The 136,834-nt window shown below is 47.4% G+C and overlaps 24 protein-coding genes, 1 long non-coding RNA gene and 1 pseudogene across 26 annotated transcripts; 15 read left to right on the top strand and 11 right to left on the bottom strand.

The window, feature by feature from the left end:
- Positions 1 to 1,802: 1,802 nt before the first annotated feature.
- Positions 1,803 to 2,535, top strand: LOC136000072 (feather beta keratin-like; annotated as a pseudogene).
- Positions 2,536 to 4,781: 2,246 nt separating this feature from the next.
- LOC136000069 (feather beta keratin-like) lies at positions 4,782 to 5,536 on the top strand. The gene is made up of 2 exons (XM_065653746.1): positions 4,782 to 4,889; positions 5,219 to 5,536. Exons 1-2 carry the CDS (start codon positions 4,782 to 4,784, stop codon positions 5,534 to 5,536), a joined length of 426 nt encoding a protein of 141 aa, XP_065509818.1.
- A 2,376-nt stretch (positions 5,537 to 7,912) lies between these two features.
- LOC136000023 (feather beta keratin-like) lies at positions 7,913 to 8,671 on the top strand. The gene is given in 3 exon segments (XM_065653691.1): positions 7,913 to 7,981; positions 7,983 to 8,021; positions 8,354 to 8,671. Coding segments are annotated over 3 exon segments (426 nt in total).
- Positions 8,672 to 14,554: 5,883 nt separating this feature from the next.
- On the top strand, positions 14,555 to 15,274 carry LOC136000022 (feather keratin 4-like). Its single transcript, XM_065653690.1, has 2 exons — positions 14,555 to 14,658; positions 14,902 to 15,274. The coding sequence occupies exons 1-2, from the start codon at positions 14,555 to 14,557 to the stop codon at positions 15,272 to 15,274; spliced, it is 477 nt and encodes a 158-aa protein (XP_065509762.1).
- A 7,573-nt stretch (positions 15,275 to 22,847) lies between these two features.
- Positions 22,848 to 23,186, top strand: LOC136000060 (feather keratin B-4-like). Its single transcript, XM_065653736.1, has one exon. It carries the CDS (start codon positions 22,854 to 22,856, stop codon positions 23,184 to 23,186), a length of 333 nt encoding a protein of 110 aa, XP_065509808.1. The 5' UTR covers positions 22,848 to 22,853.
- Positions 23,187 to 24,230: 1,044 nt separating this feature from the next.
- LOC136000020 (scale keratin-like) lies at positions 24,231 to 25,534 on the bottom strand. 2 transcript variants are annotated; one of them, XM_065653688.1, is made up of 3 exons: positions 25,232 to 25,496; positions 24,752 to 24,766; positions 24,231 to 24,346 (listed from the first exon to the last, which is right to left on the bottom strand). In XM_065653688.1, exons 1-3 carry the CDS (start codon positions 25,494 to 25,496, stop codon positions 24,231 to 24,233), a joined length of 396 nt encoding a protein of 131 aa, XP_065509760.1. The 2 variants fall into 2 exon arrangements, with proteins under 2 accessions (XP_065509760.1, XP_065509761.1); XM_065653689.1 differs by lacking the exons at positions 24,231 to 24,346; positions 24,752 to 24,766 and having other exon boundaries at positions 25,128 to 25,534.
- A 1,297-nt stretch (positions 25,535 to 26,831) lies between these two features.
- On the top strand, positions 26,832 to 27,957 carry LOC136000036 (scale keratin-like). The gene is made up of 2 exons (XM_065653709.1): positions 26,832 to 26,869; positions 27,289 to 27,957. The coding sequence occupies exon 2, from the start codon at positions 27,310 to 27,312 to the stop codon at positions 27,676 to 27,678; it is 369 nt and encodes a 122-aa protein (XP_065509781.1). The 5' UTR covers positions 26,832 to 26,869; positions 27,289 to 27,309; the 3' UTR covers positions 27,679 to 27,957.
- Positions 27,958 to 30,094: 2,137 nt separating this feature from the next.
- On the bottom strand, positions 30,095 to 30,463 carry LOC136000049 (scale keratin-like). Its single transcript, XM_065653722.1, has one exon. It carries the CDS (start codon positions 30,461 to 30,463, stop codon positions 30,095 to 30,097), a length of 369 nt encoding a protein of 122 aa, XP_065509794.1.
- A 1,338-nt stretch (positions 30,464 to 31,801) lies between these two features.
- Positions 31,802 to 32,924, top strand: LOC136000065 (scale keratin-like). Its single transcript, XM_065653742.1, has 2 exons — positions 31,802 to 31,836; positions 32,256 to 32,924. The coding sequence occupies exon 2, from the start codon at positions 32,277 to 32,279 to the stop codon at positions 32,643 to 32,645; it is 369 nt and encodes a 122-aa protein (XP_065509814.1). The 5' UTR covers positions 31,802 to 31,836; positions 32,256 to 32,276; the 3' UTR covers positions 32,646 to 32,924.
- A 2,140-nt stretch (positions 32,925 to 35,064) lies between these two features.
- Positions 35,065 to 35,433, bottom strand: LOC136000034 (scale keratin-like). Its single transcript, XM_065653707.1, has one exon. It carries the CDS (start codon positions 35,431 to 35,433, stop codon positions 35,065 to 35,067), a length of 369 nt encoding a protein of 122 aa, XP_065509779.1.
- Positions 35,434 to 36,768: 1,335 nt separating this feature from the next.
- LOC136000038 (scale keratin-like) lies at positions 36,769 to 37,894 on the top strand. Its single transcript, XM_065653710.1, has 2 exons — positions 36,769 to 36,806; positions 37,226 to 37,894. Exon 2 carries the CDS (start codon positions 37,247 to 37,249, stop codon positions 37,613 to 37,615), a length of 369 nt encoding a protein of 122 aa, XP_065509782.1. The 5' UTR covers positions 36,769 to 36,806; positions 37,226 to 37,246; the 3' UTR covers positions 37,616 to 37,894.
- A 2,140-nt stretch (positions 37,895 to 40,034) lies between these two features.
- On the bottom strand, positions 40,035 to 40,403 carry LOC136000051 (scale keratin-like). Its single transcript, XM_065653724.1, has one exon. It carries the CDS (start codon positions 40,401 to 40,403, stop codon positions 40,035 to 40,037), a length of 369 nt encoding a protein of 122 aa, XP_065509796.1.
- A 1,813-nt stretch (positions 40,404 to 42,216) lies between these two features.
- On the top strand, positions 42,217 to 42,864 carry LOC136000064 (scale keratin-like). The gene has a single exon (XM_065653740.1). It carries the CDS (start codon positions 42,217 to 42,219, stop codon positions 42,583 to 42,585), a length of 369 nt encoding a protein of 122 aa, XP_065509812.1. The 3' UTR covers positions 42,586 to 42,864.
- A 2,143-nt stretch (positions 42,865 to 45,007) lies between these two features.
- LOC136000056 (scale keratin-like) lies at positions 45,008 to 45,376 on the bottom strand. The gene has a single exon (XM_065653732.1). It carries the CDS (start codon positions 45,374 to 45,376, stop codon positions 45,008 to 45,010), a length of 369 nt encoding a protein of 122 aa, XP_065509804.1.
- A 1,312-nt stretch (positions 45,377 to 46,688) lies between these two features.
- On the top strand, positions 46,689 to 47,837 carry LOC136000047 (scale keratin-like). Its single transcript, XM_065653720.1, has 2 exons — positions 46,689 to 46,749; positions 47,169 to 47,837. Exons 1-2 carry the CDS (start codon positions 46,708 to 46,710, stop codon positions 47,556 to 47,558), a joined length of 432 nt encoding a protein of 143 aa, XP_065509792.1. The 5' UTR covers positions 46,689 to 46,707; the 3' UTR covers positions 47,559 to 47,837.
- Positions 47,838 to 49,980: 2,143 nt separating this feature from the next.
- LOC136000052 (scale keratin-like) lies at positions 49,981 to 50,349 on the bottom strand. Its single transcript, XM_065653725.1, has one exon. The coding sequence runs from the start codon at positions 50,347 to 50,349 to the stop codon at positions 49,981 to 49,983; it is 369 nt and encodes a 122-aa protein (XP_065509797.1).
- A 1,335-nt stretch (positions 50,350 to 51,684) lies between these two features.
- Positions 51,685 to 52,810, top strand: LOC136000050 (scale keratin-like). The gene is made up of 2 exons (XM_065653723.1): positions 51,685 to 51,722; positions 52,142 to 52,810. The coding sequence occupies exon 2, from the start codon at positions 52,163 to 52,165 to the stop codon at positions 52,529 to 52,531; it is 369 nt and encodes a 122-aa protein (XP_065509795.1). The 5' UTR covers positions 51,685 to 51,722; positions 52,142 to 52,162; the 3' UTR covers positions 52,532 to 52,810.
- A 2,140-nt stretch (positions 52,811 to 54,950) lies between these two features.
- Positions 54,951 to 55,319, bottom strand: LOC136000039 (scale keratin-like). Its single transcript, XM_065653711.1, has one exon. It carries the CDS (start codon positions 55,317 to 55,319, stop codon positions 54,951 to 54,953), a length of 369 nt encoding a protein of 122 aa, XP_065509783.1.
- A 1,335-nt stretch (positions 55,320 to 56,654) lies between these two features.
- On the top strand, positions 56,655 to 57,780 carry LOC136000032 (scale keratin-like). The gene is made up of 2 exons (XM_065653705.1): positions 56,655 to 56,692; positions 57,112 to 57,780. The coding sequence occupies exon 2, from the start codon at positions 57,133 to 57,135 to the stop codon at positions 57,499 to 57,501; it is 369 nt and encodes a 122-aa protein (XP_065509777.1). The 5' UTR covers positions 56,655 to 56,692; positions 57,112 to 57,132; the 3' UTR covers positions 57,502 to 57,780.
- Positions 57,781 to 63,039: 5,259 nt separating this feature from the next.
- Positions 63,040 to 63,450, bottom strand: LOC135999970 (scale keratin-like). Its single transcript, XM_065653568.1, has one exon. The coding sequence runs from the start codon at positions 63,448 to 63,450 to the stop codon at positions 63,040 to 63,042; it is 411 nt and encodes a 136-aa protein (XP_065509640.1).
- A 5,278-nt stretch (positions 63,451 to 68,728) lies between these two features.
- Positions 68,729 to 69,139, top strand: LOC135999969 (scale keratin-like). Its single transcript, XM_065653567.1, has one exon. It carries the CDS (start codon positions 68,729 to 68,731, stop codon positions 69,137 to 69,139), a length of 411 nt encoding a protein of 136 aa, XP_065509639.1.
- Positions 69,140 to 76,572: 7,433 nt separating this feature from the next.
- LOC136000005 (scale keratin-like) lies at positions 76,573 to 76,968 on the top strand. Its single transcript, XM_065653643.1, has one exon. It carries the CDS (start codon positions 76,573 to 76,575, stop codon positions 76,966 to 76,968), a length of 396 nt encoding a protein of 131 aa, XP_065509715.1.
- A 5,033-nt stretch (positions 76,969 to 82,001) lies between these two features.
- Positions 82,002 to 82,358, bottom strand: LOC136000240 (feather keratin 4-like). The gene has a single exon (XM_065654020.1). The coding sequence runs from the start codon at positions 82,356 to 82,358 to the stop codon at positions 82,002 to 82,004; it is 357 nt and encodes a 118-aa protein (XP_065510092.1).
- A 12,805-nt stretch (positions 82,359 to 95,163) lies between these two features.
- LOC135999946 (feather keratin 4-like) lies at positions 95,164 to 98,398 on the top strand. Its single transcript, XM_065653521.1, has 2 exons — positions 95,164 to 95,167; positions 98,043 to 98,398. The coding sequence occupies exons 1-2, from the start codon at positions 95,164 to 95,166 to the stop codon at positions 98,396 to 98,398; spliced, it is 360 nt and encodes a 119-aa protein (XP_065509593.1).
- Positions 98,399 to 120,605: 22,207 nt separating this feature from the next.
- Positions 120,606 to 122,264, bottom strand: LOC136000078 (uncharacterized). Its single transcript, XR_010607714.1, has 2 exons — positions 122,195 to 122,264; positions 120,606 to 121,506 (listed from the first exon to the last, which is right to left on the bottom strand). It is a non-coding gene; the product is annotated as an uncharacterized LOC136000078 (long non-coding RNA).
- Positions 122,265 to 135,589: 13,325 nt separating this feature from the next.
- Positions 135,590 to 136,708, bottom strand: LOC135999950 (uncharacterized). The gene is made up of 2 exons (XM_065653524.1): positions 136,031 to 136,708; positions 135,590 to 135,853 (listed from the first exon to the last, which is right to left on the bottom strand). The coding sequence occupies exons 1-2, from the start codon at positions 136,706 to 136,708 to the stop codon at positions 135,590 to 135,592; spliced, it is 942 nt and encodes a 313-aa protein (XP_065509596.1).
- Positions 136,709 to 136,834: the final 126 nt, after the last annotated feature.

Genomic DNA, 136,834 nt, shown 5'->3' on the forward strand with positions numbered 1-136,834 from the left:
AGTCCCACTGAAATCATCACTGTGTAGTGATTGCCTTTTCTATGAGACGAAGCCATCCAAACCACCCACATCATTTGGGCCTGAATATCAGACATCCCATGTCTCTTGTCCAATCCAGTGATGATTTCCATGGCTCCAAGATGGGTGTGGTATGTGACAGATTGCCAAAGAGTTTTATTCCTTCACTTCTGTCCCCAGACTGTCTCTTTGTACCTCCAGGCCACTTTCTGAAGTACTGAGCAATGTTGGCAGAGGTGCAGAATCACGTTTGGCACTTTGCATGACCTGTGACCCACAATACTGAAGTGAGTACACGTATGAAGTCTCTTTCTGTCCCTTTAAAACCAGAGAAAGTAAAGAAAGAAATACTCCAGGATGCAGCCATTGTGTCTTCCTGCCTTTCTGCCCTGAACTGCAAGACCAGTGATATCAGGGAGGGAAGTAACCTTGCTTATGCATGGAGATGTCATGTTGTTGGTGTGGTAAACTTGACGAGAACACAGTGGCGAGTTCTGCCACAGTGGGACAAGCTGCCTGTCCCTTCCTCCCACATGCTCTAGTCCTCCACAGATGATGTTTTGACCCACGTCCTCCAGTCTTGCTTCAGGTAAAGTGAGGGGCATCTCCTGTGTTGTCCCATACCCTGTGGGAACCCCTATGGTGTCATTCCCCACAGCTAGAGCCCCGTCTTCCCTGAAAGACGGCTGCTGTCATCAACTCCCCTGTGCCCTGCTGTGCAGGAAGGCCCTCGGGAAATGCACTCTGCATCAACAGTCATGAGCTATGCTGAGTTAACAGCAGAAGACAGGTAGGGTGAAAAGATCATAGGAGGGAGAGATGGCAGCATCTGCAGCCTGGGATCAGAGAGAGTGGGGTGTGGCAGAACATGGGAGCCTTTGGGCAGACCCTCACCAGATGTGCTGACTGTGAGAGAATCCAGGTGTGCTAGAAGGCTACCTGTGGATTTTCTGGGGCAGGGATATGATTGAAAGGAGCCTCAGAAGAAAAGAGAGATTTTGCACTGATACAATGAATGTAAGCTTCCTTGCTTGAAGGAGGAATTCCTCCCCCACCATTGTTGTGACAGATGGAGCTGGTGTCCTGAGTCCCAGGTGCACAGGAGACTTCCTCTCCTCACACATCAGTGGCCTGAACTCAGGAACAACAGACTCACAGGCCCTGATGAGCCTCACCTGGGGCTCACACACCTCCCTCTCCCCTTTGACCCAGGGCTCTATTTAAGCTCTTGTCCTGAGCCCTGAGCCCTTTCTTAAGTTGGATGGCAGGAGCGTAAGCCTCCTGTTGTTTTACGGATTTGCTTATGCCTGATCATGAGTCCTACTGATCTGGACCATAAGTCGCCTACTGATTTTGGAGACTTTTCTTGGGTCTGTGTGGGAGTTATGGCTCTGGTCAGCAATGAGTGAGCTCTGTTGGGCCAGGTTATCATCACTGGATCTGGTCCTGATGTGTGTACTGAGTGCGCTGCTTGTTGCCAGTCCTGCTCCATCACCACAAAGCTGGGGGTTGAGCTGGCCTCTGGGCTGCACCTGCCTGCTGTCTCTGCATTTTCCTTGCTCAGGTACTGTGAATACTGATCATTCCTCTAATATTTCTGTATCAATTGTCTTGCAAAAGTGCTAGCCTCTAATACTGCCACTTGAAAGGAGCCTGTGTGTCTGAATGGGCATGTCAGGAACAGGGAAATGAAAAGGCAGCATTGCAGGGAACATAAGCAGAGTCCCCATTTCTTTAATTGTGATGCTTTGCATGCAAAATGAGCTTGTTGGTAAACACATGACATGCAAAAAGGGTGGCTCTGGGCCTGGGGCAGTCTGAATCTGTATAAAAGCCAGTCCAACTTTAGGCTGCCTCATCCACTTCTCTTGCCTTCTCCTCCTTGGTGAACAGGTGAGTTGCAACCTCCTTTGCCTCACTCTGTCTTTCTCTTGCTTTCCTCTTTGGTTTCTGAACCTGGTAGAGCTTCTTCTGACAGTGCCTACTTTTTGTGGCTTTTAGCTCCTTGCCCCTACCCTGGGAGGTGGGAGAAGACCTTGGGTTTCTTTGCAGAGAAACCTTGGGAACTGGGGCACTTCGGTCACACTTTCTTTCTACGCTGCCTGTCTCTGCTCTCCAGCCTTTGCCTTTTCGCTTGCTGAAGACACGGTCCGGCTGCACCTCACATGCTGCCTGTGCTTTCCCTGCCCTCTCTCCCAGGTGCACCTCCATCCCGCAGCCATGTCCTGCTACGATCTGTGCCAGCCCTGTGGCCCAACCCCGCTTGCCAACAGCTGCAACGAGCCCTGTGTCAGGCAGTGCCAGGACTCCCGCGTGGTGATCCAGCCCTCTCCCGTGGTGGTGACCCTGCCCGGACCCATCCTCAGCTCCTTCCCCCAGAACACCGCTGTGGGATCCTCCACCTCCGCTGCTGTTGGCAGCATCCTGAGTGAGCAGGGAGTGCCCATCAACTCCGGGGGCTTTAACCTCTCTGGCCTTGGTGGCCGCTACTACGGCAGAAGGTGCCTGCCCTGCTAAAGCCGGGCTGGACGTCCAGTGAGTGCATTGACCAGGGAGCCCAAGGCCTGGTGCTGGATCGAGGACGGATCTACTGGTCTGGGGTTCCAGAGGGACTGATCATCCTTGTGCCCTCCTGCAAAGGAGGGAGGGAATCAAGGTACCAGCCTGTGCTGTCTGGAAACACAGCCAACTGATGTCGTCTTCTTCAGCTGCGTTCTTCCCTGCATCATGAGTCTCTGTTTTCTCCTGCTGTCCTGTGCCACCAGTTCACCCTGAAGCAAGCTGAGAGGCCTCCTGGTCATCATCCTCTCTCTATGTGTGTAGGAGGAAGATGTGTGACCCGTTGCTGTGAAGGGGTGTCTGACTGTCAGCCGCCCTTGTAGCAGCCTGCATGGGGTCCCTTCCACCATGCCCTGCTTTGTTTCATTCTTTAGACTCATTAAAATTTATGCTGCATTGTAATTTGAGACTCCTCGTGTTCCTTCTCTCCTGGGATGCCTGGCCAAGCTGACCAGGGGGAAATGTGATGCAATGGGAGGGGAAGAGGGTGGATGAATAAGAGGCTATGGTGGACCTTCCTCATGCTTAGAGAAGCTGGGTACCCTCAAGGGCCACAGTCGTTGGAAGAGACATGCAGCAGTGGAAGGGTATGTGGTAGTGTCTGAGACTGGGCAGGGTGGCTAGGAGCTCTCCCAAGGGATATGTGAGCAAGAAGAGAATCTGGATACTGGCTTCCAGTTGATGAGGCAAGCCATTAACCTGCTGGAAGACATTTCTCTGCAAGCTAACACCCACCTTTCCAAGGCTCTGATTGCATGTTACCACCTGCATTGTGTCCTTCCCTTTTCTCCTCCAAGCACTTCTTCCAAACCCTGGAACTGCAGGAAGTCCCAGAGGAGTGGAAGGGGTATGTGAAAGCCAGCTCAACTGCATAAATGGAGATGTGGGGGCTTGGCCTAGGTTTTGTCACAATAGGGATGGGTTGAGCATGGATGTCTAAAATGGGTAGGGGAGAGGGATGGACACACAGGGATGGTCCTCTGTCATCTGAAAGGAATGGATAGTGTCAGTGGCAAGTCCAGGAAACTCTATGGGCACTAGAAGGAAGCAGGGAAGCCATATTTGCCCACAAAAGAGCAGTGTTGTGGACAGAAGCATTCAGTGTTGCACAGTCCTTCCGTGTGTGTCACTGTGTCCTGAAGGGATGCGAGTCTGGAGCAGATGTGCAGTAACTCCTCCAGAACTGCCACTCAACTGCTGAGCAGGCTGTGCCAGGAGAGGTCCCAAAGAGTGATCTTTTTGTCCCTCAAACAAGGTCTTAAGATGTGGAGACTGAAGGATCTGTACCGTACTAGTTCTGTTCTTAGGCCCTCCATCCCATGCCCTTGTCCCGCAGAGGCAACGCTTTGCTTCTGGGAGTCTGACAGTGCTTCAGGTAGAGAAGGAGGCAACTCTGTGCTGTGCTCCTCGAACTGTCCTTGCAAAGACTTGTGGACCCTGTCTGCTGCTGAGCAGGGTTGGGTGTCCTGTGGAAATCGTGTCGAGTACTTGGTCACGCCTGGTGTGCCAGCAGTCTGGATGGCCAAAGCAGAAGTTGTGGCAAAGACAGGGACAGGAAGAAGGACGTGTATGGATTGGCCAGCATGTGCCTTGGACACTGGGGTGCCTCCAGCTTTGCCGGAGGTGTTCAGCAGAGAGCGTTGGGAGGGGAATCGCCTTCATTCCTAACCACTAGTGCTCTGCTGCTTAAGGCAGCTAGGGATGAAGGAGAGAAGGAAGATGGCAAAAGGAGCCTAGCAAGCTTATGTTGAGGGCAAAGTTCAATCTAAGAGAGAGTCTAAAACCCAAGAGCAGAGGTGCCCAGCCTAGAAAGGGGATACCGACTACAGTGTGAGTGAGCAGCGCATGAGAGCGAGCGACTGATGGTGTTGACCCTTGCATGTGTATGTCCAGTTGAAGCCTCAGGTTTAGGAGGAGACCTGCCTCATTCATCAGGGAACACTTTGAAATGAGGCCCTGGAGGGCAAGAGGCTGGCATCACCTGGCGAGGCAGAACACTCCTCATCACTGGCTGCATCATCAGCCTATGCGAACATGTCATTTTACCCTCTAATGCTGTCACTCGAAAGGAGCCTGTGTGTCTGAATGGACATGTCAGGAACAGGGAAATGAAAAGGCGGCATTGCAGGGAACATAAGCAGCGTCCCCATTTCTTTAATTGTGATGCTTTGCATGCAAGATGAGCTTGTTGGTAAACACATTACATGCACAAAGCGTGGCTCTGGGCCTGGGGCAGTCTGGACCTGTATAAAAGTCAGTCCAACTTTAGGCTCCTCATCCAATTCTCTTGCCTTCTCCTCCTTGGTGAGCAGGTGAGTTGCAACTTGTTTGCCTCAGTCTTTCTCTTGTTCTCCTCTTTGTCTTTTGACTTTACCTGAGCCTTTTTCTTGATGTAGCTTTTCTGATAGCCTTACCCCTTGATTCTGCTCCCAGCATCTCTGTTCTCCTTGCCACAGTGGAAAAGGGTACAGGAAGGTCTTGACAGTGTTTGGAGGGCCCCCTTGGGAACTGTGGCTCTTTACTTACTCTTTCTCCCTATGCAGGCTGTGCCTGCTCTCCAGCCTTTGCCTTTTCGCTTGCTGAAGACACTGTCCGGCTGCACCTCACATGCTGCCTGTGCTTTCCCTGCCCTCTCTCCCAGGTGCACCTCCATCCCGCAGCCATGTCCTGCTACGATCTGTGCCAGCCCTGTGGCCCAACCCCGCTTGCCAACAGCTGCAACGAGCCCTGCGTCAGGCAGTGCCAGGACTCCCGCGTGGTGATCCAGCCCTCTCCCGTGGTGGTGACCCTGCCCGGACCCATCCTCAGCTCCTTCCCCCAGAACACCGCTGTGGGATCCTCCACCTCCGCTGCTGTTGGCAGCATCCTGAGTGAGCAGGGAGTGCCCATCAACTCCGGAGGCTTTAACCTCTCTGGCCTCGGTGGCCGCTACTACGGCAGAAGGTGCCTGCCCTGCTAAAGCCGGGCTGGACGTCCAGTGAGTGCATCGACCAGGGAGCCCAAGGCCTGGTGCCGGACTGAAGATGCAGCTGCTGGCCAGGTTTTCCAGATGAGCTGAGCACCGTCTTGACGTCCTGCAAAGGAGGGAGGGAATCAAGGTACCAGCCCGTGCTGTCTGGAAACACAGCCAACCGATGTCATCTTCTTCTGCTGGTTTCTTCTCTGCATCATGAGTCCCTTTTCTCTCCTGCTGTCCCGTGCCACCGTTTCATCCTAAAACAAGCTGAGCAGGAGTCCTACTCTTCATCCTCTCCCCATGTGTGTGGAAGGAAGAAGCATGTCCCATTGCTGTGAAGGGGTGCCTGCCTTTCAGCTGCCCTTGTAGCAGCTTGCACAATGTCCCTTCCTACCATGCACTGCACTGCTTAATTCTTTAGACTTATTAAAGTTTATGCTGCATTATAATTTGAGTCTCCTTGTGTTCCTTCCTTCCTTGGATGCCCATCCAAGATGTCCAGGGTGAAAAGTGATCCTGTACAGGCTAAAGGCATAGCTAAATGTGTGTCATTGTCTTGGGGGATTCTGATGACTGCAGTCCCACTGAAATCATCACTGTGTAGTGATTGCCTTTTCTATGAGACGAAGCCATCCAAACAACCCACATCATTTGGGCCTGAATATCAGACATCCCATGTCTCTTGTCCAATCCAGTGATGATTTCCATGGCTCCAAGATGGGTGTGGTATGTGACAGATTGCCAAAGAGTTTTATTCCTTCACTTCTGTCCCCAGACTGTCTCTTTGTACCTCCAGGCCACTTTCTGAAGTACTGAGCAATGTTGGCAGAGGTGCAGAATCACGTTTAGCACTTTGCATGACCTGTGACCCACAATACTGAAGTGAGTACACGTATGAAGTCTCTTTCTGTCCCTTTAAAACCAGAGAAAGTAAAGAAAGAAATACTCCAGGATGCAGCCATTGTGTCTTCCTGCCTTTCTGCCCTGAACTGCAAGACCAGTGATATCAGGGAGGGAAGTAACCTTGCTTATGCATGGAGGTGTCATGTTGTTGGTGTGGTAAACTTGACGAGAACACAGTGGCGAGTTCTGCCACAGTGGGACAAGCTGCCTGTCCCTTCCTCCCACATGCTCTAGTCCTCCACAGATGATGTTTTGACCCACGTCCTCCAGTCTTGCTTCAGGTAAAGTGAGGGGCATCTCCTGTGTTGTCCCATACCCTGTGGGAACCCCTATGGTGTCATTCCCCACAGCTAGAGCCCCATCTTCCCTGAAAGACGGCTGCTGTCATCAACTCCCCTGTGCCCTGCTGTGCAGGAAGGCCCTCGGGAAATGCACTCTGCATCAACAGTCATGAGCTATGCTGAGTTAACAGCAGAAGACAGGTAGGGTGAAAAGATCATAGGAGGGAGAGATGGCAGCATCTGCAGCCTGGGATCAGAGAGAGTGGGGTGTGGCAGAACATGGGAGCCTTTGGGCAGACCCTCACCAGATGTGCTGACTGTGAGAGAATCCAGGTGTGCTAGAAGGCTACCTGTGGATTTTCTGGGGCAGGGATATGATTGAAAGGAGCCTCAGAAGAAAAGAGAGATTTTGCACTGATACAATGAATGTAAGCTTCCTTGCTTGAAGGAGGAATTCCTCCCCCACCATTGTTGTGATAGATGGAGCTGGTGTCCTGAGTCCCAGGTGCACAGGAGACTTCCTCTCCTCACACATCAGTGGCCTGAACTCAGGAACAACAGACTCACAGGCCCTGATGAGCCTCACCTGGGGCTCACACACCTCCCTCTCCCCTTTGACCCAGGGCTCTATTTAAGCTCTTGTCCTGAGCCCTGAGCCCTTTCTTAAGTTGGATGGCAGGAGCATAAGCCTCCTGTTGTTTTACGGATTTGCTTATGCCTGATCATGAGTCCTACTGATCTGGACCATAAGTCGCCTACTGATTTTGGAGACTTTTCTTGGGTCTGTGTGGGAGTTATGGCTCTGGTCAGCAATGAGTGAGCTCTGTTGGGCCAGGTTATCATCACTGGATCTGGTCCTGATGTGTGTACTGAGTGCGCTGCTTGTTGCCAGTCCTGCTCCATCACCACAAAGCTGGGGGTTGAGCTGGCCTCTGGGCTGCACCTGCCTGCTGTCTCTGCATTTTCCTTGCTCAGGTACTGTGAATACTGATCATTCCTTTTTTTACTACTGTGTCATTTCCCCGGAAAAGCTTTGACCTCTAATACTGCCACTTGAAAGGAGCCTGTGTGTCTGAATGGGCATGTCAGGAACAGGGAAATGAAAAGGCAGCATTGCAGGGAACATAAGCAGAGTCCCCATTTCTTTAATTGTGATGCTTTGCATGCAAGATGAGCTTGTTGGTAAACACATTACATGCACAAAGGGTGCCTCTTGGCCTGGGGCACTGTGGATCTGTATAAAAGCTTCTCCAGCTGCAGGCTGCCTCATCCACTTCTCTTGCCTTCTCCTCCTTGGTGAGCAGGTGAGTTGCAACCTCCTTTGCATCACTCTTCTTTCTTTTGTTCTACAGTTTTTCTCTTGGCCTTGGTTGAGTCTGTGCCTCAGTGTAGCTTTATTGGGAGCTGGGTTCCTTTATCTTGCTCTCATTGTCTCTTCAGCTTGCTTTCTACTGGGGAGTAGTACAAGAAGATCATCTTTGTGTTTTCAGGGACCTCTCTATGACCGGGGCTGGTAAGGCTCTCTTGCTCCCTATGCAGCCTGTCCCTTCTCCAAACCTGTGCCTTTTCTCTTGTCAAGGACGCTGTCCGGCTGCACCTCACATGCTGCCTGTGCTTTCCCTGCCCTCTCTCCCAGGTGCACCTCCATCCCGCAGCCATGTCCTGCTACGACCTGTGCCGTCCCTGTGGCCCAACCCCGCTTGCCAACAGCTGCAACGAGCCCTGCGTCAGGCAGTGCCAGGACTCCCGGGTGATCATTGAACCATCTCCCGTGGTGGTGACCCTGCCCGGACCCATCCTCAGCTCCTTCCCCCAGAACACCGCTGTGGGATCCTCCACCTCCGCTGCTGTTGGCAGCATCCTGAGTGAGCAGGGAGTGCCCATCAACTCCGGGGGCTTTAACCTCTCTGGCCTTGGTGGCCGCTACTACGGCAGAAGGTGCCTGCCCTGCTAAAGCCGGGCTGGACGTCCAGTGAGTGCATCGACCAGGGAGCCCATAGCCAGGTGCCGGACTAAGGACGGATCTACTGGCCAGGTTTTCCAGATGGGCAAAGCACCCATGTAACCTCTTGCAAAAGAGGGTGGGAAGCAAAGTGCTCTCTGGACACATGGTCAAAATATGTCTTCTTGAAATTCCTATCTTTTATTACTTTCCTTGCATTTGTGGGTTTGAATTTCAGATTTATTTGGTATGATGCTGTACTTTTAAATGATCACTGAAGATTTGGTTGTGTCTTTTTGTTTGTTTTGTTTTGTTTTTTTTTTTCTTTTCAGGATAGAAGGAAAAGCAGAGTCTTGCTTTCTGTCTTTCTGTTGGAATGGTTTAAGTGGCTTCTTTCCCCTATATAAAAAAGTATATTCCTTGTGTTTCACAGAATACTTCTTGTTGTCTTATCATTAAACTGATGTTGCATCTGAATTTGAGCTTCATTGTTGTTTTCTTCTACTTTTTCCATCTCTCTGGGAGGAATGTGTCATCATAAAGAAAATCTTTGCAGAGTACCTTCTCAGTGGAAAATGTGAATTGAGTAATCACCACAATCAACCTCATAAAAATAATTTCATTGTTGTTTACACTCTTATGAAGCATTGAACAGGTTTAGATATATATTTCCCTTGATACTTTTTGCTCTCATTAAAGCTATGCTGCATCACAGTTCGAGTCTCCTGATGTTTGTTTGAAAAACTTTTAGCAGCTCACATTTTGTAACATTTCTTACTATTCTCCTGTTTTATTAATTGAAAGCTACTTTTTCATGTTGACTAGAAATAAGAACCTGACTGACCTCTATGCCAAAGAATAATTTCAGAGCCAGGAAAATTTGGGAACACTGTATATTCTAGGTAGATACTTTACAACAAAATAGAAGCTTTTGAAATGGAAATAAATTAGGTGCATTGCAACAAAGCAGATACTATATACAACATAGATACTTTGTCTGCTCGTACTATAGAGTTGCTAGATTTTCTTCCCCAATTTTGAATTTCATAACAGGCTATGCACTTAAACTGCTTGTTGTCAAATTCCTCTTGTTCATCAGAAGGCATTTCTGATGGCCATGGTCTGAACGAAGTGGGACCCCAAAGAGAAAAGACCATAGGGAGTTTGCAGGGGGAGCAGGTCTCCTCTTAGACCATTCCCCTCCCAATCATATTGAGTATTTTTTTGGTGATTAATGCAAGCCTATCTAAGGCTACTTAAATGTAGATTTGTAACTCATGTTGTAAACTGAGCTCCTGGTGCCTCTGTGGATCTTCATGGGTTGGTGCTGAAACAGTTGGGTTTGTCAGAGGTACTTGTGTATGCTCACTGGTTGTGGAGTTAAATGACAGGCTGAATTTTTTCACCCCATGTGAAAACCTTTAACTTCAAATTTTATTTTGAGCATGAAACCTTTCTCTTCTTACTGGGATAGAAAGACTTTAAATTAATGCATGTTAGTGCTGAGTCTCCAGCTCCAAAAAAGTAGGCTGTGATCTTTTCCTTCCTAAATGACCAATGGAGGTAAATGTGAAATCGAGGACCTGGCATGTAATTGCAGCAAAGTGCATGTGAGTGATACCTCATATAACCCCTGGCAGAAAGAAAAGATGCCTTGCAAAAAGGGTTTGTACCAATGATTATAGGTAACCCCTTGATCTGAGGTAATGGATTACAAGTACATATTGGTCAGCCTTGGTGGCACCAAGATGTAATTCTGCAATGATGGTGGGTCTGACACATGAGGTCATGAGTAGAGAAATACTAATTGCACTCTCACAATTTGAAACATAATTAAAATCTGAAAAAATTATTTGAAAAATTATCGAAAAAATTATTCAAAAGTATTTGAAAATTAGCGAAAGCCCACCCTTTCTGGGTGTGGTGTATTGCAGAGGTTCTGGTGAGTAAATAATTTCTTCCCTCTAGCATAAATTAATTTTTGTTGTTTTCTTCTAGTGTTCACCATTGAATTTCAGCATAATGACCACACTACACTTGGCTCTTTGCAGAAATAATCCACATATCTGTATGCAGTAGTTAGTTACATTTATTTTTTGACAAAAAGGGAAATTATAACATAAACGTGTTTACATTTGTTAGACCACAGTAAGACGTGAAACCAAACCTCAAACTTTGGTTATTTTAAAGTTCTTCATAACAGAATTTGATTAACATTAACAAAGAAAATAGCCATGTTAATGTATGAATTGGAGGACCACATATCTACCTATATTTAAACACCTTTTTCTTCAGGGGAGCTATCTGAGCAGCAGAAGATGAAGTTGTGAAGCTCAAGTCAGTTACAGGCTCTGCCTACACCAAAAGGCAACTTGGATTACACATACCATGTATATTATTCAGCTGCCTGGGCCAAACAACAAATTACAGCAAGCAATGAGTAGTGGCTTGCAACAGAAACAGCAATGCCATGCAGAGGCATCCAGTCTGACTGAACTAAACAACCTTAAGGTATAGATATATTTTCTGTTTTAAGCAATAAGCAGAAATTGCTGACACTGTGAGGGCATTAGAGGAGTTCACTCTCAGTGGCCTGGAACCAGGTGCCCTAGATTATTGTGTGAACTTTGAATGGCTGTGTAGGATATGCAGGCTGTTGCTAGTGCTGTCAGTAAGCATCTGTCTTAGTACTATTAGCTAAGAATAAGGTCTGAGATAAAAGCGAGAACTATCAGAGCTGTTGTGAATGGTGAGAGAAGGGAATGGCATGGGGGGCTCTGAGTTGCAAGAACTTTTATAGATCTGTTCAACTGCTCAAAGCCCCTGAGGCATCCATTTCTTTATAATGAGCTAATTAATTACAACTTAAAATTTATTGCAAATGGCACTGTTCTTGCCAGAGAAATGTGCATTTTCTGTGTTTATGTTTTTCCACGCACAGATTTTAGGATCACTTTTGTGTCTGGAGCCATTATGTGGGGATTACTGTGAGTGAGGTACCAGTTCTATTTAAAGTATTTTTTTTTCAGACATTTAGTCACTCACTGGTGTCTCAGGAGGATGTTCTTACATGATGCAAAGTGTTTTAGTTACAATCTGAATATATAGGTCTGCCCTTGATTTTATATATATATATAAAGCTGTTAACTGCTGATTCACTCACTTTAATTCATTTCAAAGATCAGCAGCCCATTAAATCATTCTGACTGTACAAGTGGTTGGAGTTAGAAAAATAGTTATTGTAATTATTTTCAAGGAGGTCTTTAGACATTTGTGGAGATGTTGCTACATCCTTTTTTAAAACTCATAGTGTGATTTTTAAACTATTGTTTGTTTTCCACGTAGGGCTTGGATGAAGGAAGAATAAAAATTTTGATTAAAATAATCTATAGATACTGTTATGCAAATTAATTCCTCAAATAGTTACTAGATACCAGGTGATATAGAGGAAATTATTTTTTAAAAAAGCCTGCTAATCCCTTAGAATATGGAGAAGTACTGAGGAATAGACAGGGTTGGTGAACCTAAAAAAGGGTAGGGCAATTTATTTGAGAATCTTCTTGAAATACAAAATGGCTTAAACCAAACATTGAGCTATTTTTTAACTAAAAATAAATTAGCTGCAATTCCTGCAGCCAGGAACAATGACATAGATTTTAGAACCCAACGACTGACGTGTACTCCCAAATCTTAATAATACATTATAATAGAAGTGATATGAGAATTCAAATATAGGTCACATATCTTAAATTTGCACATAATATGATACTTTGCATGCCTAGCATGTTAATAAAAGCTTCTGATAAACTTTGAAGTTCTCAGGAACTTAATACCAAGCCAAACAAGTTTCTGTTCCCAGGGGATCTTCACAAAGGCACTTCTAATTTAGGGATGATTTACATGTCTCAGTAGCTAAGGTGCTAGGAGAGCAAAAACCTCAGTACTAATACCTGTGTCTAGGATTGCATATGTATTTTACTCCTTTACTATTTATTTTACCAGACACAGCAGTGCAACATATTTGTGGATGTGGAAGTTAACCTAAAAACATTTGCTGATGTTTTGAGGTCTGAGATAAGAATAAAAATGGATTTGTGGTTTCTTTCAATAAAGAACTCCTAAGAGATCAGGCTGAGAATTAGAAACAGCCAGGAAAGATCCTGTATTAATAAGATTTATGCTTCAGACTTCCAAAGAAGTGCTACCATTTGATATTGTCTTGTTAGACTGGACTTGTAACACTCTCTTTTTTTTTTTTCTTCTCCCACGGTGAAGAAGCAGTATCTTAAACGTTTTTTCTAGTTGTGTCTCAGCCTTTGTACACAGCCGTAACTCTTTTCAGTTGCTCCTGACTCTCACAGGGTTCTTCAGTGTCCTCCCCTTTTAGCAATATTTGTCCTTCTCTCATTTTGGGCCTGGTGAAAATTGTGTGTGTATTCCTGGCCATTTTCTGAAAAAAAATCAGTCTCTCCTCTCTTTTCCTGAAAAGTGGCTCAAGTCCCCAGACTACAAGTGCTCATGGGTTTAATTCCAAAAGCTGAGATTCTTCATGGTTTCCAACAGTATTTACCTTGCAGAGGGTACAAGGGACTGCATTGTATAAATTCTGCTTAATCTCCTTTAATGACACCAGGCAGATCCAAAAGGGTTTTGAAGGCAGAATAAATTCTTCTGAATTAATCATTCTAGCGTTCCCAGAAATTAACTTGTCCCAGAATATTTTAAGATGAAAGAAATTTGTGGCCAGATATACATGCCACAAGATAAGGAAGTGAAGCAGTAATAAACACAAATACTGAGGTAAAAAAACCATGTAATCAGTAGTGGCTCATAAACAACTTCATACACAAAGAATGCCCCAAGTCGTTGGGCAACTTGGGACTTAGTATAAAAACCTGAGCAACTCAAGGCTCTTCCATCCATTTCTCTTGCCTTCTTTGCCTTGGTGAATAAGGTAAGTCTGAATTCATTTATTATCTCTTTACATGTTGAGCTTTTGCCTTGATGATTTTGTAGCTTTTCCTCACTAATGTTGTAATACATTCAGCTTTTTTTCTCTGAGGGAGGAAGGGGTTTTCATATGAAAGAGGAAGTTTTCTGTTGGTGGTCAGTTATAAAAAATCATTGAATAAGCCAGTTAGCCACAAGTTAGACAGGCCTATGTAATTAGCTTTGGGATCCAAAGAAGTTTTCAGGTCCTGCAGCTGAACAAAAAATATCTTTAGTGAGTTCTTGTGTCTTTTCAGAGTAGTGTGCTGCTCTGTGGAAAATTTGGCTGAGATCTGAAGATCAGAAGAACATGGGGATACTGGCAGTCCTGGGTCACCAGCCCTCCACATAGAAAGCAATCATCATACCATGCCTGCCTTTGAAACTCAATTTGTAGTTCTTCTGCAGGGAAGGAGTGACCTTTAACCTGTTTCTTCTCCATCCTCCAAACAGCTGTGGACAGATTTGCACTGTAGCAGTTCTGAGATGTGGTGATGATTTAAATATCAATATCAATACGCAAAAATAAAAGTGTTTCTGAATTCAGCTGCCTGTCATTTTACTTCTTACTGAACAAATTTTAAGTGCTTAGATTTCTATTTTCCACTTTCTAAAACTAGGAGAAGACACCCAAGATGGAACATGCATGAGAGGAAGTGATAGGAATGAAATGGAAAAGGCTATTTGCTATACTAGGATGTTTGTCATCATCGAGCATTTAGCAAAGACGCAAGCCTTGCAGCAGGAATAACAAGCTGAGTCTTACCCATTCCAGCAGAGCACCTTCACCTGAAAGCTACAGTCACTCCACATTTCTCTAGGATACACAGACCCCTAACAGTTTTCCTGTGTGCAGCCGCAACTGCAAGGGGAAGTGGTGAAAGTGCCTTTTCCCAGGGCAGTGTTATGGCCACGTGGTTAGGGCATCCTCTGCAATATGAGCAAAGAGGCTTTCAGCACCAGCGTGTACACCAGTTCCTGTGTGAGCTGACTAACCACAAAGGCTTCAGGATAAGTTCCCAACTGAAACACACCAGTGCTATCTTCCCCAGCAGTCTCCTTTAAGAAATTGCAAGCTCAACTCAACCCTGTTTTCAAAGTACTTCCTCTGGATCTGGTGAAAAATGTCATCTTGCTCCCCATGGAATCTCTTTTTAGTTTGTCATATACTCACCTTATCAGAGAATTTCACCTGCACAAACAGAGTTTTGGTTAAATTCTTGTATTGCATTTGTTTCTGGTTTTGTGTTTCAGATTTATCTCCACCACATAGACATGTCTTGCTACGATCTGTGTCCACCCACCCCCTCTGGCCCAACCCCGCTGGCAAATAGCTGCAATGAGCCCTGCGTCAGGCAGTGCCAGGACTCAACAGTGGTGATCCAGCCTTCTCCTGTAGTGGTGACCCTGCCCGGACCCATCCTCAGCTCCTTCCCTCAGAACACCACTGTGGGATCCTCAGCATCCGCAGCTGTTGGGAGTGCTCTCAGTGCTGGAGGGGTCCTCATCTCCTCCGGCAGCTCCCTGGGATTTGGAAGCTTTGGCTATCCAGGCCTGGGTAGTGGCTACAGCCGGCCCTACCGTCGCTACAACACCTACCGCAGTGGCTTCTATGGGCCATGCTGAAGCACGAGGAGCAAGGAGGAAGAAATGACCCGGAACACTGAAGCACAACCCAAGGCAGGACTGAGCTCAGGGCCATGGTTAGATGTCAGACACCCACAACCTGAAGTTAACGAAGCTGCGGGAGCTTGGCGTCTCCTAAAACCAGGCCTCCGCTTGTCTTTTGTTATGCTTTACTTTATATTTCTAATCAAATGTCTTGTTCTCTTATGCTTTTTTGTATTTGATAATGACTAGGTAAAATATGTAATTATTAGTAATTGTTCTGCATGGCTGAATTAGTACAGTTCACTTAAACAATGAAGAAGGAAGATCTCGTTTTGCTGAGTGTGTCATTGTTGGAGGGATGAGTGGGCACTGTCATTAGTGGACCATGGAAATGTATTCCTTACACTTTGCATTGCTTCCTTCCATTCCTCAGCCTCATTAAATTTGTGCTGCATCATACCTCGAGTCTGCCTGTACTTCTTTCATCTCCCAGCCCCTTTTCCAGATTGTCTATGGTAAAACGTGTCCCTTTGCAAGTCATCAGTTCCAGAAACAACTGTGCAAATAACTTCATGCCAGTAGCCAAAGGAGAATGAGTCAGATTTCAGTTGAATAAAAAAGTTTTTATTTTGTCTATGCATGGTATATCAAGCCCAAGACAATTTGTCAAAGGCTGGAAAGCGGTGATGTTCACCTGCAATGGGGGTGTCTCCTGTTTTTGCATAAGGAGGAAATCTTGAAGCAGGCAAGCTGCTTCTGTTTGCACTTTAAAGACCCTTTACCTACTCTACCATGGAGATTGAAAAAGACCCTTTAACTTTAAATATTGCTCTTCTATGAGAAAATATTTGTTTTGAGATGCTTGTCTTAGAAGAGGGATGAGAATGGGGGAACAAGCTCATCTGAGAGAGGGGATTAGCTCCCCTTCATTGAGAAGTGGAATAGCTGAATTTCAGGGAAAAACTCACTGAGGGGAATACAGTTTCTCCTTATCCTTCTGTAGATATAGAAAACAACAGTATCTATGTAGAAAAGAAGGCAGAGAGATGCAGCAGGAAAATATACAGGGGCATGGGGAACACTGGAAATTATAGGGACAAACCTTTTTCTGAAGCACTACCTCGACTTACCTGTTCATAGCTTGCTGCACGAATAGGGTATATGTGCTGTTACCTGGGCAACCTGGAAGAAGATTGTGGCTTTCTTTACCATATCTGTGATATTTAGGAAGACCCTTTAAAAGAAGGGAGAGATTATGCTTTTCCTGAACACAGCTGAACTTGCTCAGAGTAGAGGTTGTGGGAGAGAAGCAGCAAATTGATGCACCCCTCTGAGTGCATCCCAGAGCTTTCTGACCGGTGGCAGCTGACATCAGGCCCTGGTAAGTCTGGGAGGGGATGAAGAGAAGGATATGTGGTGTTTTTGCAAGGGAATTGGCTTTCAAATTTGCTGGCCTGGGTAACACTTCTGGGAGAAAGATATTAAAAGATTCTAAGTTATAACCCTTACTAAGTGTGTCTTTATAAACTGACTCCTATCTCTTGTGTCTAGTACATCTGAACTTTATTGGGCATTGCTTTGTTCTAGCTTAGTCATCTCTGTTGTAAAAAAAGGAGATGTTCAGAGACTGGAGCTTTGGTCCCTAAAGAAAGAAGATTTGAAAAGCTCTACGCGTAGGCTCTGGATGATTCAGTGTCCTGTCAGCCCACATGGCTCACAGCCTGATATCTGTGAAATTTCTTGCTTGGAGTCTTTGTCTGTGCCTGTAAGACTGATGCTGAACTGTAATTAAAGCCAGGGAAAGATGCTGACAAAGTTATATTGACTACAGTCATTTAGTGGAGCTAAATTAAAGGAGGTACATCAGTTACATGAAAGAATAATTTTAAGGTGTAGGTTTTCTTAATAAACAACTGAAGAGGATGGTAAGTTAGCAGTTTGATGTTATAATACAGCAAAAGGTTGGTCTGAATTTAATGTGTAATATATTTTTTGCCATCTCAACTGAACCTGTTGCTTGATCAAAAGGCATGCATTCCAAAGAAGCCATCATTCATTTGCAGGTGTTGCAAAATAACTTTCTCTTATGGAGGCCAACCTGCATATCTAACACAGCAGAGAAGTTAAAATTGCACAGTGTCGACATGGCTGGAAAGAGTCATGGCTGAGACACTGCAGTGAAGTTATCTTTAACATATTTAGGTGGACAGATAACATTTCTCGTAACAAAGTACATTTTGCTACTCTTGCAATCTCCTTCTGCAATTCTCTATTAAACTTTCTTCTAATCAGCCGCACCAAATCTCTCCACAGAGGTAAACCCTGTGCAAGTACACTCTTTCCAAAGTCGGGATGTTTCCTTCAAGCATTCAGAAATTGTAGCAGAAAGGTCTGGTATGCAGCTCAATTCTTCAAAACGAAGAGCAAAACCAACCCTCAAGCATCATTTTCCCTCTTCTTTCCTGTTCCAAAATGCCTTGTTTGGATTGAAACATTGAAACATGTATAGCACAGTCCCAAAGCCAAAGGTTTCTCTGATTTTGTAGTTCATCAGAAAGTGTTTTATTCACTGCTGCAGAATATGAGCTAGATTATCATGTTACAGAGAAAATTTTCTAGGCTAGACAAGCTTAGGAACTGTCTCTCATGTTGTTACTGTTTACTTCAGATATGTCATACCATGTTAGACTGGGGTCTACATAATCAGGCAGCATATGTGCAATAACACATAGTAGTAGACAATAAATCAGCAGCATAAAAACCGATGCATGGTAGAGTACACATACTCTGAACAAAGGAAGTCTGCATCTTCTCTTTTTTGATTTATAAATTTTCATCTGTTGATATGTACCATGGAATAACTGGAAGAAGTTGGTCCCATAGGAAAAAGAATAACATTAGTTGTTTTTGCAGGACACCAAGTCTTTGGTATTCCTGTCAGTGAAGATGTATTTCAATACCAAATTTCGTAAAGCTGAAACCAGAATTGTAGCGTCTGTCTTGCATTCAGGGATAAGGGAAGAGTCAGGAAGGCTCTAAAGAGCAAGAGCTTCTATCGCTTTCTCAGGCTGCCCAGAGGATCTGACATATTCTTGCACATTTTTTAGCTAGTTCCTGCAGTTGTTCGGGTTTTGTTGTTGTTTTTTCTTCTTTCCTATATGGCCTCATTCGCACTAGTGAAATAGTTTTGTTTACTGTTTATTGTCTGGACTTATCCTGGCATTGGATGAAAGCCACAATCCATGGTGTCTCTTTCATCTTTTTGGTTTGCATCCATTAAATATGCCTGGCTCTATATTCTGACCCCACCTTCCCAAAATGTGGATGAGTGAAAATGCAGTTTGGTTAGGAATTTTGTCTGGTCTTTAGCATTTTGGTCACACTGCGCCCATGGGAGTACCACCTGCTGTCAGCACAAGAGCTTTTAAGTCCTGAGTGTGCAATTTGATCCCTGATAAGTGACCATGAGATTTAGGATTACTACTACTCTTTGTAATCACAGAATCACAGAATGCTAGGGATTGGAAGGGACCTCAGAAGATCATCTAGTCCAATCCCCCTGCCGGAGCAGGAATACCTAGATGAAGCTACAGGAAGGCATCCAGGTGGGTTTTGAATGTGTCCAGAGAAGGAGACTCCACAACCCCCCTGGGCAGCCAGTTCCAGTGTTCCGTCACCCTCACTGAGAAGAAGTTTCTTCTCAAATTTAAGTGGAACCTCTTGTGTTCCAGTTTGAACCCATTACCCCTTGTCTTACTGTTGGTTGTCACCGAGAAGAGCCTGGCTCCATCCTCGTGACACCCACCCTTTATATATTTATGAACATTAATGAGGTCACCCCTCAGTCTCCTCTTCTCCAAGCTAAAGAGACCCAGCTCCCTCAGCCTTTCCTCATAAGGGAGATGCTCCACTCCCTTAATCATCTTTGTTGCCCTTTGCTGTACTCTCTCCAGCAGTTCCCTGTCCTTCTTGAAATGAGGAGCCCAGAACTGGACACAATATTCAAGGTGCGGTCTCACCAGGGCAGAGTAGAGGGGAAGGAGAACCTTTCTTAACCTACTAACCACCCCCCTTCTAATACACCCCAGGATGCCATTGGCCTTCCTGGCCACAAGGGCACAGTGGTGGCTCATGGTCATCCTGCTGTTCCCCAGGTCCACCAGGTCCCTTTCCCCTACACTGCTCTCTAATAGGTCATTCCCCAACTTATACTTGAACCTGGGGTTGTTCCTGCCCAGATGTAAGACTCTACATTTGCCCTTGTTATATTTCATTAAATTTTTCCCCGCCCAACTCTCCAGCCTGTCGAGGTCTCGCTGGATGGCAGCACAGCCTTCCAGTGTCAGCCACTCCTCCCAGCTTGGTGTCATCAGCAAACTTGCTAATAGTACACTCTATTCCCTCATCCAAATCATTGATGAATATATTGAATAATACTGGCCCCAGTACTGACCCTTGAGGCACTCCACTAGATACAGGCCTCAATATTCCAACAAGCAATATCTCAAAGGTTTCAGCTCCTAGGAGAGGAGATTGAGACAGCCAGGCTAACTTGACATGTGATCACCTTCAGGAGAGGACTTGTGATTCTTTTCATCATCACCATATCTATTGATGAATTCGTTTTCAAAACCACATGCTGCTTCTCTTATAATCAATAGGTAGTTATTGCTATAGAGGAATATGTTTTTCACATTTTCATACTGCAGTAGCGTGTCTGTGTGTGTGCATTGGTAAGAGCATTGGGGAGAGACTGGTAAATCCATCAGATATCCATCTAGTAAATCTGTCCAGTGACTGCAAAATGGAATGGGATTTTTAACATGCCATTTTGTGCAAATACTTGTTTGTATTTTAAGTAAAAAATGAAAGGACTCTAGCTTGTGACACCATATGATGTGAGGAAGTTTGTGAAATTTATTAGTACTCCTGGTCACAAAACTGAAACGCCCATCATGTTCAAATAGTGTCACACACCTTCACATTTTCTGATTATGCATTATTTGCATGTCTGAGCCATTGATGAAAATGTGTTCTGAACTTTGAAGGCTTTTGTTCTTCAAAAGCATGCAATCACCACGTATTTCACAGGAGAACTTCATGAAGATACAGTTCAGAGATAATTTGCATGTCTCTGCAAATTGTCTCTTCGCATTAGGAGAGGAGAGACTGGAATACTGACCCCTGCCCTAAAGTCTGCTTATGCATTGTATGCAATTACTCTTTAATCTAGAAATTGTCTTTGAAAAAGAAATTGAAATGTTGCATATTGTGATGTTCTTTAAGACCATGAAAAATGAAGACAACATTATTTGCTTTCGAAAGAGGAAAAAAGAACATGAGTATTATAAACTTCTGTGAGTAGTTACCATTAATTTTGAGTATAATTTTGTATAATAGTGCAAGACACAGGAGGGGAAAAGAATAATTTAATGGCAAATGTAAAACTGTTTGGCAACTTTATGATGCCATAGGTAAGCTTCTGCAAATCTTTGAGTACCAGTGTCTCTGAACAGCCTAAAATTCACATGCATCCTCAATCTGACCTGAATTGTTTTCCTGGAGTTTGATGTAGGAAGAAAGCTAAAACTAGTAGACTCCTTAGATTAAGGACTTTGACACTCAATTTCCAAATTGAAGAGCTGTGTCTCAAATTCTTTCATGGAATCATAGTACTTTAGTATTAAATGAATAGATCAGACTGCTGATACTCTTTCATCCTATTTTCTGAGTCAAGAAAGTAAAACGATATATTCCCTCACATAATCTATTTTCCAGTAGGCACCTTTGAGACCGGTTGAGTGTAATCAGCTCTGCAAAGTGCTTTCTGTAACAAAATTATTTTCTGAATTTCTGTGGCCATGTGGCAGTTTGAGAGGAATTTTGCAAATCTACAGTCCAACTCAGAGTCAGAAACACTAGCTTCTGGCCTTTTCAGAGTGAGATGTGTCAAAAACTTATGCTCTCTATGAACAGGGAAGGGGGATTTCACAGGGGAGTTCACATAGATCTTTCCTAATATATGTATTCATCTGTGTCAAATGACATACATCGCATACATTGTGCCTAGGATGCAAAATAATCCCTTTAGTAACTCAGATGAATCAGTTGAGCTGACCAGGAATTACCTGACCTCATAATATTTTAAGATAAAAGAAACCTCTGTAGTGGAATGCATACATTATGATGAGGAAGTTAAATCAAGGCAATAAATACAAACAGTGAGGAAAAAAGTAAATCATCAGCTTGGAGTGTTTTGCATACAAGAAGTCTTTAGCAACTGGCTGGTAAATAACTACATATACAAAGTATGTCTTAGTTCCTCAGGCGCTCTAGAATACAGTATAAAAGCCAGCACAGAGCAAGTTGCTGCCATCCACTTCTGCTTTATTCTCCTTGGTGAAAAGGGTGAGTCTGAATCTGCTTAGTATCTTTCAATGTCCTGAATTGTTGCCTTCATTGCATTTTATTTTTGCACTGTTTTGTCTATAGTACTCTAAGGTTTACGCTCTTTATCAGTGTGTGTGGAAGACCTGCATGTAGCTCTTTCTAGAAAGAAGGTAGCTGTTCTTTGAAGGGTGGCAAGTGCTGGACAGAGGACTTCAGACTAATTTTTCATTTATGTCACTGAAGTATTCAGTTCCAAGATGTTCAAATCTCTGCATACGAATTGCTCAGCAACCAAAAGTAGATGTGGAGAATCTGTACAGAGATTTGGGCTTTCTCAGAGCTTTTTTCTGTAGATACATGAGTAAGTGGGCTCAAATTTTCAAAGGTCTGCTGAGCAATGTTGAAAGCATACTCCTTTTTGCACCAGAATACTATGAAAATAATCCTCCATTTCTAAGCACTTTGAGACTAGAAATATTTTAATCATCTCCTTCTAAAATGCTTTGAATACTTTGGTATTGTTACTGAATACTCGTTACTGAAATATTGATAGTAAAGCTTCCACCTGGTCTGTTTGCTTATGAAATGATTTTGGAAACTGTCAACTTCCATTTCTCCCCCTTCAGAAAAAGGCAGAAAATTGCTTTCTCCGTAAGACTCATGTAAGAGGCAATAAGCAGAAAGAAAAAGGGATGATCAAATAAAAATTAGGCAGAATATTTATTCTTTTGCTGTTTAAGAGACAAGCCCATCTGTGGGGAGGATAACAGCTCCCTTTCACAGGTGAGTGTCACATTATCCAGGTTATACTCCTCACTTCTAGCTGCTGAAGAATAGTTTCTTCTTCTCTCTGTTGTGGAGTGAAGTTTCTCCGAGCTGTATCATATAGAAGATCACAAGCCTTGTCCCTCACTTCCCACCTATTGCAGGGCTGCACTCACCCTGGAGGAGTGTTGTGGGAAATGAGCTATCAAAGACTGCTTAGAAGCAGGTAGAGCAATGAGCTGTCCTATGTAGCGCTGAGGAGTTCAAGTTTCATTGAAATCTCCTTTCAATCTAAGACAGTATTCCATTCTCCACAGTCTCTAGCTAGTTTCTTGCACTCTCCATCATCTTAGGAGCTTAATTGCATGACTATAACTATAATTTCTGTCTTGTGTTTACTTCCTTTCCTGTGTTTCAGACTTAGTTCCATCCTGGAGACATGTCCTGCTATGATCTATGTCCTCCCACCATCTGCAGCCCAACTCCACTGGCGAACAGTTGCAACGAGCCCTGCGTCAGGCAGTGCCAGGACTCAACGTATGTCATCCAGCCCTCCCCTGTGGTGGTGACCCTGCCTGGCCCGATCCTCAGCTCCTTCCCACAAAATACCACCGTGGGATCCTCAGCTTCTGCAGCTGTAGGGGATGCTCTCAACGCTGGGGGAGTCCCCATCTCCTCTGGCAGCTCCTTGGGACTTGGGAGCCTTGGATATTCAGGTCTAGGTGGCCTTTATGGGAGGTCCTACCGTCGTTACAACCGGTGTGGGCCATGATAAAGCCTTGGGGAAAAACCACAAAGGAAAAACCAGAAGCTTAAAAGTGTGATCTGGATGCAGGACTGAGCTCATGACCATGGCTGTATGCTTACTGACCACCCTCAGCTTTTTCCTAAGCTAATGGAACTGCAGGAGCTTGGCATTTCTGATTTAATGCCTTTCTCTGTTATCAATGAGGTGAAAAATGTAACTTTTATTGTTGCATGTAGGAGCTGGGTGACCAGCTGTCAAGCATTGCCTTGAAATGGATGATTAATTTTATCCATATTCAACTCTGTTGCTTTCTTATGCCGTACATTTTAAAAAATATATTTCTCACCCATTAAATCTATGGTGCATCATAATATCTGTCTTGCAATGTTCTTCCTCTCTCTTCCTCTTTGGGCCTACTCTGGAATAAATTTACCGGTGTGTAAATTGTCAGTACCAGGCAGCTCTTCATTTAAATCCTACCATAGCAGTTAGTAAAGAGGTAATCACAGATAAATGCAATAAATTAGTAATATCCCTTTTTTGATAGGTTATATTTTCCTTTAGTCACACTTCTTCAAGAACAATACGAAAGAATCATTCTTGGCTAAAAATTGGTGGGGGGAAAGAGGGGTCCAAATGTTCTTAATACCATAAAATAGCGGTAGCCAAGGGAACAAGGGGAAAGACCCATGAATTGTAGAAACGTGATTTCAGAAGGGTTTGTGAACTGCATTTTTCTGCAGGTGTTGGGGATGGAAACTGGATACTGAAAGCTGTACTTCACAACCTCTAAGACTGTTAACAAAGCCACACTTAATAGGGATGTAAACAGAATTCTTATTGTAATATGCAGCAGAACTTCAATGAGAATTAAAGTTATAGGAAAAGAAGACAAACCTCTCCTGAATTGATAGAGTTTAAAATCCACACACTTTTTAAATTAGTCCATGAAAAATATCCTCAACCAGCATAAAATGAGAACTAAAATAGGAAGAATGAAGACAGTTAATCCAAAGAAAAAGTAGATGGACACTTGGAGAAGATTAACCAGGGATACTCCTGCTACCTTTAGCATGGCCCACAGCTGCTGCAGAGGAACTGGCTGTACTGGTGGAAGGAGTATGGGCTGCAGTACCCACTGCTGAGCATGGAGAGGGCTGAAATCCCATAGCCAAGAGGGGCCCTAGAGTTATACAGATAACCGGAGGGGCTCCCCAATCCAAGGTATTGCAAAAGGAAAAAAGCAGTGAAATCTAGCAGAGCTGGTGCTGCTCCCAGGTGGAGAAGGCTAGGCAAAGGAGTGCTGCCAGAGACTGTCTTGCTCTTTGCTTTCCCCCAGCTCCTGCAAGTCCTACCAAAAGGCTCTCTCTCCCCTGCCTGCTGCCTGCCTGCATCATCCCTCTCCGATCATTGCCTTCTCTACCAGCCCCTGGGCATCTCAAGACCAGTATATGACCTCCCTCAGATAATGGGCTCTGCCTCCAAGGGTCTTCCCAAAGAGGGACGAGAACAGAAGGAGACATAACTGGGATGCAGGAAAACTTTATTGTGCCCAGAGGATCAGCAGATATTGTCAGAGAGACGGTGGGCAAAACCAAAAGAGGCTGGTTGCCATGTGTTACAAGAGGAAGAGCAATCTTCTCAAGAGCATGGCTTCTTGCTCCAGATGCCCCCTTCATGCAGCATTGCAGCTCCCGAGGACTTGGTCCATCAGGCCCGCAGAGCCATTGGGGTCCAGGTCCTGCCTCGTCTGACAGCTGAGAAGAGAGGGAGGAGAGCAGAGAGCAGGAGAAGAGGGCAGCGAAGGGCCGAGGCTGTGCGGCACTGCCAGCTGCCCAGGCGTTGGCTGGGGCTGGGGCTGCTCAGCACTTCTCAGTGCCCTGTGCCTGGTAGCCCAGCCCTGCATGGCTGACGTTGGCATTGGCGTTTGGGCTGGCGGCACCGCCGGGGGCTCTGCGTCTGGGTCTAGCAGGGCCCACAGTTGTCCCACAGCCTCCTGCTGTAGCGGGGCAAGGCGCAAGGGCTGGAGGCGGGAGAAGCGTAGTAGGGTCTGCCAAAGGTGCAGAGGCCCCCGGAGCCCTGGGTGGCCCCGGCACCGTAGAGGCCCCCCAGCCCCAGGGAGCCCCCGAAGGCGGGTGCTCCGGAGGAGCCCACCACGGCTTGCTGGGGGAAGGAGCTGAGGATGGGGCCGGGGAAGGTGACGACGACGGGGGGCGGCTGGATGAGGGCCGTTGAGTCGGGGCACTGCCGGGCGCACAGCTCGTTGCAGCTGTCAGCGATGGGCTGTGGGACGGCGACGCTGGTTGGTGCTGGGCGCAGGTCCGAGCAAGACATCTTTGCGTGGGATCAAACGGCGCTCTGCAAGAGGGCAGAGATCGCAAGTGAGCAGCAGAGGGGAGCACCCGAGGCGGAGGGGCTGGAGCAGGGGGCCAGGAGGACAAGCGCTCGCAGACTTACCCTGTTCCCTCAGGAGAAGGCAGCCAGAGCAGTGGTTGGGAGAGCCTGGCAGTGGCAGAGCTTTTATAGCGGTCCTGCCGTTGCTCAGCACCAGCTGGGCCAATCAGCAGAGGCAGCACTCCCTCCTGCTGACACCTATGGGGCTGTGCACCTCCTGCCCCTCCCTGAGTCAGCATCTCCTTGGCAGACCAGCACATGCCGCTTGCGAGGCTTTCTAGCCCTTTGTGCTCTGTGGGCTAAATGACAGGATGCATCTCCCTGCTCGGGGAAGTAGAAGGCAGGAGATGGCCATGCTTCTGCGGCTCCTTGCTGCCTGACTGGTGCTCTGCTGCAGGGAAACCTCTGCCCTGTGCCTGCTGCCAGGCTCTGCTGTGAATAGAGCCGGTGGCAAGGGCGAGCGGGGCCAGCACAGCTGAGGGCTGCTGTGGCTTTGGCGTCAGCCAGCGCTCCCAGCTGCCCAGCACCCTGAAGGGCAGCCCCTGCCCAGCACCATCGCCCAGCATTGGGCTTCCCATGAGACTTGCAAGCGGCCCGCGGGGCTGGGGCGGGCCTGGAGTGAGCCTGTGCCACTTCAGCACAGGTCGGGGGCTGTGCTCCTTGCAACACGCACGTCGCGGAAGGGCACAAGGGGTCTTGCTCCCCCAGGCTTGCCGAGGTCCATGGCCAAGGCCTGAAGGCAGATGGAGGCTGACTGTGTTGGGCTGGCGAGTGATACATCGTGCTGAGCAGGCAGTGCCCGAGAGGAGTGCCTTTGATTTGGTGTTTCGTAACCTCGCGCCTCTGTAGATAATAGCTCCACGGTGCATGTCATGCGGTCGCTGGCGTGCGGGAGACCCTGGTCTTCCGTGTGGCTCTGCAAAGCAGACGTGGGGCCACGCCGAGACCAAGCCCTTGCAGAAGAGCTATGGCACGCAGGGCGCTTGCAGTCAGCCTTTGTCACGCTGTGTGCCCTCTTTCACACAGAGATAATGAAAAGACAGTGGGGCTAATTGGGCCCCGTGAGGTGGCAGCTGGCAAGCGTCTGAACGGGGTAATTGCAGGGGCTGACAGAGCGGGTTGGGGCTGGAGAGGAAACGGCGTCAGCAAAACAGCCCCGTGCCACGCAGGGAGAAGGCGGGGGCTCGGCCAGCGCAGGACACGTGCCTCCAGTGCGGCCAGCTCCTCCCCCCACTCTCTGGTGCGGCATAAAAGCGCTGCCCTTGCTGTGCATGGGCATCCACTGCTCCTGCCTCGCTCTGCTCAGGAGAAGGGTAGGTGGGTGCCTGCAGGTCTCTGCCTCCTGTAGCTGGGGCCGGCGTGGGGGATCCCTGGCCAGGAGAGCTGCGCCAGCGGCGGGCGTGCTGGCAGCAGGCTTGGTCGGCCAGGCTGGGCTGAGCCACGACGGGAGGAGGAAGGAGCCCCGTGGCCAGGCCACGCAGAGCTGGGCCCTGCACAGGCTCTCTGCGAGGGCTCGTGTGCCCTCTCTTTGCGGAGAGAGATGACAAGGAGAGGGCTGCAGAGAGCAGGGCGCTGAGGGGGGCTGGCTGGGCAAAGGACAAAGAGCGGGCAGTGCGGCAAGGGGGTGGCCCTGGTCCCTCCAGCTCCAGGACAGCCAAGGGAACAGGGCAGTGCTGAGCCGGGGAGCCTTCTCCTCATGCATGACAGCTGTCCTTGGGGCTGTGTCTTTCAGGCTCATCGCTCTCACACAAAGATGTCTTGCTCTGACCTGCGCCCAGCACCAACCAGCGTCGCCGTCCCACAGCCCATCGCTGACAGCTGCAACGAGCTGTGCGCCCGGCAGTGCCCCGACTCGACGGCCTTCATCCAGCCGCCCCCCGTCGTCGTCACCTTCCCCGGCCCCATCCTCACCTCCTTCCCCCAGCAAGCCGTGGTGGGCTCCTCCGGAGCACCCGCCTTCGGGGGCTCCCTGGGGCTGGGAGGCCTCTACGGTGCCGGGGCCACCCAGGGCTCCGGGGGCCTCTGCACCTTTGGCAGACCCTACTACGCTTCTCCCGCCTCCAGCCCTTGCGCCTTGCCCCGCTACAGCAGGAGGCTGTGGGACAACTGGGGGCCCTGCTAGACCCGGACACAGAGCTCCCTGGGTTCCTGGGCCACCTCTGCCTCACACCTCCACTCCTTTCCTGCCTCTTTCCCCTCTGTCCATGCCGCCTCTCCTCCTTGCCCAGTCCCTTGCCCAGACGCGCGACTCTACCATCGTCCCACAGGGCACTCCTTAGTCTCTGCAATGGCCACCGCCTGGGATAAGAAGCCTGAAGGAACAGCTCTCTTGAAGCCTCCAGGGACAACCTGACTGCCTCTACCTTAAGTGTCTTTCTCCAGAGGTTCCTTTCCTGCACTGCAATAAAACAAGCTTGCATCCAACGCCTGCCTCTCCTCCTTTTCTTTCAGAGCCCAGTGTGGGCTGCAGGGCTCCCCTTGCCAATGCACGTGACCCCCGCCAGCCAGACCAGGGCAATCTCTCAGCCACAACAGTTCCAGGCTGAGTTCATTCTGAGACACCCCGCGACCCCTGCAGCTCTGGCCACACATGGTCCCGTATTTGAGCTCCGAGAGTCCCACCTCAGTGCAGGCTGCTCCCCTGTCTGTGGGACACGTGGCACTTGCAGACCTCCAGTTTCAGCGCGCATGAGCCTGGCTGCCCCAGGGACTGGCACCCCCCCGGGGACAATGCCTGCATCGGATCCAGCCACTTTGTTCCTCCGTGGCTCTGCGTGAGGCCCTGGAGAGAAAGCAAACGGGAGCCTTCTCCTACCTCTTCTTCCTCCCCTTCCCACTCCCGTCTCCTTTCCTCTAGTTTTCTTCCTCTTCTCCTTCCCCTTCTCACAGCCAGCACAGACCAACACACTGGCGGCTGCTCCTCCCTTCTCTGTTACAGACGATCAATCACAGAAATCACAGCCTGATTCATGTGGCAGGAGCTTTGCAGGGCATCTTGTCATGCTGCTGCCTCAAGCAGCAGCACCCAGAGCCGGCTGCCCAGCACCGCGTCCAGTTAGCTTTTGCGTGTCTCTGAGGACGGGGAGTCCACAACCCTCCCGAGGAAACCTGTGCAACTGCTCGTCACACTCACACGGAAAAAGTGGTCTGGCCTGTTGAGCCAGACCTGCCTCCTGCCTCTCAGCTGGTGCCCGTTGCCTCTTGTCCTGACACCGGTCACCTCAGAAAAGAGCCTGGCTCCATCTTCTTGATGCCTTCCATTCAGGCACGTGTGCAGCTTGGTGAGAAACACTCTGAGGCTCCTCTTCACTGCGAGCCAAAGTCCCAGCTCTCTCAGGCTCTCCCCAGAGGAGATATTAGAGTAGAACAGGATATTTCCATTGGAAGGGACCTACAACCATCACCTAGTCCAACAGCCTGACTTCTTGAGGGATGACCAAACTGTAAAGCAAATCATCAACGGCATTGTCTAAACGCCTCTTGAACACCGAGAGCCCTGGAGCATTGACCACCTCTCTGGGAAGCCTGTTCCAGGTTTTGAGCACCCTCTCAGTCAAGAAATGTTTCCTCATGTCCAGTCTAAACCTTCCCTACTGCAGCTTCAAACAGTTCCCCTGCGTCCTATTACTGGATCCCAGGGAGAAGAGAGCAGCATCTCCCCCTCCAGTTCTCCTGCTCACGAAACTGTAGAGGGCAGTGAGGTCACCCCTCAGACTCCATTTCTCCTGCTCTCCAGCAATCGACAGCCATTGCCCAAGTGTGGGCTTCAGCACGGGGTCTTTGTCCAGCCTCCTCTGCATGGGCACCCGGAGATGCTGCCGTGCTTCTGTGGAGCACCAGACCTGGAGGGGCCGGTGCTGCTCCCAGGTGGAAGAGGCCAGGCAAAGAAGTCTGGCCAGCACCTGTCCTGCTCCCTTCCCTCAACTCCTGCAAGTCTTACCAAAAGGCTCTCTCTCCCCTGCCTGCTGCCTGCAACCTCCCTCTGCCAGCACCGCCTACCCTCACCTCCCCGGGCATCTCGGCACCGGCATTTGCCCTCCATCTGCTGAAGGGCACCTCTCCCCGGCTCCTTGCGACATGGGACAAGGATGGAAGGAGACATGACTGGGATGCGGGAAAACTTTATTGTGCCCAGAGGATCAGCAGAGTTCCTCAGAGAGACAGTGGACAAGACCCAGAGAGGCTGGTTGCCATGGGCGGCAGGAGGCAGGGGCATCTTCTCAAGAGCATGGCTTCTTGCTCCAGATGCCCCCTTCATGCAGCATTGCAGCTCCCGAGGACTTGGTCCATCAGGCCCGCAGAGCCATTGGGGTCCAGGTCCTGCCTCGTCTGACAGCTGAGAAGAGAGGGAGGAGAGCAGAGAGCAGGAGAAGAGGGCAGCGAAGGGCCGAGGCTGTGCGGCACTGCCAGCTGCCCAGGCGTTGGCTGGGGCTGCTCAGCACTTCTCAGTGCCCTGTGCCTGGTAGCCCAGCCCTGCATGGCTGACGTTGGCATTGGCGTTTGGGCTGGCGGCACCGCCAGGGGCTCTGCGTCTGGGTCTAGCAGGGCCCCCAGTTGTCCCACAGCCTCCTGCTGTAGCGGGGCAAGGCGCAAGGGCTGGAGGCGGGAGAAGCGTAGTAGGGTCTGCCAAAGGTGCAGAGGCCCCCGGAGCCCTGGGTGGCCCCGGCACCGTAGAGGCCCCCCAGCCCCAGGGAGCCCCCGAAGGCGGGTGCTCCGGAGGAGCCCACCACGGCTTGCTGGGGGAAGGAGGTGAGGATGGGGCCGGGGAAGGTGACGACGACGGGGGGCGGCTGGATGAGGGCCGTTGAGTCGGGGCACTGCCGGGCGCACAGCTCGTTGCAGCTGTCAGCGATGGGCTGTGGGACGGCGACGCTGGTTGGTGCTGGGCGCAGGTCAGAGCAAGACATCTTTGCGTGGGATCAAACGGCGCTCTGCAAGAGGGCAGAGATCGCAAGTGAGCAGCAGAGGGGAGCACCCAAGGCGGAGGGGCTGGAGCAGGGGGCCAGGAGGACAAGCGCTCGCAGACTTACCCTGTTCCCTCAGGAGAAGGCAGCCAGAGCAGTGGTTGGGAGAGCCTGGCAGTGGCAGAGCTTTTATAGCGGTCCTGCCGTTGCTCAGCACCAGCTGGGCCAATCAGCAGAGGCAGCACTCCCTCCTGCTGACACCTATGGGGCTGTGCACCTCCTGCCCCTCCCTGAGTCAGCATCTCCTTGGCAGACCAGCACATGCCGCTTGCGAGGCTTTCTAGCCCTTTGTGCTCTGTGGGCTAAATGACAGGATGCATCTCCCTGCTCGGGGATGTAGAAGGCAGGAGATGGCCATGCTTCTGCGGCTCCTTGCTGCCTGACTGGTGCTCTGCTGCAGGGAAACCTCTGCCCTGTGCCTGCTGCCAGGCTCTGCTGTGAATAGAGCCGGTGGCAAGGGCGAGCGGGGCCAGCACAGCTGAGGGCTGCTGTGGCTTTGGCGTCAGCCAGCGCTCCCAGCTGCCCAGCACCCTGAAGGGCAGCCCCTGCCCAGCACCATCGCCCAGCATTGGGCTTCCCATGAGACTTGCAAGCGGCCCGCGGGGCTGGGGCGGGCCTGGAGTGAGCCTGTGCCACTTCAGCACAGGTCGGGGGCTGTGCTCCTTGCAACACGCACGTCGCGGAAGGGCACAAGGGGTCTTGCTCCCCCAGGCTTGCCGAGGTCCATGGCCAAGGCCTGAAGGCAGATGGAGGCTGACTGTGTTGGGCTGGCGAGTGATACATCGTGCTGAGCAGGCAGTGCCCGAGAGGAGTGCCTTTGATTTGGTGTTTCGTAACCTCGCGCCTCTGTAGATAATAGCTCCACGGTGCATGTCATGCGGTCGCTGGCGTGCGGGAGACCCTGGTCTTCCGTGTGGCTCTGCAAAGCAGACGTGGGGCCACGCCGAGACCAAGCCCTTGCAGAAGAGCTATGGCACGCAGGGCGCTTGCAGTCAGCCTTTGTCACGCTGTGTGCCCTCTTTCACACAGAGATAATGAAAAGACAGTGGGGCTAATTGGGCCCCGTGAGGTGGCAGCTGGCAAGCGTCTGAACGGGGTAATTGCAGGGGCTGACAGAGCGGGTTGGGGCTGGAGAGGAAACGGCGTCAGCAAAACAGCCCCGTGCCACGCAGGGAGAAGGCGGGGGCTCGGCCAGCGCAGGACACGTGCCTCCAGTGCGGCCAGCTCCTCCCCCCACTCTCTGGTGCGGCATAAAAGCGCTGCCCTTGCTGTGCATGGGCATCCACTGCTCCTGCCTCGCTCTGCTCAGGAGAAGGGTAGGTGGGTGCCTGCAGGTCTCTGCCTCCTGTAGCTGGGGCCGGCGTGGGGGATCCCTGGCCAGGAGAGCTGCGCCAGCGGCGGGCGTGCTGGCAGCAGGCTTGGTCGGCCAGGCTGGGCTGAGCCACGACGGGAGGAGGAAGGAGCCCCGTGGCCAGGCCACGCAGAGCTGGGCCCTGCACAGGCTCTCTGCGAGGGCTCGTGTGCCCTCTCTTTGCGGAGAGAGATGACAAGGAGAGGGCTGCAGAGAGCAGGGCGCTGAGGGGGGCTGGCTGGGCAAAGGACAAAGAGCGGGCAGTGCGGCAAGGGGGTGGCCCTGGTCCCTCCAGCTCCAGGACAGCCAAGGGAACAGGGCAGTGCTGAGCCGGGGAGCCTTCTCCTCATGCATGACAGCTGTCCTTGGGGCTGTGTCTTTCAGGCTCATCGCTCTCACACAAAGATGTCTTGCTCTGACCTGCGCCCAGCACCAACCAGCGTCGCCGTCCCACAGCCCATCGCTGACAGCTGCAACGAGCTGTGCGCCCGGCAGTGCCCCGACTCGACGGCCCTCATCCAGCCGCCCCCCGTCGTCGTCACCTTCCCCGGCCCCATCCTCACCTCCTTCCCCCAGCAAGCCGTGGTGGGCTCCTCCGGAGCACCCGCCTTCGGGGGCTCCCTGGGGCTGGGAGGCCTCTACAGTGCCGGGGCCACCCAGGGCTCCGGGGGCCTCTGCACCTTTGGCAGACCCTACTACGCTTCTCCCGCCTCCAGCCCTTGCGCCTTGCCCCGCTACAGCAGGAGGCTGTGGGACAACTGGGGGCCCTGCTAGACCCGGACACAGAGCTCCCTGGGTTCCTGGGCCACCTCTGCCTCACACCTCCACTCCTTTCCTGCCTCTTTCCCCTCTGTCCATGCCGCCTCTCCTCCTTGCCCAGTCCCTTGCCCAGACGCGCGACTCTACCATCGTCCCACAGGGCACTCCTTAGTCTCTGCAATGGCCACCGCCTGGGATAAGAAGCCTGAAGGAACAGCTCTCTTGAAGCCTCCAGGGACAACCTGACTGCCTCTACCTTAAGTGTCTTTCTCCAGAGGTTCCTTTCCTGCACTGCAATAAAACAAGCTTGCATCCAACGCCTGCCTCTCCTCCTTTTCTTTCAGAGCCCAGTGTGGGCTGCAGGGCTCCCCTTGCCAATGCACGTGACCCCCGCCAGCCAGACCAGGGCAATCTCTCAGCCACAACAGTTCCAGGCTGAGTTCATTCTGAGACACCCCGCGACCCCTGCAGCTCTGGCCACACATGGTCCCGTATTTGAGCTCCGAGAGTCCCACCTCAGTGCAGGCTGCTCCCCTGTCTGTGGGACACGTGGCACTTGCAGACCTCCAGTTTCAGCGCGCATGAGCCTGGCTGCCCCAGGGACTGGCACCCCCCCGGGGACAATGCCTGCATCGGATCCAGCCACTTTGTTCCTCCGTGGCTCTGCGTGAGGCCCTGGAGAGAAAGCAAACGGGAGCCTTCTCCTACCTCTTCTTCCTCCCCTTCCCACTCCCGTCTCCTTTCCTCTAGTTTTCTTCCTCTTCTCCTTCCCCTTCTCACAGCCAGCACAGACCAACACACTGGCGGCTGCTCCTCCCTTCTCTGTTACACACGATCAATCACAGAAATCACAGCCTGATTCATGTGGCAGGAGCTTTGCAGGGCATCTTGTCATGCTGCTGCCTCAAGCAGCGGCACCCAGAGCCGGCTGCCCAGCACCGCGTCCAGTTAGCTTTTGCGTGTCTCTGAGGACGGGGAGTCCACAACCCTCCCGAGGAAACCTGTGCAACTGCTCGTCACACTCACACGGAAAAAGTGGTCTGGCCTGTTGAGGCAGAGCCTCCTGCCTCTCAGCTGGTGCCCGTTGCCTCTTGTCCTGACACCGGTCACCTCAGAAAAGAGCCTGGCTCCATCTTCTTGATGCCTTCCATTCAGGCACGTGTGCAGCTTGGTGAGAAACACTCTGAGGCTCCTCTTCACTGCGAGCCAAAGTCCCAGCTCTCTCAGGCTCTCCCCAGAGGAGATATTAGAGTAGAACAGGATATTTCCATTGGAAGGAACCTACAACCATCACCTAGTCCAACAGCCTGACTTCTTGAGGGATGACCAAACTGTAAAGCAAATCATCAACGGCATTGTCTAAACGCCTCTTGAACACCGAGAGCCCTGGAGCATTGACCACCTCTCTGGGAAGCCTGTTCCAGGTTTTGAGCACCCTCTCAGTCAAGAAATGTTTCCTCATGTCCAGTCTAAACCTTCCCTACTGCAGCTTCAAACAGTTCCCCTGCGTCCTATTACTGGATCCCAGGGAGAAGAGAGCAGCATCTCCCCCTCCAGTTCTCCTGCTCACGAAACTGTAGAGGGCAGTGAGGTCACCCCTCAGACTCCATTTCTCCTGCTCTCCAGCAATCGACAGCCATTGCCCAAGTGTGGGCTTCAGCACGGGGTCTTTGTCCAGCCTCCTCTGCATGGGCACCCGGAGATGCTGCCGTGCTTCTGTGGAGCACCAGACCTGGAGGGGCCGGTGCTGCTCCCAGGTGGAAGAGGCCAGGCAAAGAAGTCTGGCCAGCACCTGTCCTGCTCCCTTCCCTCAACTCCTGCAAGTCTTACCAAAAGGCTCTCTCTCCCCTGCCTGCTGCCTGCAACCTCCCTCTGCCAGCACCGCCTACCCTCACCTCCCCGGGCATCTCGGCACCGGCATTTGCCCTCCATCTGCTGAAGGGCACCTCTCCCCGGCTCCTTGCGACGTGGGACAAGGATGGAAGGAGACATGACTGGGATGCAGGAAAACTTTATTGTGCCCAGAGGATCAGCAGAGTTCCTCAGAGAGACAGTGGACAAGACCCAGAGAGGCTGGTTGCCATGGGCGGCAGGAGGCAGGGGCATCTTCTCAAGAGCGTGGCTTCTTGCTCCAGATGCCCCCTTCATGCAGCATTGCAGCTCCCGAGGACTTGGTCCATCAGGCCCGCAGAGCCATTGGGGTCCAGGTCCTGCCTCGTCTGACAGCTGAGAAGAGAGGGAGGAGAGCAGAGAGCAGGAGAAGAGGGCAGCGAAGGGCCGAGGCTGTGCGGCACTGCCAGCTGCCCAGGCGTTGGCTGGGGCTGGGGCTGCTCAGCACTTCTCAGTGCCCTGTGCCTGGTAGCCCAGCCCTGCATGGCTGACGTTGGCATTGGCGTTTGGGCTGGCGGCACCGCCGGGGGCTCTGCGTCTGGGTCTAGCAGGGCCCCCAGTTGTCCCACAGCCTCCTGCTGTAGCGGGGCAAGGCGCAAGGGCTGGAGGCGGGAGAAGCGTAGTAGGGTCTGCCAAAGGTGCAGAGGCCCCCGGAGCCCTGGGTGGCCCCGGCACCGTAGAGGCCCCCCAGCCCCAGGGAGCCCCCGAAGGCGGGTGCTCCGGAGGAGCCCACCACGGCTTGCTGGGGGAAGGAGCTGAGGATGGGGCCGGGGAAGGTGACGACGACGGGGGGCGGCTGGATGAGGGCCGTTGAGTCGGGGCACTGCCGGGCGCACAGCTCGTTGCAGCTGTCAGCGATGGGCTGTGGGACGGCGACGCTGGTTGGTGCTGGGCGCAGGTCAGAGCAAGACATCTTTGCGTGGGATCAAACGGCGCTCTGCAAGAGGGCAGAGATCGCAAGTGAGCAGCAGAGGGGAGCACCCGAGGCGGAGGGGCTGGAGCAGGGGGCCAGGAGGACAAGCGCTCGCAGACTTACCCTGTTCCCTCAGGAGAAGGCAGCCAGAGCAGTGGTTGGGAGAGCCTGGCAGTGGCAGAGCTTTTATAGCGGTCCTGCCGTTGCTCAGCACCAGCTGGGCCAATCAGCAGAGGCAGCACTCCCTCCTGCTGACACCTATGGGGCTGTGCACCTCCTGCCCCTCCCTGAGTCAGCATCTCCTTGGCAGACCAGCACATGCCGCTTGCGAGGCTTTCTAGCCCTTTGTGCTCTGTGGGCTAAATGACAGGATGCATCTCCCTGCTCGGGGATGTAGAAGGCAGGAGATGGCCATGCTTCTGCGGCTCCTTGCTGCCTGACTGGTGCTCTGCTGCAGGGAAACCTCTGCCCTGTGCCTGCTGCCAGGCTCTGCTGTGAATAGAGCCGGTGGCAAGGGCGAGCGGGGCCAGCACAGCTGAGGGCTGCTGTGGCTTTGGCGTCAGCCAGCGCTCCCAGCTGCCCAGCACCCTGAAGGGCAGCCCCTGCCCAGCACCATCGCCCAGCATTGGGCTTCCCATGAGACTTGCAAGCGGCCCGCGGGGCTGGGGCGGGCCTGGAGTGAGCCTGTGCCACTTCAGCACAGGTCGGGGGCTGTGCTCCTTGCAACACGCACGTCGCGGAAGGGCACAAGGGGTCTTGCTCCCCCAGGCTTGCCGAGGTCCATGGCCAAGGCCTGAAGGCAGATGGAGGCTGACTGTGTTGGGCTGGCGAGTGATACATCGTGCTGAGCAGGCAGTGCCCGAGAGGAGTGCCTTTGATTTGGTGTTTCGTAACCTCGCGCCTCTGTAGATAATAGCTCCACGGTGCATGTCATGCGGTCGCTGGCGTGCGGGAGACCCTGGTCTTCCGTGTGGCTCTGCAAAGCAGACGTGGGGCCACGCCGAGACCAAGCCCTTGCAGAAGAGCTATGGCACGCAGGGCGCTTGCAGTCAGCCTTTGTCACGCTGTGTGCCCTCTTTCACACAGAGATAATGAAAAGACAGTGGGGCTAATTGGGCCCCGTGAGGTGGCAGCTGGCAAGCGTCTGAACGGGGTAATTGCAGGGGCTGACAGAGCGGGTTGGGGCTGGAGAGGAAACGGCGTCAGCAAAACAGCCCCGTGCCACGCAGGGAGAAGGCGGGGGCTCGGCCAGCGCAGGACACGTGCCTCCAGTGCGGCCAGCTCCTCCCCCCACTCTCTGGTGCGGCATAAAAGCGCTGCCCTTGCTGTGCATGGGCATCCACTGCTCCTGCCTCGCTCTGCTCAGGAGAAGGGTAGGTGGGTGCCTGCAGGTCTCTGCCTCCTGTAGCTGGGGCCGGCGTGGGGGATCCCTGGCCAGGAGAGCTGCGCCAGCGGCGGGCGTGCTGGCAGCAGGCTTGGTCGGCCAGGCTGGGCTGAGCCACGACGGGAGGAGGAAGGAGCCCCGTGGCCAGGCCACGCAGAGCTGGGCCCTGCACAGGCTCTCTGCGAGGGCTCGTGTGCCCTCTCTTTGCGGAGAGAGATGACAAGGAGAGGGCTGCAGAGAGCAGGGCGCTGAGGGGGGCTGGCTGGGCAAAGGACAAAGAGCGGGCAGTGCGGCAAGGGGGTGGCCCTGGTCCCTCCAGCTCCAGGACAGCCAAGGGAACAGGGCAGTGCTGAGCCGGGGAGCCTTCTCCTCATGCATGACAGCTGTCCTTGGGGCTGTGTCTTTCAGGCTCATCGCTCTCACACAAAGATGTCTTGCTCTGACCTGCGCCCAGCACCAACCAGCGTCGCCGTCCCACAGCCCATCGCTGACAGCTGCAACGAGCTGTGCGCCCGGCAGTGCCCCGACTCGACGGCCTTCATCCAGCCGCCCCCCGTCGTCGTCACCTTCCCCGGCCCCATCCTCACCTCCTTCCCCCAGCAAGCCGTGGTGGGCTCCTCCGGAGCACCCGCCTTCGGGGGCTCCCTGGGGCTGGGAGGCCTCTACGGTGCCGGGGCCACCCAGGGCTCCGGGGGCCTCTGCACCTTTGGCAGACCCTACTACGCTTCTCCCGCCTCCAGCCCTTGCGCCTTGCCCCGCTACAGCAGGAGGCTGTGGGACAACTGGGGGCCCTGCTAGACCCGGACACAGAGCTCCCTGGGTTCCTGGGCCACCTCTGCCTCACACCTCCACTCCTTTCCTGCCTCTTTCCCCTCTGTCCATGCCGCCTCTCCTCCTTGCCCAGTCCCTTGCCCAGACGCGCGACTCTACCATCGTCCCACAGGGCACTCCTTAGTCTCTGCAATGGCCACCGCCTGGGATAAGAAGCCTGAAGGAACAGCTCTCTTGAAGCCTCCAGGGACAACCTGACTGCCTCTACCTTAAGTGTCTTTCTCCAGAGGTTCCTTTCCTGCACTGCAATAAAACAAGCTTGCATCCAACGCCTGCCTCTCCTCCTTTTCTTTCAGAGCCCAGTGTGGGCTGCAGGGCTCCCCTTGCCAATGCACGTGACCCCCGCCAGCCAGACCAGGGCAATCTCTCAGCCACAACAGTTCCAGGCTGAGTTCATTCTGAGACACCCCGCGACCCCTGCAGCTCTGGCCACACATGGTCCCGTATTTGAGCTCCGAGAGTCCCACCTCAGTGCAGGCTGCTCCCCTGTCTGTGGGACACGTGGCACTTGCAGACCTCCAGTTTCAGCGCGCATGAGCCTGGCTGCCCCAGGGACTGGCACCCCCCCGGGGACAATGCCTGCATCGGATCCAGCCACTTTGTTCCTCCGTGGCTCTGCGTGAGGCCCTGGAGAGAAAGCAAACGGGAGCCTTCTCCTACCTCTTCTTCCTCCCCTTCCCACTCCCGTCTCCTTTCCTCTAGTTTTCTTCCTCTTCTCCTTCCCCTTCTCACAGCCAGCACAGACCAACACACTGGCGGCTGCTCCTCCCTTCTCTGTTACAGACGATCAATCACAGAAATCACAGCCTGATTCATGTGGCAGGAGCTTTGCAGGGCATCTTGTCATGCTGCTGCCTCAAGCAGCGGCACCCAGAGCCGGCTGCCCAGCACCGCGTCCAGTTAGCTTTTGCGTGTCTCTGAGGACGGGGAGTCCACAACCCTCCCGAGGAAACCTGTGCAACTGCTCGTCGCACTCACACGGAAAAAGTGGTCTGGCCTGTTGAGGCAGAGCCTCCTGCCTCTCAGCTGGTGCCCGTTGCCTCTTGTCCTGACACCGGTCACCTCAGAAAAAAGCCTGGCTCCATCTTCTTGATGCCTTCCATTCAGGCACGTGTGCAGCTTGGTGAGAAACACTCTGAGGCTCCTCTTCACTGCGAGCCAAAGTCCCAGCTCTCTCAGGCTCTCCCCAGAGGAGATATTAGAGTAGAACAGGATATTTCCATTGGAAGGGACCTACAACCATCACCTAGTCCAACAGCCTGACTTCTTGAGGGATGACCAAACTGTAAAGCAAATCATCAACGGCATTGTCTAAACGCCTCTTGAACACCGAGAGCCCTGGAGCATTGACCACCTCTCTGGGAAGCCTGTTCCAGGTTTTGAGCACCCTCTCAGTCAAGAAATGTTTCCTCATGTCCAGTCTAAACCTTCCCTACTGCAGCTTCAAACAGTTCCCCTGCGTCCTATTACTGGATCCCAGGGAGAAGAGAGCAGCATCTCCCCCTCCAGTTCTCCTGCTCACGAAACTGTAGAGGGCAGTGAGGTCACCCCTCAGACTCCATTTCTCCTGCTCTCCAGCAATCGACAGCCATTGCCCAAGTGTGGGCTTCAGCACGGGGTCTTTGTCCAGCCTCCTCTGCATGGGCACCCGGAGATGCTGCCGTGCTTCTGTGGAGCACCAGACCTGGAGGGGCCGGTGCTGCTCCCAGGTGGAAGAGGCCAGGCAAAGAAGTCTGGCCAGCACCTGTCCTGCTCCCTTCCCTCAACTCCTGCAAGTCTTACCAAAAGGCTCTCTCTCCCCTGCCTGCTGCCTGCAACCTCCCTCTGCCAGCACCGCCTACCCTCACCTCCCCGGGCATCTCGGCACCGGCATTTGCCCTCCATCTGCTGAAGGGCACCTCTCCCCGGCTCCTTGCGACGTGGGACAAGGATGGAAGGAGACATGACTGGGATGCAGGAAAACTTTATTGTGCCCAGAGGATCAGCAGAGTTCCTCAGAGAGACAGTGGACAAGACCCAGAGAGGCTGGTTGCCATGGGCGGCAGGAGGCAGGGGCATCTTCTCAAGAGCGTGGCTTCTTGCTCCAGATGCCCCCTTCATGCAGCATTGCAGCTCCCGAGGACTTGGTCCATCAGGCCCGCAGAGCCATTGGGGTCCAGGTCCTGCCTCGTCTGACAGCTGAGAAGAGAGGGAGGAGAGCAGAGAGCAGGAGAAGAGGGCAGCGAAGGGCCGAGGCTGTGCGGCACTGCCAGCTGCCCAGGCGTTGGCTGGGGCTGGGGCTGCTCAGCACTTCTCAGTGCCCTGTGCCTGGTAGCCCAGCCCTGCATGGCTGACGTTGGCATTGGCGTTTGGGCTGGCGGCACCGCCGGGGGCTCTGCGTCTGGGTCTAGCAGGGCCCACAGTTGTCCCACAGCCTCCTGCTGTAGCGGGGCAAGGCGCAAGGGCTGGAGGCGGGAGAAGCGTAGTAGGGTCTGCCAAAGGTGCAGAGGCCCCCGGAGCCCTGGGTGGCCCCGGCACCGTAGAGGCCCCCCAGCCCCAGGGAGCCCCCGAAGGCGGGTGCTCCGGAGGAGCCCACCACGGCTTGCTGGGGGAAGGAGCTGAGGATGGGGCCGGGGAAGGTGACGACGACGGGGGGCGGCTGGATGAGGGCCGTTGAGTCGGGGCACTGCCGGGCGCACAGCTCGTTGCAGCTGTCAGCGATGGGCTGTGGGACGGCGACGCTGGTTGGTGCTGGGCGCAGGTCAGAGCAAGACATCTTTGCGTGGGATCAAACGGCGCTCTGCAAGAGGGCAGAGATCGCAAGTGAGCAGCAGAGGGGAGCATCCGAGGCGGAGGGGCTGGAGCAGGGGGCCAGGAGGACAAGCGCTCGCAGACTTACCCTGTTCCCTCAGGAGAAGGCAGCCAGAGCAGTGGTTGGGAGAGCCTGGCAGTGGCAGAGCTTTTATAGCGGTCCTGCCGTTGCTCAGCACCAGCCGGGCCAATCAGCAGAGGCAGCACTCCCTCCTGCTGACACCTATGGGGCTGTGCACCTCCTGCCCCTCCCTGAGTCAGCATCTCCTTGGCAGACCAGCACATGCCGCTTGCGAGGCTTTCTAGCCCTTTGTGCTCTGTGGGCTAAATGACAGGATGCATCTCCCTGCTCGGGGATGTAGAAGGCAGGAGATGGCCATGCTTCTGCGGCTCCTTGCTGCCTGACTGGTGCTCTGCTGCAGGGAAACCTCTGCCCTGTGCCTGCTGCCAGGCTCTGCTGTGAATAGAGCCGGTGGCAAGGGCGAGCGGGGCCAGCACAGCTGAGGGCTGCTGTGGCTTTGGCGTCAGCCAGCGCTCCCAGCTGCCCAGCACCCTGAAGGGCAGCCCCTGCCCAGCACCATCGCCCAGCATTGGGCTTCCCATGAGACTTGCAAGCGGCCCGCGGGGCTGGGGCGGGCCTGGAGTGAGCCTGTGCCACTTCAGCACAGGTCGGGGGCTGTGCTCCTTGCAACACGCACGTCGCGGAAGGGCACAAGGGGTCTTGCTCCCCCAGGCTTGCCGAGGTCCATGGCCAAGGCCTGAAGGCAGATGGAGGCTGACTGTGTTGGGCTGGCGAGTGATACATCGTGCTGAGCAGGCAGTGCCCGAGAGGAGTGCCTTTGATTTGGTGTTTCGTAACCTCGCGCCTCTGTAGATAATAGCTCCACGGTGCATGTCATGCGGTCGCTGGCGTGCGGGAGACCCTGGTCTTCCGTGTGGCTCTGCAAAGCAGACGTGGGGCCACGCCGAGACCAAGCCCTTGCAGAAGAGCTATGGCACGCAGGGCGCTTGCAGTCAGCCTTTGTCACGCTGTGTGCCCTCTTTCACACAGAGATAATGAAAAGACAGTGGGGCTAATTGGGCCCCGTGAGGTGGCAGCTGGCAAGCGTCTGAACGGGGTAATTGCAGGGGCTGACAGAGCGGGTTGGGGCTGGAGAGGAAACGGCGTCAGCAAAACAGCCCCGTGCCACGCAGGGAGAAGGCGGGGGCTCGGCCAGCGCAGGACACGTGCCTCCAGTGCGGCCAGCTCCTCCCCCCACTCTCTGGTGCGGCATAAAAGCGCTGCCCTTGCTGTGCATGGGCATCCACTGCTCCTGCCTCGCTCTGCTCAGGAGAAGGGTAGGTGGGTGCCTGCAGGTCTCTGCCTCCTGTAGCTGGGGCCGGCGTGGGGGATCCCTGGCCAGGAGAGCTGCGCCAGCGGCGGGCGTGCTGGCAGCAGGCTTGGTCGGCCAGGCTGGGCTGAGCCACGACGGGAGGAGGAAGGAGCCCCGTGGCCAGGCCACGCAGAGCTGGGCCCTGCACAGGCTCTCTGCGAGGGCTCGTGTGCCCTCTCTTTGCGGAGAGAGATGACAAGGAGAGGGCTGCAGAGAGCAGGGCGCTGAGCGGGGCTGGCTGGGCAAAGGACAAAGAGTGGGCAGTGCGGCAAGGGGGTGGCCCTGGTCCCTCCAGCTCCAGGACAGCCAAGGGAACAGGGCAGTGCTGAGCCGGGGAGCCTTCTCCTCATGCATGACAGCTGTCCTTGGGGCTGTGTCTTTCAGGCTCGTCGCTCTCACACAAAGATGTCTTGCTCTGACCTGCGCCCAGCACCAACCAGCGTCGCCGTCCCACAGCCCATCGCTGACAGCTGCAACGAGCTGTGCGCCTGGCAGTGCCCCGACTCAACGGCCTTCATCCAGCCGCCCCCCGTCGTCGTCACCTTCCCCGGCCCCATCCTCACCTCCTTCCCCCAGCAAGCCGTGGTGGGCTCCTCCGGAGCACCCGCCTTCGGGGGCTCCCTGGGGCTGGGAGGCCTCTACGGTGCCGGGGCCACCCAGGGCTCCGGGGGCCTCTGCACCTTTGGCAGACCCTACTACGCTTCTCCCGCCTCCAGCCCTTGCGCCTTGCCCCGCTACAGCAGGAGGCTGTGGGACAACTGGGGGCCCTGCTAGACCCGGACACAGAGCTCCCTGGGTTCCTGGGCCACCTCTGCCTCACACCTCCACTCCTTTCCTGCCTCTTTCCCCTCTGTCCATGCCGCCTCTCCTCCTTGCCCAGTCCCTTGCCCAGACGCGCGACTCTACCATCGTCCCACAGGGCACTCCTTAGTCTCTGCAATGGCCACCGCCTGGGATAAGAAGCCTGAAGGAACAGCTCTCTTGAAGCCTCCAGGGACAACCTGACTGCCTCTACCTTAAGTGTCTTTCTCCAGAGGTTCCTTTCCTGCACTGCAATAAAACAAGCTTGCATCCAACGCCTGCCTCTCCTCCTTTTCTTTCAGAGCCCAGTGTGGGCTGCAGGGCTCCCCTTGCCAATGCACGTGACCCCCGCCAGCCAGACCAGGGCAATCTCTCAGCCACAACAGTTCCAGGCTGAGTTCATTCTGAGACACCCCGCGACCCCTGCAGCTCTGGCCACACATGGTCCCGTATTTGAGCTCCGAGAGTCCCACCTCAGTGCAGGCTGCTTCCCTGTCTGTGGGACACGTGGCACTTGCAGACCTCCAGTTTCAGCGCGCATGAGCCTGGCTGCCCCAGGGACTGGCACCCCCCCGGGGACAATGCCTGCATCGGATCCAGCCACTTTGTTCCTCCGTGGCTCTGCGTGAGGCCCTGGAGAGAAAGCAAACGGGAGCCTTCTCCTACCTCTTCTTCCTCCCCTTCCCACTCCCGTCTCCTTTCCTCTAGTTTTCTTCCTCTTCTCCTTCCCCTTCTCACAGCCAGCACAGACCAACACACTGGCGGCTGCTCCTCCCTTCTCTGTTACACACGATCAATCACAGAAATCACAGCCTGATTCATGTGGCAGGAGCTTTGCAGGGCATCTTGTCATGCTGCTGCCTCAAGCAGCGGCACCCAGAGCCGGCTGCCCAGCACCGCGTCCAGTTAGCTTTTGCGTGTCTCTGAGGACGGGGAGTCCACAACCCTCCCGAGGAAACCTGTGCAACTGCTCGTCGCACTCACACGGAAAAAGTGGTCTGGCCTGTTGAGCCAGACCTGCCTCCTGCCTCTCAGCTGGTGCCCGTTGCCTCTTGTCCTGACACCGGTCACCTCAGAAAAGAGCCTGGCTCCATCTTCTTGATGCCTTCCATTCAGGCACGTGTGCAGCTTGGTGAGAAACACTCTGAGGCTCCTCTTCACTGCGAGCCAAAGTCCCAGCTCTCTCAGGCTCTCCCCAGAGGAGATATTAGAGTAGAACAGGATATTTCCATTGGAAGGGACCTACAACCATCACCTAGTCCAACAGCCTGACTTCTTGAGGGATGACCAAACTGTAAAGCAAATCATCAACGGCATTGTCTAAACGCCTCTTGAACACCGAGAGCCCTGGAGCATTGACCACCTCTCTGGGAAGCCTGTTCCAGGTTTTGAGCACCCTCTCAGTCAAGAAATGTTTCCTCATGTCCAGTCTAAACCTCCCCTACTGCAGCTTCAAACAGTTCCCCTGCGTCCTATTACTGGATCCCAGGGAGAAGAGAGCAGCATCTCCCCCTCCAGTTCTCCTGCTCACGAAACTGTAGAGGGCAGTGAGGTCACCCCTCAGACTCCATTTCTCCTGCTCTCCAGCAATCGACAGCCATTGCCCAAGTGTGGGCTTCAGCACGGGGTCTTTGTCCAGCCTCCTCTGCATGGGCACCCGGAGATGCTGCCGTGCTTCTGTGGAGCACCAGACCTGGAGGGGCCGGTGCTGCTCCCAGGTGGAAGAGGCCAGGCAAAGAAGTCTGGCCAGCACCTGTCCTGCTCCCTTCCCTCAACTCCTGCAAGTCTTACCAAAAGGCTCTCTCTCCCCTGCCTGCTGCCTGCAACCTCCCTCTGCCAGCACCGCCTACCCTCACCTCCCCGGGCATCTCGGCACCGGCATTTGCCCTCCATCTGCTGAAGGGCACCTCTCCCCGGCTCCTTGCGACGTGGGACAAGGATGGAAGGAGACATGACTGGGATGCAGGAAAACTTTATTGTGCCCAGAGGATCAGCAGAGTTCCTCAGAGAGACAGTGGACAAGACCCAGAGAGGCTGGTTGCCATGGGCGGCAGGAGGCAGGGGCATCTTCTCAAGAGCGTGGCTTCTTGCTCCAGATGCCCCCTTCATGCAGCATTGCAGCTCCCGAGGACTTGGTCCATCAGGCCCGCAGAGCCATTGGGGTCCAGGTCCTGCCTCGTCTGACAGCTGAGAAGAGAGGGAGGAGAGCAGAGAGCAGGAGAAGAGGGCAGCGAAGGGCCGAGGCTGTGCGGCACTGCCAGCTGCCCAGGCGTTGGCTGGGGCTGGGGCTGCTCAGCACTTCTCAGTGCCCTGTGCCTGGTAGCCCAGCCCTGCATGGCTGACGTTGGCATTGGCGTTTGGGCTGGCGGCACCGCCGGGGGCTCTGCGTCTGGGTCTAGCAGGGCCCACAGTTGTCCCACAGCCTCCTGCTGTAGCGGGGCAAGGCGCAAGGGCTGGAGGCGGGAGAAGCGTAGTAGGGTCTGCCAAAGGTGCAGAGGCCCCCGGAGCCCTGGGTGGCCCCGGCACCGTAGAGGCCCCCCAGCCCCAGGGAGCCCCCGAAGGCGGGTGCTCCGGAGGAGCCCACCACGGCTTGCTGGGGGAAGGAGCTGAGGATGGGGCCGGGGAAGGTGACGACGACGGGGGGCGGCTGGATGAGGGCCGTTGAGTCGGGGCACTGCCGGGCGCACAGCTCGTTGCAGCTGTCAGCGATGGGCTGTGGGACGGCGACGCTGGTTGGTGCTGGGCGCAGGTCAGAGCAAGACATCTTTGCGTGGGATCAAACGGCGCTCTGCAAGAGGGCAGAGATCGCAAGTGAGCAGCAGAGGGGAGCACCCGAGGCGGAGGGGCTGGAGCAGGGGGCCAGGAGGACAAGCGCTCGCAGACTTACCCTGTTCCCTCAGGAGAAGGCAGCCAGAGCAGTGGTTGGGAGAGCCTGGCAGTGGCAGAGCTTTTATAGCGGTCCTGCCGTTGCTCAGCACCAGCTGGGCCAATCAGCAGAGGCAGCACTCCCTCCTGCTGACACCTATGGGGCTGTGCACCTCCTGCCCCTCCCTGAGTCAGCATCTCCTTGGCAGACCAGCACATGCCGCTTGCGAGGCTTTCTAGCCCTTTGTGCTCTGTGGGCTAAATGACAGGATGCATCTCCCTGCTCGGGGATGTAGAAGGCAGGAGATGGCCATGCTTCTGCGGCTCCTTGCTGCCTGACTGGTGCTCTGCTGCAGGGAAACCTCTGCCCTGTGCCTGCTGCCAGGCTCTGCTGTGAATAGAGCCGGTGGCAAGGGCGAGCGGGGCCAGCACAGCTGAGGGCTGCTGTGGCTTTGGCGTCAGCCAGCGCTCCCAGCTGCCCAGCACCCTGAAGGGCAGCCCCTGCCCAGCACCATCGCCCAGCATTGGGCTTCCCATGAGACTTGCAAGCGGCCCGCGGGGCTGGGGCGGGCCTGGAGTGAGCCTGTGCCACTTCAGCACAGGTCGGGGGCTGTGCTCCTTGCAACACGCACGTCGCGGAAGGGCACAAGGGGTCTTGCTCCCCCAGGCTTGCCGAGGTCCATGGCCAAGGCCTGAAGGCAGATGGAGGCTGACTGTGTTGGGCTGGCGAGTGATACATCGTGCTGAGCAGGCAGTGCCCGAGAGGAGTGCCTTTGATTTGGTGTTTCGTAACCTCGCGCCTCTGTAGATAATAGCTCCACGGTGCATGTCATGCGGTCGCTGGCGTGCGGGAGACCCTGGTCTTCCGTGTGGCTCTGCAAAGCAGACGTGGGGCCACGCCGAGACCAAGCCCTTGCAGAAGAGCTATGGCACGCAGGGCGCTTGCAGTCAGCCTTTGTCACGCTGTGTGCCCTCTTTCACACAGAGATAATGAAAAGACAGTGGGGCTAATTGGGCCCCGTGAGGTGGCAGCTGGCAAGCGTCTGAACGGGGTAATTGCAGGGGCTGACAGAGCGGGTTGGGGCTGGAGAGGAAACGGCGTCAGCAAAACAGCCCCGTGCCACGCAGGGAGAAGGCGGGGGCTCGGCCAGCGCAGGACACGTGCCTCCAGTGCGGCCAGCTCCTCCCCCCACTCTCTGGTGCGGCATAAAAGCGCTGCCCTTGCTGTGCATGGGCATCCACTGCTCCTGCCTCGCTCTGCTCAGGAGAAGGGTAGGTGGGTGCCTGCAGGTCTCTGCCTCCTGTAGCTGGGGCCGGCGTGGGGGATCCCTGGCCAGGAGAGCTGCGCCAGCGGCGGGCGTGCTGGCAGCAGGCTTGGTCGGCCAGGCTGGGCTGAGCCACGACGGGAGGAGGAAGGAGCCCCGTGGCCAGGCCACGCAGAGCTGGGCCCTGCACAGGCTCTCTGCGAGGGCTCGTGTGCCCTCTCTTTGCGGAGAGAGATGACAAGGAGAGGGCTGCAGAGAGCAGGGCGCTGAGGGGGGCTGGCTGGGCAAAGGACAAAGAGCGGGCAGTGCGGCAAGGGGGTGGCCCTGGTCCCTCCAGCTCCAGGACAGCCAAGGGAACAGGGCAGTGCTGAGCCGGGGAGCCTTCTCCTCATGCATGACAGCTGTCCTTGGGGCTGTGTCTTTCAGGCTCATCGCTCTCACACAAAGATGTCTTGCTCTGACCTGCGCCCAGCACCAACCAGCGTCGCCGTCCCACAGCCCATCGCTGACAGCTGCAACGAGCTGTGCGCCCGGCAGTGCCCTGACTCGACGGCCCTCATCCAGCCGCCCCCCGTCGTCGTCACCTTCCCCGGCCCCATCCTCACCTCCTTCCCCCAGCAAGCCGTGGTGGGCTCCTCCGGAGCACCCGCCTTCGGGGGCTCCCTGGGGCTGGGAGGCCTCTACGGTGCCGGGGCCACCCAGGGCTCCGGGGGCCTCTGCACCTTTGGCAGACCCTACTACGCTTCTCCCGCCTCCAGCCCTTGCGCCTTGCCCCGCTACAGCAGGAGGCTGTGGGACAACTGGGGGCCCTGCTAGACCCGGACACAGAGCTCCCTGGGTTCCTGGGCCACCTCTGCCTCACACCTCCACTCCTTTCCTGCCTCTTTCCCCTCTGTCCATGCCGCCTCTCCTCCTTGCCCAGTCCCTTGCCCAGACGCGCGACTCTACCATCGTCCCACAGGGCACTCCTTAGTCTCTGCAATGGCCACCGCCTGGGATAAGAAGCCTGAAGGAACAGCTCTCTTGAAGCCTCCAGGGACAACCTGACTGCCTCTACCTTAAGTGTCTTTCTCCAGAGGTTCCTTTCCTGCACTGCAATAAAACAAGCTTGCATCCAACGCCTGCCTCTCCTCCTTTTCTTTCAGAGCCCAGTGTGGGCTGCAGGGCTCCCCTTGCCAATGCACGTGACCCCCGCCAGCCAGACCAGGGCAATCTCTCAGCCACAACAGTTCCAGGCTGAGTTCATTCTGAGACACCCCGCGACCCCTGCAGCTCTGGCCACACATGGTCCCGTATTTGAGCTCCGAGAGTCCCACCTCAGTGCAGGCTGCTTCCCTGTCTGTGGGACACGTGGCACTTGCAGACCTCCAGTTTCAGCGCGCATGAGCCTGGCTGCCCCAGGGACTGGCACCCCCCCGGGGACAATGCCTGCATCGGATCCAGCCACTTTGTTCCTCCGTGGCTCTGCGTGAGGCCCTGGAGAGAAAGCAAACGGGAGCCTTCTCCTACCTCTTCTTCCTCCCCTTCCCACTCCCGTCTCCTTTCCTCTAGTTTTCTTCCTCTTCTCCTTCCCCTTCTCACAGCCAGCACAGACCAACACACCGGCGGCTGCTCCTCCCTTCTCTGTTACAGACGATCAATCACAGAAATCACAGCCTGATTCATGTGGCAGGAGCTTTGCAGGGCATCTTGTCATGCTGCTGCCTCAAGCAGCGGCACCCAGAGCCGGCTGCCCAGCACCGCGTCCAGTTAGCTTTTGCGTGTCTCTGAGGACGGGGAGTCCACAACCCTCCCGAGGAAACCTGTGCAACTGCTCGTCGCACTCACACGGAAAAAGTGGTCTGGCCTGTTGAGGCAGACCTGCGTCCTGCCTCTCAGCTGGTGCCCGTTGCCTCTTGTCCTGACACCGGTCACCTCAGAAAAGAGCCTGGCTCCATCTTCTTGATGCCTTCCATTCAGGCACGTGTGCAGCTTGGTGAGAAACACTCTGAGGCTCCTCTTCACTGCGAGCCAAAGTCCCAGCTCTCTCAGGCTCTCCCCAGAGGAGATATTAGAGTAGAACAGGATATTTCCATTGGAAGGGACCTACAACCATCACCTAGTCCAACAGCCTGACTTCTTGAGGGATGACCAAACTGTAAAGCAAATCATCAACGGCATTGTCTAAACGCCTCTTGAACACCGAGAGCCCTGGAGCATTGACCACCTCTCTGGGAAGCCTGTTCCAGGTTTTGAGCACCCTCTCAGTCAAGAAATGTTTCCTCATGTCCAGTCTAAACCTCCCCTACTGCAGCTTCAAACAGTTCCCCTGCGTCCTATTACTGGATCCCAGGGAGAAGAGAGCAGCATCTCCCCCTCCAGTTCTCCTGCTCACGAAACTGTAGAGGGCAGTGAGGTCACCCCTCAGACTCCATTTCTCCTGCTCGCCAGCAATCGACAGCCATTGCCCAAGTGTGGGCTTCAGCACGGGGTCTTTGTCCAGCCTCCTCTGCATGGGCACCCGGAGATGCTGCCGTGCTTCTGTGGAGCACCAGACCTGGAGGGGCCGGTGCTGCTCCCAGGTGGAAGAGGCCAGGCAAAGAAGTCTGGCCAGCACCTGTCCTGCTCCCTTCCCTCAACTCCTGCAAGTCTTACCAAAAGGCTCTCTCTCCCCTGCCTGCTGCCTGCAACCTCCCTCTGCCAGCACCGCCTACCCTCACCTCCCCGGGCATCTCGGCACCGGCATTTGCCCTCCATCTGCTGAAGGGCACCTCTCCCCGGCTCCTTGCGACGTGGGACAAGGATGGAAGGAGACATGACTGGGATGCAGGAAAACTTTATTGTGCCCAGAGGATCAGCAGAGTTCCTCAGAGAGACAGTGGACAAGACCCAGAGAGGCTGGTTGCCATGGGCGGCAGGAGGCAGGGGCATCTTCTCAAGAGCGTGGCTTCTTGCTCCAGATGCCCCCTTCATGCAGCATTGCAGCTCCCGAGGACTTGGTCCATCAGGCCCGCAGAGCCATTGGGGTCCAGGTCCTGCCTCGTCTGACAGCTGAGAAGAGAGGGAGGAGAGCAGAGAGCAGGAGAAGAGGGCAGCGAAGGGCCGAGGCTGTGCGGCACTGCCAGCTGCCCAGGCGTTGGCTGGGGCTGGGGCTGCTCAGCACTTCTCAGTGCCCTGTGCCTGGTAGCCCAGCCCTGCATGGCTGACGTTGGCATTGGCGTTTGGGCTGGCGGCACCGCCGGGGGCTCTGCGTCTGGGTCTAGCAGGGCCCCCAGTTGTCCCACAGCCTCCTGCTGTAGCGGGGCAAGGCGCAAGGGCTGGAGGCGGGAGAAGCGTAGTAGGGTCTGCCAAAGGTGCAGAGGCCCCCGGAGCCCTGGGTGGCCCCGGCACCGTAGAGGCCCCCCAGCCCCAGGGAGCCCCCGAAGGCGGGTGCTCCGGAGGAGCCCACCACGGCTTGCTGGGGGAAGGAGCTGAGGATGGGGCCGGGGAAGGTGACGACGACGGGGGGCGGCTGGATGAGGGCCGTTGAGTCGGGGCACTGCCGGGCGCACAGCTCGTTGCAGCTGTCAGCGATGGGCTGTGGGACGGCGACGCTGGTTGGTGCTGGGCGCAGGTCAGAGCAAGACATCTTTGCGTGGGATCAAACGGCGCTCTGCAAGAGGGCAGAGATCGCAAGTGAGCAGCAGAGGGGAGCACCCGAGGCGGAGGGGCTGGAGCAGGGGGCCAGGAGGACAAGCGCTCGCAGACTTACCCTGTTCCCTCAGGAGAAGGCAGCCAGAGCAGTGGTTGGGAGAGCCTGGCAGTGGCAGAGCTTTTATAGCGGTCCTGCCGTTGCTCAGCACCAGCTGGGCCAATCAGCAGAGGCAGCACTCCCTCCTGCTGACACCTATGGGGCTGTGCACCTCCTGCCCCTCCCTGAGTCAGCATCTCCTTGGCAGACCAGCACATGCCGCTTGCGAGGCTTTCTAGCCCTTTGTGCTCTGTGGGCTAAATGACAGGATGCATCTCCCTGCTCGGGGATGTAGAAGGCAGGAGATGGCCATGCTTCTGCGGCTCCTTGCTGCCTGACTGGTGCTCTGCTGCAGGGAAACCTCTGCCCTGTGCCTGCTGCCAGGCTCTGCTGTGAATAGAGCCGGTGGCAAGGGCGAGCGGGGCCAGCACAGCTGAGGGCTGCTGTGGCTTTGGCGTCAGCCAGCGCTCCCAGCTGCCCAGCACCCTGAAGGGCAGCCCCTGCCCAGCACCATCGCCCAGCATTGGGCTTCCCATGAGACTTGCAAGCGGCCCGCGGGGCTGGGGCGGGCCTGGAGTGAGCCTGTGCCACTTCAGCACAGGTCGGGGGCTGTGCTCCTTGCAACACGCACGTCGCGGAAGGGCACAAGGGGTCTTGCTCCCCCAGGCTTGCCGAGGTCCATGGCCAAGGCCTGAAGGCAGATGGAGGCTGACTGTGTTGGGCTGGCGAGTGATACATCGTGCTGAGCAGGCAGTGCCCGAGAGGAGTGCCTTTGATTTGGTGTTTCGTAACCTCGCGCCTCTGTAGATAATAGCTCCACGGTGCATGTCATGCGGTCGCTGGCGTGCGGGAGACCCTGGTCTTCCGTGTGGCTCTGCAAAGCAGACGTGGGGCCACGCCGAGACCAAGCCCTTGCAGAAGAGCTATGGCACGCAGGGCGCTTGCAGTCAGCCTTTGTCACGCTGTGTGCCCTCTTTCACACAGAGATAATGAAAAGACAGTGGGGCTAATTGGGCCCCGTGAGGTGGCAGCTGGCAAGCGTCTGAACGGGGTAATTGCAGGGGCTGACAGAGCGGGTTGGGGCTGGAGAGGAAACGGCGTCAGCAAAACAGCCCCGTGCCACGCAGGGAGAAGGCGGGGGCTCGGCCAGCGCAGGACACGTGCCTCCAGTGCGGCCAGCTCCTCCCCCCACTCTCTGGTGCGGCATAAAAGCGCTGCCCTTGCTGTGCATGGGCATCCACTGCTCCTGCCTCGCTCTGCTCAGGAGAAGGGTAGGTGGGTGCCTGCAGGTCTCTGCCTCCTGTAGCTGGGGCCGGCGTGGGGGATCCCTGGCCAGGAGAGCTGCGCCAGCGGCGGGCGTGCTGGCAGCAGGCTTGGTCGGCCAGGCTGGGCTGAGCCACGACGGGAGGAGGAAGGAGCCCCGTGGCCAGGCCACGCAGAGCTGGGCCCTGCACAGGCTCTCTGCGAGGGCTCGTGTGCCCTCTCTTTGCGGAGAGAGATGACAAGGAGAGGGCTGCAGAGAGCAGGGCGCTGAGGGGGGCTGGCTGGGCAAAGGACAAAGAGCGGGCAGTGCGGCAAGGGGGTGGCCCTGGTCCCTCCAGCTCCAGGACAGCCAAGGGAACAGGGCAGTGCTGAGCCGGGGAGCCTTCTCCTCATGCATGACAGCTGTCCTTGGGGCTGTGTCTTTCAGGCTCATCGCTCTCACACAAAGATGTCTTGCTCTGACCTGCGCCCAGCACCAACCAGCGTCGCCGTCCCACAGCCCATCGCTGACAGCTGCAACGAGCTGTGCGCCCGGCAGTGCCCCGACTCGACGGCCCTCATCCAGCCGCCCCCCGTCGTCGTCACCTTCCCCGGCCCCATCCTCACCTCCTTCCCCCAGCAAGCTGTGGTGGGCTCCTCCGGAGCACCCACCTTCGGGGGCTCCCTGGGGCTGGGAGGCCTCTACGGTGCCGGGGCCACCCAGGGCTCCGGGGGCCTCTGCACCTTTGGCAGACCCTACTACGCTTCTCCCGCCTCCAGCCCTTGCGCCTTGCCCCGCTACAGCAGGAGGCTGTGGGACAACTGGGGGCCCTGCTAGACCCGGACACAGAGCTCCCTGGGTTCCTGGGCCACCTCTGCCTCACACCTCCACTCCTTTCCTGCCTCTTTCCCCTCTGTCCATGCCGCCTCTCCTCCTTGCCCAGTCCCTTGCCCAGACGCGCGACTCTACCATCGTCCCACAGGGCACTCCTTAGTCTCTGCAATGGCCACCGCCTGGGATAAGAAGCCTGAAGGAACAGCTCTCTTGAAGCCTCCAGGGACAACCTGACTGCCTCTACCTTAAGTGTCTTTCTCCAGAGGTTCCTTTCCTGCACTGCAATAAAACAAGCTTGCATCCAACGCCTGCCTCTCCTCCTTTTCTTTCAGAGCCCAGTGTGGGCTGCAGGGCTCCCCTTGCCAATGCACGTGACCCCCGCCAGCCAGACCAGGGCAATCTCTCAGCCACAACAGTTCCAGGCTGAGTTCATTCTGAGACACCCCGCGACCCCTGCAGCTCTGGCCACACATGGTCCCGTATTTGAGCTCCGAGAGTCCCACCTCAGTGCAGGCTGCTTCCCTGTCTGTGGGACACGTGGCACTTGCAGACCTCCAGTTTCAGCGCGCATGAGCCTGGCTGCCCCAGGGACTGGCACCCCCCCGGGGACAATGCCTGCATCGGATCCAGCCACTTTGTTCCTCCGTGGCTCTGCGTGAGGCCCTGGAGAGAAAGCAAACGGGAGCCTTCTCCTACCTCTTCTTCCTCCCCTTCCCACTCCCGTCTCCTTTCCTCTAGTTTTCTTCCTCTTCTCCTTCCCCTTCTCACAGCCAGCACAGACCAACACACTGGCGGCTGCTCCTCCCTTCTCTGTTACACACGATCAATCACAGAAATCACAGCCTGATTCATGTGGCAGGAGCTTTGCAGGGCATCTTGTCATGCTGCTGCCTCAAGCAGCGGCACCCAGAGCCGGCTGCCCAGCACCGTATCCAGTTAGCTTTTGCGTGTCTCTGAGGACGGGGAGTCCACAACCCTCCCGAGGAAACCTGTGCAACTGCTCGTCGCACTCACATGGAAGAAGTGGTCTGGCCTGTTGAGGCAGAGCCTCCTGCCTCTCAGCTGGTGCCCGTTGCCTCTTGTCCTGACACCGGTCACCTCAGAAAAGAGCCTGGCTCCATCTTCTTGATGCCTTCCATTCAGGCACGTGTGCAGCTTGGTGAGAAACACTCTGAGGCTCCTCTTCACTGCGAGCCAAAGTCCCAGCTCTCTCAGGCTCTCCCCAGAGGAGATATTAGAGTAGAACAGGATATTTCCATTGGAAGGGACCTACAACCATCACCTAGTCCAACAGCCTGACTTCTTGAGGGATGACCAAACTGTAAAGCAAATCATCAACGGCATTGTCTAAACGCCTCTTGAACACCGAGAGCCCTGGAGCATTGACCACCTCTCTGGGAAGCCTGTTCCAGGTTTTGAGCACCCTCTCAGTCAAGAAATGTTTCCTCATGTCCAGTCTAAACCTCCCCTACTGCAGCTTCAAACAGTTCCCCTGCGTCCTATTACTGGATCCCAGGGAGAAGAGAGCAGCATCTCCCCCTCCAGTTCTCCTGCTCACGAAACTGTAGAGGGCAGTGAGGTCACCCCTCAGACTCCATTTCTCCTGCTCGCCAGCAATCGACAGCCATTGCCCAAGTGTGGGCTTCAGCACGGGGTCTTTGTCCAGCCTCCTCTGCATGGGCACCCGGAGATGCTGCCGTGCTTCTGTGGAGCACCAGACCTGGAGGGGCCGGTGCTGCTCCCAGGTGGAAGAGGCCAGGCAAAGAAGTCTGGCCAGCACCTGTCCTGCTCCCTTCCCTCAACTCCTGCAAGTCTTACCAAAAGGCTCTCTCTCCCCTGCCTGCTGCCTGCAACCTCCCTCTGCCAGCACCGCCTACCCTCACCTCCCCGGGCATCTCGGCACCGGCATTTGCCCTCCATCTGCTGAAGGGCACCTCTCCCCGGCTCCTTGCGACGTGGGACAAGGATGGAAGGAGACATGACTGGGATGCAGGAAAACTTTATTGTGCCCAGAGGATCAGCAGAGTTCCTCAGAGAGACAGTGGACAAGACCCAGAGAGGCTGGTTGCCATGGGCGGCAGGAGGCAGGGGCATCTTCTCAAGAGCGTGGCTTCTTGCTCCAGATGCCCCCTTCATGCAGCATTGCAGCTCCCGAGGACTTGGTCCATCAGGCCCGCAGAGCCATTGGGGTCCAGGTCCTGCCTCGTCTGACAGCTGAGAAGAGAGGGAGGAGAGCAGAGAGCAGGAGAAGAGGGCAGCGAAGGGCCGAGGCTGTGCGGCACTGCCAGCTGCCCAGGCGTTGGCTGGGGCTGGGGCTGCTCAGCACTTCTCAGTGCCCTGTGCCTGGTAGCCCAGCCCTGCATGGCTGACGTTGGCATTGGCGTTTGGGCTGGCGGCACCGCCGGGGGCTCTGCGTCTGGGTCTAGCAGGGCCCCCAGTTGTCCCACAGCCTCCTGCTGTAGCGGGGCAAGGCGCAAGGGCTGGAGGCGGGAGAAGCGTAGTAGGGTCTGCCAAAGGTGCAGAGGCCCCCGGAGCCCTGGGTGGCCCCGGCACCGTAGAGGCCCCCCAGCCCCAGGGAGCCCCCGAAGGCGGGTGCTCCGGAGGAGCCCACCACGGCTTGCTGGGGGAAGGAGCTGAGGATGGGGCCGGGGAAGGTGACGACGACGGGGGGCGGCTGGATGAGGGCCGTTGAGTCGGGGCACTGCCGGGCGCACAGCTCGTTGCAGCTGTCAGCGATGGGCTGTGGGACGGCGACGCTGGTTGGTGCTGGGCGCAGGTCAGAGCAAGACATCTTTGCGTGGGATCAAACGGCGCTCTGCAAGAGGGCAGAGATCGCAAGTGAGCAGCAGAGGGGAGCACCCGAGGCGGAGGGGCTGGAGCAGGGGGCCAGGAGGACAAGCGCTCGCAGACTTACCCTGTTCCCTCAGGAGAAGGCAGCCAGAGCAGTGGTTGGGAGAGCCTGGCAGTGGCAGAGCTTTTATAGCGGTCCTGCCGTTGCTCAGCACCAGCTGGGCCAATCAGCAGAGGCAGCACTCCCTCCTGCTGACACCTATGGGGCTGTGCACCTCCTGCCCCTCCCTGAGTCAGCATCTCCTTGGCAGACCAGCACATGCCGCTTGCGAGGCTTTCTAGCCCTTTGTGCTCTGTGGGCTAAATGACAGGATGCATCTCCCTGCTCGGGGATGTAGAAGGCAGGAGATGGCCATGCTTCTGCGGCTCCTTGCTGCCTGACTGGTGCTCTGCTGCAGGGAAACCTCTGCCCTGTGCCTGCTGCCAGGCTCTGCTGTGAATAGAGCCGGTGGCAAGGGCGAGCGGGGCCAGCACAGCTGAGGGCTGCTGTGGCTTTGGCGTCAGCCAGCGCTCCCAGCTGCCCAGCACCCTGAAGGGCAGCCCCTGCCCAGCACCATCGCCCAGCATTGGGCTTCCCATGAGACTTGCAAGCGGCCCGCGGGGCTGGGGCGGGCCTGGAGTGAGCCTGTGCCACTTCAGCACAGGTCGGGGGCTGTGCTCCTTGCAACACGCACGTCGCGGAAGGGCACAAGGGGTCTTGCTCCCCCAGGCTTGCCGAGGTCCATGGCCAAGGCCTGAAGGCAGATGGAGGCTGACTGTGTTGGGCTGGCGAGTGATACATCGTGCTGAGCAGGCAGTGCCCGAGAGGAGTGCCTTTGATTTGGTGTTTCGTAACCTCGCGTCTCTGTAGATAATAGCTCCACGGTGCATGTCATGCGGTCGCTGGCGTGCGGGAGACCCTGGTCTTCCGTGTGGCTCTGCAAAGCAGACGTGGGGCCACGCCGAGACCAAGCCCTTGCAGAAGAGCTATGGCACGCAGGGCGCTTGCAGTCAGCCTTTGTCACGCTGTGTGCCCTCTTTCACACAGAGATAATGAAAAGACAGTGGGGCTAATTGGGCCCCGTGAGGTGGCAGCTGGCAAGCGTCTGAACGGGGTAATTGCAGGGGCTGACAGAGCGGGTTGGGGCTGGAGAGGAAACGGCGTCAGCAAAACAGCCCCGTGCCACGCAGGGAGAAGGCGGGGGCTCGGCCAGCGCAGGACACGTGCCTCCAGTGCGGCCAGCTCCTCCCCCCACTCTCTGGTGCGGCATAAAAGCGCTGCCCTTGCTGTGCATGGGCATCCACTGCTCCTGCCTCGCTCTGCTCAGGAGAAGGGTAGGTGGGTGCCTGCAGGTCTCTGCCTCCTGTAGCTGGGGCCGGCGTGGGGGATCCCTGGCCAGGAGAGCTGCGCCAGCGGCGGGCGTGCTGGCAGCAGGCTTGGTCGGCCAGGCTGGGCTGAGCCACGACGGGAGGAGGAAGGAGCCCCGTGGCCAGGCCACGCAGAGCTGGGCCCTGCACAGGCTCTCTGCGAGGGCTCGTGTGCCCTCTCTTTGCGGAGAGAGATGACAAGGAGAGGGCTGCAGAGAGCAGGGCGCTGAGGGGGGCTGGCTGGGCAAAGGACAAAGAGCGGGCAGTGCGGCAAGGGGGTGGCCCTGGTCCCTCCAGCTCCAGGACAGCCAAGGGAACAGGGCAGTGCTGAGCCGGGGAGCCTTCTCCTCATGCATGACAGCTGTCCTTGGGGCTGTGTCTTTCAGGCTCATCGCTCTCACACAAAGATGTCTTGCTCTGACCTGCGCCCAGCACCAACCAGCGTCGCCGTCCCACAGCCCATCGCTGACAGCTGCAATGAGCTGTGCGCCCGGCAGTGCCCCGACTCGACGGCCTTCATCCAGCCGCCCCCCGTCGTCGTCACCTTCCCCGGCCCCATCCTCACCTCCTTCCCCCAGCAAGCCGTGGTGGGCTCCTCCGGAGCACCCGCCTTCGGGGGCTCCCTGGGGCTGGGGGGCCTCTACGGTGCCGGGGCCACCCAGGGCTCCGGGGGCCTCTGCACCTTTGGCAGACCCTACTACGCTTCTCCCGCCTCCAGCCCTTGCGCCTTGCCCCGCTACAGCAGGAGGCTGTGGGACAACTGGGGGCCCTGCTAGACCCGGACACAGAGCTCCCTGGGTTCCTGGGCCACCTCTGCCTCACACCTCCACTCCTTTCCTGCCTCTTTCCCCTCTGTCCATGCCGCCTCTCCTCCTTGCCCAGTCCCTTGCCCAGACGCGCGACTCTACCATCGTCCCACAGGGCACTCCTTAGTCTCTGCAATGGCCACCGCCTGGGATAAGAAGCCTGAAGGAACAGCTCTCTTGAAGCCTCCAGGGACAACCTGACTGCCTCTACCTTAAGTGTCTTTCTCCAGAGGTTCCTTTCCTGCACTGCAATAAAACAAGCTTGCATCCAACGCCTGCCTCTCCTCCTTTTCTTTCAGAGCCCAGTGTGGGCTGCAGGGCTCCCCTTGCCAATGCACGTGACCCCCGCCAGCCAGACCAGGGCAATCTCTCAGCCACAACAGTTCCAGGCTGAGTTCATTCTGAGACACCCCGCGACCCCTGCAGCTCTGGCCACACATGGTCCCGTATTTGAGCTCCGAGAGTCCCACCTCAGTGCAGGCTGCTCCCCTGTCTGTGGGACACGTGGCACTTGCAGACCTCCAGTTTCAGCGCGCATGAGCCTGGCTGCCCCAGGGACTGGCACCCCCCCGGGGACAATGCCTGCATCGGATCCAGCCGCTTTGTTCCTCCGTGGCTCTGCGTGAGGCCCTGGAGAGAAAGCAAACGGGAGCCTTCTCCTACCTCTTCTTCCTCCCCTTCCCACTCCCGTCTCCTTTCCTCTAGTTTTCTTCCTCTTCTCCTTCCCCTTCTCACAGCCAGCACAGACCAACACACTGGCGGCTGCTCCTCCCTTCTCTGTTACAGACAATCAATCACAGAAATCACAGCCTGATTCATGTGGCAGGAGCTTTGCAGGGCATCTTGTCATGCTGCTGCCTCAAGCAGCGGCACCCAGAGCCGGCTGCCCAGCACCGCGTCCAGTTAGCTTTTGCGTGTCTCTGAGGACGGGGAGTCCACAACCTCCCGAGGAAACCTGTGCAATTGTGCTCTCCTCCCTCTCCTCCCAGCTGTCAGATGAGGCAGGAACTGGCTCAAGTCCTTGCAAGCTGCAGTGCTGCATGAAGGGGGCATCTGGTGTAAGAAGCCATGCTCTTCAGGAGATGCCTCCGCCTCCTGCCACCCACAGCAACCAGCCTCTCTGGGTCTTGTCCACTGTCTTTCTGATGATCTCTGCTGATCCTGTGGGCACAATGAAGTTTTTTCTGCATTCCAGTCATGTCTGCCTCTATCCTTTCCCAAATTTGTGTGTCTGGTAAGAGAAGGAGGGCAAATTCTGTCGTCCTTCTGTTTCAGCAGGGATTATCACATATCTTGCCTTACCTGGGAGAGAAGACATAATTCCTCATTTTGCATTGTCTATCTGAAGATGAGAAGCTCTCAGCTCTGGGAAAACCTTCCCTAATTGTGAGAGGAGTGATTCAACTATTTAAACGTTGCAATGAACTTGGAGCTGGTTGTTTGACTACAGATGCCTCCTTGATAATTATGTTCATAGTCAAATATAAATAGTTGTACAAATCTATATTTGGGCACAACATTAATATACTAGAGCCTGGCGTCTCAGCTACTCTCCGCTGTCTTCTATAAGAAAGCATGGTGCTGCCCTCTCACTCTCCAAAACTTTGTACTTCCACAAATCTTCTACTGTATCACATTCAGGGACTTTGTAACACTCTCAGGGTCAAAAGCAAACAGAAATAATACGTTGCTTAGCTTTACTCAAGGAGACCGATCCCATAATATTATTTAACCCCTTACTCCAGCACATGTGGGATTGATTAACTTGAGATGAGTGCCATTTGTATTTTTTGTAATCACTCTGTCTTTTTGAGAAGTAATGCCATGTTGGCAGTAAAAGTCAGATTATGTGTTCTCTTGTATTACAAGTTGTTCTTATATTACCACCATTCTCTGGCATTCTAGATTTACAATACTTTCATTCCAGAGCATGTAATCTCCCTGTACTTTACCATCACCTCTTTGGGGCTACTCAGAGAATTTTTTCTCTTCTGTAACTTCTTTCTGATTATAGCCTGTGTTACGGCAGATCTATCCTCCATAGTCAGCAGGTACTTGGCTTTGTACTGTATTACTGAAGATCATACTGTTACTGTTACTCCCATTAGTTAAGCCATCTTGTTTTTCCAGTCTTAAAGTCTGGTTCCCTCCTGTTTAATGCCACTCAGATTTATGTTATCAGGACATAAAACAGAGTACTCTCAAATTATGTGCTAATTCCATTAATGAAAAAACAAAATAGAGGTTTTCTGAGACTGGTTCTTGAGTAACAAATGCAGGTAAACTCCTCCCATTTCTATACCTCCCATAAAACATTAGATACTGACAGAAAGGGTATCTCTACGTCGTATTTTGCAATCAGACATGATCTCATCCTGAACAGCCATCCAGCCCAAAGAGAAGCTAAGTAATCATGTTAGATGGGTGCTAATAGCTCTCACCAATCTTGTCATCTTGGGCTAGGCACTTGCTGTCTGACACAATACGCATCTAATTGGGTGCTGGCAGGTACCTGCCTGGCACTGCCTCATCAAGAGAATCAGTGGAAAAGTTGGCAGTAGGAGCTCAGGTGTTCAGCTATGATCAAGTATGATTTACACTGAAGTACCTCTTAGAGCCTGTGCATGAGAGCAAGGATCCTGGAGTTGAGCAGAAGAGGAATGGAGAAGAAAGCAGGCATCTGTGTTTTGCAAAGCTGTCCTAGGAACTGCCCTGAGCTGAACCATTTGGGAGGAAAGAGGGCTTTTCTCAGCACAGGAGAGGTACCTGAGCCAAGAAGGTGCAGGGCTGATGCAGGAAAACCAGGAGGTTGGTTGCTCAGCTACTGGGAATTCACAGCAGCAGCATCCTTGCCTCAAGCCATGTGAGAATGGAAAGCAGCAGCAGGGACAGAGAGCTGTTTCCTTGTGCCACAAAAGCAGGAGTCTTTCTTCTCCACATCAGCTATTTAGGCTCTTCACACATCCCAGGTGCTCATTGTGCAATGGCTGGACTCTACTCGCCCTGCAAGCTCCGGTCCCTTTGCATACCCCCACAGACTTTTCCCAAATAGCCCAAGGCCATAAAGGCGGGCAGTGTTGGAAAGGAAAAGGTGAAGCAGGCAGAGAGGGGAGAACTTTTCAGTGAACGGCCCTTTTTTTTTTTTTGGTATTCTCATTAAGTATTTGTTAATTAGTAAAAATAAAATAGTATTTTCTTAAAATGAAAGCAAGATTCACGAGACTAATTCTCAACTTGTTATTAGTTACCGCACACAGACATCTGGCACATCCACTTACATTTGTGGGGGTGAAGGGCAGTGAAATTACCTGTTAAAATCGGACTTGCTATTCCATGACACTGATAGAGGGTTGAGATTAAGAAATTGTATATTCATATATGGAGATTTTCTTCGAAAGAGTCTTGGTGAAGTAAGAGGTAAATCCTCTGTAATCTACTAGTTCATATTCTTTTTACTTTGCCCAGCTGACTTGCAAACTCAGCCAAAACTTCCCTGAGGCAACTGCTATCACAGCAGTAATTAACAAAAAAAAAAAGGTAGTGCTTGATCTTTGCTCATCAGATTAATATCTTAAAAATTGTTTCCCATTGTTTACCTTCCTCCTATTGTACCTTTTTAGAATATGCTTTGATAGAACTTCAGGCCATGTTTTTTTTTAACCTTGTCTTTGAACACAGTTTGATGATAGTATGTTGTCTGGGAAGATATAAAATTAACAGGAATTCCAGCACTAAATTAACTAGTGAAAAAAAGGATGGACTAACTCTTGGAACTCTAACAGCTAGAATAACTATCATAGGGGAGGCCTGAGATGACCATTTCAACTCAGTAGCAACGAAAGACTGGGCAGATAGGTTTCTTAGCAGTGCAACTGCATATGGCCAGTGCCGTGGGATCTCCCTAAAGGCAGCTCAGCCTGGTTTTGCTGCGGCTGAGAGACCACTGTAGCCCAGTTGGTGGGGTCCACATGCAGGGCGAGGGAGTCCTGCAGCCAATGCATGGCTTTGAAAGGAAACGCAAAGAAGCAGGTGTTGGATACAAGCTTGTTTTATTGCAAGGGATGGAAAACACCCACTGGAGAAGGACACGTAAGGCAGAGGCAGGCAAGGTTGTTCACCTGTCTTCAGGAGACCTGTTCTTTCAGGTTTCACCCAGGTGGTGGCCATTTCAGGAAGAAGCAAGTGCCCTCTGGGACGATGGTGGAGTTACACATTTAGCCACTGGCAGGGGCAAGGAAGAGAAGGTGAAACAAATGGAGAAGGAAATGAGAAGTCTAACATATGGAGCTACTCTGACTCCACAGTATTAAGTGGAAGCCTTTGATGCTCTACCCCTTACTCTGGAGCTCAGCTGAGGATCAAGGTTATGTCATGCATTTACCATTCATTATTTAGTTAGGGAATATTTCTGTAGGGTTTAGCAGGGCCTGCAGCTGCCATGACATTACCTGCTGTACCTGTGCCTGGAAAGCTTAAAAGATAGAAAAAAATCATAATCCTGTATAGATACCCTCAACACTGTTGTGTTTCTCCATTCCTCCTGCATTGAAAGATCTCAGAAGAGAAACTCCCATTTTCAGCAGTTCCAGCTTTCAGCCTCTCCCATGATATTCCTTGTCCAAGAGGCCCATTAGACATTACACACATGTCTGAAGAGCTCTTTCCCCATTGCAGCTCTTCTAACCCTCTCTACAGACCCATGCCAATACTCTTTGACCACTGTCTCCCCACCTACCTAAATCTCTTCCCACTCAGGATCATCCCTCCCACCTGAGGACCTCAGCTTCTGCCCTTTGCCCCATGATCTGCTTTAAATCCAGCCTCAGCTGAGCCACCAGCTCTGCTCCTGCTATAATCAGGGAGGATGTTCCAACAGCTTATTAAGGGAAGGAGGTTTAGGGTAGTTTCTTTCTAAACATTCTGTTATCAGCTTAACCCAGACCAGCTGAGGAGGGAGGATTTCTGCTCTCAAATATGTGCACTGAGTGTAACAAAGGGTAATTGACTTCACTGATAGCTGGGTCATTTGAGCTGTGATTTTGAAGTCTAAACCTTATCCTATGTAAGAATTTGAGTTTTCTTCATCTACAGAGATGAGAACTGTATAACCACAGCAGCAGAAATTAAAACTGAAAGTTGATATCTTTTTTTTTGTACAGACTGGAATCACTTTAATGAGAAATAAGCATTCACAGAAAAGCATTGCAGAATATCAAGAGCAGGCAATTCCTTCCATAATTGTTCTTCTTTGGTTGGACAGTGAAGTGACATTTTATGAGACTCTAAATTACTTGTTTTATCTTGCCCATTATAACATAGATTGAAAAAAGCCCAGAAGACCATGAGTACAGGGTGAAGAAATTAAGGAAGTGCTGTGCGCTTCCATCTCCACTGCAGTGAGATGGCAGTGATCAGGATTCCACAACATCTTCTTTGGGATCACTACTGTGGATTGAGCTTGTGTCTCTCAGTTGCCAGTTATTCCATATTCAGGAGATACAGTAGGATTTAGCAGGGCCCACAGCTGCCACGGCTGTACCTGTTGTACCAGTAGGAGTAAGGGTTGCAATAGCCAGCACCATAGGGTCTACCATAGCCATACAGGCCCCTGTAACCCAGAGAACCTCCATAGCCATACAGACCCCCATAGCCCAGGGAGCCATAGCCCCCATAGCCATAAGCCCCATAGCCATAACCCCCATAGCCCCCAAGGACAGGTGCTCCAGAGGATCCCACAACAGCATCCTGGGGGAAAGAGCTGAGGATGGGGCCAGGGAAGGTGACGACGACTGCAGGTGGCTGGATCACAGTTGTGGAGTCAGGGCACTGACGGACACATGGCTCGTTGCAGCTGTCAGCGAGGGGCTGGGGACGATAGACGCCACAGGCAGAGGTGGAGCACAGGTCGTAGCAAGACATCTTGCAGGAATGGAGATAAGCTGCAACACACACTAATGATTAGAGTAAGTAGAAGACAAAGACTTCAAAGTTCAACAGTTTACATTAAGATGGAAGTGAAATTACAGGATTTTGAGTAAATAAGTTGATTCCCTACTTTGCTTATTTGCTTAGTATTTCATAATCCTCTCTTTTCAAAGAGCAGATTTTCAAAAATTCTCTATGCCTATCTCTCAAAGTGTTGTCCCTCATGAATATCCTGCAAAGAGTTTCAATGTATTTCCAGATAAAAACTGAAAACTGTGAAGCAAAACCAGATAAAGCAAAGTGACTTTGTCCAAGGTAATTTGATGAGTCAGTAGGAAAACTTGGATTTGAGTTCAGCAGGTTTTCATGAGATGTAGTTTATATACAACTTAATTACAGTAGCTTCTTCTTCCCACTCATCTAAATTTTGCTGAGAGTTGTAGGAACAATAGATTATGGGATTTTTCACTGCCCAGATTGCTCAGAAAGCTATTTCACAAGACAATAAAGGATAGATGATAGTGTTATTATCCAAGTTCTCACCTATGCAGCCACTGTATGGATATAGTGTGGATGTTTTCAATACAAATCAGTGGTTTAGTTCCTGATGTCTTTCAAAAAACTAATTTCAAATCATTATTCCCAGGACAAACTAGAACTCCTTGGTAAACCCAAGAATTCAGCCTATAGTCTCCCTTCTAAACTCAGTAAAATCATCCTTGGAGAAAACAGCTCTTCTCCATTCATTATGTCCTGCAAGTCCTTATCGAGGTTCTGAGGAAGAATACGAAAGCAAGAAAGTAAAGGACAGCCAGAAGATCATCTGTACCATGACAAAACACACAACTTTCTCAGATGCATCACTCATCTCAGGTTGCATGAACGGCAGTGGTGGTGATGCCCTTATTAAACAAGGAACACCATAATATACAATCTTTGGAATAGGTTAAAAGCATTGAAGTAAGAGTAGTGATATGCATGTCCCAGTGTTTCTGACACTGAGAATGCTGCAGTGCCTCACACACCGAACACGTTTATCTGTCACCCCAGAGCTAGTATTACGATCTCTGTCCCAAGGCACTGCAGTATGGATGGTGGACATCAACTGAAACTGAAAACAGTGATAAAAAGATATATTGATACAGAGGAATCAGACTTACCCAAGTCACCAAGAAGTCAAGGAAAATGTTTGGAAGAGCTATGAGAGACAAGAGCTTTTATATCAGAGCAGGTGGAGGTACAAGGTCAACATTGGTTGGCTGTCCCAATTTCAAACACGTGTAACCCATTGAGATGATGAAAGTGTTGTGTTCACCATTGGAGTTTATGAGTCCCTTCAAATTTGTTTGTAATAGGGCCTAAACATTACTTTAGATTATAGAGAATTCTTTCATCTTGTGACTTGTTGGGGGAAATTAATGCCTGGCATTAGTCCAGTTGCTTCCTTGAAATTACAACAGAAATTATTAAGACAGAGACTCTTGTATTAACACTTGGCGAGTGTCTCATGGGTTTATCAGAATTACAAACTGCTGTCATGGACAGGATTTTTGTTTAAGTACATATAATTCACATTACAGCCTGCCAGGATGGAAGTTAAAGACCATCAATGCAATATGCAGGAAGCTCGAGGCTGGTTTCTGCATGTTTACCTTCCCCACCCACAGGTGGGGGACACAGCACCCTTGGGAGTCAATGATGTTTTTCAGTAGTATTTGACACTGGCTGTAATGGGGGCAATTAATCTCTGAAGAGCAGCAGCAGTTCTAGGCACCTGTGAGGTGTGCTTCAGTCCCTAAATAGGACTTATGTAGAAATTGAGATTTAGCTTTGAGCAGAAAAATTGTGAAATCCTTAGGCTGGGAGTGCTGGGAACTCTTTTCGTGCAGGTATGAGCTGAATCAGTTTCTCCATCCATCAGTCACTGAAACAGCTGTAGTCTCTTACAAAAATGTGTGGGGATAAGTATGCACAATTTCACATAGGAGAAAGTCTTTACCTTCCTGGGGCTTGTTTGTGTTTTTAAGAGATAAACATGGAATGAGTTTCTGAAGTTAACTAAAGATACAAAGGGTTTAGAGATCCCAAAGAGTCTTTTTCCAGATATTGTTGGTTTGATGATGTCAGTGCAAAGATGGTACTTGAGAATATTTAATAGGCCTGAGGAAACTGAAGTTTTTTCAGGACAAACGGATCCTCTGGTGCAAAAATTGAAATGTGACAGAAGTGCTTTGAATTATTAACTTTAATTCTCAGGAATTCATGACCTCCTATAGTACATTATTTTTGCCGCAAGCCATAAGTCCACAACAGGGCTGAGCTGACAGTTTCTCCAAACAGGGCACAATTATGAACTCGATGTGCACCACGCAAAACAAAGGCTGGTTCTTTGCTTCTTTACAGGTGTATTGTTTTAATACTGCAGACTCTATGCCATAGATTATGTCTAAATTATGAGCTGGGTTTCTCAGCCTTTGAGGTGGTTAGAAGTTTTTTGGACAATAATATTTCCAAGCTTTCAGGGAGCAAGTCTTTCAAATGCCGCAAACTATCCACTAATGGTTTGAGAATGCATTCTTACAATTAAAGGCATGTACATGGATTTAGGTGCCTAGCAATTATGGAATGACATCACATTAAAATATGTAAGTCAAGGTATTTATGTCCTTGGTATAATTAGTTCATAGCTGAATACTTGGGATTTGTGTATCTTCAGGTTTCTTGATATAGAAGTGTAAAATTAAATACAAACTTTTAAATAAAATATGACATTTCATAAGCTGCATAATCAGTGTAGTTTTATCATTTTCAGTTGCACATCAGACCACAGATGCAAAGGCTTTTTTATTTTCTCGAGATGTTACAACTCTATCAATGATGAGCCTTTATCCATGTTTCTATCATGACGTCTCTCCAGATAGCTTTAGCAAGTTGCCACCAGTCAAGTTTCATTTATTTTCCTTCCTCAGGAGTCTTCAATATTGTCTGATCTGAAGCTGGACCTAGAGAGAGATCCCTGAACATCTTGTATCAGGAGACAGGACAATGTGGATAACATATTTCACAAAGAAAGTGCTTTGCAATCTTGAGAACAGAAAGCGTAAGTATTAGTTTGCCTCTAGACTCCAGTCTGGGTTGAAATACAGTGAGAGACCTGTTAGAAAAAATCTGAGTAGTTAAAAAGTAGGTTGTATCTCTTCCCTCTGCTAAGAATCTCACTGGTATTCTTCCATGGTAGTAGAATGATGGTCCAAAGGACTTGCTAATGATTGAGAAAAGGACAAGGAGAGTAATCCAGGGTTGAATGCAAAACAAAGAAAGCAAAGGGTGTTTCCCCATGTCCCTTGCTCATTAGATGAGGCCAGCATTGTGTTCAGGAGAAAAAAAACAAAACAAAACAAACCAAAAAACCAGAAAATCATTTAAGGACCATCAGGTGTTTCCTACAGTTTCTTTGGGTGTAGTACTGTTCTCATCTTAACTAGATGAGAGTGCAAATGCTAAAGACAAAAATGGTGACCCTAAAGTTGGCTAATGATCTCCATTTTATGTCCAGGTATCTTACGGCCTGGATTTAATGGAAAAATCTGCACACGAGTGACCACAGCCAAGCAGTGAGCAACTGGGTTTTGCCATTAATAATGGAGAAGCTAAGGAAGAGCGTTAGCATAATTCTTGTTGTAACGCCAAGGATGTGAATGGAATGATAACAAGAATGAATATGACATATAACTATTTCAGATGAAAGAGGCATCTGTGATGAAATGCACCTATCATATTTCACGAGACTTCAGACCAACAAACATACGTCAGCAAAACTTTGAGGACCTACGTGTCATATTAGTTTTGGGTTTGCCTCAATTATGCCCATGCACAAATTGCACCTTAGGTGATCCCCATGATCTAAGGAACTGTATAAAAGCTCTCCCAACCCAGGGCTCTTCATTCCACCTTGCTTGCTTTATTCTGCTTCGTGAAAAGGGTAAGTATCATTCTATGTGATCTCCTTCCTAAAATTTGAGTATCTCTTTCTGATGGTTTTCATTAAGTTTGGAATCATCCATCGGTATTATAAAACTCTTAATAATGTTGGATTGTTTTGCCATGAATTTATTTTTCTTATTTGGTGTTTTTCAAAAATGGTCATTTACTGTTAATAGAAACTTGAGCTATCAAAGCAGCTCCCAAAACATCAGCAGAAGGCTTGTTCAATCACCAGGAATTTTTAAAGGATTTTCTATGTAACCTTTTTATTCAAGTGTACGTATATGTCTGTATTTGTTAAGGGGACTGGCTTAACCAGAAAGAATATAGGAATGTTGTCTAAAAAAGTATTGGAAAACAGAGACGAAACTAGGAAATCCTAACCTACCCTTTACAGTGTTCTTGGTATGAGCAGGGAGCTGGACTAGATGACCTTCAGATGTCTCTTCTAATGTAATATTTTATTAACTCTAGTGAAGAAAAATTGTTCACAGGAGGTACTGATTCCTAATCCTTCCACAGGTTTTTTTTTAGCTTAGATCAGATCCTATGGTGGCAATATTTCTGAAGATTCCGACATACTTACCTGCAATAGAAAACTAGCCCTAGATATTTGACTATACCAGTTTCTCGCCTGGGAAATTAGACAAATAATCTTTTCACCCACCCTGTGACTCTCAAGCTATTTGGAAGCACTTCAGGGTAGGGAATGTCTTACTTAATCCATGTTTATAACAGGCACAGCATACCAGAAGCATGGTTTTAGCTATTGATTCTAGAAGCATGTTGCAAGACAATATGCCGGAGTTGTTCTTCCAGCTACACAATAATTTACCACATGAGCTTTGCTTGTTGTCAGGTTGCACTACTTTTTCTTTTTTTCCAATGTAAATCAAACATGAAATGACATTTTAGACACAGAAATTGTGAGAGTGGCTGCAAAGTACAGTGGAAGGAATTTGCAAAGCAAAGTGCTGGATAATATTTTTGCAGGGTTTGGAAGTGGGGTAGAACAAAGAACTATTTTTAAAAAGAAATCAAGTATAAGAAACTAGAAATGAGACCACAGAAGAGGTGAGTGCTCAGTGTACAAACTAGAAATTGCTAATTTTACAAGAGAGAGAAGTGTTGCATGAAAAATGCTGAAGAAAAGGAAGGACAATCAAGAGCTGAAAGACAAAGCCATTATTATAGTCCATGTATCCAACTTGCAGACTCTTTTTCCATTGAAATTGTGCCTTTCATTTACTCATCAGTGTGTGTTGCATCTTACCTCCATCCCTGCAAGATGTCTTGCTACGACCTGTGCTCCACCTCTGCTTGCGGTGTCAACCGTCCCCAGCCCCTCACTGACAGCTGCAACGAGCCATGTGTCCGTCAGTGCCCTGACTCCACAACTGTGATCCAGCCACCTGCAGTCGTCGTCACCTTCCCTGGCCCCATCCTCAGCTCTTTCCCCCAGGATGCTGTTGTGGGATCCTCTGGAGCACCTGTCCTTGGGGGCTATGGGGGTTATGGCTATGGGGCTTATGGCTATGGGGGCTATGGCTCCCTGGGCTATGGGGGTCTGTATGGCTATGGAGGTTCTCTGGGTTACAGGGGCCTGTATGGCTATGGTAGACCCTATGGTGCTGGCTATTGCAACCCTTACTCCTACTGGTACAACAGGTACAGCCGTGGCAGCTGCGGGCCCTGCTAAACACAACAGGAAAATCCACTGAATAATGTACAAGTGAAAAAACAAAATACAGATTCACCTCTGAGCAGATGAGTGACAACTTTGTGGAAGCTCTCACAAATCCTGCTCAGGGCAATACCTTCTGCACACTCTGCACCTCTCCTTTTTTTTCCTTTGAATTATTTCCTGATATCCTCATGGATTCAATTCCTTCTTATCTTCTACTTTATCATACTTGTGACTGGATGCAATGAGACATTTAAGAGCCTCTTTGAAAATGGATTTTACTCTGACATCTTGGATATATATTCTTGATACTGCAATATATTTCTGTTCTTTTCATTTTCATTAAAATTCTGTTACATCATTTAAAATATGTGTGTTGTGGTTTGGTGTTCTTATCCATTCTGAATTTGACAACTTTTCTGGGTAAAATTGTCATACATATAGCTGTAATAACATTGTGCAAACCTTGCCCACATAGTGAAAGTCTCCATGAAGAGTCCTTGCTAGGCCTGTTTTGCCACTGAATTGCAGCAACAGTCACAGCATGCTAGCCATAGGTGAACAGCAGCCTTCTTTACACATAACTCTATTAGACTCCTCACTTAAGTGTTTGTGAGATAATTCTTTGAACTAAAAGTGACTGTTCATACTCTGAAAGTTAAGCTTTTGCTTATTGCACTGCAGACTTTGAATCCAATGTCATACAAGTGATTCCACCACCATAGCTCTTAATGGTAGATTGATGACTGATATTAAATTAAGATTCTGTGTATCTCTAGCACAGATCATCCTAGATTCATGCTATTAACCTGTCTCACTCTCCAGAATTCTGGCTGTGTGCAGATGACACTTGTTCAAAACCACAATAAGAACCATTTACATGATTTTGCAGTATATCTGACTAAATTCCTGGGTCTGGGAATTCTTTCACTCTGTTTAAGTTATGAATACATTAAATATAAATAGAATTTCTATAAATATTATATTGGTAGCCTAAAAGTGAACAAAAGTAGTGCACCGTACATGGCATATCTTTTTATGTTAGAAGTAAAGCATGTAACCATCTCCTGACTCAAGCAGATGTTTATCTCGCAATATAGTTCTCTTTATGTGGTTCAGCTGCCAAAAGATCTTAGGCTACACATTTTACTACAGTAAGAAGTATGGTTAAGCATAATGTAACAGTGTTCAGAGAACATTAAACCAGAAACTGAAGACAGAATATGAAGAAAGAAAATCAAGGGCTACTGAGCATGCCCAGCTCTGCTCTCTATAATTGGACAGTGTGCACAACAAACTTCTCAGCACTCGTTACCTGAAAAGTAATCTATGAATCTTCTTTTTATTTATTTTCATTTAGTTGTCTTTGGTAAATCTAATAGATATTCCAGCAAGACCCACAGCTTCCACAATGGTACTCAGTATCAAATCAACAGCCAGAAGGGATATTCTACTTGCTGCCAGCGCATCAAAATCTGTAAGAAAATCTGTTATGATAAAGACTACCATAACAAAAGCTCCCATAACAAAAGGAGCCCTCAAGTACCGGTGCTGACAAAGATCCTGTTATGCTGTCCTGAAGGAAGGAACTAAGCATTTGGGCTGGCAAGGTGATGACAATGGATGGCAACCAAGCCACTTCGCCTCAGGTCAGGGCAGTCAGCTCCTCACAGCTATTGCAACTGATGGTGGACATGACTAAGTGTTAAGTGTAACACAGCACAAATTCCCCTGGAACAGGAAGAAAAGTTTCAACGTCATGGAAGTGCGAAAGAAAAAACAGCTCAAATCCTCCGCAACACTAATGTTGTTCCAGAATAATTCCACCTAATTGTAGCTACTCCATCAAGACCTACTTGCTGATGAGGACATGATTTCTCAAATTTTATAAACCCTGCAAGCAAAATCATTTTTAAGTGATGGTTAATCATTACTTAGTGGAAACACAGAAATATAGAAGGTCACATGCTTCTGCAGATAAATGGTTGCTTTGATATTATACCTTGTCTCTGATAAAAGTCGGTTCCATGTGGTCTGAAGTTTAGTGTAAAAATCCTGATGCTATGCATTATCGAATGAACTGTCCAAAGGCTTACTTAAGTCCTAACACCCTGGAGACCCTTTTTGTAGTAAGGAAGCTTTGCTTACATCCCTTTCAAGTTTTGGATTTCTTCTGTACAAACTAATTTGAAACAGCAGCTGGAAGACCAAGTAATTAACTATGAAGAGGATATATTCTCTCTTAAACATGGCTGTGACTGAGGCCTTTTTGGCGCAGGAGTACAGAGTGGTTTGTAGGACTACAGCCTGGTGTTTCAGCATCTGTTTAGCAGATGATAATCCTGAGATATGAACCAGTGGAGTGCTGACAGCTCCTATACAATGCATTGTGGAATATACCAGCCTAGCCCTTAAAACTGGCATATGACATTGCCTCTTCGTAAATGACAAAAGAGGACTAATTTAAATTTACAGAAAAAGAACACTTTGACATCTAGAAAATAGCTGGCTCTGGGAAGAGGAAGGCAAGGTAAGTAAGCACAAGAAAGTTTTGAGGAAGGACTTCTTATACATTTCCTCAAACTACCTAAAGGATCTGAGATTCCCATTTATCATCATCAGCCCACATTTATCATACATGGTTCACCTCAAAATGATGAAACAGTTTTGCTCAATATTTATGTTTATTAGTTGATTCAAATTCTCACGCTGCATGAAATGCAAATTACAAAACAAATATTTCTTTCATCTTAGCACTTAATTGGCAAGAATAATTCATGCTAACATTCCATTAAATACATTAGAATGACAGGAGGAAATATACTGGCTTCACTTATTTACCTCTTTTATTGGTTGACGTAATTATGGTGGCTCAAATGTTAATCATAATTACCATCTGCTTTCATATGCAGGTTTTCTTTCCATCCTTCCTTACCCATGCCAGATAAAGTATAATTGATACAAAACATGGGGTCTTTCTTGTGAGATCAGCAACCCTTATATGATCTTGAAATTCGCATTTGGACAGAACCATCCTGCAACATTTCAGGGAGAAAATCACAAGATACATTGTAAAGTACTTTTTTAATCATCCAGACACATACCTGGTTTCCCAGATTACCCACTTGTTCTGTTTCTTCATGTTTCAGAGGTAAATTTATTGGTCAAAACAAAGGCAAACAGTTTCTTAGACAGATTGCAGGCAACTTGTTAAATATATTTTTAGACTAGGAAAGTCACAGAATCACAGAATCACAGAATGTTAGGGATTGGAAGGGACCTCGAAAGATCATCTAGTCCAATCCCCCTGCCAGGGCAGGAACACCTAGGTGAGGCTACACAGGAAGGCGTCCAGGCGGGTTTTGAATGTCTCCAGAGAAGGAGACTCCACAACCTCCCTGGGCAGCCTGGTCCAGTGTTCCGTCACCCTCACTGAGAAGTTTCTTCTCAAATTTAAGTGGAACCTCTTGTGTTCCAGCTTGAACCCATTACCCCTTGTCTTACTGTTGGTTGTCACCGAGAAGAGCCTGGCTCCATCCTCGTGACACTCACCCTTTATATATTTATAAACATTGATGAGGTCACCCCTCAGTCTCCTCTTCTCCAAGCTAAAGAGACCCAGCTCCCTCTGCCTTTCCTCACACGGGAGATGCTCCACTCCCTTAATCATCTTTGTGGCCCTGCGCTGGACTCCCTCCAGCAGTTCCCTGTCCTTCTGGAACTGAGGGGCCCAGAACTGGACACAATATTCAAGGTGCGGTCTCACCAGGGCAGAGTAGAGGGGAAGGAGAACCTCTCTCAACCTACTAACCACCCCACTCCTAATACACCCCAGGATGCCATTGGCCTTCCTGGCCACAAAGGCACAGTGGTGGCTCATGGTCACCCTGCTGTCCACCAGGACCCCCAGGTCCCTTTCCCCTACACTGCTCTCTAATACGTCATTCCCCAACTTATACTGGAACCTGGGGTTGTTCCTGCCCAGATGCAAGACTCTACATTTTCCCTTGTTATATTTAATTAAATTTTTCCCTGCCCATGCAAGTCCTAGGAAAAGCTTTTGAAACATGAGGATGGAGGCAGAATGAGCAGATTTTTGTGCTACAGACAGTGAAGAGGATGTGAATTAATACAACATCAGCACTGAAGGAGCTTGTACATAAAAACAAACGAATAAAAACCTAAATTATAAAAGAAAATCCACAGAAATTCTAAGGTTAGAAATCATGAGCTGATGAAGGAAATGGGAAGAGTGTGCTTGACCAGTACAATTTAAAAAGTATGTTTCAAAATCCTGAGCTGCTTGAATCCAAATGCATAATTATATTACTATAATGATGTGCCCTTTCATGCATAAACCAAGACGGGTTTGGCAAGTGCTTAAAAACACACACACAAAATATTTGAACACGCTTTGTAAGTATTATTGCTCTTGTAATCCCCTAGGGCCATCTTAAAGACTGGAAAAAATAACTTCAAAATTTAAGTATAATTGCTGGTAGAAACTTTGCAGCATTTGTTATTTAACAAACAACCAATCCATAGGCAGATGAGGAAATCTGGGGGAATACGAGTGGGACACATCTCATCAAACCTTCCCTGTTTAAAAGCTGTGTGTTTCACTTAAGCTTGTTGTCTGTCTCCATACTCAATGAAAGCAAAATTGTTGTTTTCAGGGTGATACCAATTCTGATAAGGTTAAGCATCTGACATGGGATGAATTGTCCTGCAGAAATTCTTGTCCCTCCCTACTAAGTATTGAGGAAGGCTGAGTAATTTCAAGTGACAAGTCACTTGAGATCTGAGCAGTCAAAATTGGGCTCTGCAGCAATATGCACTCCATAGGTGATGTCCTGCTACTCAGGAAAGAACGAAGAGAAAAAAAAAAATCATTGTTGCAGGAACTATTCCTCAGATAATTGCATCGCTTTTTGTGCCACTTTACCCAATAATTTTGGGAAGGAAGCACTCAAAAATTGTTCCTGTAACATCCTCTGGTGAAACTTTGGTTCAATTCCTCTGCAAGGTGAAGGAGCAGATACAAGGGCAAACTACACTCCACCATATGAACAAAAAGAAAGAGATTATATAGATTGAATGAATACAGTGGTGGACAGAAACGCATAATTTCACACAGAAACTGAGAAATTTGTACCTGCTTCACTGCTGTCTTGTGTTATACGTTCCTTCAGAGCTATGCAACGTCAATATGGAGTGGGTGGTAACTTAATTTGTCTGCATTTGAAGCCATTCTACATTGCTGAACTTGTGAGATAACCTGTATGCCTTTTCAGATTCCAGGTGAAAAATAAGGAAAAAAATATTAATAGCCCTTCAGAGAAACTTTAGCCTTCAGTTTAAACACTGTTTCAGGTACTAAAATAGTATGTCTTCTGCTGGTCTTCCGAAGCAGTAAGGAAAATTCACAATTTCTGAATCAAAGACCATTAGACACTGTCCGTAATTACCATGGGCATGGGACCTCTCTCATGTTGTATGGCTGTGGGTGGGAGAAGGATCAAAAGGTGTCTTCCACCTCACTGAACATTTCATTGCAAAATGTGTGAGTAGGTTAGATTATAGCCTAGATCTAAAGCACTTAAGTACAAACATGTATATGACAGCATGTTATAGCTCCGATTAAAATCATTAAGGGAAGCTAATTGAGGAAGTGCTAAATAAACAGAACCAGTTTAATTCCTCGTGCAATGACAGTGAGCAGGGTGGAATGATACCAGCAATAAAGCTGGTCAATTAGGCTTCAAGATGAAAGAGACCTGGGAGCTGGAATGTGCATATCATGCTCTTCAGAGATTTAGGATGATTTTGCAAACAGCAAGCGAAAAAGGTTTCATCACTTTGGGAAGTTATATGTGCTTCAAATTTGGGCTGGTTAGTGATTAAGACTTCGTGTGTACAGTGTGGCTCAGACCCTCCAGGCAATCTGAAACACTGTATAAAAGGAGCAAGTACAGAGATCTATTCTATCTCTCTCTCCCGCATACTGTCCTCTACATCAGGTAAGTCTGATGTATTTTAGTTTCTTTCTAAATGCCAGAATGCTTTTGCAATGGAGCTTGTGGAGCTTAGAATATTGGTCACTACTATTACAGTAGAGTTTTTTATTCCCTTCTTTTATATATATAGAGAGGCAGGCTTTTAGAGTCAAGACCAGAGTTTGGGGAATTTATTTCACTGTAATTCATATTTAAGCATTCTTGTACTGCTAGCAGATTGAAAATACAGGATGGCTTAAGATTTAAAATGCAGAATATTCATGTACCATTTCAGTTCATGACCGAATCAGAAAGACATGGCCATATCCTAAGTTATTTAATGACCCAGCTGAAGAGAGAGCATTATCTACATCGGAATTTTTTTGTAAAATAATCCTAGCTTGTATTTAGTCTTTACGGATAGGTAAAAATGAAATCCTGATTATTTTAAACCCTAGTTATTTTCACTAGAGACAATAATAAGGGAAATAGACTGATGATCTGATCCAGTGTCTTTGTCATATGTCTGTTTGTAAATCCAGATCTAGATTAGTTATTCAGTTACACTGAACTCAATGATATGATTATCAACATTTCAGGACTACTTTATGAACAGAATAATATTTCCTCTTTTTTACTGGAAAACATGCTAAGCCGCAAGCTTTTGTGACCAGACATTTAGCTGAAATGGTAGTTTGCAAACTGGATTTTTATCTGATGAAGGAAATAAGCTCCTTACATTTTACCAGCCTGTTCCACAGTCTTTATGAAATTACATTACTATGCTAGGAAATATTTGGACAGAAATATTTTATAGGATACATTTACTTATTACATCAAGTATATTAATCTCTCCTCAGGCCCAGATGTTTTGGAGGTATTACCAGAGAGTTACAAAGATTAAGAGAATGTAGAACTGAAAGGGAACAGATGAAAGTATATTGCTCCAAAAAGCTTGAAAAGAAATAGAGACGTGGAAACGAGGAGGAAACATGTGGCTAAAGTAGTGCTGAGTTCTTAACTCCATTCTGTGCCTTCCAAATCAAAACTTGCTTCTGTCCCATTTGGTGTAATGAGGAGGTCAGCTCTGCTGTAACTCCTGCAGCTCCTGGCTTTCAAGGTGTGTTCAACAGGGAGGTAAAAAATGTGCTGCTGACATCTGTTCCTCTGGGAGGGAGCACAAATTAAAAAAAAAAAAAAAAAGCCACTTCGGAAGGTTTGGTGGACATAACAAGTGCAGGGCTTGCTGGGTGGAGAAGATCAGAGCAATGCTGACTGACAGGAAACTTTGTGAACAGCATCATCAATTTTACTTATACATCTGGTGATCTTTTTCCTGTTCTCCAACAACCCAGCACCAAACCATGACCTATTGTTCCAGTAGATCTTGAGCTTTGTTTTTACGCAGCTCTATGCTTTGTGTTTCAGGATCAACTTCATCCCTGCAAAGAAATGTCTTGCTACGACCTGTGTCCCACCGTCAGCAGCATTGCCTGTCCTCAGCCCATCGCTAACAGCTGCAATGAGCCATGTGTCCGGCAGTGCCCTGACTCAACAGCCCTGATCCAGCCACCCCCTGTTGTCGTCACCTTCCCTGGCCCCATCCTCAGCTCCTTCCCCCAGCAAGCCGTGGTGGGCTCCTCCGGAGCACCCGCCTTCGGGGGCTCTCTGGGCCTGGGGGGCCTCTATGGCTCTGGGAACCTCTCTGGTTACGGGGGCTATCTGGGATATGTGCCCCACTATGGATATGGGAGTTCAGCCTTCTCCACACTCAGCAGTGGGTACTGTGGCCCATACTCCTTCCGCCGCTCCAGCCGGTTCCTCCGCAGCAGCTGTGGGCCCTGCTAAATGCAGCAGAAAGGTCTCTGAAGAGCCACACACGAAGGCAGAGCAATGAAAATGAGGCTTCAGCATTCCTGCATCCCTGCAATGGAGCTACTGCCACTTAGCATTTCTGATCTTTCTTCTACTTTTTGTTTACTCTTCAGTTTCTAGTTTGTTTTTTGCTATTGTTGCCTGTTCCAATTTTCCCTTTATTTTGTTTTAACCAATGTGGTGCATTCTATTCAATATGGACATCACTCATACTGAATGTATCTTCACCACTAATTGCACAACAGACAGAAGAATGCCAGCTGAGGACAGTAGTATCTCTGAGAAGGACATTTGTTGAACATTCTCTGAAATTGTCTGGAAACAATTTTTTCGTATTCTGTGATTTCCTGCTTTGCAAACATAGGCATATCTTTATCATTAAAATTTTGTTGCATCACACAGCAGCCTTCTGGTTTCCCTTCCTCCCTTCATCCACAGTCCATCCTGGATGATATCTTACCATGAGCAGGACCAAACTGTTAACTGAGCAATGGTACAGCAGAACATTTTTGCAAAGACTGAATGGTGTCACAAATGTTTCTGTAATGACACTTGTGAGCGTCTTTCAATCCTTTGAAGATATGAAAAGTTTAAAATAACATAGTATCTTAACTGCTGTTATTTAAACATCATTTCAGTGGGGTCTTTCCATAAGCATCTAAACAGAGAACTGTAGGTTTCCATGTTGAGCTCAGCATGACCACGAACACCACCAAGGTGGTGCCCAGCAGAGTACTTTCCAAATGTAAATTTGTACCTATAAATTCAGATACAACGCTCAATCTACATCATTGACATTGCTCAGCAGTTCCTAAACCCCAGACATCCCAAGCACCTGACACATTGCTCTTACTCATCCTTGCAGGCATCAGCATTTCCACCCCAGTAAGAAAGAGGAATAATCCCTCTTCCCCCTAAGAAATAACTGTAGTATAGTGTCAGGAGCAGCAGAGACTCAGCACTTCTAAGCTTCTTGTAATATAGCCAATTCAAATTGTAATGAAGCTTCAAATGAGGCATGCTCAGTGATGTGCAAACAAAGAATAAAGCCAATCCCTGACCTCAAGTATTTTCAGAGTAAAAAGACAAGACAAGCAAAGCATGAGCATCATTGCTCTTTTCCCTTTTTTTTTTTTTTTGCAGATAGGCATCTGTCACAGGCATTGCAAGCCATGTTTTCCACACTGATAAAAACATTAGCAAATATTTTCCCCAAGTGAAAAAGGAATCACTTGGCAAATCCTAGAACTGAATTCCTCTCTCCAATATCCCATCTAACAACTGACATAAAAATCCCCGTTTCCATTTTTCTGTTCCACTAGTTAGTTTCAGGTTTGCTTTTCACTGTTACTCTAATCTCCCTTTGGAAAAGAGGAAAATAGCAGCAGACAAGAAACACACTGTGGAATATTCCTGCCTGTCTCTTTGTTCTGCTGTCAGGAACACTGACATATATTGGGACGGGGAGAATTTGCAGTAATGCTAATTTCCATGCTAATGTTCAAATGTGTTCAAATGTGTAATCTAGGTCAGTACTCTGACTGCCATGTGTGAGTCAATAGTGTTAGTGTTTAAAATTGAAAATATCCTGATTGCTTTTTTATAAGACAGAATGCTGAAAATGAGATAATCAGTTAAAATGATGTTTTCATGTGCTTCTGCTTATTTTAGATGTAAGACTGTACACGGCATGGCCAATAATATGCAGAATATAGAAAAATTAACAGATCATAGAATCATGGCATCATGGAATGGTGGTTTGTGTTGGAAAGGACCTTTAAAGATCATCTAGTCCAACCCCCTGCCATGGGTAGGGACATCTTCCACTAGATCAGGTTGCTCAGAGCCTCATCCAACCTGACACTTCTGAAAAAACAGCAACCAAAAGATTCAAGACGCAGTTTATTATATAATATTTTTTCTAAGTAGAAAGGAAGAATGACCTATAAAAAGCACGTTTCTTCAGGTTTCTCTGATAGAGCATTGTATTTAAAACATCTGAAACATTCAAGTTCAGATCCTCCAATTGCAAAATCAATAAAAGTCTGACTGCAAGCAGTCACTTTGCTAATTTCTCCAGAATCAAACACTGAAAGGAAGCTGGCATTCAGCAGGGCCTATTTCTGGTTCTGTTATGTTGAGCCGTTGTGCCTGCAGGTTGTTTATTAGGGGTGTGAATCTGAACCACATAAAAACCCATTAGGCTCTAATAGTGACTATTTAGTGAATCCACCTATTCAAATCAGACATGAAAGGCTTAACTCCCACAGGTATCTGTCTTGAACTGTAATTTAGTGCGTGGGGTGGACATATTCTTCAGGCTGTGTTTACAACATCTTTATGAATCAACTTCTGATTGCATCTCGTTTACCAATAGTGTTACCTTGTACTAGGATAAAAATACATGCTCAGGGCACATTTAGACAAGAGAGAGTGTAGTGACCTCTATAGTTCAAGATGTGACAGTGGAATTTTATTTGTTGTTGCCTTTTGTTCCCTGTATTACTTGTTTCACTGACAGGAGGGACAGGAGTCTGAGTAGCTGGTGCTGTCAATAGCCCAGATTTCCAGTGGCTGAACTGTGGGAGACCTCACAGTCAGATGTGGTCCCTGTGATGCAGTGGCCAACAAACCATTGCATCTCAGCACTGCTTCCAGATTATCACGACAAACAGCAGCCACTGTTTCTCCCATCTCATATCTGCATTTTGTATGACCTGAGATGCATTTGGTCTGCCAGTGAAATCAGTTTTCTTATCTTCTACTGTGTTTATTTGTGATTATACTTACATGAAAGTGTAATCCAAGTTTGGCCTGCTGTGCATTCGCAGAAGTGGCAGATTGTTGATGGTTAGGAGCAGTAGAGAACATTTAAAGAGCTGTCCTTTGATGTTTGCCCTGCTCCATGGTCATAACATGCAAATTCAGGCTGGGAGATGAGAAGCAGCAATGCAGATTTTGCAGTTCCTGCTTTCCAAGGAACAGTCTCTCCAGATCACTTTATGAAACAATGGTGTTGTGGACTGTTATGTCTTCAAGCACCATTCAAAGTCATTAGAGTCCATCCATCAATTAGTACATACCACAGTGATCTATTTGTAGTCTGGGCTCTAAATTCTGGCTCCCACCTGTGTCTTTTCTGTTGTATAACAAGTACATAGGCAGAGCAGCTTCATCCAGGTATGCTGACAACATACACATTGAAGGATGTCTGACTGCAGCCTTTCACTGCAGCATGAGAAACAGTGCAGAGGTGCAGCAAGATGGACTGATAAGATGACTGGTGTGATTCTACTGGTCTATGTAGGATGAAAACAAAAACCTTGAAGAGGACTTCTGTAGTGATTTAACACTATAGTGGTGTGTCTTGAAAATACCTGACCTGGTTGCTTTAGTGTCCTGTGTACCTGCACAAATAAGCACTGGTTTTCTGACAGCATCCTAGTGACTCCAAGAATGCAGTACACTGGAGTCAGAGGAAGCATGAAAACAACACAAAGCCTTCAGACATCCTAACAAGAAGGAGGTATTGCCTGGCTATCTCATAGCAGCCTCATCTAATTTCAGCTAGTTTTACAAGTGAATTCACACCTCCAAACCATTTGAAGTTATCACATGCTTGATCCTGTCCAGACAAATTTCTGCAGCATGAGAATTAGTCTGCTCAAGCACTGTGAAGTTTGCCAGTGCATTGCTGATATTCCTAGGAACAACAGCTTTACACAGGGAAGAGCAGAAGTGCTGAGCAGTGTCTGATGTCTGGTCCACTAGAGTCCTGCTTGGCATTGCTAGCATAGAACAGGGTGAATGCCTTTTCATAGCTGTACTAGTTGTATGCAAATTGCATCACTAGAAAAATAGCTCTATAAGAAATACAGAACAGCCTGGAACCAAGTTGCTATTGAACAAAGAGAAGTGCTGAACATGCCCAGTATCCATGGTCACCTATAAGTAGCCTGGAACTTAGGTGTAAGCCTGAGATGGAAAAAAATATTTGGCTTGAATGATATGTGTTGCACTGCAAGGAAGAAATAAGAATTATTCTTTTATTTATTTTAACTGGGGCTGCCAAGAATTTAGAGATATTAATGGGAATGTTCAAATAATTCACAGAATTTCACTGAAGAATTGTCATTCAGTTAAAAGTTCCTGTTGACTATTCAAAGGGAAGTTCTACCCGCAGGTTGTTAGATGCTATTTTTAAACAGTGAAAAATATCATAAAACAAATGTATGGAGATGTAATTAAATTGGAGCCTTGGGCAAATAGTGAGACTTCAGAGTTACTCCTGTGTTTAACTTTCTTTGCTAGCAAGTAGAAAATATGCACTGTAACCACACCTGTCTTGGAGGAAATTTCAGGCTTAATTGTGAGGGTTACAAAACATGTTTATCCAGTATGAAATAACTTCTGTGCAGAAGGCAGTCATTATGCTCCCTCGTGCTTAAATGACCTGGTCACCCTCCAAAGTTAAGTGTTGAAAGAAGGCAAATGCTGTCATGTTTCACTACAAAGATGGATTCTCATCCAGAAAGTTATATAAACAAAAAAGGGTCAACAAAAAAAGAAAAGAGACAGGAAAGCTCAAAATTTTGATGCAAGACAATTTAATGAGAAAGTAAGAAGTACAAGATCTCATTGAGAATGAAAAATACGGGGAAAATATTGCCAGAGTCTCATTAAAGCCTGTAAGCAACAAACTGCTCCAGGGCTATGCATTCCACATACATTACTCTCTCTTTTTCATGGCATGGGAAGACTTACACAATCTTGTCCAAGTTTCAACCAGCCAAAGATCACTGATATGGCTAATGCAAAGCTCTTACTGTCAGGAGCCACTGGAAAGAATAGTCAGAAAACTAAATTAAACCATTAGCTTGAGAATTACATGGAAGTGTGATTTTTCAGAGAAGCAGTTTATGATCCAGGAAATCAATGCCAGTAGCAGAGTTTGTGGAGGCATGTCTTCCTCTGTGTTGGGTGATTGCTCCTTATTCACTGCACATTTAACATGGTCTGCAGCTCCCAAAACCATAACCACTGGATCCATAGGAAGAATATGACCTCCCATAACTATACAAGCTCCTAGAGCCATAGGAGCCACTAGGACCCAGAGACCTAATAGATCCAAACAAGCTCCCGGTGCCCGATGGTGCTGAGCTGCCCACTATGCTCTCCTGAGGGCAGGAGCTGAGAATGGGTCCTGGGAAGGTCATGACCACGGGTGGTGGGTAGATGACAGCTCTTGAATCACCACAGGACGTAACACAGGGCTGGTTCCAGGCATTCGCAATTGGCTGCGGGCAGGTCACTTCGTGGGGCGTGAGGCAGCGGGAGGTGATCATCTGTCTGTAGGAAGACATCTTCTGGGAATGGAGATAAATCTGAAACACACAACACCGAGGCAACACAAGGCTGAAAAAACAGACATCAATTTAACTGAGATTGTGCTTGGAAGAGAAAGACTGAAAAATGGCAAGAAGACCAGAAGGAGGCTGAAGATTTCAGTTTTGTCTCAGCAACAATGTCCCTTTTCTCATGTTCTCATGCCCTCCTCCTCTCCCTCAAAACAGTCTTGGTTTCTTTTGGCTCCTAATTATGGAGGCAATTTGATACACAAAAACATCATTAACAATCAAAGAAACTGTGCATTTAAACTCAAGCTATACCTCTATCCTTTACCATCTCTCTTTTCCCACCATTCCTTTTTGAGTCTGACTTCCTCTGCCACTTGGGCATGTCTTTTATAAATAACTGCAGAAAAGAACAGACATTCTTGCTGGCACTTATACAGTAACATCCTGTGCTGGTTCTGCACCACTTGTAATCATTACAAATGTATGAGGCAAGTCATCATTATTCCAGCTTTAAGGAAGAGGTAACTGATGCTGAGAAGTGAATGCATTGCCTGGAGCTATTAGGTGAGGTAACAGGAGAGACAGAGTTAAAATTCAGGCAGGCCTGGTTGTTAATGACAGTGTTATTACCCAAGTTTTCAGATGCTACAAGTGGTACCAGGGCTCCCCTGCATGTTCCATACAAAGATAAAACAAGCAGCAGCCACATCTCTGAAAACTCAGAGTTTGCTTGGCAGCATATCCCACATTTGGGTGTGAATGCGATACCAGTGAGGTTTCCAGTATAAGTAAGATTCCTGTTAGTGTGGTCCCAGCTGTCCTGCTAAAGAGGACCAAGGTGACAGATGACTGTGGCAGAACTAGTAGCTGTGCATAATTTTGTGAAATCCTTCTCTTTAATCATAAGGTCACTTGATCACTCATAAAATCAATTTGCAGCTCCTCTTGATCTCTGTCTTACCCTACTAAAACCCAGAAAATGAAAGGCTGGGAATACAGAATAGGAATCAAGTCCTGACCATAACAAGTACATAAAGTAATGCAAGGCAGATTTCAAATTAATTAAAAATTATTGCAAAGAACAGGGAAAAAATTATTGCTAATGGTGTCTTCCTAGTTCAGTCTGAGACTCAGAGTTAATTTTTTTTGTAGTCACTGTTACAAGACAATGCAAACAAAGTAAGGCAGGTTCATAAAGACAGGATGGTCAGGCTGGAGGAAATATGAATTTACTAAATCTCTCAATAAATAAGCTTGCATATCCCAAACTTTCAACTGCTCTGAAAACAGTTTTCCTGCCATTTTACATCCTGCCACTGAATAAATAAGAAACAGCTCTTGCCAGAAGAAAACTTTAAACATCACACATTTCTAAGAATCACAGTTTAGTTTCAGTTAAAATTCTACATTGCTACAGCAACATCATAACAGCATAGCATCAGGCTCAGACTTACCCTCCTCACAGCAAGGAGCAAGTCAGGAGAAATGGTCAGAGCAGTCCAGAACTGAGAGTGCTTTTATGCCTTTTCTTAGGCAATCAGGAGGATGTGAAACATTCTTCACATATGACATCCTAATGTATTATCAAACAAAAATTCACTCCACCTGTAACTGCCCCAGATAATGCAATTATTTTGCTCAGTGATGGTGATTACTATCGCGCTCTTGTCATTTTTTTAAAATTTTCTTTATTGCTTTTTCCTGTTTCTCTGATTGCCTCATGGAGGAAAGATTGCTCAGAAGTTTATCCAGAAACACAATATGCTGACATGCATGGGATACTAACCCACTTTTCCAAATCACGCTTCCAGAAACAGGACATTATGCAATTTATCCCACCATACCACACACATTAGTTTCTATGACTCTGATATGAGGCACATTAGAGTCCAAAGGAACCTTGCTACTGAGTTAAATAGGTTTGGAAATGGGGAGCATTTGCTCCAGTCCTCCTGGTCAAGAAACAAACACAAAGCACATGTCCCACTTCAAGCTTCAAAAGTACAGGTGGAGAAACCTGTAAGCAGGGAGTTGCTGTTATGGAGCCTTGGCATGAGGGATAGGGACCTCAGATAATGAGAAATTCATGTCCAGCTTTCATTGTCAGGGACTCCATGGAGTTATTGCTAAAGACCTCAGGGCTCCTGAGTAATAACTATTCATGGTTTGGGGCAAAAAAGGTCAGGGATTGAAGCCATGCATCCTAGGAAAACCTTGGGTTGGAATCTTGAAGTGCAGTTGCAGCTGATGCAGAAGATTGGTTGCTTACTTCAGCAGATCTCTTCCTCAGATCCAGTACCCTGTCTTCAGTTATTTACTGATATAACTATTTTCAATAAAGTCTATTCATTTTGTGTATCAAAGTTGGCATAATTTATAAATGCTTTTTTAACCTCAAGAAGATGAGTTCTTCCCCTCTAAAAAAACATTCCCTTCTAGGAAATTTAAGGTTGAATGCATGTTTTTGAGTAACCTTGAAACTTCTGTTTCAAAATGTTAATTATATTCCACTTTGTCTGTTGGCATTTGGTAACTATTACCAATACTGCAGTGCAACATTGTATAGGTGACCCATGCAAGAAGGCTGAGGAAACCTCTTTTCCCAGCCCACCTTGGGATTTCTCTCAGTGTTGTTTCCCAGCAATGCCTACAGAGATACCCTTTAAGATACTCACAGTTTATGGTAGAGGATTCACATAAACAAGAATAGAATCAAAGAGAAGAAGAAATTATGGGGAAACAATGCACCCAGTCTGCTCCTCCTGCCCCAACCACACCTGGTTTCACTTTGTCTGGAAGCAGCTGATGGCAATGATGACAAATACCTACAGATGAATCACAGAATTCTTGGAGATGCATTGCTCTTCTAACCATCCTGCCCTCCTGAGAGGGGAAAGGAAGCTACAAACTGGTATAAATACTGCTGACATGCAAAATTAATTCTTTTGACTCATGATGTTCAGGGTTATAGCCACATTCTTTACTTTTATAATTTTAAAGACCCACAAAGTGGCATCCAGACCCTTGTCTTAATGTTTCTATGCATATATGGGAAGTTTCATGTGCTTTATCAACTTAAACCATTCACAGCCATTTTTGCCAGTGCAAATATGGTACAGCAAAATATTCAGTAACAAATAACTCTATGAAAAGCAAGGCTAGTGTGACACAAGGACTAGCTTTGTGCAGATTCTTCATGTCAGTACTGCTGTGGCACATGTGGATCCATTGTATGTGAACAATCTTCAAACCCACTTACTAGATTAGTAGAAAACATTTTTGTCTATATCAAGCACATTCAAATGTATCTACAAAGACTTCCATGAATTGATTTTTTATTATTTCTTTATAAGTGTGACTGAAAACTCTTCTTGACCATCTTAAATGTCAGGAATAGCAAAGTGATATCCTCTGTTTGAGTTTGTAATTGAAATCCAAACTCTGTTTACGATGCCCATGTATTTCTGTGTGATTCTTCCAAGCTCATTGTGGATGGCTTTAGAGTCATCCATCCAAGAGTGCATCTCATAGTGTGGGTGGAATTTGTAACATAGCACACCTAGGTTGTACTGGCATGTCTACTACACCCTAGGAGGAGTCAAATAACAGCGCACGAGTGGATGAGCCACCTGAGAGGAGGAGACTGCAATGAAAAGGGAGTAACTGTCAAAAATAATATTTATGCCTTGACGTGACTATACTTTGAGCCAAAAAGCATGACTGCTGTTGATGTGGATACATTAAATTCTGTTGCTAGAATGGCCACAAAACCTAGCTGGGACCATGAAATAAATATTCATAGGGATAATGCAAGACTCAGCACTGCACTCTTGTGGCTTAGCTGATAGTGTGACTGAAGCTCAGTAAATCAGAATTATTTCAAACATATGCAGAGGAGGTGAATTCATGTCTCTGGGCTGAAGTGTTTGCATATTCTCAACTTGTCTTGAAAAATTGTGGTGCCATGTTCAGATCAGAATTGCTCATGAGTATCTGGGACCTCCTGAGATAGAATTGCTGTCAACATGAAAGTGGCTGCAAGAGTTCACAAAACAAATCACCTCTTTGCTTTAGTGCATTATATCAGATCTGCTGGGTGTAGCTGGGGTGAGGAACAATGCAGACAGAGTAAATCTCTCATCTTTATTCCAAGTATAAGCCCTACAGTGTTTCAGTTCAGTATTGGCAGGGATTTAGAGAAGAAAATCAGCACACAGTGCATTGCACTACTTGTGATACTGAGGAGTGCCTGAAAAATACCAGGTATGTGGAGCAATTGTGTAAATAAGGTAGTTTTCCAACATTTTTGTAATATTTGTAAAATCAGCAAAATGCTGCAGGAAGTGAAACTGCTTCAAAAAGTTTAAGGAAGAAACAAGAGGGTGTTGAAAGAAACGGATAACTGTCCAAAGATGAATAAAACAATCATAGAACCCTGAAGAGTGACATGCATTGTGTTGTGTTTTGCAACAAAACCAACCTGAAACACAAAGGATGTCTCAACCCCCACAGGCAATCCCAGAGATGGTATATAAGTGCCTCTGGCTCAGAGGTTATCAGATCACAGGTCCTTGCTTCTCCTTCTCATTGATCCAAGTAAGTCTGATCTCTTCACAACCTTTTTTATCTTTAGGTAGGGTTTGTCGCATTTTTCAACCAATTCCTGCACACACAGTCTGAACCACAACAGGGACAGTGCGTGAAGATAATTTCCTTGATATTCTCCATTGCAAACAGGGCAACTGCAGGTCTCTCCAAGCTGCAGTGCAGCTGTATGACAGATCACAGGGATTCGGCCAAGATGGGGTTCAGTCCAGGTGCTTTTACCCTTGAGCTCAGGGTGAAGTGCCTAGTGCACTTGGGCACAGCTTCTCAGCTGGCTTGGGCTGGGAAAGGGCAGAGGAGCTGCCTGTAAGGGAGGAAGGAGGACAGGAGAATGCAAGAAAGAGGGAAATAAAGCACCCGAGCCATAGCAGAGCACCTTTGCATAGCATGGCCTGTGCCCTCCCTGCTGCTGTTGAGGCAGAGCAGGGTGGTCTGTTCAGTGGGTTGTCTTGGGCTTCGTGGTGTGTTGCAGGTTCACCTCCCTGCCCAAAGGATGTCCTTCTCCAGCCAGCAGCTCAGCTCCCGCTGCTCTGCATCCTGTGAGCTAGTCTGTCCACAGCCCATCGCTGATGCCTGGAACTAGCCCTGCATCGCCTCCTGCAGGGACTCCCGTGCTGTGGTCTACCCACCACCTGTGACCATCGTCTTCCCAGGCCCCATTCTCAGCTCCTGTCCTCAGCAGAGCTTTGTGGGCACCTCAGCCCCACTGTGGCTGGGCTGCCCTGGGGGTCTGCAGGGCTCCCTTGTCTTTGGGGACTCCTTCTCCTCCTCCTCATTCAGCCAGCACTATGGGGGCCATGGGCCATGCTAAACATGGCAGGGGGTGTGGACAGCATAAGAAACAACAGGACAACTGATGGCAAGACCTGGATGTGCAGCTGAACTGAGGAACGCAGCTCTCTGAAGCAGTGGGAACCTATGGGTGCTGTTTGGCACCCACGGGAACCGCTCTTCTGCTTGTCCTTCTAATGCTCCATTTACTTTTAATGTCAATTTCTTCAAAATGTGTACTTTCCCTTCTTAGAAACCGAATTATTGATTATGCAAAATCTGTTTCTCACTGTTAAAGCACTAAAGCACTAGTATCACTAGAAACTGGTCTATGTATGTTTCAAATTTTTGGGAGCCATGTATTTTTTTTCTTTGGTAGTTTCTTGTTTTGATACCTACATGTTTAATGCTAAAGATCCATAGATATCACCACACACTATGATTTGTCCAGTTTGTTTGAAACTTGAACCAAGAAGAAAGAACAATGTGCGCTGAAAATAAAACAGGCTGCTTCAAATTTTAAGTTAACCCTTTTTTCAAATACTGAAATCCATCCTGCATTTTTCCTTTGCTTAAAATGTACATTTTTACTCCCAATAAACACTTATGATTGCATCCAAATAACATTCATCTGTTTGCTTTCTTCTCTGTTTTGGAGTAATGCAGTCTCTGCAAACCAATTGAACTAACCTATCCCCTTATCTTAGGGATCTATAGATGAGTGTTAAACTCTCTCAGACTGTGTTTATATAACATCTATGGACTAATTCATCAGGAAACTGCTTACAACATGCAGAGCTTGCCTGTGTGTCTGATTTAATCTTTACAAGGAAGCAGGTGTTAACGAACTGCCCAACTCTTATATAAAATTTTCAAGACCAGTGTTAAGTACTAAATTGCCACTCCAAAAGTATTTTAATAGCTCATTCCTACTTCTCCATTGTTTTTTTTACCAAAACTATTCTAATTTCACCTACCATAAAGAAATAAAGAGGGAATATTAGATTATGCTATAATTCTATATAACATAGAGAAGTAAAGACAGAATATTAGATAGTGCACAGCAGCAGAATGAACTTCCCAAAGATCAAAAATTAACTAGTGATGAAACCCCAGTCTGAAATACAGGAAGTTTGAATCCACTTTCCTTATCTGTACTTTCATATCTAGCTTTCTGAGTCCATGAAACTGCCTTAGCTGGGATCGTAAATGTCCAAGAGTAGACATCTTTTGCTTGCTTAACTTGTTATTACTGTGCAAAGTAAAAGTGCCTCCTGGCAGAATCCTAACAAACAGGAAACAGAAACTGAAGGCTAACGAATATCAGCAGAGCCACACTTCAAAGAACAACTTAAATGACCAGAAGACTGCATTAAAAGAAAGTAGATACAAAGAGTTCTCAATAAACAGGTGGCAGTATCCAGCAGTGCTCAGGTACCAGCTGGAAGCACTAAAACATTGGTCTAAGTTAAATAGAGCAATTAGCCAAGTAGGTCCTCAGCTGTTGTTCAGTATTACATGAACCCTTTTTAGCAGAGTGTTATCTGGGAGGATGCAAAGGATTCAGCTCACAGACTCTCAGCAAATAGTGAAGTACAGCAATAAATTCCAATGGACATTATTGAGGCATTGTTGACCATGCAGGCAGGTGCCTAATATCACTTATGATAGAGAAGTATGTAAAAGTTAATTACAAAAAAGGAGCTTGATTCATTCCTACACAAAACCAACAAAGGGAGTGGATTGATACCAGGAAGGACCTGGTCATTGAAGTTTTGAAAGGGAGCAAACCACAAGATGTAATATTGTGTAACAACATGATGAAGGAGGGAACACCACAGTGATTAGGGTAAGTCAGAAAATTTTTTGCATCATCAAGATGAGCTGAATATGCAACAAATACTAGTTGGTAAAGAAACAGGTCCTCATCAGCAAGATTATTTCATATACACAAGGAGTTTGAGAAAGTGGAAAATAGTGCTCAGTTGTCAAATGTTTTCCGGACACTCCTCTCATTATATGGTCCCTGCTAACTTCGCTAAAATTAAATTAAGATTAATTTCAATATTTTCCCAAGTATTGAAATGCAGATAGAAGAGCACCTTTAACTGTATATTCTGCTAAAACCCTGATCCTTTTAAGAGTTTGACATGAGTCTGTCTCCAGGGAAGATTTGTCTGCCTTTTCAACTTGAAATAGTCTGTGAAAATGTGTTTATAGATTATTAGGCAGGGACTTCTATGACAGCAGAGGATTGCTTAGGCTATGCTGTTGTTCTTAGTTTCACATGGGTTAATCTTTATGCATAATCTTTAAACAGTTTTGTAATTCCTAAACCTGGAAGCATTTTGCTATAGGTGACATTAGTTTTGTATGTTCAGCATTGGTATAAGGTTGTGAGTAAACTCAGCAGACTTTACCACCTGACTGACCATTTCAGGTCTGTCTGGGGAAAAAAAGAAAAAGTCAACAACATCAGAGATGAGATGTCTAACCTATGCCATAGACCTGTAAATGTCTCCGCTTGTAGATCTTCAGCTGACCTTGAGAGACGAACAAGGAAAACTGTATCAAAAAGTGCATCTAAGCACTATTTCTCTAGAGGTTTCATGGAAATATGGCTAAGGATTACACAGCAGAAAGTATTATTTACATCTTCAAAGTGCCAGAGTGGTTCAGCTACACTGAGTAAATCCAAGTGGTGAGCCAGCAGCCACAGTCCTGTCCCTGTCTTCTGAGCTGTAGCTTTCTGCACTGGCAGAAGAAAAACAGATATCCTTGCACAAATACCACATTCTATCTTTTTATTTTTCTTAATCCCAGTGTGTTTATCTCTTTCATTGATTTTATCAAAATACTTGAAGGAAATTCAAGGTAGAAAAATAAACAGCAAAGAATAAAGGAAAAAAAAAAAGAAAGTATTGGCACAAGGCAGGAAGCTGATGGAGGCACAGACTGCTTGGATTTTGAGTGGTCTGCTTAGCTCTGTTTCTGCCTTCAATCTGAAAGAATTTCTTGCTCTCTTAAGTGATCCTCGTGGACTTAATGGTGGCAGATCGTCTCCCATGAGTGAGGCCTTATGCATTCAATGCTTTGCTGCATCAGTAGCTTCTCTTTGCAGTTACCTTTCTGTAAAATTGTATGACCCTCTATTTTTCCTTCTATGTTTATTTTATTTCTTCTGGATGGAGGCATGTTTTCTTCCCTTCCTCTGGCCTGAGAGGGGAGGACCTGCTGCTGAACCTAAAACCCACTCAAATTTGACTGTAATGATGGCAGGAACAGGCACACCTGTCTTTCCCGTAACAACCACTTAGACTGCAGGGGTGTTGTGAAAATGCTGTCTTTTAAAGCAAGAGCTGCATTCCTAACTGCATAGTCTCTGTCCTGGGAAAGCCACACCTGCACCTGCCCAGCAGTTGACTTTGTGCAGGGTGAGGTCCCAGCAAGAGCTCAGAGCTCTTACCAGTGGGATTTTCTCCATGACAGGTGTCCAAAAGATACAGACGTGTCCCACTTGCCTGTGTTCTGCTACTCATCACAACAGCACTTATACCCCAGGATATTGCTCAGGGTGTGTTTAAATTCATGTAATTCAAGACTTTTAGGAGGTGGAAAAACATCATCCATCGGATAGGAGGTAGAGGGAACAATAGGTCTGACAAACCTTTTTTTTTTCATCATCAGTGAGAGGATGCTGGAATTCTACCACTGTATCCTTGATCTGTGTAGTGCACTATGTTCAGCATTGCTGTCTTGAGTCTCCAAGGCCATATTGCATGCTGACCCCAAAATCAAGGCTTCAGCCTGTGTTTTTGCCTTGGCTGATAAGCGTGGCAACTATGTGGTTAGCTAAGCCCAGCTATGCCAGGAGTTCATGCACTTCAGCATGTGGAAAACAGCATTTTCAAGACTCTACAAATCAGACCATCAGAGATTTTGACTGTCATTTCAGGAGTGAGAAAAGCTAATAATCCTTTGACCATCTCATGATGCATTTATTACTCTGCTTAGGGGAAAATGCCTTCGTGAGCTTGTTGTGGCAAGGAGTGAATAGACATCCTTTTGCTATACACACAATCCTGAAGTATACCTGTGCCTTCCAGGCTCCCCTTGCCCCGATTTTTTAGTAGCTGTGCCTGACTCTCATTTCCTTTCCATTCCCATGTCCTTATGGGATGTTCTAGGACAAATGGTATGGTGACTTGGATGTAATTATTGCCAGAAGGGCTAAGAAGGGCTCTACAGATGCCTCACTGGCTTGCAAAGTATTGAGGCTCACCATGCTCACAGGGACAGCTGCATTAACACCACCAGAATGCAGGAAATAGGGGGCCAAGGTAATGTTCACTAGGTAAATGCCTGCATCAGGTTTTCTTTTGGCTTCCAAGGCCATCAAACACAGCAAACCCATGATATTTCTATATCATCCATGGCTATGAAACATTCAGCATCTACATCAAGACCTGGGATTTCCTTTGAACGCCTTAAATAATGCAAGAGACTAGTCATCAAGGATTATTTTAGCATCATTTGGCTATAATTTGAGAAAACACAGAAATAAAAGCAAAACTCATGATATTGTGATGCAGAAAGGATTTTATTGGAACTGACAAATGGAATTTATCTGACCACAGCAATGCTGCAGAGAACAATACAGAAGAATGAAGTTAAACTTACACAACAACAAAGTAAAAAGAAAGTGAACACAGAGGCAGAATACTGTGAGCAGAGATCTGATACAAATGGGAAATATAGTGTCTGGGCTTGTTTCTCAGGATGGATAAGCATGCCCAGCTCTGGATGATTCTCACTGCCCATCTGAAAGCCATGCACCTCTGCTCACTCACTGCTTGCGAGTTTGAACTTGCTTCTGCTGGGGAACTTTGCTGGGCTTATCAGGGTGGTTTATCCCACAGCTGCGGGAATAGCAGGGGTAGGAGTACCTGCCACACAGGGAGGCACCGGACCCAAAAGAGCTGCCTATCTCCAGTGGGGCCGAGGTGCCCACAAAACTCTCCTGAGGGCAGGAGCTGAGGATGGGGCCTGGGAAGACGATGGTCACGGGTGGCGGGTAGACCACGGCACGGGAGTCCCCGCAGGAGGTGACGCAAGGCTCGCTCCAGGCATTGGCGTATGGCGGGGGGCAGCTCACGTCGCAGGGCGAGTAGCTGCCATAGTTGCAGATCTGCCTGTAGGAAGACATCCTTCTGTCTGGAAGTAAGCCTGAAACAGAGAGGGCAGGGAGAGCACAGGTAAACGGCAACAGTACAGGTGCATTTGCAAAATGTAGCCCTCATTTTTTCAATCCAGTGTCAGCAAAGGAACACAATCAGAGGGCAAGTGCCACAGGTAAATCTCTTTAGAGTTACAGGTGAGAAAGACAAAATGCATTTTACTCTATTTAGTCTATTTCCTATTACTCTGTTTCTCATCTTGAAATAGTTCCTACAACACTCCTTATCCAAATTTCTTAGAAGTAAATTCAACTGACACATTAGTTCAATCCCTCCCCTGCCCCACAAAGAATTACTTACTTGGTGGAACAGCAGAAGAGGAATGATAATCAAAGTGGTTTGAAGACTCTGGGCTACAGGTGCTTTTATACAGTTTCTCAGTTTGCCCCGGGGGAGGTGAATCCTTCTTGTCCTCATTTGTACTCATTGTCCCTCAAATTGCCAAATACTTTTTTTTTGCATATGTCACTCATTCAAGGTAATTGTTTTGGATATTGTTTCTCCTAAGTAAGAAAATCTACCTCAGATGGTTTTCCATCTACATCATACCCCATAGAGATCCTGCAGGTCAAACAGGGTGACTGACTTCCATCTTGGTTATAACTCTATTGGGGATAGAGGGAGACCCAACGTATTTGTTATGAATATGCAAATTAATTTCTCAAATTATGTTGATTTCGTGTAACTTAACCAACATATAAACTATACAAGTTTTCCATATATTGGCGTTTGCTTGTTTTTTCATAGTATTGTAAATACTAAGTCAGAGATGGAGATAGAGGTCTCAGACTTTTGTCCAAAACCGCAGTAGAATGTTTGATCCTTTTATTACTATTTCAGTTTAAAGTTTTAGCTTTTTCTAGCAATTCATTTATAGAGAAAGAAAAATTGGATTTTAGAAACACAATTGTAAATCCTTCTTTTAAAATTCAAAGTTTGTCCTCAGCATTGGACTGTTAGCTACAAATTGTCATCATGGTAGATACTTTTGCAATTCCCAGAACTGAGCACTGCACAATGTGGGTACTAGATTGTGCCCTGTTTAATGATAGGTCTTAACTTTTATACAAGAAAAATGGAAATTCATGTCCAGCTCTCAGCCAATGTAACTGGGCTTAGAACCAAGGCAGAAATATTGTCATGATAATCAGCCTTAGCTTAGGGAATACCCTTTAATGATCCTAAAAATTTCATGCATCAACATTCATTACATACCGTATTTGGAAACAGAACTGCAGAAATAATATTAGCAAAACTCAGCAACCTATGTTAGCCAGCCTATCCCTGCCTTATTATTTTTCTGGACTGAGACATGTCAGAAAGTCTGTGTCAGTTATGTTTGAGAGTACTGATTGCACAGCCTTGATTATCTGTAAATGAACTTTTCTTCTGTGTTGTGTAGACAGTCATTTTTCTTCCTGTTATGTCTTGGAGATGCATATTTAGGTTGTCAGTGCCTTGGAGCTGGACAATTTCCAATTTTGTTTCTTGTTCTCCAAACAAGGGTCGCAGTGCAGGAGATGCAAGAATGAAGATATGGTGTGCTGTGCTCCTCCCAGCTCTCCCACTGAATCAACAAGTGTGGCTGAGTGTATTATTTAGCCTCAGTCTTTTAATAATCCCATCAAGAAATCAACAATAAAAATTACTCAATTCATTTGGGTGTTGTACAAATGAGTGGTTGTGTATAAAGCAGTGAAAAATCAAGGATTTTGCATTCTCTTGAGACATAAAAAGAAAAGACTAAGATTGAGAAATAAGGATGAGAGTGTTAAAATGGGCAGCAATGAAACTGTCATGATTACAAAGCAAATGTGATTTCCAGGCAAGGACTTAGACTGAGAGCATTTCTGGAGTCTGAGGAAGAAGAAAACTATTGGGTGAGGACAAAGAAAATAAAATAATGATTCAGAAGTGCCTGGTTTGGACAAGAAGTAGTTACCACAAGTCAGGCACCATCTTGTCACTTCTTTCCTTTTGGAAGGAGACTGGTCACTCCTAGCTCAGGAAGCCTCTGCCTGGTGTAGACCTGCCCTCCTAGAGATGTTGAGCCCACAAAGCATGTGCTGAAACAAAAAAAAATAGAGGGTTATTATTTCCCATGCCCCACTGCTCTGCCACTCTACTGTGCTCACTCTGGCAGCAGGAACTGCAACTTAGTCCTGCATGATCTTCAGACCTTTGAGTGTCATGGCAGCATGGGTATGTATTGTACAGTGTGCATCTTCAAGACTTGCTGATGGCCACTTTTCACAGTCATTTCCATAAGGTAGTATCCTCCTTGTAAATACAGAAAGAAAAAGAATTGTAGATGTCCAGATTATAGCCATCCTGCACCGTACTTCATCCTTCACCATCCCTTTGAGAGTACATCCCAAATCAGATGACCATTAGTGTTGAATTAGCAACCTTAACTATGATCCACCTGGCTTTTTCAGGATATAATTCCAAAGGTATTTTGCAGGGCCATGGAGAATGTGTTGCAAGACTTGGAGAATCCAGTGTGAGGACTCTCTGCTACTGCCTTACAGATCTGGTAGCTCCTGGGGTTTTGCCCATGAAACTCATTTTGTTTAAACTGATCTCAGACATCACTGCATAATTTCCATGTATGCCACAGCCAATTTTCATCTGATTTCTCTGCCCCCAAGCTAACCTTTCCCTTTTTGCAGTTTCATGCTATATTAAGAATTTTCTTCAGCACTTAAAATGCCACTCTATGGAAGCCTGTGTAACACCCACGTGACATGAGAAATGACTACTGATGATTTCTGGAAGGGGTGATTAAGACAGAGGCCAAATAATTTACCAAACATCTCTTGGCAATTAAGTGAGCCTCTGGGAGGAGATCTTAGGCATGTCTTGTACTTGTTACTGTTATTATTTATAATTATAATTGTATTACCTCTTAGCTTATGTAAATGAGATTGATGCCCAGATACTATGAAAATAGAGACCTGAGACAGTCACTGCTCTCAGGAACCAATAAATGAAACCAACTAGTTTTATGCATGGTGAAAGGAAGGATTACTATCCCCAGTGGAGAGAGCTTCTTGCAGCAAGTGCAGAGGGGAGGATGTCCTTACTCCAATGCACAGAGGACACTGAGGGCATCTAAAACACGCTCCCCAAATTCCTGGCAAAGGCTATGCTGAAAATCTGCTCCTAATCACTGTACCTTAACCAGGACATCTTTACTCTGCCTTGGGTCTAGACTTGATATATTATTTTCTGTTTTCTGAGTTGTAGTTTCCCTAGTAGGTTCAGGAGCAAGACCAGCTTAATGTCTCTGTTTATAATAAAAAGCAAAGACAAATAATTATTTCTATACCACCTGATACACCCACAGAAATTGAGCTCACAGTAATGCAGGGACATGGTTCCTTAAATGAGTTTTGTTGTCAAGAGGAAATGATCATGTGAAATCTAATTCAGCTCTCCAATTACTAAATGCTGTAAGCAATATTTTTCACAAATAAATCCTTTAAGATCATGAAATTTAAATCCAGGTAAAGGAGGACCCTAGCATTTGACCACTGTGATCTGGCAATTGGTTGAGGAGCTGGGTACAATTTTACAATTGTGAAGTTATTTATTGCATATTCATGTACATAGCTAGACCAGGATCCACTGTCTGAAAGGGCTCGACTTGATGTTTCAGAACAATGGTGGTGTTAGAAGCAGTACATTTTGGAGTAACTTGTGCATATGACTAACTCCTTCCTACTATTCCTAAGCAAGGATTCCCTTGCCCTGTTTTGCTTTGTTTTTAACTAGGGCAATATATAATAATATTCACCAGGAACGAAGTGGGATAAGAAGAGTTCTGCAGCATGTAAGTCCCATTCCCGCTCCCTCCGCCACCCCTTCAGACTAGGCTGGAGACACATCAGAAAGGTCTTTATGTCACACAGCTGCTTCTCTGTAGCTGTGAACAGGATGATCACCATAACTGAAGCACCCAGGGGCTGCAGTCGGTAGATTTTTTTTACCTATTGAGGGAAAAGAGCGTGGGGATAAAAGGAGAGATCGGTATTTTGCCGATATTGGTATAAAGGTCTCTAAGTTTCATCTCCCTTTGCACCTTAAAGGTTTGAAAACCTTTTCACCAAGCATGACAAAATCAATACATTATTTCAAAAAAAAAAAAAATTTAAAAGTCTGTTTTGTCAAATCAGCAATCCTGTTTTACTGATCTGTCTCTGTCTTATGTGCTTTTGAGCTTGGACAAGTGGAAGAAGGAAGTTAATTTCTACAATGAGTAAGAAGAAACCAAGGTGAATACTGTCCCTGTTTTGAGATGAAGGATTTCTGTAGGCTGCAACATGGATGTGATACCAATCTACTAATAATTGCTCAACAGCAAACAATATGCAAGGATTCCTCCACCCGTTGACGTGACAAATGCACAGAAGTTTATTTTGTAACTAGGAAGGACCACATGCCCGAAGCATGGCTCAGACCCTGGAGCTGCTCCGAGAAACTGTATAAAAGCACTTGGAGCACAGAGATCTTCAAACCACTCTTCTTGGCTTCTCTTTGGTGGTGAACTGAGTAAGTTTGACTTCAGTTAAATATTTTCTATGAGTTTAATAGCTGCTTTAATAAGAGTTTTAATGTATTTATGTCTGAGCACTCAATATGTCTGCCTATTCTTGGGAGAATGTTATTTTCTTAAAAAATATTCTGTAACTTCTTTCAGCTTCGCAGACTTTGTAGGGTATGGGTTTTATATGGAGAAGATGGGACTTAAAAAGCAGTTTACATGTTTCAGAGAAAGAATGCTTAATGGTTTTATTTATGCCTGGGAGTGTTTTGCAAAAGAAAACAATAATTTTAGGAAGAGTTTTAAATAAATATTGCTAGGTTAATCCTCACCTGTCCTTAATGAGGCCTTGCTGACTTCTAACAGGTTATCTACATAATTTCTGCATATGAATTGCAATCATACTTTATACTTAGCTATGGAAGAGTCAGTTTTGAATATCATATGGTCTGAATAAAAGGAGGCTCCCCTTTGCAAATGCACCTGCACTGTTGCTGTTGACCCATGCTCTCCCTGCCCTCTCTGTTTCAGGCTTACTTCCAGCCAGAAAGATGTCTTCCTACAGGCAGATCTGCAATTACTCGCCCTGCGACGTGAGCTGCCCCCCGCCATACGCCAATGCCTGGAGCGAGCCTTGCGTCACCTCCTGCGGGGACTCCCGTGCCGTGGTCTACCCGCCACCCGTGACCATTGTCTTCCCAGGCCCCATCCTCAGCTCCTGCCCTCAGGAGAGTTTTGTGGGCACCTCGGCCCCACTGGAGTTAGGCAGCTCCTTTGGCTATGAGAGCTCCTTTGGGTCTGGTGCCTCCCTGGGTGGCAAGTACTCCTTCCCCTGCTATTCCCGCAGGTACGCAAGTTACCGTCGTGGGAGCTGTGGGCCTTGCTAAGCTATGCAGGATTCCCTGGAGAGCTGGACCAAGCAGGGACCAGAGAAAAGTCCAGTCCATGAGTGAGCAAAGGAGCATGGCTTCCAGAGGGACAGCATACTGGGCTCAGCCACCCTAAGAAACAAGCCCAGACACTATATTTCCCTTCCTGTTGGATTAAGTATCTGCTAACAAGATCCCAACCCTGTGTTCAAGTGTTTTTTTACATGACAAATACAGAAAAGACCTCAGTTTAAAATCAAGTTGTTTATAGAAGACTAATCATCAGTGCAAGTTAGATCCTGTTTATTTTGACCTTTCTTGGTATATGGACTGATGTTTAATGGCTTATGAGATCTAGTGGAAAAAACTGCTTAAAGGTCTGGTTTGATTCTGAGAGGTACCCTGTTTCACAGTGTCTGGGATTTAAAAAACATATATATAATTTAAAAAATCAAACGGGTGAAACCTAAACTCAACTCAAAAATGCTGCAAAATGCAATGAACACAGAAGATCATCTTTCAAACTGCAGCCCTAAAAGAAGACAACCACATGCCCGGCAAACCTTAAAAATGTATTCTGCACTCTCTGGATTGTCATGTTCTGCTGCTGTGAAAGCTTTGTCCTGTTTCAATTAAAGCTTCAATTGCATCACAATATTTGCCTTCTGGTTTCCTTTTCTCCTCCCCTTAAAAATATTAGACAATGATGCTAAAGTGTTTTTTCATTTGAGACCAAGGCTCTTCTGGGTGTTAACAGCAAAGGAGAAGGTATCTTGGGTGTTGTGTGTGTTGTCTACTCATCCACAAGATGTGAGAACCACTAAAATCTTTTGTGGTGGAAGGGGTGGGATTAAACAGATTTAAACCTCAGCAGCTATATATGAAGGAATGAACATTTGTTTAGATGAGAATCTGGTTAAATAATCATCCTAAAATAATCTCTGGTTAAATAATCATCCTAAAAATAATCTCCAGTATGAAAGTATTTCTATAGTGAGACCGTACAAAGCAGAGGAGAGAATTTTTTACAATTTGCCTCACCTTGCATGAAATGACTTTTTTGGATGGAGAGTTGAGTCTCTGTAAGTCTTAAACAAACATCAAGGAGCTGTAATGATAAATCAGTAAAAATAATGGACAGGAGTGAGTGAATTTCTGACCACTCTTGGACACGGTTGGCACCCTTCTGTGGAATCAACAGAAAATTCCAGATTAGCACTTATAGACTCGTTATTATGTAGCCTGTAAATTCCAGTAATTGTTAGATGCTCCACTTATATTGGACACCCTAAAGGGACAGATCCTGCACAAAGGCAGATCATGTGACATTGCCTTTCCTGAGGGGTTTACCACATAAGCATAAAATAATAGCATGCAAAATTGCAGGAGACAGATTTATAGAACTAGCAGCGACAACAATTAATAGGTGCAAGAACAGCAGTGACTGTTAAGAAACCAATGCCCATGCTAATCCTTTTCAAGCTATAACAGCATTAGCGGTGCCTTTACTAATGTTTACCTTCAGCAGTTCTGTTTCCTCTGGTGGTTTGGTCTTTAACACTTATGAGTCAGCAGCAATAACAAATGAATAATTTATAGCATGAAAATACAATTTTAGCGGTGAGCTTTCTGGGTGAGTTCAGAGTTGATGACTGTTTGCTGACCGCTACCAGGGAAAACTGAACTTAGTTTTATAATGGGAATATGTGCATTGTCCTTTCAGATCAGATCAAGCAGTTCTTCCTCCCTAACCCCCGGTGTGCCTTGGAAAGGACAGGATGGGCACACTGGTGCACAGCCCCTGGCTCAGGAACCCAGGAGTGTCCTGACACACACCCATAGCTTGGGTTAGACACTGCAATTGTGTGTGGCATCAAAAGCTTCTATAGAAAGCCTAAGAACCAGAATTGATGAAATATGTCATAACACATTTTTTGTCCTCCAAACATCTATCAATTAGAATTGAATAGAGTCACCACTGCAACAGATTCCAAGCTGTCATTACAAGGAGCCTTCAGCTCTGACTGCCTCACAGCTCTTTACCATTCCTTATCCCCTTCCCAGGAAGGTAAATGGGCTTCCTAGCCCATCAGGAACAGTGTCAGAGCAGCAAATGCCCTGGCACAGCCCTCCCAGATGTACAAGACAAAAGCAAAGTATGACACTGGAGCACCCTTTAGGCAGAAGTTACATGCAATTCAACTGTTTCCATGACAGTGCTGGCTCCTGGCCTTAGCCACACTCTTTGCTTGGTGCCTTGGTGATGGCTTGGCCCATGGAGTTTGAAAAAAAGAGAAGACGCCAAAACAAAGTAAAAAAAGTTTTGGTATGACTAATATAACACAACCATTAATTCTAAGGCTTTCAGTCATAGACTCCTTGAGGAAGCATCACTAATGTTATGTTTTAGAGAGAAATGATTACTCAGCACTGGGGCATCTTATTCCAGCAATTACTAGGATGGTAGTAACCCCCACCATCACTGTGGTCAGAGCGCCATCATTGTTAACATGTCCTGAAATGCTTGTTCTGAGCAAGCCCAAGGCTTTCCCAGGCTGTTGCTTCAGGGATCTTCATAGTGACTCACCATAATCTAGAGATCATTTTGACACACTGAGAGCAAACTAGTTAACAAAGAGAAAAACAGGAGCAGATTAAGCGCAGAAACACAAACATTCTTTATGGTGAGCAGTGATGAGTAATGCCAGAGCAGAGAGCTCCATCCTGACCTTTTTCAATGAAGTGTAGCCACCATCACTACGAACTTCGTTACCATCCTGGCTTTTCCACATTAACTACACTATGCCTTTTTTAATCCACAAATCGGCTTGGGTCCACATATACACGATGTGTTGTGGTTCCATGTGATTTTGGAGGGTGCTCAGCCTCCAGATGTGCATGTTCTAAAGAATATTTTCAAGTTAGGTCTCTCAATCTTTCTTATTTGGCATACCTCTGTTGCTTATACCACTTGAGAGCCTGGTAACTGACACTTGTGGGTTGGCATAGAAGTATTACAGGGAGGGAATAGTAACTTGCATCATGGGAGGATGTACCTCCTATGTATTACCATTGCAAAAGTATCTCTTTTGGTTCATTAGCATGTCTTACTGACTCAAGTTTTGGAAACTAAAGAGTATTGCTTTGAAGATTTGCAGGGCTGATTCATATGCAAAGATTAAATCTTAATGAGACATAAGGGATCGTGAGCACTGTTCCTGCTCAAATGTGTGGTGAAACACTCTTAACTGTTTTGAAAATTTTGCTTGCTCAGAATGGAATAATTGTTGATACTTGTCAATCTTTTTAATACATTCACAGTATTGGCATTCGTATTGCATTTTATTGTAGCTGTTCTAAAGAATAACCATAGGCACAGGTAATCGAGTGCATTGCTCAGAGCCAGGTAACCCTGAAGAGGAGTGACAAGAAAGTGAAAGCTTCTACTCTCACCCCACAGATCCATGTGGCCCAGATTTTCCAAAGATTTCATATTTAATAAGCTGGTTTGAAAGTTTGCAACTTACTGAGTATCCCAACATCAATGGAAAATATGAACCAATTCTCCTCCCAACCATGTTTTTTCTTTCCTTGTCTAGATTTTTCTTGCTGACAGACCAAAACTGTCTGTTATTTCACTTACGTCAGGGCAATCAAACATTAAAACCTAACTGTGGTGTTTAGGAAATACTACAATTACATCAGACCTTTCAAAATATAGCAACAGCTGAGTCTAATCCAAGTCATTCCATGGAAGCAAGTTATTTAGACTTAGGGCAGCAATTATCTTTTCTGTAAAAAGTGACACAATAACTACCTACTTTCCATATAATATTAGTGATGGCAAAAAGTGATGAACAGCAGAACAGCCGGGAAAGCAGCAGACTTAGAGTTGTCTCACAGTGTAAACAGAAAAGGAGATTAAGGGACTGGCACAGGCTTATCACTGTGCTGATCTTTATGAACAGGCATTGATGAAGACTTTGTAGAAGCCATGGTACACCAGCAGCTCTCCTGGGCATGCAATCAGCAGCAAAGACTCGGGACGCTAATCCAGTCCACATTCATGGCTGGTTCATGATGACCCTGGTCAGGAGTCTGTACCTAGACTTGCCTTTAGCACACATCTAGACTTGCAGGTAGGTTTTGCAGTCCCTGCTGAGCTATCTTCTCACCAGTGTCCGAGTCAGCTCGAGCTCATTCCACAGGAGGGCAGCAGTCCCAGCATGGAACTAGGTGACCAGACCTGCATCCCAGCTGGGTCCCGCAGCCCCACCAACCTTTTCCTGCCTAGCAGGAGAAACCAGGCTTCTCCAGAGCATATCCCCATCAGGCTGGGGAGGGAGTTGGAAATAAAGAGGAACTTCCAAATCCTCTGATGGCGACATTTGCTGATTGCCCCATCAGACCTTCCCAGACATGGGAAAATGGGTTCCTGGCTGTTGCCAAGTGTCTTTGCAAAGGTAGCTTTGGTAGTTTATCTAGATCTGGTTTATTGCTCATGTTTTCCTGTGTTTACCTCTGTCTTCAAATGTCCAATTTGTTTAACATCTGGAATTAGTTGAGTTTGTGGTGGGGAGCTACAGGGGCAATGTTGCTAGTTGTGAATGCATAGTATTAAGTTTTTCTAGCCTGCTAGCTTGAGGCTTGGCAGGGTTGCTATCTGAGTGGTTTCCCTAGTAAAGACACTTAGGCCACTGGGGTATTAGCTCTTTGAAAGAACAAACACTACCCAGCAGAGTGATAAAAACTGCTTGGGGTTTTTTTACATATTAAAAAACCCAGGTTGTTTTAGAATGTGGTCGACTGGAGAGTACATTTGCACTTCTGGAACTGCTGGGCTGAGGGGTCCAAATGTATTTAATGAGCTCTTCTCTTAAACTCGGGCTGATTGGAAACAGCCCTATGTCTTGATCATCAACATGAAAGGTATTGTCATAAAACAAAATAAAAGCAATTTTATAATAAAATCATCAGTTTACTAGAAAAAAAATTCCTGAGAAGATACGGAGATAAACATGTGTGAAAGCATGACCTTTTTCCCAAATCAGTTATTACAGAGTCTTTGGGAATGTAATCCAAATAATATACTATTAACATTATATTAACATACCACTTTACACGTGTAATACATCAGTGCATGTTTGTCAAGCACTCAGATTCCCTTTGTTCTGTGGAAGTCTTGGAATATTTCTAGATAGCTATAATTGCAAGAATAAGGTAGTATTTCCTAGGCACCGAAAGACCGTGACTTAAATAAGCACACACATGTACGTAGCCATTACGGAAGAGTGAAATTAACATAATATTTAGTATTAAAACAGCATCTGAAATTGCTTGGTATGAGCAGGACACACCTGTCCTAAACAGCGTCTGCCTAGAGAGACGCACTGGTGGCACCAGCTGGGCAGACGTAGATACTTGGGTCTTTAACTAAGACATACAGGTCCTCCAGGTCCACACACCGACTGTTAACACTCATATGTGAAAAAAGAGTTCCTTGCAAAAGCAGGCCGGAAAAGTTTGGTTGCAGAAATATGAAGAATATCTTGAATCTGGCTCAGTTCAGTTTGTTTATGGGAAAGATATCCTCCAAATAGGACTGGTTATGAGTTGGAAGAGGATGCTTTTTTAAAAATATGCATTTTGCTATATTCTAGAGTTGTATACTTAGAAAATGCAGACCCACATTTCTCTGTGAAATAGACTTCTGCTCGCTGTTTTCCAGACTGCAACCTGAATTATATAGCTGACTTCCCATTTTTGCACAAGTGCCTGCAGAGCAGAACCAAATCCTTAACTTTACCTGGGCATCAAGTTTTGGGTGGTCTAGAAAGAGTCTCAAGGCTATCTTCTGTTCCTCTATGCGAGGCTGAGTGTCACCAAGAGAACATGGCACATAAGTAGCAGAGGAAAAAGGAGATTCAGAAGGCAAATGGTTTGATGCAGCAGCATTTTAATGTAAATGCAAAGTGGACTAAACATTTGCAGAAAGAATAATGCAGACTAGGAAGAGGATATTTCTAGAGACAAGAAAAGCTAAAACCAATTACCCATTCCAGTGTGACACATTTCATCAAGATGTTCACTTTCCTCATTCTTGCTGAGTCTGACATTCAAATCCGTATGTGTGCTTTGTTTTAAAGCCATGGTCAATGTCAAACTGGGTAGCGAAAGTTAAAAGCACCGGCAGAAGATGCAAAGCCACAAGAATAAAGCAAGCATTAATCTAAGCTAAAGCATTCTACAGGAATAAAATGTAGGGCCCTGTTTTGGGGGTTGCTTCCCTCTCCAGTAACCATGCCTGTAAATCACGTGCCATATTCTTTCACTTCTTTGCTTGTTCTTTTCCCGTGATTATTCTCTGTTCTAAGATGATTAGATCTTCTAACAGAAGGGCCTCTGGCACGGATGTACCCAGCGGGTGGAATAGGTGTAGGAGCGCTCTGGCACACACTGGGGAGCACACTGAGGAGTGCACTGGGGAGTGCACTGGGGAGCGCACTGTGTGACAGACTGGGGCTCGCACTTTGCCACGATCTGTGGGACACTCCGATCAATGCAGGACTCCAAGCACTCAGTCCCTTTCTGCGTTGACCCAATTGCCACACCCGACTCTAATGCACCAGCCAGCTCAGCTGAGTCTGTGGAGCCCACGACGGTTTCTTGTGGGTAGGTGGTGAGGATGGGTCCTGGGAAGGTCACGACCACTGGAGGTGGGAATATAATCACGTGGGAGTCTGGGCAGGTGATATTGCAGGGCTCATTGCAGGCAGTGGCACGGGGCTCAGGGCATTTCACATCACATGGGACAGAGCACGGCTCAGCGCAGACGGTTTTCTCACAGGACATCTTTTAGCTGTGATGTAGACCTGCAAGATGTGGGAAGGAGCAAATATAAAACCAAAGGAGATGGTAGGACAGGATTAACATTTGAGCCCTGAAGAAACACAAGTTGGTTGATACCCATGCTGTTCTGCTTTTCTTTGCTCTTCTCTGTGACCTTTCAGAACCCGATTCTTTCCTGCAGACGCCAAACGACCACTTCGGAGCTGCTGCTTAAATAACATCTGTTTTCTTCTAGTAATTTGGACTCCAGAGGTGGAGTTCGGTTAAATTAGGGTAACACAGCACCAAGCATTGCAGAAATGGAAAACACAAGAGGTTTGATTGTACCAAGTTTACATATTCTCTAGGCTAAGCAAACAAAAGACAGAAAGAGATATGTAATCCCTATGTTGTACATGAGGCAGTCAATCCCATAAGGATACCAAGTAGTATGGTTTTAGTGTAACAGGTGACTTTAATACAGCAAATTTAGTATCAATCTCAACTGGAAAGTTGAACAACTAAGAGTCTTTTGTAAGGTCACAAGGGAAAAGCTGAAGCACAGCAAAAACCTGAAAGCAGGTCACCTGCATTTACATTTCAGAGAGAGTAAAACTATTCACAAACCCGGACTGAATCCTACACCTTCTTTGTTTCTTTTGAAATAAACGGTAGGGTGGGGAGGTAACTTGGAAAATGTCATAAAACTACATTTCAGGATGTCATTTCAAACTCATCCAAATTCCAAATCAAAGCACCAAATGAAGGAGATAATTTATCTGTTGTTTCAGACTAAATGGAATATTTTGCTTTCAGCCAAGGGGGTTACTTATTTTTTGTCCAGCTGAGCTGCATATTAAGAAAGCCTGGGTGAGGCTCTGTTTGACTCAAACAATTTTTCTTGGTTTTTGTTTTCTTTTGTTTTTATAGGCACAATGTCAAAATACCCATTATTCAGCTAAACTTCTCCTGACCTTAAACCCTAATCCAAATATTATCTTCAGGCTCCCACACTTTCATTCTACTACATCTATTAATTCTATGTCCTTCAGTTGACCTGCAAATCCAGAAAAAAATCCAGAGAAAATGGATAGCTGAAAACCAGACCAGACATAGCATACAGTACAAAACATTTATAGTAGATAATATATTCTTACACAGCCTGTTGAATCTTTTGCATAAGACCACTGCCTTGCATAAGCAGAACAAAAACACCCAAAGCAACTTCCCAAGGGATATACGCCTTGAAAAGACATTTTCTGGGTTCCCATTTCTTCTGCATATCTGTATTGACAGATGATTTAACAAAGCCCTGGCCATTCGGACTGACAGCAAGTGCCCAAGAGGGTCCCACGTGGGGCATTTGCAAAGTCAGACCAGAAACCCTGTAAAGCCACATCCATAGAGATGCTGTGTCCCAATAACTGGCTCCAGTCTGAAAGGTGACTGCAGCTGTCTCAGAATCTCAAGTATTTATATAGCCTATCTCAATATTTAAGCATGATACCTCTATCCAAAATTAGATAAAAATTAGAAGCCACAAGGTTGGAGCAACACTGCCAGATGTATATTGCTGGCTAAGATATTTTAAGGTTACCTAAATTCTATATGCATTAAATTTCCATAAAGTAATGGAAGTAGGTGTCTTTAACATTATCTAGATTTTAAATGTATTGTTAAACTCAGTCCATCAGTTCCTCCAACTGAATAATTAGAAAATTACACTTTCATGAAAATTAACTCCTGAATATTGTACAGAATTGCAGAATATTAATCCAAAATCTAGCCCTGAAGTAAACAGAAATATTTCAAAATGATACTTTTTTTTTAGGAAGAAGTTATATCAGAATCCAACTTACTCAGTTCACCGAGGAGAAGTCAAGAGAACCTGCTGGAAGGTTTCTGAATCATGAATGGTTTTATACACCTTCCTGGACCACCAGGCTGACGCAAGAAAATAACGTCATATTTGTGCATTAGGCTCCATTACTTCCCAAACAAAATTTGACATAATTACAGTAATTGTTTTGCTTGATGTTTGTGTTGATTACCCTATTCTCACCAGCACGTGACTTGCACAGTCCCATCCTCAGATTCCTTTCATTTCATGGTTTTAAGCATCAAACCCATTCTTGCAGCCTGGACAGTGCGAAGGCAGCCCACAGGACTGAACTCAGGCTTGCGCAGGAGCCCTGGCAGTGCTGCAGCTGTGCAGAGGCTCTGCAGGACTCATCCTTGCAGTTCATTAGAAAACAGGAGTTTGTTTTCCTTGCTTAACATCGTGACCTCCAAGAATGCATAAGAGCCTAACCTAGTATTAGTAGGAAGTGTGCTTGCCAGTTTAAAGCTTGTTGGGACGTGTTCACAGACACTGTAGTCACTGCATGACTGTAAGTGTCAGGCTTGCCTTGGAGAGACACTCCTAGCACAGTATGGCATTGTCTGTGGTGGCCTGGCTCCTCATTTGGTGTTCGGTTCTTTTCCAAGGCAAGAATATAACACTGGTGCAAGGGCCTCACGTGGCAGCTGTGGCCCCAGTTTAGCATGATAGGTCTCCTCCCCTGCAATACAATTCCTGGCCAAATCCAGGAAAAAACATGAGGGGAGAAAGCTCATTTTGGTTAAAGTGAGATGGTGAGAGGCATCTAGGAATTGCTTGGTCTGGTTAGGAACAAATTGCTCTACCCCCAGTCCCTTTCACGAGTGATTGTGGTCACAGCTGCACCAGGAAAATACTTATGAGTGTAGAACAGAGTGCTGTGGGAAACTCAGGGTAAGTGAGCAATGCTCTGGCAAAGAAACCAGAGCTGATCATTCCGCTTTTAACATACGAGTGAGCCAAGGAAGAGAGGAGCAACCAATTTAAGATTACTCAGGAAAGATTTGGTGATACAGAGGACTGTTACAGGACTGATTTGTGCCCAACTTGACCTGCTGTGATGAAGCAGCATTTCTTGCCAAGTTTGAAGCACAGACCCAGCCCCCTTAGATGATGTAATATTATTTAAATCAACAAATATGCCCTGATTTGGAAAGGTGAATATTTGGCCAACTTGTTTTAAATAGTATGATTAGGATAACAAATGCAGAGCTGGCTTTTCATAGGGAAAAAAGCCCACAACCAAACCAAACCAAACCAAAACCCAAAAAACAACAACAACAAAAAACCCCATCAAATTCCTAAGGTATTTATCATTGCCTGATTCAGAAAATCACATGGCTAGCCCTTGCATATATTTTAAAGAGACGCTATGATTCAATACTGTGGAGTTTAATACTAGAAGCCTGTTATTAACATCATAACACCACAATACTTTGCATGTATAAAACATTAGTGAGTGTTTGCAAAACTATCTGAAAGCATTTCCTCAGAGTATTTCCAATGTGTTCTTGCCTAGGGGATCCTCCAAAATGACTCTGCTTCCAAGAGATAATTGATAGCATAGAAGCTGCAAAATAATAAGCAAAAATGTTGAATATGTATGGAAATGAGGAGGGGGAAATGAATCATAGAATCATAGCATCATTTCGGTTGGAAAAGGTCTTTAAGATCATTGAGTCCAACCGTTAACCTAGCATGGCTCAGTCCACCTCTCAACCATGTCCCTAAGAACCTCATCTCCAAGTCTCTTAAATACCTCCGGAGATGGTCACTCAACCACTTCCCTGGGCAACCCGTTCCAATGTTTGACAGCTCTTTCTGGGAAGAAATTTTTCCCAATATCCCATCTAAGCCTCCCCTGGCGCAGCTGAAGGCCATTTGTTCTCATCCTATTGCTCGTTACGTGGGAGAAGAGATCAATACTCTTCGTGCTACCACCTCCTTTCAGGTAGCTTTGGAGAATGAGGAGGTCTCCCCTCAGCCTCCTTTTCTCCAGGCTAACCCCGTCAGGTCCCTCAGCTGCTCCCCATGAGACTTGTGCTCCAGCCCCTTCACCAGCTTCATTGTACTTCTCTGAACTCTCTCCAGCACCTGAAAGTACAGGGGGATGGCCACTGCCCTAGTCCCACTGACCACTCTGGTGCTGATACAAGCCAGGATGTTGGTGGTCACCTGGGTACATGCTGGCTCATATTCAGCCTGCTGTCAATCAACACCCTCAAGCCCTTTTCTGCCAGGCAGCTTTCCAGCCGCCCTTCCCTGAGCCTGTAGCACTGTGTGGGGTTATTGAGACCCAAGTGCAGGACCCAGCACTTGGTCTTGTGGAACCTCAGACAACTGGCCTCGGCCCATCGATCCAGCTGGTCCAGATCTCCCTGTAGAGCCTTCCTGCCCTCAAGCAGATCAACACTCCCACCCAACTTGGTGTCATCTGAAAACTTACTGAGGGTGCACTTGATCCCCTTTTCCAGATCATTGGTAAAGATATTAAACAAAACTGTCCCTAGTACTAAGCCCTGGGGAACATGGCTTGGGACTAGCCACCAACTGGATTTGACTTGATTCACCACAACTCTTTGGGCCTGGCCATCCAGCCAGTTTTTCATCCAGCAAAGACTATACCTGTCCAGGCCATGAGCAGCCAGTTTCTCCAAGAGAATACTGCAGGAAATGGTGTCAAAGACTTTACTAAAGTCTAGGCAAACAACATCCATAGCTTTTCCCTCATCCAATAAGCGGGTCACCGTGTCATAAAAGGAGACCAGATTAGGCAGGACCTGCCTTTTGTAAACTCATGCTGACTGGGCCTGATTTCTTGGTTGTCCTGTGTGTGCCACATGATGGCTCTCAGTATGATCTGCTCCATAACCTTCCCTGGCACCAAGGTCAGACTGATAGACCTGTAGTTCCCCAGATCCTCCTTGTGCCCCTTCTTGTAGATGGGTATCCCATTCGATAACTTTCAGTCAACTGGAACCTCACCAGTTATCCAGGACTGCTGATAAATAGTTGGAAGTGGCTTGGTGAGCACCTCTGCCAGCTCCCTCAGAACTCCTGGGTAGATCCCATCTGGTGGTCTATAACAGACTCCCACGAGGATATCTGCCTTGTTGGCCTTCCCCCTGATTCTTATGCATAAACGCTCAACCTTTTTGTCACCATCATTAAGCTCTAGACAATCAAACCACTCCCTAACATACAGGGATACCCCACCACCTCTCCTTTCTTACCTATCCCTTCTGAAGGGAACCCAGAAACTGTTCAATGTGTGCATGTACACTTCATTTGGGCTGGCAAGTCCCAAGGTCATGGTGACAACCAGAACTGCTACCCAGCTGGAGCTACACACCCAACTTTTACTCACTGTTCTGGAGCTATGCAGGGGAGATGAGACATGCTGTTGAGAGAGGATTTGAATAGTATCTGTCAGGTGCTCTTCTTATAGGTGCGGCCCAACACATCAACCTCTGGCAGCTTCAGAAAAGTGTGGAGTCACTGGCATTCATCCCCAGCTCCTTTCAGCAGAGCCAGCTCTGCCAGGCAATTTTTGCCATGACTCCTACTCTTTTGCTAACAGCTCATATGGTAGCATCCTCCTGTAGCTTTTGTCCTGTATTTGGCTGTTTACCAGACACTTCCAGTTTCAGCTATTCATCCTTTGCCAAGTTTCTGACTCCAAGGCATTTCCCACAAAGCCGCATGGCAGGAACAGGGCTGTGGGAAGAGCCACTCTCACCCTCCTGGCATGAGCTTGCTTACCGAGCAGCTGCAGAGGGAGCTTTTGAGTCAGCCAAACTTTCACATACATACATGCATTCATTATCTTACATGTATTTATTTACATGTATAAAAACAGTGATAAGGAAGTAATTGTGCTATTGCTGTTCGTAGAGGATTTCAGACTTCATATTGTCCAGAAAGCCCTTCCTCACAAAAAAAAAAAAAAAAAATCTGTGAGAATAAAAAAATATCTGTTGTGAATTAATGTATGATATGGCAACACTACCCAGTCTCAAAACCTGTCACTTCCATGTTTTCATTCTCTTATTCACATTTAGGTCTTATACAAACACATCTATGTGCTTCATACTAGTCAGCAGAGTACTCTGACCACATAAGGATGAGTGATGTTCATAGGGGAAAGTATCTTTATAACAACTAAGAAAAGCAGGGAGCACTAAGTCAAGAAAGAGCTGATGGGCATGTGTGCACACAAATCCAAATATACTGTGTTTCTTTAGGAAAAATCTAAAAATCAGAGGCCTTCACATGAAATAATTATGCTACAATTAATTAAAACTGATATTGTACATTCCAGTTTTCAAGAGAAGCATGTCTGCCACTGGGTCATATTTCCGGGAGGGCATCAGCTGTTTCACCTATTTGATTCTACACCAGGTGATATTATGAGTAAATACTAATGGATGTGGTGTGAGATTTATGTTCTCCGCATGAAACACAGTGCTACAGCATAATAAAAGGACCAGATTCTCCTTCAGGACACTCACAGATTTCTCAGGGCTGCAGCTGAATTACCCATAAGATTACCTGAAAACATGAAGTACAAGATAAAAATAAAGAAATAAATGAATAGACCAATCAAGGGTTCAGTTTGAATGCAACATAGCTTTAATTACAGGGAAGCAGTACAGGATACATTTGATGAAGACAGTCACACAAGGCACAAAAGACATTTCCCAGGGCTTTGGGAAGCGATGGATCTCCATGGGTGCCAGCAAAGTTGATCACTTAGACATCACCAGCTTGCAGCTTCCCCTATGAGGCTAGCACAGCCCAGGGTTGCTGAAGCACAATATATTGCCCCTTCAGAAAAAGCCAGAGCCACAGCTTCCTCCACCAAACCTCCTGGAACTAGAGTAGCCCCCACCGAAGGACCGGCCCCCTCCTAAGGAGCCCCCACCGTAGGAGCTGCTTCCTCCAAAGGAGCCCCCACCATAGGAGCTGCCTCCTCCGAAGGAGCCCCCGAAGCCCCCGCCGTGGGAGCTGGAGCCAAAACGGAAGGATCTGCTTCTGTGTGAGCCCCCAAATGAACTGCCTCCTCCATAGGAACCCCCAGAGCCAAAGGAACCACTCCCTCCATATGAGCCCCCCATCCCAAATGAACTACCTCCTCCGTAGGAACCCCCAGAGCCAAATGAGCCTCCTGATTCAGCAGAGCCTAGTGCCCCCGAAAACCCTCCCCCGATGGGTGTTGGTAGCGAGGTGCCCACAAAGCTCTCCTGAGGACAAGAGGCGAGGATGGGGCCTGGGAAGGTGATGACCACTGGTGGTGGATAGACCACGGCATGGGAGTCCCCACAGGAGGTGACACAGGGCTGGTTCCAGGCCTGGGCACAGGGCTCTGGGCAGGTGACCTCACAGGGTCCAGTGCATCTGCTGCTCAAGAGCTGTCCTCCTGAAGACATCTTTCGTGATGTAGATAAACCTACAGCACAGTTTAAGAAGTAAAAGGGAAATGTATATGCAGTTCTGCACCTTTACACAACTGTGATGACAAAAGCTGTACATTTCCTGATAGAAGGAATTTTTTCTTACAAATATGAGAACTACTCATGTGGAGATACCTAAGTTTACTCCAATCTGAAATGTTGTTCTTCAGCACGTTTAAAGCTAAATAATACAGACACAAATACAACTTCTCTTGCAGTTCAGTGTAGCTGTCAATAAGGAATATACCTTAATAAAGCATCTTTAGCCTATCTTCATTTTGAGAGTGTTTCTTATTGTCTTCTACCACTAGCCTCTACTTTTGTTAGAGACAAAAACCCTAGTTTGTTCATCTCAGTTATTGAGTTCTTTTGGAAAAAGGTTTGACAAACAGTATGCTTATAAACAGAAATCAACAGTGGTTCTTGCCTTACATATGTGTGTGTGTTTATACACAAGTATTTTAATAAATGCCAAGCTATAAATTGTTAAGTTATAACCTTCTTGTCAAATTAAGAGGATTTAATTGACACGTTCTCTTCGTGGTTTGGAAGAATGCAGTCTCACATTTTAAGACCTGCATTTACCAATGGTTACTGCTGAATGGCTACAAAAGTCTTACCTGCTAGAGAAATAAAACAAAACTTGTATTGCTGATCATTGCAGAGTGCTGACATAGAATTCATTGCCAAGTTAAACACTGATAACAACATCCCAGCTAATATAAAGGAACATAAAGAGTACTTACCAGGCTCACAGAGAAAACCAGACTGAAGAGAAGCTGTTGGTGAACATGGAGGAAACACAGTGGTTTTATATACCCCCTTCAGACTGCTACCAGGATATGCAACGCGCTTTCCTACATGGGGCATAATAGTTAGCCAGCAAAACATTTTGCTGTATAAGCTACTTCTAATCGTAATAATTGTTTTGTTAATGATAATGATTAGTAAATCAGCCCCATATGTGCAACACACCCTTTGTTTTACCGTAATCCTTAAATAGTTTTTATATTAATTTTATGACTAGTGCCATCTCCTGACCTCAATTGAATTGCAATGGTAGTGAATTGAGCTCCATTTGCTTAACAAGGTAAAGGCTCAACCTTTCCCTTAAGTACCTTCCCAAGGACATCAGTTTGGCTTTGTCAGGGGGAAGATTTTCTGTTCTGCAGAAAATTCCATTTAAATTTAGAATTGTGAAGAGTTGGGAAAACTGCTAATTTAATCATTACAGCTCCTCAGAAGGGAGGGGTCATTTTTTCTGACTGTTTCACTTCCACCCAAGTAACTGCTTATAGACATGCTTAATCAAACGGTCACTGGCATTCAAGCAAGCAGAAGGAAGCACCATGTGAGAACATTAAGTAATTTTATTGTCATCATTCTCCTTTTATTACCTTTCAGGAGATCTGTGATATGCTAGCAGGATGCACTACTGTTTCCCAGAAAGCATCATTTGAGAAAAAACAGAGTCTTTTTGGGTACAGAGTAGATGCATATAGAGTGGCTAAAGATGATTTAATCTAAAAGAAAATAAAACCATCTTAAGAACAGCATGGACTATTTTTTTCAAGAAAGCCACAGTGGTATTCCTGGACTAGTACTTAAAAGTGTATAAAAAGGAAGAGATCTCTCTAAGCAAAATTTCCTTTATCAATAACCAGAAACATAGTGAGAACATTAGATGTTTCTAAATCAAAGTAACCTGAAGTAATTCTAGGTTTTGACTCAGTTACAGCTGTGCAAGAAAAGCAACTGCAGCCTATCTGAATCTAAACGGTTGGGTTTTCAGCCTGTTCCACTTATCATTCTATGTTTAATGTTTATATCACAGATTTCTGGTTGTTTCAAACTTGATTAGCAAATAGACACAGGGAGCTTACATGGTTAAGTTCTTGCATCAGAATGCAAACAAGTCCTGTCAGGCATCAGTGGGCAGCCCTTGATTTGACAGTTTTGCTAGTCAGCACTTCTTTGTTAACTCCTCCATTAATGTGAATCTTCCTGGTTTCCTACAGTTGGGTTGAGAAATGTCAATTTATTATACATGACAAACCCTGGGCATTGCTGTTGTTTCTCATATTTCAGCACCACTGGCAAGCGATAGCACTTCTATAAACCACCCAACTATTTGCAATCCAGATTTTGAAGAAGAAAAATGGAATATTGTGTACAAAACCTGTTTATCAGCTCGATACAATCCTCACATGCATCTACACTCATTCCAGTTTCAAGTCCAATGAGGGCCAGGGGCAGTATCAGTTGCTAGATGACTTTGTCAGAGTTGGAGTATCAAATAAAACAAAACATTAGGTGTGTAGTGCTTGTAACGTGACTTTCAATTAAGAATTAAGTCGTGACCGCATCACTGAAGAGAACAATTAGAACAATTAAAGAAATAATCCATACAGCAAAACATAGTTTGGCAATGCATAGGAAGATCTTGCACAAAGCATGGCTCACGTCCCACTGGTGGTCTGAAGAGGTATATAAGGATGCTCTGAACGCTTCAGTTCCATCAACGACAGCTCTTTGTCTACACGTCTTCAGACCTGGTAAGTTGAATCTCCTTCATTCTCTATACGAAACATTAGGAAAATATTTTCAGTATCTGACTGAGGACTTAGTCTTCTGTAGAAAGTGCAATGCTAAGCAATGCCGTTTGCCTTTGGTTCCACATCGATTTTTAGAGTAATTTAAATGTATGCCTTTGTAGACAGTTGATGAATTTAAAGACTGGATTTTCACAGGCACAAGGATCAATTCTGTATTGTCAGCTAGATACAGATCTGACTATTATAATCCAACAAAAACTAGAAGATGAGCTACCTCCAAAGACACATGGAGTTTTGCTTTGCTCTCTATAATTACCAGTATTTCTAGAGCAGCAGAAAATGCCTCGGGAATTGCCAGCTGTTAGTGCATGCATGTTCAGAAAAAGGCATGAGAGAGATAAATCTGAATCTGTCTAAACAGTCCTCTACCTCTTTTTCATGCTTGTGAAAGACATCAGAGCAAGCTTTTTTCCCTCTCACATTTGGGCATTGTATTTATACTTTATCTCCTGCTGAAGGTTTATCTACATCACGAAAGATGTCTTCAGGAGGACAGCTCTTGAGCAGCAGATGCACTGGACCCTGTGAGGTCACCTGCCCAGAGCCCTGTGCCCAGGCCTGGAACCAGCCCTGTGTCACCTCCTGTGGGGACTCCCATGCCGTGGTCTATCCACCACCAGTGGTCATCACCTTCCCAGGCCCCATCCTCGCCTCTTGTCCTCAGGAGAGCTTTGTGGGCACCTCGCTACCAACACCCATCGGGGGAGGGTTTTCGGGGGCACTAGGCTCTGCTGAATCAGGAGGCTCATTTGGCTCTGGGGGTTCCTACGGAGGCGGTAGTTCATTTGGGATGGGGGGCTCATATGGAGGGAGTGGTTCCTTTGGCTCTGGGGGTTCCTATGGAGGAGGCAGTTCATTTGGGGGCTCACACAGAAGCAGATCCTTCCGTTTTGGCTCCAGCTCCCACGGCGGGGGCTTCGGGGGCTCCTTCGGAGGAGGCAGCTCCTATGGTGGGGGCTCCTTTGGAGGAAGCAGCTCCTACGGTGGGGGCTCCTTAGGAGGGGGCTGGTCCTTCGGTGGGGGCTACTCTAGTTCCAGGAGGTTTGGTGGAGGAAGCTGTGGCTCTGGCTTTTTCTGAAGGGGCAATATATTGTGCTTCAGCAACCCTGGGCTGTGCTAGCCTCATAGGGGAAGCTGCAAGCTGGTGATGTCTAAGTGATCAACTTTGCTGGCACCCATGGAGATCCATCGCTTCCCAAAGCCCTGGGAAATGTCTTTTGTGCCTTGTGTGACTGTCTTCACCAAATGTATCCTGTACTTCTTTATCATTAAAGCTATGCTGCATCAAGATGTTTGCTTAATGTTTTCCTTATTACCTTTTCACTTACAAGCCACTTTATGAAACACATTGCCACGTAGCCAGCTAAGAGCTGACAATTTTCTGTCTTAAGTCTTTGAGAGACTATCAGGCTCCTTTAGCTGACAGCAGGAATTTGGGGCAGTGGAAAATGTTGCACCTGTGACACATTTCAGGATTCATGCCACCAAACTGGAATTGTGCTTCCTGACAATGCATGATTATCTTACCTCCTAGCTGCAGAGTTACATAACAATTACAATCAAATTATCTAATTGTTTTCAAATCGAGCCTGTTTCCTTAGTCATATTAATATTTTGCTTGGAGGTGATTAGTTTCTTGTCTGTAATCATTAAGTAAATCACATATTAAAATTCTTTAACTTCTTTAAACATTGGAAACTTAAGCTACTTCTTAATATCGTGAGTATCCTCTAGATTGAATTGTGGGGTTTTTTTTCCATCTCCAGAAAAGCCGTCAATTAAAATTTTCCTTATTGACATTTTCACCTTAGCTTTACCAAAGAGATAAAGGTTAGATTTTCGAAGTGGGACCAGGAGTCCCAGACATTCTGTGTTCTGGCTCCGCTAATAGTCCCTGTGTTCCAGTTCATGCTTTTTGACTGCAAACATGAATGATTCAGTAGTTCAACATGAAGTATAGAAGAAAATTTAGAAAAGCCTTGCTTTGTTTCCCCATCTACCTCATATTTTCCAGGTAACATCAAATGGAGTAGAAGGTTGTTTTAACACATTTTTAGCATTCAATTTACCTCTTGTGGACACTTATCCATTTGTCTCTTTGCATTTCTACTCCCAACAACAGCTATGGAAAACAACAACAGAAGGCATTATTTCTGGTCTTGTGTCACTCGTCACTTATGAAAGTCTCTCTTGCACACTCCAGTGATATGAAAGCACATCATGCTGTCATATAAATGAAGCTCTCTGATGGGGCCACAGTCAGAAGAATATTCTGAATGTCTTCAGGTATTTAATAATGCAAGTTCCAGGTGATAAATCTGAGGAATCAAATATGGCTTATGTGGTTGATTTTCTTTTGCTACCATTCACGGTTCCCCAGATAAGTTTATTTTTATATTGGTTTGCATTCTTGAGGCACTCTTGATAATTTATTTAAACTGCTCGAACCTCAGACATCTCCGGGCAACCATGAAAATTCCTGTAAACTGATTCTAAATGAAATGTGGTGACAGAATGGCTGGACAAACAGACCCTTTCAGAAGAGAAAAGCATAGTGAAAAATAAAATAACTATGAATGTCCAGTCTTCAGCTGACCATGTCTTATCCCTTACACTTTTTTTCCTACACTTTTCAACATTGGCCAGGGAGAGATAATATCAAGCAGCCTGACCTCTTCTGAAAAGGTCTTGCAGATGTGGCATTTTTAGATCACATCCCTCATTTGACATTAAATGATATAGCTGCACTGATTGGAAAATGATTTATGAGTATTGCCTGTGGCAAGTGACTTCTATTTGCTATCTCTTCATATACCAGTACAAAGTATTGAGTCATCAGCTTCAGAAGCCTCTCTGCCCAATAGAGAAGAAATGCTGAACTGTTTTATGAGCTTAAATTTGGAATGCTTCATTCAACCACCTGTTTCACAACACCTTTATTACTGAAGCAATTACTATCATATTACCATAAAAGCACATAATTGTTGCTCACAGGTAATGTAACCAGTTCTAGGAAGCCTAATGTGCTAATGGAAAGGATAGTACCAAAACAGTCTCATGGAGAAAGAAAAGCTGAACAAACTTTGATGATGCAGGAGGATTTTACTACAAATGGGAAACTGGATACACTGCAGAATGAGATGGCGCACAACACAAAGCAGACACTTCCTCAGTTCCAAGGAAAGGCACAGCAATCACTGCCTACAGAGGGTCCATTTTCCACCAGTTTTTCTTCTCCTGTCACAGTTTTATTTATAATCTATCTCTGTATTAGGCCTTTCATTTTTTTTTTTTTTACACTGGCACAATGAAAATAAGGCTCTAGAAATGTGAGATAATTGACAGAAGTGGTCATTAATAATAGACAAAGTCAAAAATGCAAGAAAGAGCTGTGGGCCCAGTTTTCAGAGGTACTGAGAAAGGGTGGCTCCCATAGCTGATGCAATGGGCTTTCCCCATCTCCAAAAGCAAGCCCCAGCTGTGGATCCAGATCTTGTGGTTTCATCCCCTAAGTTGCTGTGTGGGAATTCAGGCCGCCTTAAAATCAGCCACAGTTTCCAAGGTGAGATCCATGGCTGCTGATGTAGGACAGCCTGCTGTTACAACCTCCTATCCCTGAGGAGCTGCATAAAAGCACCAATTTAGCTGTTCTTTCTGTGTAGGGAAGTATTTCTACACATTGTAGTGGCTGAGCCTGGAGTCATTCCTGGGTACTCATTTCAATTTGAGAACATTTTGGATAATGTGGTTTGCACCGGATGAGTGGTCATTGCGTACCTACTTTCAGGTTCATGTGTTTGCACTTGCACAGCATGAAGAGGATCAGTGATTTTGAGGCTGAGCCTGGGGTGTCTATACAAACTGCCATACACGTGACTTCAGTGAAGGTGATGCCTCACAATTTACAAAGGAGAGTTACACCCTCGCACAGTTCTTACTCAATGGGCTGAGGAATGAAACACTGAGTGAAGAGAGTGAAAAGTGCTCCAGCATTGCTGCCACAATCCTAACTGTGGTGCATCAGAGCAAAGTCAGACATTCTTGAGCTGAGACTAAAACTGGAGTCACAACAGCTAAGTAGCTCCTTCAGTATTTTGGGACCCCAGTGTGTACACACACATCTCTGTACATGTCTTCAGGCAGCTGAGAATACCATTTCTGCTCTAGGAGAAAGTATTTATACTCAAATAAAAGCAATCTTGCTTTTTTAACAATTTTAATGTATTTTATTACTTAAGTCTGTGGATTATGATCTGAGTAGCAGAACATCACTACTTTGCTTGATAGGCTTCTCATAAAGTAATGCCATTAACACTGGATGATAGAATTCAAGCAATATTCTGTCAAAGTTGTAGTGCAACACATTGCATGCTTAACCCACAGTATGGGTAGAACTATTTGAATATTTCTCCTAAGATTTTTTGATTGAAATTCCTGTTTCCTCAAAAGTCTTACAGATACATTATCTTAGAGAGCTGTATAAAAGATATCCATGACAAAAAAAAAAATCATATTCAAAGTTGTGGCAGAAGAATCTGTTTCTCAGGCAGTTCTGGCAATGATTTTGCATGAGGCATTTTGTGATCCTTAATTCTGAGACAGCATAAGGGCATCCATGTAGCTGTTGCCTGAGGGATCCCATGGTGATGTTTAACAAGCTCAGATCATCTACTGCATAAATGCTTCAATTAAGTTAACAAACCACAAGGATTAAGACAATCAAAAGAAGGAAATGAATGTTATGCTTGGCACAACAGCACTTGCTCAGACTACACACAAGCCCTCTCTTGTCACGAACCGCAGCACAATCGCAATGGTTCCTAAAGAAAAAATATTGATACAGCTGCTGGGGTAAACTTCTCAGCTTACTTCAAGGCATGTCTCAGAGTGCAAGATTTTTAGTCTAATTCTCAGTTGCATACAAATAACTTCCCATTCCTTTTGGCCCTGCCTGCCTATGACACTCAGATCTAGGCTCACTCATTTCCCTTTGCAGTCTGTACTCAGATAAACTATTTTACCATCAAGACTAGATGAATTGGAGCACAACATTGCCTTCTGATAGAGTCAGGACGTGCAGTTTTTTACCCCCTGCTGAGGGTTAAAACAATTTCTTCAGGGATATTCAAGGAATGACTGGTAATGACCCCGAGTAACTGACCTAGGTTCAAAGTTACCTTAGCTTTGAGCAGGCGCTATACCAGACCATCTCCAGAGGTTGTTCCAACCTAAATTATTCTCTGATTGTGTTCTAATTAGTATGTATGCTATGGTGTATGTCAGAAAGGGGGAAAAATAATGAAGAATTTCTGACAAATTATATTGGTCATACAGAGGAATTAATTCTCTGATGATAGTCCTTGATTTATGCATTGATACACAAAATTAACTTATTTCAGACTGGTTTGTAACTAAGAAATTGCAATGAAATGAAAGTCGGAAGACAGTGCTATGATGCAACAGGGCTTTAATACAAACAAGAAGTGGAATACATTCTTGCAGAATGAGGCAATGCATAGACAAAGACTATAATTTCCATTTCGACAAAGACTACAATCATCAGTGTTCAGAGGAGCACAGGGCTCACAATCCATTCTTCTTTCAGCTGGACACTTTCACGGTCAAGTCCCATTACGTTTTTTACTCTCTTCAGGTTCAGAAAGAACAAAACATAACATCAGCAAATGACAAAGTGAGACAACATTGGGATCATAAGCCTTAGACAAAACATAGCGCAAAAAGATCTCAAGGAACCCCAGCTCCTACTGACATCAGCTGGAGCAGAAGCTGCTTGGTGTGTCTGATTTTCAGGTCTATATGTTGACTATTAATTTGTATCTGATTGTTCTTTCAGTCATGACTCATTCTTAAAGATTTAAAATGGCCCATAGTTTCCATAGCGATACCTATAGTATCCTCTGGGAGAAAAGGGGGAATAATATCTACCAAATCTTGAAAAATATGCATTTCGGTAAAAGCTTCCTAAATGGAAGATTCCACCACCACATGAGCTCCCCCCACCATGTGGATACTCTCCCATTCCGCCACCTCCAGAGCCCATTCCACCACCTCCAGAGCCCATTCCACCACCTCCAGAGCCCATCTGACCCTCAATTTCAGGTATGGCAGTTCCCACAATGCTTTCCTGAGGGCATGAGCTGATAATGGGTCCTGGGAAAGTCACGACAACAGGTGGTGCATACACAATTGCTCTTGAATCTCCGCATGAGCTGACACATGGTTCATTCCTACTGTCGACAAATGGTTGTGAGCACGTCACTTCACATGGCGGACCACAACGGGCACTAAGCATCTGTCCATAGGAAGACATCTTTCCAGAAGGCAATCAACCTGAAAGGCAGACAGTGCACTAGCTTGGTAAAATCACTGCCAAAGGAGTGAAAGAAGAAACTGTGTTATAGTAATGTGGGTTGTGTAGACGCTTTGAATGGTATTCAACTGAACAGATGCTGATACAGATGTCCAAGTCATCTACACCAATAGTTAGTGATCAAAAAAATAAGAAAAAATAATCACCTTTTTCTAAGACACAATCCATTCCACTCTGAAGTAGACTTGTGCATTACAGATGTCACCAATCAAGTAAGATGAATTGCTGGGTAGAGGTTTCCAGTCTACTCCACTCCTCTCTAGTGTTCCATTGCTCCATAGCCTATTCCCAAAATGAGTTCTGGGAACACCACCTCTCTTTCCTTTTCTCACATCATTGCCTTTGCTGTACTTCTTGTCCGTGAGTCTGTCCTAATCCCAGCAATGTTTTTGGAGTGTCCTGTCTCTATAGATATCTGCCCAATTCCTAGGAATTGCTCCCATCTACATTTTTGAAACTCCCGTTCCTTTTTTCCCCTCACATTTGGCAATGCCTGTATCCACTCTATTTGCAAGTTAGTTTCCAATTAAAACATTTTTAGAGAAAGATGTCCTACCTTACAATAGCGTAGGATATATAACCTCATATTAACGCTACTTGTAAATCCACATCTACAACCATGAATGGATTAAGTTAAATCAGACTTACCCAGTCACCAAGAAGAATAAGTCAGTGGAGGCAGCTACAGAGACCCGAGCTACGAGCACTTTTATATGCTGTCACAGAGAATAGAAATTGGGAGATAGATACCTTTGCGCAATTGTTCTCTACATCTTGTGAAACAGAATGTTTTCCCCTGGTGATGCCTTGCTTTGTTGTAACTGTTTTGATAACAGCTTATGATTATTAGATAATTTCCAATCCCACACAGCACGATGTGTGCACTTCATCCATCTTGTCTTTTCGCTGAAAATCTCACAGTAAATTGAGGTCAGTTTTCTCTTAAATACTTGCTAATACTTGTGAAGGTAGTTCAGAGATGGGTAAACTACACACTGCTAGTCAGCACAGGATTCCAATTTTTAATTTATTGGGCAATAATAACCAGTGGCCTTGTGGATTTTTGCTCTTTAAAGTAGGAAATCTTTTTTACGTTAAAGAGCCATGAGTGTCCGTGGCCACTGTGTACACAGTCCAGGGGTTGGGGAGTGGAGTTTATGACTCGAGACTGTCCTTTGGACAGATGTTGTCCTACATGGCTATATCACATCCCAAGTAGAAAGTAAGAGATATCAAACTGTTTATGGACTCTCCTGTGAGCACTAGGATCAGGTACAATAATTCAATTAGAAATTCAACTAAAGGAAGGCACCCATTCAAGCTTTTATGATTTATCATTGGTTCTTTATCTCAAGGAATCATCCACTTCCCAGGTGTCTTCAGAATAAGTACCAAAAAATACTAATAACTATGAAGAAATTGAATTTTCCTTTCCCAGCATGCTTGTTGGAGGCCAATATGAGGAGAGGACAATACGCATTACCTATGGAACCAGAGGAAACGTTACCCGAAATACAGGTCCAGAACCTCAACTAGAACAAATTTACAAGGCCTGAAATATGCCTCTACTGTGAATCACATAATCATTTTTACACTAAAAAAACCCAACCTTTTGGCTACATTCTTGTGTCAATTTATTGAAACTAAAGGCAAAAAACCAAAAGCAACCAAAAAAAACCCCACAACAACAAAAAAACCCATATTTTTTAATTTATGTTTCATGAGCATGAAGTAGATACAAGGACTAGAGGTATGTACATAAGCAATGGAGATAAGACAGCAAGATGTGCAGAATAACATAACTCACATAACTTGAGGGAATGCAAAGCAACTAATAATTACAGCAATTGACACCTGAAGGAATTAAAGAAGTTGCCAAACCAAATATTTTATAAAAGTTAATAAGGACCTCATTGGTTTTGAGGTTTTTCCAATGTAAAGAAAATTTGTTCAAAACACAGCTTCTTAACACACACTGCAGAAAAATCACACTGGCTTGGCTATCCACAGAGTTTGCTTTCTGTAACCAATGCTTTTACCTAGCAGCTTTAACTAAGGTGAATTCATGTTTTCTGTAAGGCAGAAAGCCAGAAAAGGTCTTTCAAACTCAAACTGTAGTCAGCCCTCATATTCTACAGATATCCTTTTAGAAGTATAAGATACAAAATGCAAAAGAGTAATTGGCATTAGTCCAACAGCCCTTTTCACATCACCTGAACCTCAGTTGTCTTAAATGAAAGAATTCTTTGAATGATAGAGAAATAGATAGCCCCCCTCAACAGGATGACAGATAAATACTTCTTCAAATATGAAGGCAAAACTGCAGGGGTTTTGTATTTCTCTATAAAGAATTTGTTGGTTCATGTACAGAGCAGTAAACTACATAAACCAACAGCCTGGCTTGGCTAAGGAATTCCAGACTTACTGCTCACAGCTTTAGATTAAAACTCACCTCACATAAAGCATTTCTGAAGCATTATCTGGAAGATTCCTCATGTTATTTTTTCTAGTATGTTGTTGTTGTTGTTGTCAGGCTCTATTGATTTTCTGGTTTTAGAAATTCCAGTACTGCACTCTGATCCTTTACACAGCTGCTTTGCATACTAAGATTAAATCTTGAAGAGCAAGCTGGTTTAATAGCTATTGCTCTCACCTGTGCCATGCTATAATTTTCTAAATTGGTCTGAAAGCTCAGTTGTCTGAAACGAAATAGCCTATGTTATTACCACAGATTGTAGGAAAATATTGTCCTTAACCTTTATTTTTCTGTAACTTTTATCATAGCAATTCCAGGAAGATTTACTTGATTCCCTTTGTTTATCTCTATTAAAAAAATAAAGATCTTTCTTTGTTGGCAGGCTACTCCTTTCCCTGTGTTTGGTGCTGTTGGAGACAATTTACTCAGACCGTGCTGTAAGTATAGGGAAACTCATGGCTGTGGGCCAAGCAGGGTGCAAGACAACAGAGGGAAAAAAAAAAAAGTCTGTATTTGCAGTTTTCCAGGAAAAAAGTGATGTTTCCACCAGTTCCTAAAATCTTCTTAATCTTTCTTCTTAAAATCAGACCCACATCTTCCTCCAATTTCTCAGGCTTTATCTTATATATATAACAATCTTCTCCAGTAACCATTTCTTAGAGCCTAAACCCCCCATTTGCTTGTCCTGTCAGTCACTCAGCAAAGCAAAAAAAGTCATTGTGCCTGGAAGCTGGACTTGGTTACCAAAGTATGTTGTAGCCACAGGAGAAAGGAAGGAGGACATAGGGGTTACATTTGGTTCCAGATTGAGATAGCTACACTTGGGTGCCTGAAAATATGTATCTAAGCTATCTTATATGTATCTAAGAGACTACTGTCCTTTAAGGGCACTGGAAGTTTAGAAACCCCCACTGATACAGAGACCCTATATTCAACCACCATTGCGTGTTCCAGTTTCCATTAGCACTAAGATGACTTTCTTCCGTTTTTTTGCCCTTTCCATACTCCTCACTTAATCCCTTTTCAGTAAAATTCACCTTGAACCTAAGGGGAATTCATAGTCAGCAACCCCATTCTACTCATGTCCCATGTATGTCCTGAATACCTAGCCTGATCTTTAAGTATTTCGTGGCAAAATGTCTTGCTTTGTGGACTTCTTCTCTTATGGATCAGTTTGGTTACATTTTCTAGCTACGGTACAACAAAAGGTGATGATGAAACTATTATACAAACAAATAATTCTGAAGCTGAAGAATTCTTCCCCACGACTAAATGAGATTTGCTTGGAGCTAAGGAATAATTATACTACTGCAATCTTACCAGACATCTTTCATCTTAAAAACAAAACAGAACTGATGTTCTTTAATATATGAGTCCTGGTCTCCTCAATAAAACCTGAGGGTATATGAAATTGCAGCCCAAGGTGTAAGTACAGCTTGTACATCTGTGTATAAATTAACTTTGTACCAAAGCTGGCCAACGTATATTTCCCAGGCTGCACACAACTTACTTATCACCCAAGCGTGTTTTCCAGGTCAAAGCCTCCTGACTTGACCAGCAACAGGGCTGTAGGATTCTAAGGGATACTGGGTCATGTGAAGTCCCCAGCTGTGGGAAGAGCTGATGTAGCAGCACCGATCAGGCTGCTGGGTTGCTCCATAAGTCAACTCTGCCCTGCCTCATCTCACCCTTTAAGACCCAGGCTCTGAGGAGAAGACTTGTTCCACCTTCTCTGCATCTGAGTTGCAATGAAGATGTGAATGATCTCAGTAAGAATCAAGAGCCTTTGTAGATGGGTGAAGAATATAGTGACATGCACTCACTAGAATGGGAATTGTATATTCAAAGACAGGCTGGAGTAGCACTTCTGTGCCATAGTAAAGGTGGAGAGGGGTTATGAGGTTAGTTGGACCTTCTTAAAATGCAAGTTGGTAGAGAAGTGTATAAGCCTGTTTCTTGGTAAGGTGGAGGCTGGTGAGTCCAAGTCAGTCACTTCGAGGGGAGAGCATTGAGAGTTCCACCCTTGCAAATAATTAATTTTTAATACTTTGTTAGTGCTCATGGTATGTGTTAGTATTGCCAGAATAGATTTATGTTCCCGTATCACCTCATGGTTCACAGAGGTGCGGTGCTAATATCCAATTTAATAATATACTAATTCTAAAGCTATTAATTAAATCTTCATTGTGCTTCCTTATCTAATTCAGCCTGCTAATCTCAGCAAGAAAAACCAGCAGCTGACTTTTAGTTCCTTCAAGGCTATTAGACTAAAAGAGTAGTGATCTGGTGGCACAGAACCATGTTAAATGAATTTATAGTTGAGCTTAGAGACAGAGTAGGCTCTTGTCACAAAAGCAGAAGGGATAGCAGAGCTCTGCTATCCAGAGGAAATATCTGAATTATGGTGCCAGTTCTTCTACTGCTGTAAATAACTCTGTCACACTGCTTCTTTCAACTTGGGTCAGCAAAGCCAAACTTCAGCTTGAGTAGAAAGCTGCCACAAAGGCCAGTGCGCTCCTACCTTCGTGTCAATAACTCATGTCACAACTTGAAAAGGGATTTAAACAGGAAAAACAGCCCTGCACCAGCACCTTTTCTGGGCATCCTGTGCAGGATCAGTTCTGCCCCTTCTGTGTCTGTCCCATGCCTTGGTCTCCCTGGCCCCATTGTAAATTTGGCTAGCGTGTGATATTAGAATTATAATGACAGGTTGTAAGTAATAAGACCAATAATAGTTAGGTGTGTCTAAGTCTTAGATCCACCCTTATGTGTAGAGTATCCTTAGACAGGTTAGGTGGCTTTTGGGCATCAGTTATCCCATGATAAGATGAAAACTTTCTGTGCCATGCAGGTGTAAAGAGAAGGAAGTATTGCAAGAAGCAATGAGATGATGTGGGATGTTATAATGACAATGAAATGTGGTGTCCTTTACAATGAGTCAAACAGCAGGGGAAGGTGGAGGAACAGCTGGGTTCTCACATGCAAGGCGATATGGGTGGAAACCTTTGAAACAAGCAGTGTAAAAGCAACAGGTGAAATGTGTTCATCGTTTGTGAGAGGGTATTAAATGGTAGACAAAGGAAAGGTCAAAAAGGGGGTAAGTTGGCAGGAAGATGCAGGATGATCGGAAGTACTGGGGTTTTTGCTAGGCTGTTAATCAAAAAGCCTTGAGATATGGCTTAGGAATGCAAGTAAAGAATATTGAGATTTCTCTGAAAATGTGATGTGCTAGTATATACTGAATGGACCCAAATGACATTCTTCCATTTCAGACAGCAGAGCACTATGGAGTATGGTATGGATATTACACATAAATTTCTCAAAAGAGATCAAGCTCAAAGATCCTTGGCTGAAATGCTAATGGCTCTTCCCTAAAAACCTCTTGGGGGACAGACTATTTTGTGCAAACTGCTTTATTCTCAAGAAGAACCAAGTTAGTGTTTTTCAGGTATGTACTTCATTGGTGTTTTTTTTTTAAAAAGTAATAATTCGCAAGTCATCTTCAGCAGGTATCACTTTCTGAATCCCATTGTGCAAGTAGATTACTGCTAAACTCCTTGAACTCTTGGACGGGATAATGTGGAGATGATGAGTCAAGACTGGGTCTTTTGGACTGGAGGTTCTTGAGAACTCCACCCTTGCTGATAACCTCATTACCAAATTTTTCACAACAGTTTTGCATGAGCCAGGCAATCAACAAAGCTTATATCTCTGCCCTGCCTCCTAGCTTATCTAGGGTGTGATACTGAGACACAGTTTGCGAGCTAATCTTCCAAGATACAACAATTACATCTTCGTAATGGATCAATAAAGTAGGGCACATGCTAAGACTTGCAAGATAAACAAGCAGATTTACAGTATTTCCCATCTTGTAAAAGGAAGAATTTAAATAAATATACATCAAATATATGGGGGACTTGCTTTAGAAAGAGTAGATTTATGAGGGGGAGGCAGGGAGTATACATGGGCTGCTTGTCTCTGAGGCAGCTACCCAGGTGAGCCAGATCAGCAGATCACAGTGAAAGCCCGGGGGGCTGCAGCAGACAGATGGGCAAACTGTCTTCCCAGAGGCTGGTAGCTTCCCAGGGAGGCAGAGCAGGGTGAGGAGGGAGACAGGCAGGATTCCAGGCTGCTTAGCATGTTTTCATATGATGTTTTAACATTGCTGTAAAGTTCCCGCAATCCCTTTTCTCCTTGAAGTCATCTCTGGGAAAACAAATGCATCTGAATGTGGCTGCATGGGCTGCTTGCAGAATAAGGTGCACACCCTGATGTTTATGGGCATCTGCCTCCATAGCTGAGGGTGAATTGTTAAATAGCAGCTCTCAAGACTCACCAGCCCAACAATGGGTAATTAGAGTTTAGTCAAGTTCCACATCTCAGTTTTAGGGATAAGTTTACCAATGAATTTTATTTCACTTCTGTTAAACTGGACTTTTAGCTTGCAAACACTGGCAGAGGTAACCAATCATAGCTGTAGTAATGTTCTTCTTGGGACCAAAAGGACAATGCTTACACTTACAATGTGTGGAAATATTTAGAAGAATAGAAGCTTAGAATTTGATGGGGAGTGGGAGCAGAAGGGCATGGGGAGCAGGGAGTAGCTGGGGTTTTTTTTTCCTGAACCAAAGTAAACAATAAGGAACATTTCTCAGGATGTCATTCCTTTTCATCTTCTTATTGCTTTTCAGCTGATACATCAAGCCATGAACTCTCAAAACCACTAGCTGTATGTAGCAGGAAGAGGAACAAGTGAAAGCCATGAGATGAAAGTGAAAATGAAAGTGTCTTGTGAATAGGGCTGGGGAGTGCAAGAGAGAATTGATGATTTTCTCATTTCATGGGTGAGTAGGACTGACGGATATGTTTGCCATCTAAATTTCGCCAGCAGGTACCTGAAAATCTAGAGTGGAAGAGAAAGAAAACAAGAAAACTGCCATGATGATGAAGAATATTTTAACACAAAGGGAAAGGACAGAACAAGACTGATAGAACAAATAATGGCAAAAAGGGCACAGTTCCAGATGCAGATTCTGCCACTCATTTACTGCATTCAGACTTCTATATACAAGTGATAATTTCATCAAATAGGTTTTTTCCTTTCTTAAATAAAATTAAAGGGGGAAATCAATTTATTTTCCACTACTTTCCTACAGTGAAACTGAAAGCAAGAAACGGATGACATGTGTGTGTATATTTGTATATATTTACCAAAGGGAGAAGTGAATTTCCTGGTGACTAATTCTCTTAAATGCAAAGACCAGTCTAATTAGCATTAGGAGTAAAAGGGTTTGTCATATCTTAATTGACCACTTTTGTGGTGTTCTTGAAACAACTGCTGCCTTCCTTTTTCTGGAAAGCAATGGAAAAAGAACAATTTGTTCCCAAGAATCAGATACTATGTTTCAAAGGTCAGGTTAACACGAGGTAGAACAGGGAGCACTTTATTACTCTAATTACCTGCCTGAGAATATAGTTGAGGAAAAAAACTATAAATTTAAGGTAAAGCATAATTTGAATAAGACACAGGTAAGTCTGCTTTAGAGAGGCAGGAGTCTGTGAGGCCTTTGGACTTGGTCATGGGGATTGGTACCACTATGTTATGTTTCTGAGATCTCTATGTCCTCGTTTTCTGGATCAGTATCTTCGGTTTCTAGATTTTCCTTCTCTGGAGCATGGTCTTCCCTCTCACTCTCAGATGGCTGGTAGCATCTGTAGCTGGGTCTGCTGCAAGGATGCAACCAGCGGGAAGAAAACACATAGGAGCACCGTGGTGCACACTGAGGCATGGATCTTGGGATGAATCTCTCTGCAGGTGGCTCTGAGCACAGGACTTCTGCTCTTAAAGTTGTCGGCAGGGCTGGGGCACCTCCCTTCAGGGCTGCAGAACTTCCCATCACTGTCTCCTGTGGGCACGTGCTGAGGATTGGCCCTGGGAATGTCACAACAACAGGAGGTGGGTATATAATGACTCTGGAGGCGCCGCAGGATACAATACAAGGGTCATTGCAGCTGGTAGCAAGAGGCTGTGGGCACTGCACATCACACAGTTGGAAACACAGTCCTGTGTCCCGCGCCCCGCCTGAGGACATCTCAGAGAAATGGTGGCAAACCTGCAGGACAGAATGGACACCACAAGAGTGTTTCACAAAGTGCTTTCACCCCACACCCTGCCCTTCACCCCACAGACCCCTGCACCTTAGGAAGGACTCTTGCTCTTCTCTCCTTTTCTCTTTGCAGGGAGGGCAAGGAGCTTGACACAGCGGGGAATACACTGGTGGAGAAGGCACAAGCAGTGCAGCTCAGGTGTTTTGGCTATACGGGCTTGCAGGTAACAGAGATGCTGTAGCAGAGACAACATGTGATTTCAAGAAATGAAGCTCACAGGTCTGTACAGGCTTGTCCCTTTGCTCTACTCACCTCTATCCACATCACCCTGAGTCCTTCTCACCCTGCCTTCATGTTCCTGAAAAGGACCCTTAGGTCCAGGGCTAACTAATCTCCATCCCATTTTATCACTGCCATCTCTTGCCCACAGGCCACTTTCACCTCTGCAGTACCTCTTTTCCCTCTCCCAATTACAGATCCTGTCTGGACAGCCATCAAGAACAACCGGAGAGCTACTGCAGCTGTGGCCAGTGACTTCAGCATAACTGCTACTGGTGCCATGAGGCTACTGATCGTACAGAAATGGGTACTTAATATCCCTGTACTGGAGAATGTCCTTGCCTGGGATTGTTTGTCTCTGTGATAGAGCACACCCAGCCCTCATTAGGATAATCATGTATAATAGGATTCCTGTGCCTCTGTTGAGATTGTGCTGGGCAATGTATCAATGCAAGGCTCAAGAGATTCTCTGTCCCAAGATGTTCATGCAGACTAACAAGTCTATGTCAGACAGGACTGGGAGGAAAAAACATTATCCCAACTCTGTAAGCTGAGCACCAGTGTGCAAGAGGTGGAAAGATTTTATTTTGGTGCCATTCTGTGTGCTAGTCCCTGACCTCCTAGGAAAATCTTGCCTTCAGGTATCTCCAGAGGGTTTGCAGAGACCATCTGTGACAAAGCCAAGACCTTAATGGAGATTTTTGGTCCTTACCTTTTGGTCTAGACCCTGAAACCATCTTTTAGGTCATTCAACTGGAACTAGTTGCAAAAATATGTTGTTGGATTTATCTATTAAAGTTAAAAACTGCATGATGTAGATGATTACCTATAAAGTAACCACTTATGTCCCTGGAGAAACCCAGGCACTTCTAGAGTGCAGTCCAGCTCATTCAGAGGTAGGTGCTTAAATAAGTCACGTGAAATGCCTGTTTCTGTCCACTGATTATGATGTAAATTCTAAGGGGGATCCCATTAGCTATTTTGTATAGAGTTTTATGTCTGCCAATGTTCAGCATCAGACACTCTCACCAGAAAACCCCTGAAGTCATTGAGTATGAAAACAATTGTCTTTGCAGAGTTTATTCTTCATAATAGTGTTATGATAAGTGTCTTAACACAGAGAACAGACCATGAACAGACCTGCATGAATGACCAACTGAAAACTGGGGAGACATCACTTCTTAGGGAACTTAACTCTTTATTGTAGACATGTTTTGGATGTGAACATGATCATTCTGGCAGGAAAGGCAGGAGGCAAGAAGATTTTAGTCCCTTCTTATCCCTTTGAAAACTAGATCTTGCTGATTTGTGAATAAAAACTTTTGGATCTCTAATTTTTTAATGAAAAAATCTAATAGTAATGTTATCTAAACTCTACCTGAATAGAGCTTAAACTGCCTTTCATCTTGGATGCCATGTGTCTATACACAGTTAATTCATAATAATAAAATTACACTTTTTAAAATAAGAATGCCAGTCCCCATAGATATATTTTTAAGGTTGGACACAGTACAAATACACAACTAAATAATATCTAGCAGACTCTTCTAGAAAGAACCTCATTAATATTTTTAGAAACCACAGAGTGGGTTGTTGTTAAATCCCAGCTCATGTTAAAGCAACTTTTTACTAAATGTAACTAATTAGACCGAGATAAATGGGACTTACCAGCTGTCCAGAAAGAAGTCAAGAGAAATGTCCAGAGGATCATTGAAACCTTTGAGTTTTATATGCTTTCTTAAACTCCCAGGAAGATGAGACAACCTTTGTGCACGAGGTCTTAATTACTTTCCAAACAATTTTTCCCATGTGTGTAACTCTTATAATTACTATAATTATTTTAACATTGTTTACTGGTATTATTCAATGTTCTATGGAACATACTGTTACACGCTGTGGGGTTCCCTTTATATCATATCTTCATAGTCTAAATTAATTGCTGATGTGATTCTACCACTTCTGTCTCTATTAACATGGGAATGCAAAATTTGTCCAGCTTTGACTTAATCATTGACAATGTGATCAGTGGTTTGCAGACATCAACAGATGTATTGCAGTCATATTGGCTGTATCTGCTGCTAGGCGTTGGATTTACCTCATTCCTCAAAATCCACGATAGCATTTAGTTGGAGGTACCATGGGATTCATCCCTGTAAGTGGCTTGGAGGAGGTGGAGAATAGAATTTTGCAGACTGCACAGCCTCCGTTTTTGTTCACAATGAAACATTTGGTTATTTGCTTCCTGTCCTTTGTTTCCCTGACTGTTGTCACAGCTTCAGCTGTAGGATGTCATTCTGCTTGGCAATCCTCCCTCCTATCTAGGTATTGGCCAGCTGCTGAGTATCTGGCTCCAATGCCCACGTGTGATCAGAAGGCTAAAAAACACAACCTCTGAAGGATGCCCATTTACAGAAGAGAAGACTGGAAGGAGACAAGGTAATAATTTCTGCACATAAAAAGTAGATGTCAAGGTGAAATAATTTAGCTGCCATTTACACCTGCTGAGGATAAAGGGCTAAAAGTGATGGGCTAAAAGTGCATCATGGGCTAAACGTGCATCAAGGGAGACTTAAGCACGGGGAAAAATTTTTAATCATGTGGCTACTGATGTACAGGAATTGCTGAACTTTGTGGAGCCTCACTGACTGCCCAAGGATTCAGGTGGATTCTCAGAGTTAGGAGTCACACATTCAGCTCTCGCAGGCTTAGCTGAAGCCACCATCTTGACCCCTTTTGAAATTATTGCTTTTGAATGCAAACAGAAATGCATTGTTCGATTAAAATGCAAAACGCCCTGAGTTGTCAAGGCTTGAAAACAGCATCTTATTTATGAGAGTAACTAAGACATTTCCATCAAAAAATGCATATTCTAAAGGTGCTATTACTCAGCCCTGAGTTGTTTGTCTCAGCTAACATACTATTAATATTATAATGATAAAACACTTTGCATATGTAAACCAGTAATTAATATTTTTGAAGTGTTTTGATGTTCCTTGTTGTGTGGAAAACCCACCTCACCACTCTCTGATTGTGTGGATTATTCTCGCCATCCTCTCACAAAAGACAATGAAAAGTTCACACAAAGTTATCCAAAAAGCCAGACTCCAAATTCATAGCTCACAATAGAGGCTAACCCCATTGAGCTCTGTTACTAAAGATGGCTGTCGCATTTCATATTCTTTGCCAGTTTCAGGTGCCTTATGAATCTCTTGGTGATTTCTGAACCGGTTTCTGATCTTATCCTTCTTCCTTAAAAATGAGAAAAATGTTCAGAAAAATGGAAATTCTTGTTACTATGCCACTTTACCTGCAGAGCATCCAAATACCTCAGGTAGTAACAAACTGTCGCTCCAGTCTTTTCTTCTCCAGGACAAACATATCCAGCTCTCCCAGCCTTCCTCCCCCTGCAACCAATGCCCTCACCACCTCGGCAGCCTTCATCAACCTTGCTCCTGGTTGTCCATTGCTCTTGTGCTGAGCACTCAAAACCAGATGCGGAGGTCTAGATGTGGCATCCTGAGTTCCAGCTAGAGGGGAACAAAGACTTTTCTCTGACTGCTTGGCTATGCTGTTGTTCAGCCTGCGGTTGGCTGTCACTGCCACAAGGGTGCAGCATTGCCTCGCGTCACCTTCCAGGCCACTAGGCCCCTTTTTTTTTTTTTTTGTATGGGATTGATCCCATGTGAGGCAGGCAGGAGAGAGCTACTTGCTCACACCGTTCTTCTCTTTTTATTTTAATTCCCCAGAGTTAGTGATTTACCAGAAGTTAAAATGGACTGTCTTTCCCCATGAGGTGCAAGGCTCCTCCTAAACTTGGAGGAGTGCTGGTAGCATCAGTCTCATTTTTTACAGGCAAATCTATCACTTCATTAGAAAAGGGAGTCTATGGAAATCCTGCTTGGTCTGTTTGGGGTGCTGCAGAGGAAGCTGAGGAGATGGGAGGAGGTTTTCCTGCTGGGATTTGCCCAGGGAACTGGCTGAGCAGAGCAAGGCAGTGAAGCAGAGGTGGGAGGAGCTGCTGGATCTCCCACTGCACCTTTAGATGGTGGCAGAGAGCTTCTCTCCTGGGAGAGACCATGTTGTAGGGCAGGTATGCAATGAAACATGCTTTGGGACTTTGCCCCTTTTGTAGCTATACCTAGGAGATCAAAGTATTGACTAAGCATGGTAATTATTGCTTGCTTTCTACAAAAATGTTGCCGTCAAGGAACAGCTGGAGTTGAAAGTTAGTTTCCCCTCTGGCTGCAATTTTGTAACCACAGACTATTGATGCTGACCACCCATCTGATGCAGACAGGGCCAACTCAGGGTCACAGCATCAGAAGAGACCTTCTGTGGTGTCCCTTCTACCCCCTGCTACGCCATGGACTATCCCACATAACCCATTTCACAATCTGTTCAGCAGTGGCTTGTCCAGAGACAAAACTGCAGAGCAGAGGACACCTAGGGGAAGTGTGTCCTTGCCCCAGGGTGCAGGACTGAAAAGTCTGCTATGTGACCTCTGTGCAAACAGGGTGTGCTCCCCGTGACACTGGTGCAACTGAGCTAAGCCCAGATGGGTGGTAAGCTCCTACCTGAAACTGTGAATGAGTCATTACTTCAGTCAATCCTTTTTCTAAATACCACTCTGCACTGCTGCTTTTACATCTCTGGGTAACCCTTCAACACCAAGTTCTCTTCCCACAGATGGTAAAACTTTCTAGTCCTAAAAGCATTATTACTATTATTTTGCCCAAAAGACTGATATAACAACATGGAATAATTTTATCCAGTAGTAGGTATTAGAAACAGTTTTTAAAATTGAAAATAAATCAGACAGCAGGAATCCAGCTACAACCTGAGATTTAATCTGACTGGTACAACCAGCAATCATAATTGATCCAGTAACAGTAAAAATCTCTTGGAGTCTGAACACTGTAACAGGGTTGTATCAGTAAGTTCAAAGTCTGAGCACCTGCTCAGTTATTTAACTTCTCACTAGCATATTTTCTGTTGCAGGAATAACTGAAGTGTAGTCACAAAAGGAAGGCAATGTACTCTATGAAGTTAATATGGATACAATAAGGGGTAAAATAAGGGCAAAGCTTCTCTAGGGGTTAGGAACTGGAAGAGGGGGAGAGGAATAACCTCAGACCTCAGGTACATAGCTTACTGTTTTCACAACTACTTCTTTATCTCCTTTACCACAGCCATTTTGATTCACAGCGACTCTTCTTGGGGTGGCATGAACGTTTCACTCCTCCTGTGTGATGAAATGGTGAGTGCTGGGTGGTAGGTGGGTAGAGACACTTGGACTTGCTTAGGTTTTGTGTTGATGAGCTCTTGCACTTGACTCCCTCCTGCAACAGCAAGCATTTGCCTGCATGTTTCTGTGAGGAGCTCTCCTTTATTCCCTGCCCACGGGAGCACTTGGTCATGTGTTGTGGCAGTGGGCACTTGGTCACCTGTGGTGGCGGCGGGCACTTGGTCACCTGTGGCGGCGGTGGGCACTTGGTCACCTGTGGCGGTGGGCACTTGGTCACCTGTGGCGGTGGGCACTTGGTCACGTGTGGCGGCAGCGGGCACTTGGTCACATGTGGCAGTGGCAGGCACTTGGTTACACACTGCTGTGAGGATGTGACGTGTTCCTGTATTGGGTAGCCCTTCATGCAATTCTGCGGGGGCAACTTGCTCACATGCTCATGTGGGAAAGGCTGCATTATGCATGGCTGAGGAGGACACTCACTGACTCCCTGCAGTGGTGGGGAATAGCTGCTGGTCATCCCCTGCAGGGACCGAGACTCCCTGTTGTGCTGCTGTGACGAGCATTTGGATATCTTCTGTGAACTGCATTCCTCTATGCACGAGGACGTGTTCTTGACCCCACATGGTGGGAACCTGAGTGTTTTCAGCTCTGGGTACTTGGATACGCATGGTGGGAGGCTCTTGGCCTCATGCTTTTTTTCAGGGCAGGTGCTCTTGCAGGGCTGGCAATCCTGCGTTGTGCATATTTTCAGGCTGGGCTTCCTACAAGGCAGAAAGTGAGTTGTCTCGCAAGGCTCAGGGCACAGCAGGACACACTGCTGTGCGTGGGGCTGACAAGACAGCAGTGGTGGCTGGGTCACGCTTTGCTGTGGGCACATGTAAGTGAGAGGTTGCGTGTAGGTTTGCCATGTTGGCATTGGACACTTGATCACGCTCACTGGGTGGCACGTGGTACTGCATGCATCGGACTGGGGCATTAATTGCTGTAGGTTTTCAGTGACGTAACCCGATCCCAGGAAGTATAGTGGTTTATATGGCTCCCCATAATAGTGCATGGTCATGCAAGGTGGTTATGCCTGAAATAAGCAGGAAAAAGACAGAGAGTTGCATAGACATCAGCTGTTTCTTTCTGACGTAGGACTCAGAGTTTCCCACAGACATCTCTACATGGCAAGCCCACA

This window comes from Caloenas nicobarica, chromosome 31 (genome assembly GCF_036013445.1).
Source record: "Caloenas nicobarica isolate bCalNic1 chromosome 31, bCalNic1.hap1, whole genome shotgun sequence".
Taxonomy (NCBI): Eukaryota; Metazoa; Chordata; class Aves; order Columbiformes; family Columbidae; genus Caloenas; species Caloenas nicobarica.

Coding starts and splice junctions, on each gene's coding strand:
- LOC136000050 (XM_065653723.1), top strand. CDS start 52,163: ATGTCTTGCTCTGACCTGCGCCCAGCACCAACCAGCGTCGCCGTCCCA.
- LOC136000240 (XM_065654020.1), bottom strand. CDS start 82,358: ATGTCTTCCTACAGACAGATGATCACCTCCCGCTGCCTCACGCCCCAC.
- LOC135999969 (XM_065653567.1), top strand. CDS start 68,729: ATGTCTTGCTACGACCTGTGCTCCACCTCTGCTTGCGGTGTCAACCGT.
- LOC136000069 (XM_065653746.1), top strand. CDS start 4,782: ATGCACAAAGCGTGGCTCTGGGCCTGGGGCAGTCTGGACCTGTATAAA. Junction 4,890..5,218: donor TTCTCCTCCTTGGTGAGCAG/GTGAGTTGCAAC, acceptor CCTCTCTCCCAG/GTGCACCTCCATCCCGCAGC.
- LOC135999970 (XM_065653568.1), bottom strand. CDS start 63,450: ATGTCTTGCTACGACCTGTGCTCCACCTCTGCCTGTGGCGTCTATCGT.
- LOC136000049 (XM_065653722.1), bottom strand. CDS start 30,463: ATGTCTTGCTCTGACCTGCGCCCAGCACCAACCAGCGTCGCCGTCCCA.
- LOC136000051 (XM_065653724.1), bottom strand. CDS start 40,403: ATGTCTTGCTCTGACCTGCGCCCAGCACCAACCAGCGTCGCCGTCCCA.
- LOC136000034 (XM_065653707.1), bottom strand. CDS start 35,433: ATGTCTTGCTCTGACCTGCGCCCAGCACCAACCAGCGTCGCCGTCCCA.
- LOC136000032 (XM_065653705.1), top strand. CDS start 57,133: ATGTCTTGCTCTGACCTGCGCCCAGCACCAACCAGCGTCGCCGTCCCA.
- LOC136000056 (XM_065653732.1), bottom strand. CDS start 45,376: ATGTCTTGCTCTGACCTGCGCCCAGCACCAACCAGCGTCGCCGTCCCA.
- LOC136000064 (XM_065653740.1), top strand. CDS start 42,217: ATGTCTTGCTCTGACCTGCGCCCAGCACCAACCAGCGTCGCCGTCCCA.
- LOC135999950 (XM_065653524.1), bottom strand. CDS start 136,708: ATGCACTATTATGGGGAGCCATATAAACCACTATACTTCCTGGGATCG. Junction 135,854..136,030: donor GCTACCCAATACAGGAACAC/GTCACATCCTCA, acceptor CCGCCACCACAG/GTGACCAAGTGCCCACTGCC.
- LOC136000020 (XM_065653688.1), bottom strand. CDS start 25,496: ATGTCTTGCTCGGACCTGCGCCCAGCACCAACCAGCGTCGCCGTCCCA.
- LOC136000047 (XM_065653720.1), top strand. CDS start 46,708: ATGGGCATCCACTGCTCCTGCCTCGCTCTGCTCAGGAGAAGG. Junction 46,750..47,168: donor TCGCTCTGCTCAGGAGAAGG/GTAGGTGGGTGC, acceptor TGTGTCTTTCAG/GCTCATCGCTCTCACACAAA.
- LOC136000038 (XM_065653710.1), top strand. CDS start 37,247: ATGTCTTGCTCTGACCTGCGCCCAGCACCAACCAGCGTCGCCGTCCCA.
- LOC136000036 (XM_065653709.1), top strand. CDS start 27,310: ATGTCTTGCTCTGACCTGCGCCCAGCACCAACCAGCGTCGCCGTCCCA.
- LOC136000022 (XM_065653690.1), top strand. CDS start 14,555: ATGGCCACGTGGTTAGGGCATCCTCTGCAATATGAGCAAAGAGGCTTT. Junction 14,659..14,901: donor ACTAACCACAAAGGCTTCAG/GATAAGTTCCCA, acceptor TTTTGTGTTTCA/GATTTATCTCCACCACATAG.
- LOC136000065 (XM_065653742.1), top strand. CDS start 32,277: ATGTCTTGCTCTGACCTGCGCCCAGCACCAACCAGCGTCGCCGTCCCA.
- LOC136000039 (XM_065653711.1), bottom strand. CDS start 55,319: ATGTCTTGCTCTGACCTGCGCCCAGCACCAACCAGCGTCGCCGTCCCA.
- LOC136000060 (XM_065653736.1), top strand. CDS start 22,854: ATGTCCTGCTATGATCTATGTCCTCCCACCATCTGCAGCCCAACTCCA.
- LOC136000005 (XM_065653643.1), top strand. CDS start 76,573: ATGTCTTGCTACGACCTGTGTCCCACCGTCAGCAGCATTGCCTGTCCT.
- LOC136000052 (XM_065653725.1), bottom strand. CDS start 50,349: ATGTCTTGCTCTGACCTGCGCCCAGCACCAACCAGCGTCGCCGTCCCA.